General features: G+C 42.1%; 3 protein-coding genes across 4 annotated transcripts; 1 reads left to right on the top strand and 2 right to left on the bottom strand.

Annotated features, from left to right (window-relative positions):
* Positions 1 to 19,799: 19,799 nt before the first annotated feature.
* On the bottom strand, positions 19,800 to 26,956 carry KLHL38 (kelch like family member 38). Its single transcript, XM_048940227.1, has 4 exons — positions 26,753 to 26,956; positions 24,733 to 26,204; positions 23,204 to 23,309; positions 19,800 to 21,587 (listed from the first exon to the last, which is right to left on the bottom strand). Exons 2-4 carry the CDS (start codon positions 26,080 to 26,082, stop codon positions 21,301 to 21,303), a joined length of 1,743 nt encoding a protein of 580 aa, XP_048796184.1. The 5' UTR covers positions 26,083 to 26,204; positions 26,753 to 26,956; the 3' UTR covers positions 19,800 to 21,300.
* Positions 26,957 to 34,559: 7,603 nt separating this feature from the next.
* ANXA13 (annexin A13) lies at positions 34,560 to 56,693 on the bottom strand. Of its 2 annotated transcripts, XM_048939328.1 has the most exons (12): positions 56,629 to 56,667; positions 55,531 to 55,605; positions 45,528 to 45,606; positions 43,267 to 43,361; positions 41,531 to 41,701; positions 41,387 to 41,420; positions 41,221 to 41,300; positions 39,508 to 39,576; positions 39,281 to 39,382; positions 37,456 to 37,531; positions 35,993 to 36,105; positions 34,560 to 34,835 (listed from the first exon to the last, which is right to left on the bottom strand). In XM_048939328.1, exons 1-12 carry the CDS (start codon positions 56,641 to 56,643, stop codon positions 34,716 to 34,718), a joined length of 1,029 nt encoding a protein of 342 aa, XP_048795285.1. In that variant the 5' UTR covers positions 56,644 to 56,667; the 3' UTR covers positions 34,560 to 34,715. The 2 variants fall into 2 exon arrangements, with proteins under 2 accessions (XP_048795285.1, XP_048795286.1); XM_048939329.1 differs by lacking the exon at positions 55,531 to 55,605 and having other exon boundaries at positions 56,629 to 56,693.
* A 3,606-nt stretch (positions 56,694 to 60,299) lies between these two features.
* FAM91A1 (family with sequence similarity 91 member A1) lies at positions 60,300 to 87,045 on the top strand. Its single transcript, XM_048939523.1, has 24 exons — positions 60,300 to 60,519; positions 62,682 to 62,766; positions 63,282 to 63,433; positions 64,621 to 64,678; positions 65,854 to 65,921; positions 66,756 to 66,869; positions 68,603 to 68,693; positions 69,944 to 70,006; positions 70,992 to 71,098; positions 71,884 to 71,922; positions 72,039 to 72,151; positions 73,088 to 73,206; positions 73,625 to 73,737; positions 73,908 to 73,994; positions 74,761 to 74,893; positions 75,583 to 75,731; positions 76,275 to 76,409; positions 78,224 to 78,337; positions 78,913 to 78,985; positions 79,670 to 79,819; positions 81,281 to 81,388; positions 81,591 to 81,714; positions 82,788 to 82,857; positions 83,930 to 87,045. The coding sequence occupies exons 1-24, from the start codon at positions 60,448 to 60,450 to the stop codon at positions 84,122 to 84,124; spliced, it is 2,532 nt and encodes an 843-aa protein (XP_048795480.1). The 5' UTR covers positions 60,300 to 60,447; the 3' UTR covers positions 84,125 to 87,045.
* The last annotated feature ends 33,754 nt before the right edge of the window (positions 87,046 to 120,799 follow it).

Below are 120,799 nucleotides of genomic sequence, written 5' to 3'. Positions count from 1 at the left end.
TTCCAGGCAGTGGGAGCCCAGCCCTTGGAAGATTCTGTACAAAATGAAGAAGCCCAGAAGCAGCCCAAGAGCGATACTCTCTAAGGTGTTTTCTGTCAGTCCACAGGTGGTGGCTACATGGACAGGGGATAATGCTGGAACCTGCAACAGGATGAATGAAGTCAGAGGGAGTATAAGTACATTTTCATTTGATTGTAGTTTCCTCTTTTTTTCAACCTTAGTTGGCAAAGAGGCAATCTTCTTGTAAAGCGGAAGGAGGATCTCAGCAATACAAGACCTACCTTTAAAAACGTATACCAAGTGTCTTGATGCTTGTTTTAAAGTATATTTAAACTTTGCAAGAAAAAACCCCCAAGTTTCTGCTTTGAGGGTCTTCCCATTCAAAAGACATGCCATCTATGAAGTCCTAACTGAAGCTAATACTGTAATTGCACAACCACAGCTTTGTGCTGAGCTCATCTTAAATCTTGGCTAATGGGCAGAAGTATTTCTTGGACACTATCACTTTCCCAGAGGTGTACAAGCCATTCCTCAAAGTCACAGAATCATAGAATCATAAAATTGTTTGAGTTGGGAAAGACAGTTAAAGACCATCTAGTCCAGCTCCCCAGCAATGAACAGGGACACCTACAGCTAGATCAGCTGCTCAGAGTCCTGTCCAGCTTGACCTTGAATGTCTCCAGGGATGAAGCATCCACCACATGTCAGCAACCTGTGCCAGTGCTTCACTACCCTGATCATTAATTTTTTTTTCCTTTTATCCAATCTAAATCTCCCTTCTTTTAGTATGAAACCATTTCTCCTTGTCCTGTCACAACAGACACTGCTATGGATTCTGTTCCCTTCTTTCTTAAACCAGACCTTTAGATATTGAAAGGCCGCTATCAGGTCTCCCTGGAGCTTTCTCCAGGCTGAACAGCCACAGCTCTCTCAGCCTGTCATCATAAAAGAAGGCTTCCATTCCTTGGATCATTTTTGTGGCCCTCCTCTGGGCATGCTCCAACAGGTCTCTTCTGTACCGAGGACTCCAATCTGGACACTGTACTCCAGGTGAGGTCACTGGCACTACTCATCACTGATCTCCATCCAGACACTGGGTAACTGAGTCACAAAAAGGCCCCTTCATACTTTGGAAGGGATTCAGATGTTCAGAGTTGATGGAGAAATAATTTGTCCCTGCCATAGTATGATCAAGATATGGAGCTGCAGGACTCCACAACTCAGCAAACTCAGTGGGATCATAATTCAGAAAGAGCTCAGGCAGGCCACCTGAGTGGTTGGAACATGTTTTGGGTTTTTATTTTTTGGCAAGGGCTTGCAAGATTAGTCTCTGAGCTCTGTAGAAGCAGTTAGGTGCTCTACTCAGCCACTGCAAATCAATCCTACAGGGGAAAAAAATGTATCTGTCATCCCACCTTGGCGCACAGTAAGATATGCGAGCTGCTGCACTAGGAGTACAGGCCTTCCAGGAGACAGTTCTGTCCCCTGATCCAAAACGGTTCAGCTGGCCCAAGACAGACTCATTCTTTGTTTTTGTTTTTCTGCCAGCTGATCTGAGTTTAACCAGTCTTTGTGCACAAGAAGAGCTGCAGTAATGCAGCTCTGCTCTTCATGCACACCAGCTGTGCAGTGATGCAATCTGCCTTCCTGCTCCTTAAACTAGGTCGGATTACCTTGCCTCTTGCTGGAGTCAGAAGCGTGCTCAGGGAGGGTTACCCTGGATCAGCTTGCAGGCAGGCAGGAAATTGTTAAACTTCAGCCATTAACTGCAGGGAGTCTGTCAGTGAGTTGTCCCAGCCTGGTCTTTAGATTGCAAATCCTCAGTAGCAGAAGTTGTCTTTCTTTTCAGAGCTAAATTCTCCACTGTGGTTTCCTACTCATAACACACCAAGAAAGTGAGTTCTCCGAAGTCTACATTTAATTTTAAGGTTCTTCTATTCTAACTCATGGAGGTTTTCCCAGCCTAAGTGGGACACAGTAGCTGCATCCATCTGAATGAGCAAAATAGACTCCTCTGCTGCTGCAAAAACAGCTAATTTGGCCTCTGCAGCTGCTGTTGGCAACTTTCCCACTGATATAGTAGAGCGGGTTTTGCTTTTAAATTTGCGTTCTGTGTCTCTAGGTAATACTCTACCTTGAAACACTGTGGTGCTTTGAAATAGACTTCTTGTGCAACACTCCCATTCCTGCAACCCTCTTGTTAAAGAGGCAGATCTGGTGGCCAAGCAAAAAGCGCTTCCAGTAGATAGCAGGCTATTTGTTGGAGGGTGTTAAGCATTGCAGAACATGCTGTCTTTTGAAGTGTGGCCACTGTCAGTGCACTAGCTGGAGCACCAGGGAGGAAAATGCTTCAAGATCCAAGCTGAGCCATCAGCTATTCCATTGAGCATGAAACTGGTATTCATAGCATTCATATTTCTGTTGAATGTCCAGCAAATACTGCAGCAAAATTAGTTCCAGATAACACAATTGATGTTAGCTTAATGGAGAAAATCTTTTTTTGGAAGGAGATGTGTGTGTATGCCCATGTAGCTGTACCCATTGTGGGAAGGATGTTGGCTGTGGTGGGGGAGGATAATGACACATGGAGCCTAAGTGAGGTCTCATGGTGTCCATGGAAAATAATTATTGTCTAAGGCAGTGTGCAGAGCAAAGGAAAATGAGGAAACCTTGAACAGGTGACAGCTGACTGAACAGATGAATTTTTAGATCTCTAAGCTGTTAGAAATGCAAAGATACACAATAAGACAAGTACCTAGCTTAAACTACCTGAGCCTAGCCTTTTCCTCCTGATTCCAGTGCTGCAGCTTACCTTGTACAAAGCTGCTATTGCTCAGCCTCTTCAGATACTTTGTCATCATGCCTGAGTCTAACTTCTTCTGGCAAATTGGGTCATTGTAATAGTGTACATGATATACAACCCTGGAAACCAGAAAGTAAATGCATTACTTTTTCCATAAAACTAATTTCACAATATTTTTGGAATAAGTTTTCCGATTGTCTTTTGAAGAAAGCACTTAAATTGGAGGGAGGGAGAAAGAGGAAAAAACATAAAATCATCAGCTCCAAAGCCTTTCTATCACTGAAGTTGGAAGCCTCCTTATCTCCTGGTGTGGTTTCACTGTAGCTGTGAGCTTGTGGGAGTGGATGATGCCACAAGAACAGTTGATCCCATTTATCCAATTTCCACCCTTCCTGACACTGGAGTTTGTGTGGGATTACATTCAAACGCGTTTCTCAAGAAAAGTCAACTAGGGATACCGCTCAATTCCCTTATCTCTACTGATCTTCAAAGCCATCCCCATCCCTTATCTAGATATGGACAGAGATGCTCAGTGCATGTCAGGGCCATCTTTCCTGTTTGATCAGGCTAAATGATGATCAGCTGTTCCAGCAGCAGAAGTTGGTGTAAAAATGGAATTGCTGAAAGATTTGTAGGCTGTGTGGAGGAGACAAAATGGAAAGCACAGATGGAAGTGATTCCCAGAGAGGAGGGGTGGGGTGGGGGCTCAGCAGTGCTTCCTATCAATCTTCCTTTACTGGGGTGCATGGGGTCTGCGAGGGTGTGCTTTTTCTTAGGGACATTGGGTAGAGGCTTCAGGCTTTAGGTGATGCCAGTTATAGCATGAATTCATGGACAATTGCATGCTGTCAGAAAGTCCACAGTTCTGTATAGATAGGGGAACCCATTTTCTCTCCCTCAGAGGCTGAAGTACTGAGAACAAAGCATTACTGATCTGATCTGACTAAGCTGACATAATAGGTTTCAAGTAAATAAGTCACAGCCAGGCAGTAATTGCAGTAACATGGGCTTAATGGTGAAGACAGGGATTGCTGCAGGTATGTTGCAGGTGCAGAGGGTGTTGTCCCTTCGTTTGCTCCTTACCATGTAGAAGTCCATTTCATAGTTGACAGTTACAGCTTGACTGGCATTGCAGACCTGAACCAACAGATGAAATGAAACCTGATAGCTCCTCCCTGCTATTTAAAATAATATTCCAAAAATATTCCCCTGTTCCCCAGGCATGGATAGCACAAAGGGCAGAGGAGGACATGATCTCCCAAATGCAGTCACTTCATCCCTTTTTCCCCCAGCTGTAGCCTGGTCATCCTCTGACTGTCCATACAATGTAGAAATGTTTCTATCTTTAACTGAGGAAAGGAAAAAGGGACATTCTCTCATGGCTTGCAAAAGGGCTGGCTGCAATGTTTCCGGCAGGAAAAAGTTAAAATTAGCTTTATGGTGCATTTTATGGAGTGTCTGCTTTCTAGTGAAATTCTGGGGTTAGAATTGTTAGTTTGCTGCTATGTTGATACCACCTCGGGGTGCCCAAAAAAGCAGTGTTTTTGTTGCTCTGCTTTTCTGGTGGGTCCTTTTTGGTGGGTTTTCTGAGGTGCATCAGCATTAGCTGCTCTTGTAGCACAAAGTTCTCCTTTGTCAGGGAGGTTTAGTCTTTATCAGTGAAATGGCTCAACCAGTTGGCAACAAAATGGATTAACTACAGGTTCTATAAAGCTTAACGCATGCAAAAGTCAGCTTCTCCACATGTAAACCTAATTTTCTAACTAACTGTATGCATGGTTTAATTTACTTTATCCTCTACAGTCTAGCAGCAGTAAGTCTGGTAGCAAGCTGGTTTCTTAACCCTGAGAAAATGTGACACAGAGCTGATGCACAAGGTCACAGCTGAGAGAAACTAACCTGATGTAAAGGACGTTCAGAACAGCACAAAAATGAGCCCTCACATAAAAGCTTTAAGTGGTGCAGTGTTATTCCTGCAGTCAAACTGACGCAGTGTAATTCAGACCATTCATCTCGTTTGTAGACTGACAGAGAAGGATGAAAATGAAAACTGGCAGATACCAGAGTTTCAGCCCAAAATTTAGTTCTTGGAATAAATTCCAAAACGAAAGCCTGATTCTGAATGTAGGAGCCCATCCAGTAAGTGGTTTATTCCCTCTGCTGGGAAATCATAAAAGAATCATTTTTACCAGCGATAAAAGCTGATATCTCTTCTCAGAAAAGTTTATTGTGAACTTCAGAGGCATCATGTTATGTACAGTGTTCATCTCCCTGGCATGTTGGACCAAAAAAGCCTCAATCCATAATATTCTGGTAATTCGCTGTAATTTGTGTTTTAAGCCATCTGGCCCCAAAAGTTGCTATACAATGCACAGGAGGACTTATTCCCTAGCATATGTAGTCACAGCATGTGTTAGTGCTGCATGTGGGACCAGAACTGCTCCCAGCTCGAGCAAACTACAGTGTTATCCCCAGCACACAAGTGTGTATCCACAGGGACAGCATTTGGAGCACAGAGGAATCCTGCTGTCTCCCATTAAATGCTTCAGTCAGCTTTCTTTTTCCCCCATCTGAAATGCCCTGCAGATCTAAGGGTAGAATTTGGATCTCAAAGCTAGAAAGCTTCCACTGTAGCACAAGCAATATCCTAAAATAGAAAAATGAAAAACCAGAAATGTTGTTTTCCTCTTGCAGAAGTTTTGCAGTGAGAGACCGCTGAAATGGCTCACTCCCAATTGCCTCTTGATCTCCATCGCGCAAAAGAGCTCTCGTCCTAAGGTCCAGAGGGACCTTGATATTGTGCCTATGGCTCTGGTATTACCAGAAACCACCTTAAGGTAATTGAGCTCAGGGTTTGGTCTTTGTGAATCAGTTTTAGGGAAGCTGACAGCTACAAATCCCCATGTTTTTGTTCTGCTGAAAACAGCCGAAGGTCTAAATTTAACAGTTGATTTCACAATACTCATTTTTCACTCTAAATAAAATCACTCTTGAAAAATAGCACATAAGAGGAATATATTCTCCGGATGCCCAAAAAGCAAACCAAAAAAAGCAAACAGGACAAATGTATCCTCTTTCACAGTTTAGGTTGCTTCTGATGGAATAGATTTCTACTTGAGATCCTGGGGTGAATTCTGTGAATGAAGATGTCAGTTACAGAGCGCAATTCCTGACCCCATTTAGGAGGGAGATACAGCACGTATCTCCAGTGTTCTGGTCAAGGAAAACAATGCCTGCAGATCAAATCTGAGACGTGAATGTTTTCTTCGCATTAGTGAGACAGAAGATTTCTCCAGTATAAGAGAGACTTCTTCATGCACGCAGTTATTCTGATAAATTTCCCCATGTAGACAAGTTATCACTATCACTTACCCCACGCTCACATAACCACAGTGTAATGAGGCCATAAAGTGAATGTAAATATAATTTGTACTTCAGGAATGGCATAAATCACCCTCACATTATGAGGCAATTTACTGCAAATGAGAGTGAGGCCTCCCCAGGGAAAATCTGTTCCAAAGAGTGACAAATGGCATCTTCTACACATTGCTTCCAGATATTTGAAACAAGGTCTGCTTTCACACAAATCAGTGTGGATACAGAGGATGCCTCTTGCTCCTCCTCATGCCTTCTCAGCAGCCCACCAGGCACCACAGACACAGCCAAGCAAATTTATTGGAGAGCATAAGATGTGCATGTGTCCTTGGAAGCACAATTTTTATTTGGGAACATCTAGGGAAGCACTGGAATTTAGCCTGGCCCTTGAATGCCAGCGGATTTTGTCAGTCTGGTATTTAGGAAAAAAGTCATTGCACTTAGAAACTGAACATAGCAGAGAAGAGACACCAAGAGGAATTGCACAGAGGCTTCAATAATACAGCGTGCCGTGTCACAGCCTCCTACAACAGGAGATGTGCACCCATTGTGGCTTAGGACTTGCCTTTTGCCATGTCCTGACGGTCCAGGGGATGACAGAGATGTCCCCTCTCTCTGTGCAGATGTATGACTCCATGGACACCTCTGAGGAGCAGGTTCAAAAATGGCTATTGGGGGCATAGGCATGTCCCAGATCACCCTCCTGGGTCTGGTCTCAATCTCCCCCACCTGAGTCCTCCGGGTGCCATCCAGGCTGTAAAAGACCTTTCCCAAAATGGTAGGATGCTTGAACCTGCAGGGCACATCCATGGAGGTGACACCTGTGGCCCACCACCTCTCTTGAGTATTCTCTCCTAGGGAAGCTTCTCATGTATTCACCAGAAGAGCTGCTGGCAGGAGGGCTGGCTCTGCAGTGGGCAGTGTGGATGTGGCAAGCAGCTGGGTGCGGCTGAACGAGCTGCAGTAATAGCAGAAGAATGCAACATGCCTCCTGGGCTGCAAGGCAGCCTGTGAGCAGGCTTGCCCTTGCATGGCTCCCCTGTCACGTGATGGATGAGCAGGTGGTGTGGCATGTTGCTGCTTTTCACTCATTGCCAGGGCTTGTTTGAGAAGTAGTGTGCTGCTGTTCAGCATGGTATGTTTTCAGGTGTCCAGCTGGAAAATCAGTAGATCTCTGCCTGGGCTGTCAGCTCTTGTTCCCTGATCATAGCCATCTCCTTGGGAGAGGCAGGGATTGATAAACTTCACTGGGAAGAGCTGAAGCAGGGCTGAGCATTTGCTCTGTGGTCAGGTTTGTGCAACAGTCCCACCAGCAGTCCCACCCCATGTAGTTTTGCTCCATCTCATTTCCTCTCCTGCCTCAGGTAGGAGCCTTGTCTTCAGGATGTAAATAGTAATAAAAGCAACTCTTCATTTCAGTCCTGAGCCTCAGACTCACCAATCACCTGGACCTTTGGTTCAGAGCAGACTTCAGCTTCTCTAGTCTGCCTCGTGTCTGCCTTGATTCATGCCAACCTCCTAGTCCTTCCTAGGACTAGGACTTCCCACTCCTGGGAAATGTTGGGCTTGACTCTGCCTTGCCATATTCACATTTACTTAACATGGGAAGACCTTTCTGCCTTGGGTCGCAGCACTTTCCGGGTGACAAATATTCCCCATTACAACAGACTTTATGTCTGCCCTGGAAAACCTGTGGGCTCAGAGCTAAGCTCCAGCCACTTAGAGCCACAAGCTGTTTGTGTAGGACCTGTGAGTCTGGAGAAATGTGACGGTGAAGCTGTTATTTTGAGTGTTCTTCAGCCGGTGTTGCCTACTTGTTGCGCCCAAACTAGAGTTTAATTCATCTGTATGGTTTGAGGTGAGGCTGTTGATGAAAATTAAGAAAACACAGCATCTTGTGAGAGACCGTCATGGTACTGAAAGTGGTTTTGTTTACAAAGGCCTACTTGTCGGATGGAATTTGTTAGTTTAACATCAGTGAGGCTTTGTTGGCTTGCACACTCAGAGGATTTGGTTCCAGCCCCCAGTCTGTATGGTTTCATAGCAGATAATGAATGCAACATGTTGTGCTTGCTTTTCCTCCCCTTCTCTGAATCTGCAATGCTACTGACCTGAAAATGTTTTCCCACTATGAAACTTTCAATTAGGACACAAATCCTTTTTAAGATGCTGAATGCCACACACTGCCTTCTCTCTGTGTGGGAACAGCTCCACTGTACCAAGAGGAGGTGTCATCTTGACAGGATAGTGATTCCTTGTGGCACTGACTCATACATGGTACATATGCGCTCATTTTCACATCTTCCTCCTGATCCTGTTTTAGGCTGCATCCTCCACGCTGGGGGAGGTATCCTCAGCCAGCACAGATCTAACCCGGAAACCACAAAGACCGAAAGGCTCTTTCATAGCAGTAATGATACCGTGTTCCTCTCCTCTGCAGCTGCATTTTGAAAACAAAAGACCAAGAGGCAAAGTTGCCACCCACAAGCAGAACTTGCAGCTCTGCAGTCATCAGGGACTCGTGCAAATAGACTTAGCGCAGATGCCAGGGAATATGCTTCCTACTGACACCAGGGAACAACAACAAACAAAGCTATAACCTAATCTAGGGTGAGAACAATGTCTATTTTTGCATATTTAGCAAGGATAGACTTAGACATGAGCTGAGAATTTAGCTTTGACCAAATTTTATTTGCAGTATTTGTAATACTCAGATTGGGTCAATCTATTAATAACTATATATATAGATATATAGTGTAGTAGACTATATATAGTATATGTCGTACTAATAGATAGTAATCTATCTATCAGTTCTCTGAAAGAGTGGTCAGGCACTGGAATGGACTGCCCAGGGAGGTGGTGGAGTCACCAACCCTGAGGTGCTCAAGGAATGTTTGGACGTTGTGTTGAGGTTTAGTGAGAGCTATTGGTGATCGGTGGATGGTTGGACTGGGTGATTCTGTGGGTTTTTTCCAACCTTGGTGATTCTATGATTCTATGATTCTATTGTAGAAAAAAAAAACAGCAACAGGAAATATCTGCAAAATAAGGTGGCTCTTGCATTTCCACTTGGTTGCAACTCTGTAGATACTCACATCTGTGCACATATTCCAGCTGCATGAAAGATTTCTTATCAAAAAGATCAGAAGACATGTTGAAGCACAACCATTAGTTAGATGAGTCCATTATTTCAAATGAAATGTAGATGAGTTGAAGTCTATGCACGGATGAATTCTTTTTACTACAATGTTTTGCTAGGCCAGGTTTATTTGTGTACTTCTGGGCTAAGTGCTAGTACAGATAGTACTTCTGAACTGGCAAACAGTAGGTGAGTGACATAAGACAGAAGGCCTGATTTCATCAAGGCTTTGGTATGCCACTTGCTGGAAAATCTATTCTGATAAGTGCCATCCAGTGTTATTAAATGTGGCACTGGAAGATAAACTAAGTCCCTGCCAAGGAACTGCCATTGTGAACTTGTTTGCTCTCGTTCATACAGACAGGCCTGATGTTAGTCGTTAATGGGAAAAGGTCAGTGGGACTAGGAAGGGCTTGGCTACATCTGGCTTTAGCTTCTGAAATCCCCAGCCACATAGCAGCAGTGTAATTCTGTAAGCTTAGTATGTAGAAGTTCAGCTCTTCCTTCTCTTGGACAAATTCAAGAGCATGAACTGCAAGTAAAAAACTGGACCTAAAACTGTGTGGTATTTCATGTGCACTTGATGTCTCAGTACCCCATGTGAGAAGAGGACGGTAGAGAATCAAGTTGATGAAGCATGATCTGCTTCTGAGCACCTGATACCCTTCCCCTCTACCCAAGGCTGCCTGAAATGCCTATGGAAAGCTCTCCCAAGAATTCCTCAATACTGTATTTCAGATGTCGTGCTATTTGTTTTCTTCTTCACCTGCCAGGAGTTCACCGCCTTAGCTGCCCAGGGCTTGATAATCTTCTCTGGATCAGTATGCACTGCTTGGATTTCTGACGCCGCCTCTGTGTGACCTGTCCTCTGCTTGCCAGATACTTGCAGGCTCACATGGGGCACCCACGCTCAGATGGAGATACTGGAATGGCTTATTTCTTCTGAGTTGGTCAGGATCACACCTGCACCACCCTAAAATAAGAGCATCATATCAAATAGCACTTGGTGCTCCTGAATGCATTTGTCTTCTCCAACCTATGAGGCAGGGAAGAACTATTTTCTCTCTGCTGTGGAAAGGAAACAGAAGAACTGAGACGCCAGTGCCCACATCTACAAAGGTATTTAAGCTCTCTCTGGGATCTGAGCATCGTGGCCAAGTGATCTGTTGATAGTCACACACAGTCTGGGACAGCAGGTGCCTAAAGCCATGCTTCCAAAGTCCTAAGCTACAGCCCTTATTGCAAGGATTGGATTTCTCCAAAACTCCTTTCAGGATCAATTCTAAGAAAGGGCTGACACGCTGGTGCCAGTTCCTCTGGTTACTTTCCATGGTGCCCCATGTCCCCAGACGTGCTGTGCAGGGTCCTTTACAGGGGTTGCTCTCAGCACCTCGTGGCAACCAGCTCTGCTTGTTCCTGGTGGGTGCTGTGGAGGAAACCACCTGTTGCTGTAAATCTGTTGGCGTTTCCTCATCTCTTCTGCATCCCCTTTCAATTGCTGTAACTACATCTGTGTGACCTGTTCTCTCCTGCTATGTAGAAACTTGGGCAGTCACACGGGGACATGTAGGGTAACTTGTACTCCCCTGACCCTGTAATTATAGAAGGGTCAGTTTATTTCCAGAAAGTATAGCTTACATATGGTTTTCCTTTCATTATTTTGGATGGAGTGACTTGTCAGCTAGAAGGGCTCTGCTTGTTCCCTGCAGCAACAGCAAGTAAATACCTGACCTATTTAGAAAAACATAAAGGAAACAATAGAGACCTGGAGAAGTCTTTGGATGCAAGATGCTTGCTGAACTGTGTGTGACCCTCTGAAGAGCAACATTAGCTTAAAATATTAGTGCATGTTATTTAGTGAAGATAAAAGAATATTAGAGAAAATATACAAGCCTTGAGGTCAAAGGTTCCTGTGCAGTCCATTTCCCATTGAAATCAAATGACCAAAATGAGGAGGTCAGCAGAAGTTTGCTTGAATTTGGATTGAGAGAAAACAAGGAAAGCTTCTTGCTCGCTCCGGGGAGTGCTGTTATCAAGATCTCATCATAACAGAACAATGTCAGGATTTTCAAAATTAATTGGTTTGCTTGCCTCCCTTGAAATGGGCAGAGCAGAGCAACTTTTGGGAAGGTGTGAGAAGCCACTGAGCACCATGGAGACCCATGCTTATCCTAGAAGTGTTAGCCAATACCTTGAGTGTGCTTTGAAGTATTTGACCCATCTAATGTCAGATCAGACTCCAGGGGATAAATTAGGGAATTTAGACATGGTTGAAGTCTTTCCTTCTGCCATCTTGGACATCTGTGCTCTGCATCCCTTTTTGTGCTGAGGCAAGCACATAATGTCCAAAGAATGGAGATGCCTGATGGAAGTTTTAAGATTTCAGGATACACTGAACTCACCAATGCAGGTGGTGAATGCAGAGTCCTCAGGAGTGGTGTTTGGAAGACAAGGTTGAAGAACTCCTGTGGTTCACAAATTCTACTTTGGAACTGGATAGTTGAGTACTGCCAGTTCCTAGAATCAGCTTAAAGTTAACTGAGTGATGGCAGATGCCCAAACATCCTCACAATCCTCTATTTGCAGGCAGTTTTCATCACAGTACAGACAAAATATAATGTTTTTTAAAAGCAACACACCCTGCAGGTCTCTGTCCTCACCACCAACTCTATGAAATTTAAGCTACCAAAAAAGAAAGAGGGAGAGAGTGAATTCTTACAAATAATGGAACTGGATAACCTTGAAAGTGTCAAAAAAATGTGTGAGACTTTGATACATTTTTATCCTCTTAAAATAAAACAGATGCTGAGGGAAGGCTATCGTAAGGCATCTCAGGAAGGCTGGTGCAAAATACTGAAATAGCTAAAATATTTGTTTTTTTTCCAAGAGAAAAGCTAAGAATGGGCTCCCCAGGGCAGTGGGCATGGCCGTGAACTGCTGGAGTTCATGGAGTGTCTGGACAGTGCTCAGACAGTGGTTTGAATTTTGGGTGGTGCTAGGGTGAAGGCAGGTGTTGGACTCGATGATCCTTGTGAGCCCATTCCAATTCATGGTATTTTATGATTTTCAATTAATCTGAATTTTGAAATAAGGTTTCATGAATGCTTTTCACATCCAGGAACATGACGAGAGACTTCTAGCTTATGTGAGAGACTGCCTCCAGGCAGAAGAGCCATTGCTTAAGCAACGGCATTTCTGCTCCCCAGGTGTGACACTGCTTGTATTCGGGTTCTTTTAATAAGGCCATTCTTCTCCTGAAGGGTCTGTAACTCCATATTTAATCCATTCTTGATTTCAATGGAAGGCAGCATACAGAAACAAATTGTAACGACAGAAGGTGGGGGCTAACTTCAGCTCTATTATTTAGAAAAGGCTTTCCTAGCATCGCTAGTCTTTAAAAGAGTATTTATTATTTTTTGGCAGCCTCGCTCAGAATCAGACCTCCATTCATTTTATGCCTCTCAGTATTTATCCAGCACATCATCTGTTCATGTAAGTTCATCGTTATGTTCGTTTAAGAGCGCAGTGTTCTGTTACTGTAGGTGTGGTTGCTTTGTAAATAGCAGATAGCTGCAGTGGGACTGTACAGAAGCTGCCTTTGGCAGTTCATGAGAGACAGCATTTTTTCAGGCTTTAGAGGATTTGTTTGCAATACCTCTGTGGGGTGGGTAGCATCCTTATTGTAATGGTGTGGCAATGGAGACACAAAAGGAATGACATATTTTGCTTGCGATCACTCAGGAGCTCCCTTCTCATTTGACTGCCACCTAACTGCTGCTGGTGTACACTGAGAAACCAACTCTCACGTCCACTAGTAGTGATAATAGGAGTAAAGTATGAAATGTGGGAAGAAATGGCTGTCAGGAGAGTCCCATCTGTTCAGCAGGCACTGGGATCACAGTCCGTCTCCCTAGGGATGCTTTGCACTCTCCTGAAAACATAACCTAATCCCATGAGCGGATAAAAGGTCAGACAGAGAGGATAATGTGCTCCTGAGCTTCTGGCTCCTTTGACATTTTCCCTGTCTTGGACAAACCTCCACTCTTTCTCAGCAGTTAACTGAGTACAAATCTCAGTATTCTCCTCCTTATGGTTTATAATGAATTTATTAGGAAAAAAACCCAATCCCTTCAGCTATGAAAATCACCCTCTTATGTCTATAAATAGGTTTAACCTCTTAAACTGTGTCAGATGCTGCTGATTCACCAATCTGATCCAGATCTTCAGATATTCTCTGCTCCTGCAGCTCCAGGGCAAGTGACTCATGCTGTCTACAAGTGCAGCATCCCGCTGAGCCTGGCAGAACCACGATTCTGCTGACAGTGCCTGCAGATTTCTACTGAAAGCTGGGCAAGGGATTTTCTCCAGATCAAGGTGAGCTCACCAACATCCTGCAGCCCTGCAAGCTGTATTGTATTTACGTGAAAATCCATGCACTAGTCCACCCACAGATCAGCAGAGGAAAAATGTCTTATAGAATCAAAGAAATATGATAAAGGCAAAACCCAACTGATACATGTAATCACCTCCCCAGCTGCATTTCCCTAGCAAGCCTAGCAAGGTTTGTCTGTCCTGCCTATCGCCTTATTTTTGAAATTGCCTTGGAAATCTGAAAGAGAAATGCTGAAGTATTTTCAGTCAATCTAAGTGGTTTTTATAGTTTGTATCTGATAATCAGAGAGCCTTATCTGGCTGTGTGTTCCTTCCTTGCTCTGTAAAGCAGGAAAAAATCACATTCTCAGGTATTTTGTTTTGTTTTGTTTTTGCCAGTTACCTTTACTGTGGAAGGGGAATATCTGGATGTTGAAAAGCAGCAGATAAAGCTCTTTTCCTATATATGTTTCAGGGCGATAGTGTCCTTCCAGCTGTGGGGCACCTGGAGACAGAAGAGGATGGCATTAGCTGATGCCTTGCCACCACTTATTCCATGCTTCCTTGGGCCTTAGTACTTGTCTGGTCTAATTTGTGTGCTGATCAGTGTGATTGTGTGCTGGTCAGTGTGCCAGGAAGCCACTAGGAAGAGCTAAATTTTATCTCAGGTGTACTTCATTTATCCAGGTTAAGGTGTAAGGTGTTGCTCTTGCTTAATGAATGAGCTGAATGCTCTGAAACTCTGCTGATAACACTTTGAGGATCATCTGCATCCCTCATAAAATCTTTAGGGTAAAGACTACTGTGTTTTACATTGCAATCACAAGTAATGGACTCTTGGTTTGAAAGCTATGATTAATTGTGCATGTCATTTTTAAAAACAGAAGATTAAGCTTGGAAGGGCAAACACAGTTTTAACTTCTCTGTCATTTACATTTCAGTCTGCAGACCACTCTTCTTTCACTGGGTGTTATTCCGGTGAGGGTCCAGAACCTTCTCTGACTGGAGAAGAAACTGACTGCTTGTAGTGAGATTTGTTTGAAGTTATCATGAGCAAAAAGACAACTCTAACAGAATTAGACAGGCTCTATTTAGAGCCTAAATCTCTTATCCTGAAGACTTTGGAACTTCAGTCAGCACCTCTCAAGCCCAAGTACTGCTTTCATATAAAAAGGACTGAATTTTTCCTTTAATACCACAGTTTCTTGAAAGACATCCATAGGACTTCTCAGTTTTCACAGAATCATAGAATCATTTAGGCTGGAAAAGACCTTTAAGATCATCAGCTCCAACCATCAGCCTGAACTACTGAGTCCCACCACTAAACCATGTCCTTGTTCAAGGCTTGAGCTGGTGCCTGGTTAAGCTGCTGGGAGCCTTCTCCTTCGGATGCCCTGTCTATCTATGTCTGTACTGCTTGCATGAGCATGAGTTTGTTCATGCTGTAGTTGGGGAAATTTGGGATCCTATTAATAGTTAATCCATGTGCAAACTCTCTTGAAAGGGGATCCAGGGCAGAAGCGTGGCCTAAAGCTCACAGCTGTGGGCAACATAGACACAACCTGGGTGACAAGACGTCCTTCCAGACCTTTGCACAGGACAAACCCTGGGAAAACACCTGGCAGTGGCAGCAGGAAGATTTGTGCTCTGCCACTGGCGGCCTATCTGTGAACCGCAGTGCAGAGCAGTAGAGTCTCCTCCAGGACTCGGCCCTTTGCTTGCCCCCAAGGGATGCCACCCTGCCAGGTGGCAGCAGGCTATAGCCACTCATGCCCTGATGCCCTGCACTGGTTTCCTGTGTCACACTTGATAATGCTGTTTATGCCAAAGGCAGAATTTTCCTGACAGGGGCCATGCTTTGTAGTGCTCAGGCTGTCTGTAAGAGTAAGAGCCCTGCCCAGGGAACAGATAAACAGAACAATGTTTGAGCCTCTGGTACTCTTTAAAGTCATTTTCTGGGAAACGTATGTGTCATAACAACATAAAGCAGGCATATTTCCCTTGCTTTCGATCTGCCTGGTGCCAGGGTCTACGTCATTTCAGCACTGAAGCAGATCCAGCAAGTTCATGGTAACTTTGCTCTCCCCAGAGCTGCCTCTTTTGCCCCCTTGGTTTGTACTTGCCTCTTGCCTTGCAGCAGCTTCCCTCACCCTTGTCAGGGTGAACATCACATCTGTTATGGTTAATATCTCATTTTCATGGGAAGCCCTTGGGAACTGGGCCCTTATCTCCACATACCATACACATCAAAACTGTTTAATCAACACTATTAATTCCAGGACTGGCTGCTGATCTGGATAAAACACTGTGCTTTCCCAGCACCGAAGGTTCATAGCCAAGCTGCACATTTCAGCAGCTCTCATACAGATTTCTCTCTGCTCCTCAGGGCTGGACACATTCACCCACTGTCCCCCTGCTCTTGTAGAAAGGTGTCTGGAATCTGCACTAAGGGTCTGGTCGATTTTGGTTGTTTTGCCAGACCAGGAGCATCCCACTACCTTAAAAACTGGGGTTTTAAAAGGAGTTAAGAGTCCCTGGTGTCATTTTCTACAGTCTTGGGGTGTCACTGCCACTTCAGGGCACCCACAGAGCACATCTGCTCAGAATTTTGGCCTAAAAATGTGCAAGAGGAAAGAGAAACTTCAACAAGGAGCCAAGTCCAGGGGAAATTTGTTCTTAAGGCCGTGGCATCAGTGTACCTGAGGATGGGGATGTGCCTCTGCTCTGATCCAATGAGCCTGTCTTGTTTAGGGAGGTGTAATGGAACATGGCTCCTTCAACAAGACCCAGAAACAATTTTTGGGAAGACTGCATATGGGAGGACTGGATAAAAGAGGATGGGTTATAAATAGATATCTCCTGACCAGATGAAGAGGTGGACCGTTTTCTGCCACATTTCCCCACCTCCGGCAGTATTTCACCCTGAACCTAAAGCATCTCCAACGGTGGTGGGGATGGTTTGTGATTACAACACTTCAAGGTATGCAGCTAAAGGCTCGGGACTTCTCGAGACACGCTGCTCCTTGCTTTTCTCGGAAAGAGTTCTCACAGCAAGAAAGCAACGCAGGCAAACAAAGCCACACAGCAAAATGACAAGCAGCAGCTGGAACACGTGGGCAGCCCACAGAGTGACAGGGCAGTTGGGCTCCTTGCTTCTCTGCTGCTGTTTTGGAAACCTCAGTAAACAGAAGAGCCCAGATCAATCTCAGTGCTCCGGCACAAACTCTGTACAGCCCCATTGACTTTAGTGGCAAAACCTGAGATACATGTTCCTTCCTATGCATCATGCACAAGCTAGTCTAAAAAAGCTGCTGAAAACACCATTAGCTGCCCACTAGTTAGCAGGTCTCAGCTTGTTGCAGGGAGGAATTTGTGCTCATTTGTGTCATGAAGAATATGAGCGTTTAATGTCTGTGGGGGAGCTTTAGCAGCTGGAAAAAAGAAAGTATGTATGTTTATATTTTGAAAAAAGGGATTGTTTTTGCCGCTCTCAATTATTAATGTCTCTCAGGTCAGGCTAAGGAACAACGCCAGGGATAAGTTACCCCGTGTACTATTCAGATATGCTCTCCCCAACTGTTTTCTTCTCAGCTAGAGGATTCACCTCGCAATGAACTCCTTAACGGTTGGAAAAAAGACCGACGGAGGCTGAACTCGCTGTGCCCGTTTATTTATGCAGAAACAGCTTTTCAACTTCGTCAGGTGTGTTTAATCAAAAAGAAGCAGGAAATGCGTTATGATTATAAACACATATTAGTGCACAAGCAAAAGGCCGCCCTTGGAAAGGATCGCACTGTTTGAGAAATGGTTACAGTGAAAAAGCACAGGCTTAACCTATGGAGCTCTTTGCTAAGATCAAAGCGGTGCTGCCTACTGCCATGAGCTGTCTGGGTGGTGGGGTTCAGCTGTGGGCTTCCAGTGAGGGAAATGGAAGAAGGTTAAAAAGAAAGTGTTATCATCTTTCTTTTTTCTTTTGCCTAAAACATTTTCCCTAGTCTAAAAAAATGACTCAAACGTTAAATATTTGCTGTTAAAATTAATAGAATTAGTGAAGATTCCAGCTGAGAACACAGTAATTAGGGCCTGGTCCAAAGCCCATGGAGAAACTCATTGTTTTCCACAGGGTCTGGCTCAGGGCCCTGGTGAGACAAAGCGAAGATGGAGTTAAGGCACAGCCCTGGGACAGCTTGGATTCCCCACAGACTTTCCATGTGACTGTGCCCAAACTTGCACACGTTCCTTAGTCCTGAGCACAACCAACCTCAAGCTGCTGCAAAAAGCAAATATCCTGCTGGGCTGCGTGGCTGGGTGTACTGTGGGTAAGATGCAGGAGGGATTCAATGCACTTCTTTGGCACCATAATGCTGTGCTTAAAATAAAAAATAAAAAAAATAATACAGACAAATTGGAAATTGCCCAAGGGAGAGGAACAGAAATGATAGGAGGTCCAGAAACATTACTTATGAGGCAAGATTGAAGGGGCTGGGTTTGTTTAGTCTACAGAATTCAAAGTGCTAAAAAACTTTAAAAATGTAAAGAATGATGTGACACCACAAAGGGTAATCAATTGCCCCTTAACTATGTGGGGATAGCTGAATGTACAGCAAAAAAGTTTTAGGTTGTTGAACGCTGAGAGGTTACTAAAGCACTCTAGTGTGTACGCTGGGGAGGGAGCAAAGTGTCTCTCATGGGAGATTTTCAATGTGCTGGACATGTACGTGTGATGAGGGATTGGGTAACTTGCGAGCAGCCTGCTTTCAGACTCAGTCCTACAGTTTCCGTGATTTAGTGACTGTTATGGGACACTCAGATATGAGACTTTGGAAGTGATGAGTCTTCACAGCCCTCCTTGATTCGGGAAAATCCAGCAGCTGCTCTGCCCTCAAAATCAAGTATCCTTTCTGCAAACCCTCATTTCTTTGGTCTCCACAGTTATTAAATAAAGAGCAATGCCCACATCTGCATGGAGCCACAAACATATTCGTGAAGTATCTTGCTTCCCTCCAATAAGGGATTCCCATTGAATCGAACACTTGAATGCTCACATATCAGGATGATGAGGCCTCTGGAAAAGCACATGATGATTCAGAAAGTGTAGGGGGTAGTGGTGGCCCTGCAGACCAGGTTCAGAGAAGTCTCCTCCTGACATTGGAGGAGGGGTTGCCTTGCTGACTCCTGCTAGAAGAGCTTTCACACGTATCACCACTAAGCACAGCTGCAAAGCACTTGGGAGGGTAAATAGATATTGCTCTGAGTGGATCAGGTGGTGGCCAGAGTCTGAGCAGACAAGCAGCGTCCCTTCTCCTTTTAGCTCCGGCCCTGAGGCAATAGAGCCCTGCCCTGAAAGAACGGAGGGTGATGTGAGCCTCCTTAAAGGCCAGGGGAAGAATGCTGTGCTCAGCACTGCTGTGACTGTTCCTTTTCTTTGCACTCCGTTTCCTGCCCAGTGTCAGTTATGAGAGGTACTATTTGGTCCTTGTGTGAATACTGAGAAAATTGTTAGTTATATGATATGGGAATTAAGAAAATCTGTCTGCTTCCAAGCATAAACCAATGACTGTGACAACGATTTGCAAACACAGGGTTATGACCCCAAGTTGGCTTTTTTTTTCCCCTCAGTTCTGGGTACAGTCACGAGCCTGGCAGGAATCCGTGTAAGCTACAATGTGTGGCAATGACTGGCGTCTCCCAGAGTCTTTGAGCTGAGTGGGATCACAACAGGAAAAAGTTTGGGAAAGTGCCACTGAGAGTTTAGGAATAAACAACTCCCATGGGCAGGCTGTCCATAATTGGCCATGACAAGGCTTCTTTCTCCAGAGAGCCAGAGCTGGCCTGTGAGGAAACAGAATGAATCACTGCTCTGGTCCAATTTGGCAAGTGCTGTGATTTAGCCCTGCTTTGCACGGGAGGAGATGATGATATAGACTGAAAGGCAGGAGAACTGTAGCCAGCGGCTTCCGAGCGGGGGAATGAGTTTGGGTTCCCACTTATTTCTTGTTGGTTTACTCAGCTCCTTAGAAGGAAACCCAGGCAAAAAACCACTGATACAAAAACAGTTCCCTTTATCAACAATGTAGAGGAGACAATGGGGACTCCTCAACACAAAGCTCATACAAACAAAAATAAACATTTTATTTTGCATTGGTAAAATAGCATTCAATATGCAAGTCCTCCTTCCAGCCTCCAGCTTTGTTAACTATTTCTGTTGACTTTCTGCTTCTGGTTACAGATTTACAAGAGGATATCATAGAGGTTGGAACTAGTGTCCTGCAACATGGTGATGACCACGTGGCTGTGCAGCCTTCTGTGAAGAGGATGGTTGAGTGTGGTTTCCTCAAGCCACCCTGTGCCCTTGGAAAAGTTCCACTTTCTTCTGAATATGAGGAAAATGGTGTGTACTTTATGCTATTCTTTTTCTAGATGGTGGTCACCAGAGCAATCTTAAAAGCTCCTTGTTATCTCAACAATCTTACCAAGCCTAATAATCAGTTCACAGCCTGTTCAGTATCTGATGATTAATCCCCTCCCATAAAAATACTGGCAGAACCCCATAAAAATATTGGTGGAGCCAGAGCTGCTCTGCCAAGTGGCAGACTTAGATTTGCTCTTCTTGGAAAGCTGGTTTCCTGTCACTGGCATTGTCTCATCACTGCTTTCCAGTGGTTTGGAAAGAGGAGAAAGGGAAAAAAATGTTCCACCCAAATACATCATCTCTTTTACATCTCCTTTCCTCCATCTGCTCTTTTGTTATTTCTAATTTCAGGAATACCATCAGCTGAAGATCTTCCTAACCAACCCTACTTCTATCCTCAGCGCAAAGGAAAAAGGAAGCTTCCTTCAAAGCAAAATCCTTCCAAAAAGAAGCCACAGATAATCTTTATTTCCATTACCCTTCTGCTCCTTCGAAGAGCAGGCAATTGAAACAAAAATCTTCACTGCAACATGAAAGAGAGGTAGCTCAAGAAAATCAAATCTGCATCTTGTAATGTAAGCGTTTAGATCAAAGCATCAGCCTTTTAATATTTTTTATATCAGTTTTCTATTGATATTAGAAACATTAAAAGTGTCAGTCTCATAAGATGTTTACTGCTAATGCAGACAGATGCTTCCAGGCTGGCTACACATTCAGAGCTTGGGGCTTCCTATTCCAAATGTTGCTGCCACTGGAAATAGAAAACTTGGTCGACTTGAAGCAGTATGGGCCATGACATGCAGCTGAATAGTTCTGCTTCTTTGCACGCTAACATAAATGCAGGTTACCCAGATTTTACTTCCTCTGGAAGTACCAGCACTCCTATCTGCCTTTCATTTCAAAGTCTTCACAAGGCTAAATCCTGCACCAGGTTCCTACCCAGTAATTTTTCCTGCTTTCTCTTGAGATTCTGGATAATGCCTGAAGGCAGGACTTCAGCAGTGCCACATGCAGTATTGGTCAGATGAATATGGCATGAGCATGAAGATCATGATCTTTCTGGCAGAGTAATTGGGGAATGACCAACCCCACTAGGACCTTCAAGAACAAGAGTTGTTGGGACTACAGGACGATTCTCTGTGCTCTATGCAGAGCAAGGAGGAGGAAAACAACAAACACCTGGGAAGTACCAAATGTAATTCAGAGAAGGTTAGAACAGGGTACACACTGGAGTGTAAGGCATCCATGGTCAAAGAGTTTGTGTGGCAGTTTTCCCTTTGGTGTCCATGTGTCAGCCTCTGGGTCATAGCAGTCCAAAGAATCTGAATCTTCAATGACATTGTCCACAGTGAGACATCGTCCTCCTGTAACATACAGCTTGTTCTTGATGACAGTGGCCCCATGATGCATTCGCCTGTCCCTCATGTCTGCACATTTGACAAACTTGTTGCCTTTTGTATCATAAGCAATTATTCTCCGAGTGTACCCTAAATGCAAAGATGGAGATAGAAGAGACAGATGCGAATTAGGGTTAGTGGCTTAGTTCATACTGGTACATAATTTGGAAGAACTAAGATATCTAAGATGGGAAATAATGATCTGTCACAGAACTGCTTGCCTGTATACCTTCCTGTTTGTCTTCATCCTGTCTCCTATCACCTTGACAGCTAAGGCTCAATGAGCACTGGTGGCAGTCAACCTATTGAACACACTTGGGGCTTGCAGTTTTCCATATGCACTTTCAGACGTCCTTAAGTATTTCCCTTTACCCAAAAGGCTTCTAGAGCTTCACTCAGAAATATGGAAACCAATGGTATGTAGGAAGCCAGAAGGGACAGGAGGAGCAACAATGCCTTTCTGGGTTGGAGTTGCAGCTGTAAACCAAATGGTGCTGTGTACATGATAGTGTGCTCCCTCTGCTGCTTATTACATTCCTATACCCTCCGTGTCACTTCTGTGTTGTCCACCGTGCTGGCAGCCCAGCGGTTGGCTCTACCACCGAGGGGTAGTTCAACCTCACAGCACTGAGAGGCAGGGACTGGTATGGGTCATGAGCAATGGAGGTAAGAAGTTTGTTCCCCAGCAGTAGCTTGTCTGTGTATCTCTTGTCTATGTAGATAATCAAGAAAGCTCATGGCAAGCAAACTGCTTTGGGCCTTGTGCAGGCCTTGAATCCACTTTCCCTAACCTGATACCATCAGCATCTGGGGTCAACACAGGCTCTTCAGATAAAAGGTGCATTGCAAAAGGTAGCAGTGGCCTCTTGTAGGGAAACACAGTGCTTTTGAGTCCTATGTTATACAGGTTCACTCCTCTGTTAATGCTTCTCTATGTCTCATTCTTTCTTAAATAATCTAACGTGCTTTCTCTTGCCAGATTCTAGTCAGGGAAGCTGCATTAAGGACTGTGGAGTGCTGAGCTTGGTCACTACCAAGTAAAGTGCCATGGACAGAGACGGATTCTTGTGTTGAATAAGGTGGAGAAGTTTCTCCTCTCCACATGGCTCATGCCCCTCTCAGAGCATTTCTCCATTGCCTCCAGGAGGCAGCTGCAGGAACAGTGGACCTCTCAACTCCAGCAATGAGCCCCTTAACCCACCCATCCCAACAAACTGCCCATGGCCATGTGGAAACCGTGCTCTTTACCTTTCCAAGAAAAGCCTTCAGAGAGGAACAAGCTATGAGTAAGAGGAGGGACAGAGCCCCATGCCATTTTTCTTCCTTGCTTCCTCTACAGAGAAGTAACTCACAGGCTTTACCCCATTTTCCCCCACTTAAGTCCTGTTAACAGAGTGAGAAGGTGCCTGTAAATAATTTGTCCCCACCACCTTCATGGCCCTGAAACCCCATGGGAGATGTGTATGGAGACTGGGCATAATCCACTTCTCCCTCACAAGTGCCACATGCTGTTGCAGCTCGTACGTGACTTTTGCTCCTGCAGCATGATAGCCATGCTCAGCATCAATGATTCTCATTGCTGACATAGCTGGCTGCCACTCTGATGATCCCTGGCCAGAGCAGTGTCATCCTGAGCAGGAAGCATGCAAAATCTTGCAGGATCTGTACATGTGCAGGCAGGAGGGTGGGTGAAAAAGAGCCCTTACCTCCCACGATAATAATCTGGTCTCCAATCACAACAGCTGGAGCACAGACGTTCTTCACCACTCTAGTCTCCATCCGAAACCACATATTCCTGGAGACATGGTAAACCTGACAAATAAATAAAGATGCACACACAGCTGTTTATGTTGCTTTTTGACTGGCAGTTGTAATTACAGAGAAATTTAAGGTTTTTATTTTGTCTTAATGAATACAATCCACGGGCTTGAACTGCTGGGAATTTTTTACCCACTCCTTTTTTCCTAGTAAGTCCCCTTGGAAAGCATTTGTGTTCCCCTGGATGGGCTGCTCAGCACGTACAATAAGGCAGAGAGTTTCTGTCCTGTGCAAGCTTCTTCACTGTAAGTTATCCTATGGCCACTAAGTTGCTGTAACTCCTGGCTAACATTCTCCCAAAACCCAGGTCACATTCCTCCATTTTCCAATTTTCTGTGTAGTTCTGCCTTCCTTCCCCATTTCCTGGGCAAGCCAACTGCAATTTCACCTAGCTCTGCTGGCAGCCTGTGTTTGCCCTGCTGCTATATTTGTGCTGGTGGCTGGTATGCACTCAGGTTGGCAAAGAGACTTGTTGATGGGACCTAGAGTGATATCTAAGTCATCAATTTATGTGAGAAAAAGAACTGCTGCCAGATGACGATCACTCAGTCATCTGTGTGTGGGTGACATAAACTTTTATGTCACGTCATCCACTTCTCAGTACAGCAAATATCTTCAGGACATCTCCCCACGTTGATAATCATGTTTCCTTTGCCTTGATAATTAAGTAACATTATCATTGTAAGTAAGTATTGCTCAAGTGCTGGCTGCTGTTTTGGCTTTTAGTGGTGCTTCTTAATTAAACTACCTAAACCAGTGAAAAACACTCAAGTGGAAAGTAACATTGCATCACTAAAGCATCAAATCAGATAAGGAAGGATTTAATGTCTTTCACCTTCCTAATATAGCTTAACTACCAAAAGCAGGCAGAGAGCCAGCAACATGTGGCAGACTTTTAACACAACTGTTTATGTGAAATAACTGTCAGTTTAAGCTCTGGTCTTTTGATGAGTGTGAGTCTAATTGCTCTAATGATCTCAAACTGGCATCTTTGCTGTCACTGCAAAGGAGCAGATGTGCAGCTGAGGCTCCAGCTTAGCTGCAGGCTGGCCAAGCAACAAGCACTGATTTGGGTGAATGGTTACAAACGTGGAGATGGCCATGGGGTCAGTTATTGCCTGCCATAGCAGCATCCACAGGAGCTCCCAAGACTTCTGTAGGAAATTCTCCTGTGACAGAGTCAGAACCAGAGGAAGGGCCTCAGGCCTTACGTCTGAAAAATATTCCATGGGGAAAATGAAAGAACAACAATGCTCCTTAGACTCAAGACTTCCTTGAAGCAATGGTCAACTCGTCCTGCCTGCTGTTGCAACTCACAAGAAAGTTTTGTTTTGGAATTGACTTCTTCGTCAATGTGATGATGAACCACAGACAAATTGAGGCAAAACTGCCTATGTCAAGGAGGACTGACTGTTACCTGGATAAGCCGGACAGGGTTTTGCATAATGTCTTCTCCCCCAAAAAGGTACACCCTCTGGTCTTTGGCAGCAACAGCAGGATGAAGGACAGCAACAGGCATGTTTGCCATGCTCTCACAGGTGTTGTAGATGCTGTCATATCTTTCCACAGAATTCAGGATTTCTTGGTTTTCACCAATTCCACCGAATGATAAAATATAATTTTTATATGCCAAGCTTCTGTGGGAATAACGTGGAACTAGCATAGGCTCAACCAACCTCCACTGATTGAGTTTGAGGGAGTAAATGTAAATATTATCGCTGACTGGACTTTTCTTGTTGCTAACAGGCATCCCTCCAAGCACATAAATATTACTGTGTAAGCTCACTGCAGATGCTTTGTACAGGCGCACAGGAAGTTTGGCCAGGCTTAGCCATTGATTAGTCTTGTCATCATAGAGCAGGACATCCCTTGTGGTCTGCTGGTTGTCCTTCCTGCCACCGATGATGATGAGGAACTCTTGGTTGGAGTATCTGCGAGGAACGTGTACCATTGGCTTGATGTCAGGTGCGTTGGTGCTGTACAAGGAGAACATCTGTCTCCGAGCTGACTCGAGAATGCTCCTGCAGGTGGGTGAAGACTGAACAAGGGAGTCATTGGCAATGAAATGGAAGAGGAAAGTTGGATGGACGTACTGAAGCCGGACCTTCTTGAACAAGTCTTGGATGTAGCGCTGTCTTGCCTGCAGGTCATGCCGGATCCAGACCATGAGTGTCTCGAAGACCTGCTCCTCCTCCCCACAGAGCTCATCATCCCCAAGGTAATCGAGGAGCTCCAAAGGACAGAGATCCTTGAGGTCCTCAGAAGAGGCCACTTCAGGAAAACATTTCAAAGCCATAGTCTTGGCCTTCTTATTCAGGCTTTGGCAGTTCAAGATTTTTGCCAGTCTGATCATGCTTAGACAGTTGTCAGGAGTCAGCTTATCTTGGAGGTAGGCAGAGCAGGCCTCAAACAGCTTAGCGTACTGCAGCATGGATGCTGTCTCCAAGAGGTACAAGACATTCTCAGCAGATATGAGAATCTCCCCTGTGTAAATGTAAAGGATAATCTGGTCCAAAATTTCAGCATCAATACCCTTCAGGGTGACTTTAGCTTGGTGACTCTCTTTGAAGTTGTTACAGAACATCGCCTTGAAGTATGGGCTGCTGGCAGCCAGAACGTTTCTGTGGCAGGGGACTTCAAAGCCCCCAGAGCAGAGGGTAACATCAGTCAGCATCCTGCTCTGCCGCAGCGCATTCAGCTGCCTCAGCAGTTCAGAGGAGAAGTCCTGGTCTTTGAAGAGAAACTCCTCAGCAGATCTCTCCTCCATAGCAAAGAGAGAGATGAAGTCTGGACTTGGCAGAAAAAAACAAATTCTTAGCAGCTTTTATAGAAATATCCAGCTCCAAGGGAACAAATCAGGACTTTGATGTTGCTCTAAATATTCATTCGCTGTTAAGCATAAAAATGGAACATGGGTTAAGCACAGTGGGAAAGTAATAAAGAAGCTAAAAGGTCACAAAAACCCTTTAAAATTTTTATAAATTTATCAGATAGATTGCAGCTCCGGGGTCAGCATTGCCTGTGTCTCTGGCAAGAAGCAAAAGCACTGAAGTTATCTCACTGATTTGGGATGAAAGCTGAACAGCCGAAGCAGTGGGGAGGTTCGTTTTAATCATGTCGAATAAATGCGCTTGGACATTTATTCACTATTTTAAAGTATTAGCAGTTTAGTAACTTGCGTCTCTTTCCCCTAGAGTTAGTCATTCCCAAAGAATGTAAATCTGGCAGAGCTGAACTCTGCAGCAGGGCTAACTAAACCCTAGAGACTGGGAATCTGCATTAAAACAGTTATTTATTCACTCTGCTTAGCTGTGGTTTTTTTATGTTAATCAGACACACAATGACTAAATTAAGTGCCAGGCAGAACAATCTGATGAGTATTTATTTCATGCCTAACCGCTTAATCTGCAGTGAAATCGTACGGTAGAAATGTTTACCTTCTGATGTCCTTCCCTGCATGCACTTACTCTCTGTCGCTTATTCTCTGCTGAGATTTTCCATAGCTAGAGCCTGGATAAAAACTATAAACCCACAGGACGTTTCTTTCAGTAGGTAAGTGATTCATAGAAGGTGATTTCTGGACGTGTTTATTCTGAAGTCACTTTTGCCGCTTTCAGGAGCTTTGTGCAGGAGCGCGAGGCGGTGGGGCATTGTATACATTCCAGCACTAAGAATAGGCACATATGGACTTCTCACAGTTATCACATGTGATACCGCCGTTGCCTTTTGCAATGACCTGGCTGGTACTGAGCATGCCCAAGTGGTGTTTTTCTGGCAAATGTTTACATATAATAAATAGACACAGAGAGGAAAGTTCACTTATAAAAGTCCTGGCTGTCCGTTTGGAAACAGCAACAGGACCCTGTCCTAAATTGCCTGGGAACTTGAGAAGCCTGTAAACAGTCTGCAGCCCCTTGCGCTAGGCGATGCACTGTCACGTATTTTTGTGGAGCAAGGAAAAAGCAGAGCCTGCAGGGAGCCCAGAGGGATGGACCATGTCTCCACCTGATGGAGAGGTTTTGGGAGCACCTGCTGTTGTGGTCTGCAGTGGTGGGTAGGAGATCCTGATGTGCTGGGACTCCCATGACCATGGCACCTAGAGTGGATAAGGAGAAATACAGGAATGTATTTTAGAATCTTAGAATCACCAAAGTTGGAAAAGACCTCAAGATCATCCAGTCCAACCGTGCACCTACCACCAATATTTCCCCACTAAACCAGGTCCCTCGGTACAATATCTAAATGTTTCTTGAACACCTCCAGGGATGGAGACTCCACCACCTCCGTTGGCAGCCTGTTCCAGCACCTGACCACTCTTTTGGAGAAATTTCTTTTAATATCCAATCTGAACTTTGCCTGCTGTAACTTGAGGCCATTCTCTCTAGTCCTATCACTATTACCTGTGAGAAGAGTCTGACTCCCACTACAACATCCTTTCAGGGAGTTACAACTCCTCCAGACTGAACAATCCCAGTTATCTCAGCCACTCCTCATATGACTTGCGCTTCAGACTCTTCACCCCTTGATGTATCAAGGGGCATCATAAGGATTAAGTTCAACAAGACCAAGTGCCAAGTCCTGCATTTTGGTCACAACAAGCCAGTCAAAAATACCGGCTTGGGGCAGAGTGGCTGGAAGACTGTGTGGAGGAAATGGACCTGGTGCTGTTGATCAAAGTTCAGCTTAACATGAGCCAGCAATGTGCCCAGGGGGTCAAGAAGGCCAGTGGCATCCTGGCTTGTAGCAGAAATAAGTGCAGCCAGCAGGAGTAGGAAGGTGATCATCCCCCTGAACTCAGATCTGGCAAGGCCACATCTTGAGTACTGTGTTCAGTTTTGGGCCCCTCACTATAAGAAAAACACTGAGACATCATCTCAGCCAGCGGTGAGGTACTGACTGGAACAGTCTGCCCAGGGAGGTGGTGGAGTCTCAGTGCCTAGAGGTTTTCAATAAATGTGTAAATGTGGCACTGAGGGAGATGGTTCAGTGGGCATGGTAGTGATATGAGGTGATGGTTGGACCAGATGATCTTAGTTGTCTTTCCAGCCTTAATGATTCTATGATTCATACAAGTAAATGCAGGTTATGGCTTTTTCTGCAAGAATTCAATTTCTCTGAAATCCCTAACAAAGAAACACAACAAGTGCTTTGAGTAAGGTGAGTGGAAACTGGAACAGCTTGCTGAAGTGAGGGTGGCAGGCTGGAAAAATCACTGAGGTGGTCAGCCGTAGGCTCCTCATTGCAGACCCTCTAACTGCAGATGTCTGCAGGTGAACAGGGTGTCCGAGGTCCCCTAGCAGCTGGTGAACTCTGGTCAGTACAACCATAGAGTTATCCTGGTCACCAGGATATCTGTTTTGGGGTAGGTGAATGGTCCTCCAGGCACATCTGACTCAATCTTCATGGGCTGTGGTTGTTCACGTGTCCTGGTGATGTGTAGGTGTCTCGTTGTACACTCTTCTGTACTCACTGTATCACTACCAGATATTTGAGATGCTCATCCTAAATTCATCCCCTGGGCTTGGATTAGTTGAGCACCACGTGCCCCAGAGGATCCTCTACAACCCCAGATGCCTACACAGAAGGGCTGGGACTCCAGCAGGTGTGATGTGTCCCAGACCTGTGCCAATATCATGGACATTTCAGGAAATACAGCTCCGGCTGCCCCAGGGTGATTGACCTGGGGTCCCTGGTCTGTGCTGAAGTTCTTGCCTTTGTTCTGATATGGGACTAAATCCAAAATGTTATTTCTAAGTGCTGCTACTACAGGGAATAACAAGGTTAAAGCAGAACTCCTTCTTCATGTTCTCGAAGTCAAGGCTTGCTAGTGGGTCATGGCTGTGTCTGAACACAGTGGATCAGATAGGTGAAAATGCTGGGAGCTGCAGTGCCCTTGTATCAACCACCATGCACAGTTTGCCTCCTCAGACCTCCATGCACTGCTGTCCCAGCAAGCTGCAGGGACAGAGGGGCTGGTCCTCTAAAAACAGCGGCTTTCATCTCAGGCTGTGCTATACAAATCCTTTCCCAGAGGGTTCATCAAGGAGCCTACTGATGACCCAGTGAGGCCAAAGGCTTGTTGAGCCCCAAAGGCTGTTGAGCCCAGAAGACTCTGTGCCCGCATCAGGTTGGAGTAGAGGCTGCGGCATCTCTCTCAGTGTGATCCATCTGGTGAGGTGAGGGAGGAGAAGAGAAGGAGCATGGGGTTGCCTTGATGGGTCACTGTCAGGCACTGTGCATCCTCTTCCTTCTCCTTGAGCAGAGGCTGAGCTGAAGACAGTGCTGGGCAGAACACGCCCTCCCATCCTTGCTTGCTGTCATTGCTGCCTCCCCAGCTGGCCAGGATCACGATGTAAATATTTAGAGTGGCATTAAGAAAGAAAAAGGAGAATTTCTCCTTCCTCATCCAGAGAACATTAGCTGCCCAAACAAAACACCCTCTCTCTTTCTTTCTCTCTCTGCATGCATACGCTCTCATTGCAGCCCGTTTCAACGATGGATGCAGCTTTTGCTTCTGGCTCAGGCTCTTTGCTGCCTATTCAGTTCTGCCTTTTCTTGGCAGAGACTGTGGATTATTTTTTTAACTCTTAAAGAAACAAACAATGCTCTCTGACTTCACTGCTGACACTGCTTTATGGGGTCGAGGAAGGGTAGGTGGCATGTTCATGTATTTTAGACACAGATAAATGTGGCATTTATTTAGAAGATCCCAGGCTTGAGAGTTTTGCTGGGTTATGCAAACTCCTGCTAGCGTGAAGTACATCATGTGCTGTTTAACAAGCTTACTGCTCTCGGGGGGGTGCTGCTCCCTGCTCAGTCCCCATGCAGGTCCCTGCCAACTTGGGGCCGAGGCTCCCCAGCTGCCTGCTGCACAGCTCTCCTCTTTCCTTCCCAGAACTTATGGTTTCCTTCAATCAAATGGAGATACTTAGCTAAGATTTCCTTTATAAATAAACTAAATGTTATTTTTCATGGCATATCCTATAATGGCTGGCCCTGTATGGATCCTGCTGCTGCAGCATACCTCAGAATTTAGTGTATTTTTCCTCATTACCTCTGGCAAGAGAGAGAAGAGCCTTTTCTTCTGTGAGTCTGTGTAACTTGTCTAAGAACGCCTGCTTCTGAGTGAATCTTTGAGGCGGGTTCCTTGAGTGAGCGTGCCGGTCACTGAGCCAGGTCCACAAAGCTTCAGTGGTCCTTGTTTTGGGTGATGGGATATTGCGTTAACCACAGAGCAAGATACTGCATGGATAATGGAGAGCAGTCTGAACACTGTGTGCAGATGGAGAAGTGGGCTTGTTTGCAGGTTGTTTCACTTATTGGCATTGTGAAACGCAGTGCTGCATGTCCCCCATGCCCCTGATGGAGGTTGGAGCCACTGGGAGATGATAAAAACACGAAACCTCTGCAGCCTCTGGCTTATGAGTGGGCAATTTCCAGAGCATGGAAATGTCTAGCAAGGAATGAGCACTCTACTGCTTTTGAGCATTCACCCTGTTTCTTCTGCTCTCTCTCAAGTGTTTAGAATTGCTCTATTTTGGGATTAGGACGGCTGAATCTTTGATCTGACCCAGAGCACATCTTCTTATGCTTTAGTGTAATGGGATGATGAAATGCCTATTATCATGCACTAAGCAGCAGAGTGGAAAAAAGCTGTAATCTAATCAGCCAGCAGGCAGGTGCACAGAGAGGACTGGTGATGTCAGACAACTTCTAAAACCCATATGCTGATCCTATTACCATTCAGGTGAAAATGAACAAATCTGGATACAGAGAAAGGACAGCTCAAAACAGAGAGTCCACTGAGCTTATACAGCACTACATGCTGCCCTGATGACTACCAGCCCCAGGTACCACTCCTCGCCCAAAATTTATAGTTTTAATAGGCAGAAGGACAAGAAAAATAATATTTCTTATTATGGTCTTATTAAAACCGGGAGACATAACTAAACCAATGCTTATCATTTCTCATTATAAAAAGAGATAATAAGAGGGATCACAATTAATCAGATGCTGTAGTTGGAGAGCACAAGGAGATGCCCCAGGCAGCAATGCCAGCCAGCTGTATTTTCAGCATCCAGCCCCGTTTGGGAAAGCAGCTGGCACTGCCCAGATACTGCCTGCACTGGCAGTGTGGAGTTTGGTTGGTGGGCACCTGACGTCATTTTGCTTCTTACAAGCTGGAGGGGAGAAAAATATGTGAACAGAAAGGAAGATTAGTTATATGGGGAATTATTATATTTATGTGTTGCATGGAAATAAATATAATTTATATGCATAGTGAAATAAAGAACAAAGACGTATCTACAGAAGCAAATTAGAATCAAGAGGTAGCAAGGACCCTTCTGCTCAACACGTATGTCTGAAACTAATCAGCTGATAGCACAAGGATACCTAACTCCACGTGTGATGTCTGGGCCAGACCCGTCAAGGAAAAGTTTCCTTATATCCAAAGCATCCTCCCCATGTCTTGTCCATGTTCAGCCTGAGCCGAGTATAGATTCACTATTTGGCGTGCTAAATCGAGAAAATAGGCCTTTGATCCTGTTCTCCTCTAGCTTGCTGGTTAACGGCTTAGGTTCACTGAAAGCAGCAAAACACACCAAGCCAGCAAATAGCAGAGAAGATATTGAAAAGAAAACAGAATCCAGTGTGAATATAGGGAATTTGTGGACAATTGCCTGTGACAATAAGATGTGTTACTTCAGGCAAGAGAAATACAACAGCTATTTCACATGGTACTGCCAGGTGTGGTCTCTGGCTCACAAAATACTGAATTCTCCTGGAGTCATTGGAAAATCTAGGTTGGAGGGACCCTGGGAGACCAGCTAGCAGGTCTACCCTCTATATTAGATCAAGTTGCTCAGAGAATCTTGTTGGATTTCGGAGATCTTGAAAGATAGGCACACAACGTCTCTGAGAAATCTGTTCCAATGCTGAACCACTCTCCTGGAGAAGTTCTATTTAATGTCCTTCAGACAAGAAATTATTTTGTTGTGATTTGTGACAGCTGCCTCTTTGTCGCAGAGAAATCTGCTAACTTTCTTTTGCCAGCACTAGCTTTCAACTATCTGGTCTTTTTCCACCTTTGTGACTCTTCTCTCATTTCTCTATTAACTATTGCATTACTCATTTTCTGTTTATCTTTTCAGTAAGCGTGGTTCCACCAAGTGCCCAACCACCTCTGCTGTCATTCCCATTGGTGTGATACTTAGTCCTGAACTAGGGCTTAGTTTAAGACTTGATGGGGTCTGAATTTAGTTCTGATTTAGAGGCTGAGTAATGGACGCATCTGTAGATACTGGTCTTGGAATCTGAACTCATATTTTGAACCTGTGACCTGAACTTCTGGTAGAGAGGCATGGGAACAAGTTTTGCAGCTTTGAAGACACAGAGCAACTTCACAAATGTCACTGCCATCACTGTATGCATTGTGTACAGACAGATAGATAAATATAGCATATAATTCAGTAATGACTTTGCCCCAGTATGTGTGGGTGTGAAGATGTGTGGGCTTCTGGCTTGGTTTCAGGCCAATCTCTAATTAAAGAGAGAAAGATTAAGATGAAAGTGATTGTACTCTTCCTTCTGTAGTTAGAATGACTTGTTAGCATTAATTAAAACAGTCTTCAGGCAAAAATAAATTTGGCTGCCAAAGTTATGCGCTTCACATTAAATAAGTACATAGCTGGGTTTAAAGGATGCTGAAGGGTGCTAGAGGTTTCACAGAAATCAATCCTATGGCTTCGGGCACTCCTCCTTGAACATTTTAAAACAAATCCTTTGCCTAAACCAGCTCCTTCATGCACATTTCAGACAACTGCTGGCTTTTTCTTCCAAGTACATCATTTGAGAACTGGTACCTGCCAGCTTATCTTGGACAGAACATACAGTGTGACCTCTGAGGTATAAAATATCACCAGGAACATTGGACACCTAAGTAGATTATTCATGTATCCTATCTATGGTTTCTGGTTACAAGAGACTCGTGGCAACAATATCAAGGAGGTACCCACATCCTGCACTGCCCCACTTTCTGGGTCTGAAAATTAAAGACATAAAGTCAAATCCAGAATCATATGGCTCATTTCAGATTCAGTATCTTCCTCTGATATTTTTACGTTGCTAGAAATGTAGTCAAAAGTGGATCAGACCTCTAAAATGCCGGGATATCCTGTTACACCTGTGAGGTACACAGATCCTAAAGCCTCCTGTCTTTCTCACTGTCCATTTATTTTGCCCACCACCTTTACAGACTGTAACTGGATGTCTGAATACTACCATTGTGACATACAGAGAGAAACAAATCCAAGTCTTCAGAAATACTATTTTCAATGGGAAATAGTTGACAAAATTCCTCAGAAGAAGTGAGTCTGAAAGATCCTTTCATAGTGTGCTGCACTCAGAAGCGGGAAGTTACCAAATGCAGAGAAAAGCTCATAAGCCCATCTTCTTGACCCAGACTATTTCTTCTTGTTTGTCAGACTCTCTCATGTTATTTTATATCTCTATCTTCTGTCCCAATTATAGAATTTCAGGATAATTCAGGATGGAAGGGACCTCAGGTGGTTTCTTGTCCAACCAAAAGCAAGGTTAGCCATGAGATCAAACCACATTGCTCAAGGGTTTTATCCAGGTGGGTCTCTGAAACCTCCAAGGATGGAGACTGTGAACTGCCCTGAGATCCATGTCTACCGCTGTAGGACAAGTATGTCCATGATGGATAGATCCACCTTATGAAATCTCATCTCTTCCACGGACGTTTTTCTGTGCCGTATCTCAGGTGATAGTGCTAATGTAGGCTGCAATTTCTTATCTCCCTTATGGGATAACTTAGGAGATGAATAGACTTGAGAGGGAAACTTACAGACAGGGAAATCATTCCAACCTCCCCTGCTGACAGGAGGACTTTACTCAGGGCCTCACTTAAATCATTAATTCACAGCCTATGTGTTGTTTAAAGTGCTGTAATAATGGGCTGAGAAGCAATTACCACCTATTTTCTCTGGGCAGGACTGCATGGCATGACATTGCACCCCTCACACTGGCGAAAAACACAGGGAAAGAACAAGGAAAATCTTAAGAACAGCAGTAAGTCTTAAGAAAGGCAGGAAGTCTACACAGAAGAAATGACAGAAAATAAAAATTCTTCCACATACGCAGACATAAAGAGGACAATTTAGACTTAGTTTTTTAACATGTCTTTATTGCTTAAGGACATTTGATGAGATAGCCATAACATAAACCTCACGTCCAGCTTTACTTGGCAGCATCTTTCCCAGCTGGAAAGAAAATAAATTGGATTTTTTTCTTTGTGCAAATGCCACATTTTTTGGATGCTGTTTTGGAAGCTGATCAAGAGGTGGCTGCTCAGCATGCCTCTTCATTCTTGATGGCCTTTTAGTGCAAAATAGCCAGAAGCAACTTTCTGAAGTCCCCAGAGGTATCGGATCGGACAGCTTCAGTTAATGACTTCTTGTACATTTCCTGGAACTTCCCCTTTATTGCTGGAAGGTCACTCTGAGAAGACACCAAGAGCCTCTTTAGAAGAGTGGGTCATGCTTTGTACCATGCGTCCTGCTCCTACCAGGACCCCTGAGGTCTGATTCAAGGTCCACTGCAGCCAGTGGAAGAAGAGGAGAAAGCAGGAGGCTCAAACATCTTGGAGGACCTTGGAGTTCTTATTAGGACTTGAGGTAAGCCCATGTGAGATGGTGTGGTGAGGGGACACTAGCTGTGAAAAGGGGAATGGGCATGCTGGGGTGGCAAGGGGCATCTCTACCTGGTGTTCAGTGGTGTGCTGTGTGGACACACTATGTGGTGGCAAGAAGGAAAAGGAGCATTTCTAGGGGTATGTATAAAAGATGGAGTATAACAGACAGTTTGGTTTTGTTCCACTCACAGAGACAATTTTCTGATTACTATAAGGGGGAGAATGAAATGCCTTGTCTCAAGCTTTCTGGTGAAAAGGAACCCACTGCACAGTTCTGATCTTTACTGGGGTCTTTAAGTGTTTTCTTGGTTGAACTGTATCTCAATGAAGAGACTACATTGGAGACTGATTTCTCACAGTTGATTATTGAGAAATATGCTCTCCATGCCCATGTGAACAATTCCTCTTCTGCATCAAGACTGAAACAGCCCCGAGGTTATAATCTCAACAGTTTATAAAGTAGGAAGAATTAAATACTATGTTCAGAATCTCAAATGTCTTTTTCAATTTTGTTCTTTTTAAAATTACAGTTATCTCCTTTGGCTCTTTATTTTTCTTTCCTCCTTCCCATCTGCTTTTCCTAGCTGGAATCAGAAAGAATTGGCAACATATATTTATAAGCAATTATTAATGTGAGAACTGCTGCTTTATAATTACTTAACTAGGAATTTACTTTTACACATCTTATTGGGCCAGGAACTCCCCACAGGCCTTTTTTATCCAGGTACAATTGACTCTACTATAGGCTTTCTGTATGCTTGCTTGTCCTTTCAAAACCAGAAATAGATGCCATACCAAAATTAGCATTGCCTCGGTACAAAAGCAGAGTGTGACCACTGATGTCATTGGGCTGTATGGGGTTGGCTCAGCACACGATCCACCAGATCTCACTCTGAACTCTCTAAATTTGTATTTCTCGCAGAACTGGTGGTACTACAGTATTGCAGATTGCAGGATAACCTACCTCAGCCCTGGTCACAAGGATGCGAATCAAGGTATCTTCATCAGTCCCAGCTCCTTTCATTGACTTGTGCAGAAGTGTTGCAAAGTAACCCGGACAGTCTTTGGCACAGCTGACTGAAGAACAGTAAGAGACTTCATTACACTTGCATATTTACACTTTGTATTACATCTTCAATCAGAAGGAAATAAGTAAGGAAGAAATACAGAAAACTCTCTAGAGTTATGATCATGTAGACATATGAGCTGGGAGAATTTTTATTTTATAACTAGTTCCCTATCCACATACAAGGAGCAAGTTTGGAATCTGAATGGAGTCATACATTTCTCCAGAGGAAAAGTTTATTACACAGTGAAATGGTAAACATTGACTCCACAGCTATTCCACAGTGAAAGTGAAATGAATGCGGATGAGCATTTGCCCATCTGGAGGTCTCCTTGATGATACATTTAGTATGTCCAGGCCTGGGACACCCAACTCAAGAAAAATATGGAGCTATTGGTGTGGGTCCAGAGGAGGCTATGAAGAAGATGAAAGAGCTGGAGCACCTTTCTTATGAAGAATGGTAGAGAGAGATGGACTTGTTTAGCTTGGAGAAGAGAAGGCTCTTGGGAGACCTCACCGCAGACTTCTAGTATGGAGGGAGCTCATGAACAGGAGGCAGACCAACATTTACACGGTCTGATAGAGACAGGCCAACAGGAGATGGCTTTAAACTAAAAGAGTTGAGATTTAAGTTAGATCTTAGTAAGAAATTTTGTACTCAGAGGGTGGTGATGGCCTGGCACAGGCTGCCCACAGAAGCTATGGGTACCTGGAGGTGTTCAAGGCCAGGTTGGATGGGGCCCTGGGCAGCCTGAGCTGGTGGGGGAAGCCCTTCCCACCACAGGGAGTTGGGAGGGGATGTTCTTTAAAATCCTTTAAAACACAAGCCATTCTTTGATTTTATGACTCTATGACATATTCTTACAGTACTTGCTCACCTGCAGCTTAGAGGGGCAAGGTTTGGGAGCACCAAGATCCACACAGATAAAATCAATACCAGTAAGCTAACTAGATCCAGGGTACAGGTGTAAATACTGGTCACAGTCATCCCCAGTGCTAAATGGCCAATATGGACCCTGTACGTTTTTGCAGTAGTGTTGTAGCACACTGCTGATGATGTCCAGGCTGGAAGTTATTCACAACCATGGCCTCAGGGGCAGTTTAGAGAGGAAATAACCCAGCCTTGAGGAGGAGCTGTATCTGGAAAAATTTATTTTTAGTATCAGGGGCTCCACATCACTACTGAAACCTGTTTCTCCTTTTCCTAGCAGATATGTCAGTTTCAGTTTAGGGTTACCTCAATAACTGTCACCAAACTGTACAAAGAACCCCCAAGAACCAGTGTCAGAGGGCAAGAACTAGAAAAGAAAGGTCTCCATGCTTTTTTTTTTTGTTGTTGTTGTTTTGTTTTGTTTTGTTACCGAGAGTAAGATAAGCTTTCTCCAGATCTCCTGATGTTTCACTTTTAATGGATTCTTCTATGTCTTTTCCATACACCTATAAGGACAACAAATGTAGCTGTAACAGTTGCTCTTTGCACACATCATCGCACTGCCACAAAACCTGCCTTATGTTTAGGATCCAATGGCAAAAGACCAATTCAGATTCTTTTAGCTCTTTACAAGGGAGTAAATCAAGGACAAGTGAAGTCTTTCTCTGGTTTAAGTGCTCACAGATCCACTGGCACCAAGAAAACAAGGCGTACAAGGCCTGTTAGGACACAGCAGCTAGGAGATGGATAACATCAATCAAGCAGTTGTACTCATATCAGAAGGCTTCTAGAACAAAGAAGCTTCAGCTTCTTCTTGAGTGACCTCGAGTCTAGGAAAAAGTCTCTGAGTTCCCTCTAATGCTTTTATCAAGGCTCTGGACAGTTTCCACACAAAGAAGATAAATTTTGGAGCTCTACCAGCTCTATGAAGTTTTGTTACTTATTGTCTTTGGCTTCCCAGGGAAAGTTTACAAGCACTTCAGTTGTTCCCAAGTTTTTGTATTATTCTGTAGAAAAAGGGAAAAAGAGACTGCCACTTCAAAACATTGTTCATTTTGATCTTTGTAAATGTTGTGAACCTCAAAGCCTTTTACTTTGCTGTTTTACTATCTGGCTGGCTCTGTGTATCTCCAATGGACTTTAGTGCCGTTCCAGCAGAACACAGATACAAGGCAGCAGTGGGTACCTTGTGAGGTTCTACAAATCCAATTTCATATTGATCTGTCTCTAGTTATCTTTCCAAAAGTGAAGAAGGACTTATGTTTGCACGGCTCTAATCTGGGCCCCCTTTCTCAAATACAGCCAGACAGGATGCGGTAGATTCGTTTGGGCAACCTTCTTGGTTTTTGGAATCAAAAAGTGAAGGTAGCTTGGAACCCCCAGGGTATGGGCAACTCCAAGGGAGTATCAATTAGTGACTGTTCTTGTCCTCCTGCCAGCACCAAACCAAAAGCTGGATTAAGCTTCAAACATTTTTCCAACTAAGGGCTCCTTATTATGCTGACATTGAAAGAAGACTGTGACTGAAGGTTTTCCATCTTCAATGCTTAGGGTCACAGTTTTCTGATGAACTCAGAGTCATCTTAGGGAAGTTCAGATTTCTGAGCCAGAGGCTGGAGAGGAGCCTTCTCCAAAGAAAAAATATCACTGCTGAGCTTCCACTCAGCTGCTGGGAGAAGAACTTTGCATCTTCCATTGCTTGAACTTTCACAAGTCAAATAAACAGCCAAGATTTTGCTGCTTACTTTGTCTTTTGCTTGGGGGTAGAGGAGAGCACAGCAGTCCCTGCACCTGCTGTCTGCTCAGAAGAGGAGATGTGCTTCTGCCTTAACAGAAGAGCTATGGATGAGTGCTTGGAGAGGATGGGAATAGGCACCCCCAGACACTCCAAGGTCTCATGAGTAAGCCAGGGACAGGCCCAGCATGCATTCACCCAGCTGTGTGCCACCTCACTACCCCAGAACAGTCAGCCCTCCTTCTGCAGGAAGGGCACACACATCATCATGCAGTTGTGGGACATCACAACTTTTGTTTGGTGGGATGCTGGTGGGTTATGAAAGGGAACATGCTTTGCTTAACTGGCAGACGGTACAGCTTTTTCCCTCCGTAAGATCAGCATCTGGTCATACAGAAATAATTTCCAAATTCCTTTTAAAATGGCAAATAAAGGACCACCTTCTCTACATTTTGCTGCAGGGTCTGCAAGCTACACATTACATTCTGCACAACTCACATCACAGAAGGGAATAACTCACCTTTTCGTAGGCCTGAAAAGTTGCTCTCAGCTGACTGTAGCTTCTCTTTGCTAAGACAACATTGAAAGCCAGCTCCTCTGTTCCCCAGCGGCCTTCTCCTGCCTTAGATATTGCATGTTAATTTTTGATGCATTTATTTACTGCCACATGCTCAGTGAACTTTGTCATCATCTCACTGCTGAGCAGCACAACATAATTGTTTTTTTTCTTTCTGTAGTTTCACTTACTTTATATAGATCTGAGGCATCCTGCTCAGCAAGCTCTATGTTGACCTGTTGGTTCTCATCTCGGGTTGCCTATGGAAAAGGACATTACAGTGGAAAAAGAGACTCAAGTGCTGGTTAGTTTGTAGTGAAGGGAAAAGTGGTCATTTAGTGGCCTCCGCAAACATTTTGGTTTAGTTTTGCTGCCACCTGCTGACATCTGCTTAGTAATGGGCCACCGTGCAGCACCGGATAGAACTGTCCAAGTTCAGCACAGACTTGAGGTGAAGCTTGCACATCAATCTGCTGTGTACTCCCTGAGAGCTGTGAAATGTTCCTCAGTAAATGGATATAATGCATGCTCTGAGCATTCGCTAGCACTGTTTTTTTTTCCTGATTGAAATTACAAACAAATTATCTATTAAAAAATATATGGATAATACACATTTGCATCTCCTGAAAATACAGACCAAGAGGTTGAAGCAGTGCTTTCCAGACTGGTGTACTTAGCAGTGGGACTGTTAGGGCTTTGAAATGTGTCAAATCATTTTCATGGGCTGTCTGGTCAGACTGTTGCATTCCTACTTGTGATCCTACTCTATTTAGCTATACTATGCCCTTACAGAAATGTTATTCATTTTTTATTTCACGTAGCTGGTTTAAAATAAAGCATGTTGTAATGCAAAATACACTTTCTTTTTGTGAAGCTAACGTAACAGCAATCTCTTTCTTACTTCTTCTGTATCTACATGTATTGTAAATTCTTCAGTTGAGATTGAAATCAGATGCCACAGGTTTTAGAATTTAGTGTAATGTAGTCATAATCTTTCATAGGTACCATTCTATCCTGGGGGTTTTCAAAAAATGTTTAGATATGTCATTGAGGGGGCATGGTTTAGTGCATCAGGAACGGTGTTGCCAGCAGGAACAGGCAGTGATTGTCCCCTGTCCTCAGCTCTGGTGAGGCCGCACCTCAAGTTCTGTATCCAGTTTTGGGCCCCTCACTGCAAGAAAGACATTGAGGCCCTGGAGCTGGTTCAGAGAAGGGCACAAAGCTGGTGAGAGGTCTGGAGCACAGGGCTTGTGAGGAGTAGCTGAAGGAACTGGGAATGTTCAGCCTGGAGAAGAGGAGGCTCAGGGCAGACCTTATTGCTCTCTGTAACTACCTGAAGGGAGGTTGTAGTGAGCTGGGGGTCAGCCTCTTCTGTTGTGTAACTGGTGATAGGACTAGAGGGAATGGCTTCAAGCTGCACCAGGGGAGATTTAGGCTGGACGTTGGGAAATAGTACTTCTCTGAAAGAGTGGTTGGGCACTGCAATGGGCTGCCCAGGGAGGTGGTGGAGTCACCAACCCTGGAGGTGTTCAAGGAACATTTGGATGTTGTGTTGAGGGACGTGGTTTAGTGAGAGCTATTGGTGATAGGTGGATGGTTGGACTGGGTGATCCTGTGGGTTTTTTCTAACCTTGGTGATTCTGTGATTCTGTGAAATTATCAGAATTTTTAAAATTGCTTCTGAATTTGCATAATCCCTATTGTTACTTTAAAAAGCTAGAAACTTAGAAAGTTCTTGTCCTGAAGAATGCCTTTAAGAATGTCTTTTACTTGTGATAATTACTTTGTTATTAAATTACTTATTACAGTAATCTTATTCTAAATAGCAGCTAATACTTATTACGATAAAGAAAAGAAAATCTCTCTTCCAGGTCGGTGCATAGTAGCAAAGTTCACAGCCTCACCTCCAACACAGTGACCAATATCTTCCTCAGAGAACCACTTGTGTCACCTTTCACATCAGACTCCAGATCTTTATCAAAGACTGTGCAGGAAAAAAAGCAAATCTGTCAGGGTTCACTCAGTGATGAAGGCCTCAAATGAAGGTATATGAAATGCAACACTACTTACGTCGCTTGTATGCCTCCTTTATGTCTGTGATTTCCTAGGGAAATAAGAACATAAATCAACCAGCAAACAAGCAGACAAAGCAAGTCAGCTGCTGCACTGCTACCTAAGATACATCACATGCAAAATCTACCAGAATGTCCCAACCTTATTGTTTTGTGTGCAGAGGATCTCAATCAGCAGCGACTCATCAGTCCCGGCGCCCTTCATGGCCTTATGAAGCTCCCGGGCGTTATACTCGCAGGGAAGGTCCAGCAGAGCCAGCACAGCCTTTTCAAAATTGCCACTCAGGTCTCCCTTCAGGACCTTTTCCAAATCCTGCGAAGGCAGTTGGAAGGGTTAGTGCAAAAGTCCAAGTGGAATTAAAGAATTTTGTGATTTCAAAGCTTTTTCTGTACCAAAAAGGGACAAAAATATGAAGAAAAAAAAAAAAAAAAAGGGATGCGGGGATCTTTTTGCATATTAAATTCTCCCCAAAATACTGAATGATCTTTTTCTCCTGTCTTCAACAATCAGCTGCTCACAGTCCAGTTTGGACTCTTCCTTGTTTAAATACATGTACACTACCATTTAAAAAACCTTACCAGAAGAATTTGCTCCAAAACACAGTGCAGAAACCTGCTTTGAAAGAGGTGCAACAGAACGGATCAAACTTCTCCCAGATTCTCTTCCACTTCTGGTTATAACTGACTTACTAGAAAAAGCAACGTGTTTCTATAAAGTGCTTTTCCACCAAAGGAAAAAAAAAAAAAAAAAGAAAAAAGAAAGAAAAAGAAAAAAAAACCATAAAGATCCTTTCTGATTTTTTTAATTCAAAAATTAATAAGACCCTGGAGAAGAGCTGCTTAGTGTTTATGTGTCAGCTGAGCACTCATGTTGAGAATAACATCTACCAATGATTTATTTCAAGCTCTTTCTTCATCTAACATTTCCTGAAGTCCAGGAAGTATTTGACAGCTTCAGAACAACAGTGAAGAAGGCCAGTTCTACATCTACTGTTCTGAACTGTACTCTTGCCCAACCACAGATGAGCTCCATCCCTTGAGCAAACAGCTGCCACCAGTCCCAGGGCGCTGGCATATCGCACTTCCTCTAGCAGTGTGCAGCTCTGCTCTTCCAAAGATCCAGGGTAGGAAGGGTTATGATGTGCCCACGTCACCAGGATGACCCCTGGACTTTGCCCATTTCCAATATCTGCTTTTATTAATCCTCATTAAAGAATGAACTCAGTGGTGTGTATGCACTCAAAGTCATGCTTGCTGTCTGGTCTCCAAGGGCTGCTTCGAGCACCTTTGGAGATTTCTCATTTTTTCAATGTGTGGTCTGACTCATCATGAGCATAAATCAATATTAAATCTATTTGACTCACAAAAATATAATGATGTAAGACCAAAAAGTTCCTCTGATTTTGTACCTGGTCTGAGAGGGATTTAAATCTGAAGTTTCCCTTTTACTTTAATTGCATTTGTCTTGCAACTAATTGCAATTGCCTTGGTTTCAGGTTTCTTTTTTCTTTTCTAAATGCTCTGAACATGAGCACAAGCTGAGATACAGAGTCATTGAATTATCAAGGTTGGAAAGACCACTGAAAGATCACAGAATTATACAATTGGGTTGGAATGGACCTTGAGGATCATGAAGCTCCAACCCCATTGCAGCAGGCGGGGCCGCCAACGTCCACATTACATATACTACACATACTAGACCAGGCTGCCCCAGGCCCCATCCAACCTGGCTTGGAACACCTCCAGGGACAGGGGCATCCATAACCTCTCTGGGAAGCCTGTTCCAGCAGGCTTTAGTATTTCAGAAGCAGAGGTATATGAACTCCTTTATCAGCATGCATACTGTTCAAAAGAGAGAGGCCATTTATTCTGAAATACCTTGCCATAGAGAGCTTTGTACTTCTGTTTAATTTGTTGTCTCTCCTCTGATGTTCGACTTGACAAGACTTCAATAATTTTTTTTTCATCAGTTCCTGAAAAAGAAGGTTGAACATAGACAGGTTTTAATCAAGAATCCAATGCAGAGGAAAGAAAAGAGTACTGAGTGCTTTCCTCTCTAAAGAGAAACAAATCAATATACATACATCTACTCGGGCACACTTTGGGATTTGTAGCATCTGAGATTCTTCTGAGAATATATCAGTAGTCAGCTACAATGTTCAGGACATAAAAGATCACCTTCTTATGCTGCTTATATATTATCAGAGGACCTGAATCTTCTGTTTCTGATCAAGGTTCTGACACGCCAATGCCGATGGACTGATGTCCATGTTTAGAGTGGCACTTGCTGTTGGAGCAGTCCCTGCCCCTATTTTCCACCCCTGCAATGCTTTTCAGCTGTGGCAACAGCATGGGGCAAGTGGCTGGGGAGGTGAGGATGTGTTCAAATCAGTCTTGTTTACTCACTGCCTTAATGGTGGTCAGTGCAAAACAGGTTGTCGTCTGTGCTAGATGATGGAGTCAGAAAGAGGAGAGGGAATTAGTCTTCATGGTCTGAATTTCTCTGCTGATGCTGTTTTGTTTGGCAAAAATAAGTGGGAGAATGCAGCCGCTGGGAAGTCCCAATGATGGGCACTGCAGGGGCTGTTTCTCTGGAAAGCCCACAGGGGAACTGACCACACAACGTCCTGCCATGGGAAAGTCCTGAGGAAGATTTGACCTGTAACTTATGCAACAGATAGATGCTTACTGAAGGCAATGACCTTGTTCTTGCACTTTTTTTTCCCTAAGCCAATATAAACAGATGTTTGCTCTAAACAAGGCAGCTGGAAGGCATCAGTCGATGTTTGTTGCTAATGGGACAGGACTACAGCAGTGCTATTTGGGTGCCTGAGTGACACAACAGAGCAGCTACTGCATTAGCTTGTGTTCTGGTGCACTTCCATCTGTGGGGCCAATGACTTGCCTCAGGCATTTACTCAAGACAGGTATTGAATGTCTGGCTGGAGACGTCTCTGGCCCTGACTGAGATGGGCATTGCCACAATGTCCATAGCATATAAAGGGTTTAAATGGCAGATGATATGCATCAAGCCTCAGGCCAGTGCTGCTGATGCAAGTGTGTCATGCTGCTGGATGCTTTCTCATGGTCTTCTTTTCTATTTGTTGCTTTCATCTACTGGGCTTTGTTTTGTGCCTCATTGCAGGCTCTCAGGAGCAGAGACCAGCAAGTGTTTCAGAGAAACTACCAGTATGGATGATAAAACTAAAAATGTTATTGGCATTCAGCAGGAGCTGATGTATTTTCATCCTTGAAGATCACCAGTGGGTACATCCAGGCCAAGTTCAGGGCATCTTGTCCAGCTCTTCATGCTTGGAACCAAGATGATAGTCAAGGTCCAATTTTGGAGGAACAGCATCTCTATTTGACAATGTGGAGTTAAACACTTAGTGGAGAGTCCTCTGGGACTGTCTTGACAGGGGTAACTTGACAGGACAAGAAGATTTCCTAAAATTCAAGTACTTTACTATTCAATCCTGAGTGTCAGTGCTATACCAGGAAGAAAGGTTTAAATGTTTACTGGGCAAAAGCCTGGTGTGTAGAATAACTTAACATCTTCATCTGCTGCTCAGCTGTCCTTCCTCTGCTGGACATTGGCACCTCCATGGTTCTGAGGATCCCATGGACACAGTGCATTCCTCATTCACACTGGTGCACAGTCAACCATCTTAAAACTGCCAGAGGAGATGGTGGGAGCCAATACATTTGGTTAAAAATCACTGAAGCAGGCTGACTGCTGACCATATTCCTTTCAGCTGGAGTAGGCTCTACTATATGGAGGTGGCCATGTTTTTGGCTGGTCCCTGGGAAAGGATATACTGCCATGCCCTTAGCCTGGCCTTACTGGCTGGACTCCATGAATTCATATCAGCACGACAGCTTTGTGGTCCTGTCACATCAGCAAATAGCAAGTTTAGCCTGATCCTCTGGAGTCAAGCAGTTAACAAAACCAGTCTTTGAGGAACAAACTGGCTGCCTTTCCCAATTAACTTAACTCCATGTGTGTGCATGCTCTTTGAGTCAGTGACAGAAAGCATAAAGATTAACTGAAAATGGCTTAAACATTGTTCTTGAATATGGATATGCTCTTTATAATCTTGCAAATTGCCCTTTGCACAAAAAACAAAGAGCTTTCTTACCTGCTCCTTTGCAGGCACTGTGTAATTTCTTGGCATCTCGGTCTGCATCAAACCCATGATGACGGCGTTTGTCTGTTGACTGAGAAAACAGAGACACAATGGACACAAGGGAAATGACTTTGCATTATTCCTTTTGAATCACAGAAGTCTGGGCCGGGTTCTTGCCTGATCTTTAGTCTTCTAAACTGTGAAGTTCAGATTGGGCTTTGCTGAAACACTGTCTATCACAAGGTCTCCTGGAATTGGAGCAAAAATAGCTGTTTCCACGTGGCATGTGATGCTGATGCTACGTAACTTTGCTCTGACAGTTCAGGCTTGTTCAAATAATCTGAATGTAATAACTTTATATTGGACAACTTCATGTCAGATCAAACACTGTTTGTTTGTACCACATTAAGAACAGGCCAATATAAATGACTTACCAGATGCGTGCAGAACCCTGTGTGTATTTAACTGCTAGAAGCTGACAGTCTCTATAGATTGAATAAAAATGGGTCCTGCATGTCTTTCTTGAATGGATGTCCTTACACAAAGTAAATAAAGATATATAATGTCATAAAGATGGTGGTTGTATGTGTATGTGTTTGTGTGTGTGTACTGAACATATGGTTACTTTGAGCCAGATCTATCAGGATCAAAGTCCACTACTACAGCAGCGGTTTAAAGCCTGACACATAAATGTAAACAGAAAATCACTAATTTGTACTAATTTGACAGGGTATGAACCAAAGGGGCTGCAGTTCTGGTAGTCCCCTGTTCTGCTATTTCTCAGACAAGGGCAGAAGTATCTGGGAGCAGGCCAGCAACATATTCAGCCCCTGTAGCATCATGAATCAGATAATTTAAATGCCTAAGAGCTTAAATAATACTGGAAAATAGCTCCTAGGCTCCTAAATCAATTTGAACTATATGCACACCATCTGCTCTGAAGGTCTAAGTGTGCACTATAAGTGCTTTGGTATTTCCATTCAAATAGCAGCAGGTTGATTTGGCCATTTGTTTTGCAGGGCTGCCAGGCACTGCTGTTACTGAAGAGTGATGGCACCCAAAGGCAAAGCACTCTGCTCTCCATTAGGGACAGTTAAGGGTGAGGACATCCCAGGACATGGCATTCTGCTCCTAAGCCCTTCCAAAAATGCCACTCAGCAGAAAAGCTACATGGCTATGTTGTCTCCTTGCCCTAGAGGAGAGCACAGGGCACAGATTACACCTGAAAAATGTCACAGACAAGGTCACTCTGTTGGGGTGAGGACAATTTACTATATGGACTTTGAACACGCTCTGCATTACCAGTTCTGATGAAAGAGATACATCTCTGCATTAAGTCACCCTCTATCAAGAGACAAAGGGCCTTATCTCAAGGATAACCTCTAAATACAGTCCCTGTGTTACTTTCCCTTTGTAATAGACTAAACACCATTTAAGCACCTTGGCTTTTCTAATGCAGTCAATGGGTAGGATTTCTCACTCAAATTATCTTAACTGAAAGTTATTATTTCAACAGCAATTATTAAGGTACAGGATCAACACAAAAGGTTCTCAGACTTATGGCACTGCAGTCTCACAAGGTAACACCTTCACCAGCCTGTTGTTGTCGCTTGTGAATGTGCACCCTGCACTGTGCTCTCAGTGGTTGCCAAAGCACATACACATTTTCCCAAACCTTTCCAGTGAGGAGCAGAATAAAGATATCCCACAAAAAACAGAAATCCATTCTGGACATACAGTCCATCAGTTGAGTGTGCCTTGCAGAGAGGTGTCCTCCCTCCCTAACACCAAGCTGATAACGCAAAGCATTTCAGCACTTCAGTCCATACTTTGACATAGGCTTGTTAGAGTTGTCAGAGTTCCTCCTATGCTTGGTAATGCACTGATAATTTCTTCCATTCATATCATGCACTTTGGAGCAATCCCAATGGGCACTGCAAGCTGGTTTGTTACTGTATGCCTCGATGGCTTTTCTGCTGTAGTGAGACTATAGCTAGTCCCTAGCCCCTGTATGTCACTTGTTGATGTAGCTGTTGGGTGTGTATAGCACAGACAGTAGGAGAACGGTAGCACCATCAACTGAAATAACATTGTGGGTTTATGAGAATTCATAAAGGCATAAAGTATTTATTTGCAAGAGTGAAGTATGGTGATGAGAAGGAAGGCCAGTTTCTCAACTACGTTCAGGATATGTTTGTTTTAAGGCACTACAAGAATGAGCTTGTTGTTGAAGCCACGTCTTCAAATAAACCACTGTCAAATGTTAACTGATGACTCTGATGATATCACCTGTGTAGTACTGTGAGTAACACTAGCATTAAGGCTTTGTAGATTGGAAAGCTGATACTTTGGGTAGGAAACTGTCAAGGGCAATTCCTGAGTAACTCAGAACACCTTGGATAAATCTTGCTGTCTGCTGGGTCTCACCCAGTGGCATGGCCCACCCAGGCAGAGTGAGAGTAGCTCCAGACCTGGGCTTCCTCCTGCCCTGCAGAACTATGGGTGCATTCTCCTGAAGAGTTAAATGGCAAAATAAACTGATGCTTCATGCAATTTGTGACACTGTATGCATTTTTCTTTGAAAAATACATGCACAGTCACTTTAATATATGTCTTGTTTTAGAATTTAAGCTCTCAGATTAGATTTGATTGGCAATGTCTTGCAAGTGTTGGTGCTGCAACTATTCTAAAACAACTAATTCTAACAAGTAAAGCATACCAAGTTGTTTTTCCTGCTGTAAATAACATTTTACTTCAAGGAGATCATAGAAATACAGAATGGCCAGGGTTGAAAAGGACCACAATGGCCATCTAGTTTCAACCCCCCTGCTGTGTGCAGGGTCACCAACCATCAGACCAGGTTGCCCAGAGGCACATCCAGCCTGGCCTTGAATGCCTCCAGGGATGGGGCATCCACAGCCTCCTTGGGCAACCTGTTCCAGTGCATCACCACCCTGTGTGTGAAGAACTTCCTCCTAATATCTAACCTAAACCTCCCCTGTCTCAGTTTAAAACCATTCCCCCTTGTCCTATCACTATTCACCCTCGTAAACAGCCGTTCCCCCTCCTGTTTATACGCTCCCTTCAAGTACTGGAAGGCCACAATGAGGTCTCCCTGCAGCCTTCTCTTCCCTAAGCTAAACAAGCCCAGTTCCCTCAACCTTTCCTCATAGGAGAGGTGCTCCAGCCCTCTGATCATCTTAGTGGCCCACCTCCAGTCTCGCTCTAAGAACTCCACGTCCTTCCTGCACTGGGGGCCCCAGGCCTGGTTGCAGTACTGCAGATGGTGCCTCACAAGAGCTGAGTAGAGGGGACAAGTTTATAGCTGAAGATGGTCCACAATGCTTAGAGAAGCATATGGAGACTTTTTTTGATGTCAGCATGTGGAGGAATCCTTATGGTACACATAAATAGTACAATTGGAGAGATGTTGTAGTATACTGTGTAGATTTCTGAAGACAACAGCTAATAGCTTTCTAGAGGTAAAGACAATACATATATATAAACTGCTAAGTTGTCAGAAGACAAGAACAGAAGGAATGCTGTCATGAGCATGCACACAGGTAGCTTCCTGTAGTGCAAAAGAGAGACAAAGTACTCTAACTGAAAACAGCTGATAATATATCTGAGCAACCACCCCCAACCACTTAAGCAGATGCACAACCATGCTTGGGAGCAGAGGTTTATGGAAGAGTAATGTCAAAACAATACAAAGGGTGGCTGCAAGGGATGCTGCTGACCACGCTCTTCTCCCGCAGCTCCAACATTGATCAATGCAAAGTTGGGTACGGATAAATGCAGACACAGACCCCAAAGGCAAATCACTAGGAAGAGCCAGCAGGAATGCAGCTGCTGCTCAGTGTAATTGAGATACAGATGGAATTGCTGCGGGTAGAGCTCTAACATGGGCTGGATCAACTCAGAGATGTCGAGATATTTTCCAGCTCCATTGAAGTGAATTATTCAGCAGATGTCTTATTTCAAGATTGTCTTTGGTTGCTGTACTCCATTGCTCTTTGGCTTAACAAAAATAAAAATTAAAACTAAAATGAGAGGCTGCAAAAAGGTCAGACTGACCTAGCCAGGATCTTTGCAGCATTGACTACTGCACATGAACGTGGTCTGGAATAAAATCTAGGGCAGTATTCAGTTGTTGGTGTCTGGTGCCATTAGAGATACCTCGGGGTAAGCTCAATGCCAGCTGGAAATGCGCAGGCTGCTGTGTGACCTGCACCTGCAACTTGTTACAGATGGGTCTGAGGGCATCTGCAGTAGTTACTGGAAATTGGTACAGAATCAAGCCCCAGTTAATTTACTGGCTTTGTTATTCTTCCCATGTATTTAATTACAATTATAAAAATGCATTGGAAAGAACCAAGATTTAAACAAGAATTACACAAACCAGTTCCACATGGAACTATACAAGCTTCCCTTGCCATCCAAGTCTTGCTTCCCACAAATTACCATCTGGTTTCAGACTGGTTTGAAAACTGGTGCTTGCAATTTCTGGATCAGCACAGGAACATCATGAGGATTCTCTGATGTCTGCCACGGGTTGAGGTCACACATCAGTCTTTTACTAAAGGAATTTCTAATACAGTTTCTCTCCTCTTTTAATTTTCATGAAACAAAACAGGCACGAAATAGCTTTGAGATTAAAACCTTGCTGGTAAATTTAGCTAAAAAAATTCCAATAGGTACAAATGTTTTTAGCTAGGTGTCCTGGTTCTGGCTGGAATAGAGTTGATTTTATTCCCAGCAGTCTGGATAGAGCCATGGTATGAATTTGCAACCAGCATAGTGCTGGTAACACTGATACATTAGCTGAGCAGTACTAGCATACACTCAAGGACTCTTCTGCTTCTCATGCAGCCCTCCCGGTGAGGAGGCTGGGATGGAACACAGCCAGCACAGCTGACTCCAACCATATTTCACACCATCTGACATGACCAGCAATAAATGTGGGGAGAATCTGTCAGGGGTTGCCTTCTGAGGAGTGGCTGTGCACAGGTCAGCTGGTGGTGAATTGCCTTTTGTATCACTTGTTTCTTGTTCTGTTTGTTCCCAACCCCCTCTTTTTATTTTTAAACCTAAACCCATGAAAATTCTAACTTTTGTCTTTCTCATTCTCTCCTCCCTTCTTGTGGAGGGTGAGCAGGTGGGGCTGAGCCAGGGCCAATCCCAGCACTGAGGAATGCACACAGATTCAGAAACTGCAGTATCCTGCACCCCTGCTCCTTTAGGAAGCCAGGCCCCTAATGGGAATTACAGGATTAATTAATTACAAACAGCTAAGCCCTAACAATGCTAAACCCAACACAAATTGGAAACTGTGGTACTTGTTGATTTCTCAGTTCTCACAACACACAATCCCTGATCTACCAGCTCCACTGGCTTTGCAGACTCCCATCTCCAATCAAATAGCAGCTCTCCTCCAGCTCTGCACTGTGAGATATCTCAGAGAGGAATAGCTTGATGCACTAGGTAAGTTAGCTGGCACCTCAAGGTCTCTTCCAATCTCATGCTCCGTTAATTTGTTTTCATCTTTTCTGTGTCTACCAAGATGCGTCCCAAACCATTTAGTCACCTTGTTAGCATGGTGAGCAACAGGGCTGGGGTGTTTATTAGTTAAATTATATCTAATATCTTATGACCATGGATGTCGCTTTTAGCAAATCACCACTTACGTGATAAATGTTTTATCAGCACACATATACTTAAGATGAATTATTCATCTTGACACAAGCTTTTAATAAGCTGTAACGCAATTGGAATCTGAGATTAACTAGATTAACACACTGAGGGAAAAAATGATGTTTTGTCTTAGATCTTATGGTTGTGGTCCTCCACTATACCCCCATTACCAGCAACGCCTCCTGTGAATCTGAAAGGGCAGTTTTAGAGACAAATGGCCCAATTCTCATCATTCATTTCCAACCCTTTCCTTGTGTTATGAGTAAAACACAAGAATAAATATGGGAGTAGGCTGTGGTGCTTGGTTCTGATCTACTTAAAAAGAGAGACTGAAAACATGGTGCCATGTTTCTGATCAGAAATATTTTTTCAACATAGCATAGTGCTACCTCATGCTGCATGGAACTGGATGAATTTCTGAATCACAGCAGAAGCAACGAGTGTAATAGGAATGGTCACAGCTTCTGCTCAGAAAGCTCCAGACTGTTGTTCAGAAAGGGCAGAAATCCCATGTCACCTCAGTGCATAGGTACTTCTGTTAGAAAAACCTGCAAATACTAGGACCACTCAATATGGTGGGGAAAAAAAAAAACAACCACAAACAAACAAAGATGAGTTAATAGGAGTCAAGATTGTGCCTTATCTAACTGGGAAACGCTGTTCATGGGTGAAGATATTTAGTCATTACTGCATGGTTGTTTCCCCATCTCTTACTATCCTATCAGTGTAAGATGGTCTTCTGCAAGGTCTTCAGTAAAATTCAAATAATTGGGCTCCATTACTCAGGTAGGAACCCATGCAAACAGCAACAGTTTTAACACGAAAGTCAGATTGGATGGGAGCTAGTATTTAAAAACAAATACAAGTCAACAGCTGTGGCATGCTGGCAACAGGGCAGTATCAACAAGCACTGGGGTTTGTGCTGTGGTAATAAATAGGTAGGGCTGATAACATCTGTAATAATAGGAAAGGCTCCTGCTGGCACAGGACTGCTGCTCTGGGACCCCATTTTGGCTATTTCTGTGTGGCAGTATTGGCCAGAGGGATCTATCTGCTTTTAGAGAATGTAAAGAGATCAAGCACAGGGAAGGACAGGCTTAGACAAACTGGATACATGGCAACTTCAGAACTATGTGTGTCCTTCTGCCCACCACCTTTCTTCCTGTGCTGTTCCACAGTGCACACCTGTCATTTTTGTTTATTTGAGCAGTTTTCTCTGCCAACCACAATATATAACTGGAAAATTGCCATCTGCCTTCCTTACTGCTTAGAGAAAAACACCTTTGCCATTTGCCACCTGCCAGGCAGGCTGTCCCTCTCCAAAATCTTTATGACTGTTTTAGGTTTAACAGCTATATGACAGTGACATGCACCCAACCTAACTTTCTGCTGAAGTTTGCTGCTATCAGCAACCAAACAGTTCCAATATGAAGTGTAAGCTGGACAACATAATACATGTAAATCATGTAGACAGGGCTTCCTTACTCAACAGCCTTTGTAATGATTCAGTTACTCCCTTTCAAATCAACTTTATTTTCTACATCTGAGACTAGAGATGCAGTGATAACCAGATCATAATAGAATTAGTTGCATCTGCTTTTTCCTGCTATAAACAATTGGCAATGGGGATGCTAACTGGACAGCTAATTAAATGGCAAAGTAAAACTATTCCCCTCCAACAATGTTTCTCCTGTTTCTAAGTAATTTTTAATGCATCACCTCAAAAATGCTTATGGCTATTTTTTTAATCAACTTAATATAATCATCCTCATGACCATGACAAATGAATCCATAATTAAAAGAAAACTGTTTTGGTGAGTTTCTCTTATAGCTAAATTTTGCACCTCTGGTTTTAATGTGCCCAAACCCACTTGGGTCTATCTGGTGGAACTCCTTAAAGCAGATTACTTTTAATATCAGGGATATTAAAATAGAGAGAATGTGAAAGTCACAAAACTGCAGCTTTTCTTCTTAGAGACTTCAATTTATCTGCTTCAGTGCATAAATTTGTATGTAAGATGTGTCAGAGCGTGAATTGGTCTCCACATTACTTTCTTTGAAGACTTACCTTCAAAACAGAAACCACAAAAGTGGCTAACAAATGGCTTTAATTGCCTAGAGGAAATCTGGTATTCCAAGTGTAGGATAATTTTCCAGTGTGCTAAGGATAGAGTTGTCTGCTTTTATATCACTGACCATAATGCCTCGCTGGAAAACACTTTGTATGCTGGGCCATTATACAGCTAATGATAACTAAAATGACTGGAACTGCCAAATTCTGCCTGTTTTTCAGCTGAGATCCCAAACCTCTGACTTGCATACTCCTAGATATAGCTGAAGTGTTCTTATGTCTCATGTAAAATTTTTCACTCTTCTCATTACCTCAGTTGAAACTTGTGATGAGTTCTCATCATTGAGAGACCTGAAGTTAACTATTTGGCATGACTGCTGCATCACTTAAGTGCATATTTAAGTACTGGTATACTTAAGCATACCAACACAGGGCTGCAATACATGGATGTAATATTTGGGAATGTCACACTGACCCATATGCACAGTCAAAATCTGAAATTTTTGAAGAAAAGAACTGGAGGGAGGTAGCATCCCAAAAGGGAAACCCCAGGACTGCATGCATCTGGCTTTGGCCCTCTGCAAGATGCATTATCTGAACACAATCTACATATTCATAGATACATACAAAGAAAATTAATATGCAGACATTGCACGTTGAGTGTCTGACAAACCAACTGCATCTACCAGACTTGGAGGCTTGTCTATCTGCCTTCCACTTCGCAGGGTGGAAGAAGTCTCAGGGTGCTCTCCAGTTGGCCATGGTTCTCCAACACTGTTGTACGAAGGTATTTCTGTCTTCTGCTGACTGTGGGCTTATAGCCAGAGAATGAACAAGACTCTACTGACATTGAATGCCAGTCTGCCAGGGGAAGCAACAAATAGCTTTTGTTGAGCTTTGCAATGAGATGATAAAACTACACTGCAGTTAGTAATGCTTGTACTAATGAGGTACTTCCATCCTTATAAGTGACACAAAGGCCCTTGTGATGTTTGTGAGCTTGTTCCCAAAGGATCCATCAGGTGGAGGTGCTCTCAAGGTTATACTTACATTTTTACCTTCAAGTTCTCAAACCATCTGGCCCACCTCCTTATGTTAATAGTGTCCTGCCTGGCAGGAGGTTTGGGCTGCTTTACAATGGGAAGATGAAACTCAAGGGACTTTCAGAGAATTGCAAAAAATGGCTTAAATTAGTAACAAAGCATTAGTCCATCCCCCAGATTAGTTTGAGAACAACAGAATAATGCATACAGGGCCTTGGATTATTTAGTGAGAGAAATATAAAAAAACAGTTAAACAATTAACAAATGTTGAAATCGATCAAAGTTTTCAAGCCATCATAACATGAAAACAATTGCTGCTATTCCCCAAATGCTCCCCAAAGCACTTTGCTTACAGCAGAACAGCCACTCAAATTTTCACATGGATTGATTCCCCTTGCAGTGATCTTGAAGAAGAGCAGAAGTACAGATAAGCTCAAAGATTCAAGAATGCAAATGGAGAAAATAAAAGTAAATGACTTTGAATCTCTGGGATGAGCAGTCAAGAACTTTGGTTGATTGTAGGAAGAGTCTGGATGGAGCTTAGTGAAAAGCATGTGGAAGCGTGCAGATTTGGAGCTCTAACGTTGCGTCAGGTGCAGCTCAATCAGAAGCTCATATTCTAAAAGAAAGCTACTTCTTAGAACTGGTTGGATTTTTTTGATTGAAAGTATATTTTCCAGTAATGTGTGTTACTTTTGTTCAAATTAGCATGCTTAGGAAGATACTAATTTTGATGAAAGCTTCATTTTAAATATCATACATTCTGATATAGCTGAAAAGTCCAATTTTAACTTCCAAGCAATGACATCTTTGCTTTCCTACAGATGTTGCTCCGTTGAACAATGCTTAGTTTTCAGTAAAAATTTCATTTGACAGTAATATTTTCCTTTTTTTAAGTTCTAAGCTATAAATCCATCCCATTGGTACAAAATACCTCAGCTGACAGCGATGATTCAATTACTACTTCTCCTTCCAAAATTTGGGTTAGCCAAAGAAATTTCACTTTTTGAATTTCAAGGGGACAAAATTTTGGAATGATGCAGTATTCAACAGAATGAAACAATCCAGCTTTACTAGTGCTGATCTTGATCACAGAAGAGGAGCTGCCTTTGTGCACTGCAGTACCTCCCAAAGCCACCATAAACCCCTGCAATGTGTGCTGTAACACCACAGTGCCCCTTTCATCCTTCGTGAAAAGAGTGCTTACTGGCTCATCTGTTGACAAACTTGTTGTCCCTATGGTTGGTTCCCGTTTATCCTCTGGGATGTTGTAAGACTTGCTCTGGAGGTTTAAAAAACACAATATATAAGACACTCATGAACCTATGATTGCAAAATATGAGCTGAAAACCTCTATTAAGAACTGAATGTTTTCAGGCTGTGCCAGAAGTGGTTCTTTGATATAGCTGCAGGTACTTCTCCAAGACAACCTGAAATTTCATGGGGACAAATGATGAGGAGGGAAGAAACAGAATGTCTTCTATTGATACATACTGTTAAATTGCAGATTTAGGGCAATCAAAGAGATTGACACACAGCTGAATGAATTGTAGTTCATCCATGAGATTTTAAGTGAAGCTGAAACCCCCCCAATTTCATCAGTACAAGCTACTTCATTTTCAAAAGGTCTCATCATTCACTGCTTGTCCCCAAACACACAGCTATCACTCAGGCTATTTTGAGGTTAAATGTCATTATTAGATATTTACTATTAAGCACCAAAACATTGGCCAAAATTGTCTCAGCCTCATATGATATGATTCAGTGTAGTAACCTGGATTTTCATCAGACCTGTCTGCAAGCATCATGCTTTGAGATTACTCCTGTCTCTACTGTTCAGTGATAAAACTGGCTGAATTTGGCCTCTGGAATGGAAAGCTTTTCACAGACCTTTAGGGAATTGTTTAGTGTTTAGAAGGTTCCAACACAAATTTGTTAATCTAACTCAATTTAGATGTCTCATGACATTCAATGCATCGCTTCTTTTTCTCAGGGTGCTTGCTTCCCTTTTTAACTATGCCATTAACAGTGCTAAAGCAAGCAGAAGCTGTGTGTTACTGCAAACATTTTATAATTCACATATTGCGAAGAAGTGGATGCTACCAGCTACATACATACAATTTTTCTGCCCACACTTTAAATAAACTTTGAATTTAAATCTTCATTTGCAGCTGTATTAATGCAATTTAAAGTGAAAGGGGACAAAAAAACAAAAACAAAAAACAACTAAACAAACAAACAAACAAACAAAAAACACAGGAAATTCTTGTCCAAATTAAACTGTCCAAATTAAAAAAGTACTTACATGTGAACTACCCATTTTTGCTTAGCCTGAGTGTGGAAGACACAATTCTTCTTCTCTTCAATAACACAAGCATTGAAATGAAATAGCCAACTCTTCATAGAGCTGCTATGTTCTACCCAGCCCTGGGTTAATCAATAACTTTGGACTTATTTAAATTCTAGTCATTTCAAGGTGGGGTGTATTCATCATTACACGGTAGCTTTATTATCCCTACAATCTAATAGCACATCCTGTTAGATCATGGAGTTGGCTGGTTTTGCCAGAGAAAATAAGGATTTCATAATATGAACCCTAAGGTTATACATACAACCTTTTATCTAATTGTTATTACAGTAATTTAAAACACTTAACTACAGTAATGCCTAACATAAAGTTTCCAATCATCTTAGAAGGAAGGATGCTGTTTCAGAAAGTTAATATTTGATTGTATGGGACTGTGTTGTATTTATTACGTCACTGAAGATTCACAGCTCCCACAGAATACATCAAACAGAATCTCACAGCACTAGGTTTATGTAGCAAGGTTTTGGCAGTGGGGAGAAGGGGCTGTGGGGATGGCCTCCGGAGAAGAGACTAAGGATTGTCCTTGTAGGCAGTGCCAGTTCCAATTTGCCCTGGCCAAAGCTGAGCCAGTCCATGAAGCTGACGGCATCTGTGTGGCATGTATTTAAGGAAGTATAAAAAAACACAGCAGCAGCTGTGTGAGAGAAAACTGTGAGAGAAACAGCCCTGCAGCCAAAAGGTCAGTGCAGACAGAGGGCAGGAGGTGTTCCGGGTTTGGAGAAGTCCCCTGGTGCCCAGAAGAGCCCCATGATGGGGCAGGCTGTCCCCCTGCAGCCCATGGGCACATCTCCACATGCAGCCATGGAGGAGCCCGCAGTGAGGCAGTGGATGTGACCGGAAGGAGGCTGCCTGTGGGGCCTGTGCTGGAGCAGTGCAGTCCTGAGGGACAGACCTGTGGTATGGACCCACGCTGCAGCAGAGCATGAGGAGCTGCAGCCCATGGGAAAGTTCACTCATCACACTGCCTTAGAGACCAGGAAGGACAGCCAGAGAGAAAACTAAGAGAAGAAAACAAGCACACGTGAATTTGGGAAAAGAGTCTGATTGATTAGCTAGACAGCAAGCAGAAGGAAATCACTGGGTTACAAAAATGCAGTAATAATTCTAGCTTTGAGAATATTCAACATCTATTTAACATGTCTATTTATTCTGAAGACACCAGTGTGTGTTTGGCAGGCAGTTCCTGCAGAGACCTTGGTAAGTTTCAAACACTTAAAAATGAATGATCAGGTTTGATTGTGGTGTTCTAACACAAGATGTAAAAATCAAATGTGAGAATGAGTTTTCTCCAGAATTCAGTGCCTTGTGGTGGTCATCCTGTCTTAGACATCTTTAATACTATTATTGAACTAGGAACCATCCACTTCTTCCATGATTATTTAGGGAATAAAGATGATCCAACAGACATTAAAGGAAATTGAAGTTGGAGAAAAAACAACCGTAGGGTTTCTCTGGAATCTGCTAGGTTGGTGGGCACCCATAGATTCCAATACAAGCTGATAATCCTAATGCTCTTATTGACTGTGAGAGAAATATAGCATCCCAGCAGGTAAAATAGAGGGCAGCTCATTAAGGATTTAAACCTAACAGTAGATTGAGTAATACATACTATGCCATGCTGTGCATGCGCATGGTCTATCTGAATACATAAATCAGGGCATCAGTAATGAAATGTGGAACTAACTTACTGCAAGGAATCACAGAATTCACAAGGGTTGGAAGGGACTTCAAGAGATCACTGAGTCCAACCCCCCTGCTAAAGCAGGTTGCTAAAGCAACCTACAATAGGTTGCACAGGTAGGCACCCAGACAAGAAAAAGCATAGACAGAAAAAGCAAAAAAGATCTGTAATAAGGAAAATAAGCAGATAACATTTGAAAAAACAGTGAACTGAGAAGGTAAATCTCAAGATTTACTGTGTATGACTACTGTGTAAAACTAAAAGAGACTAAATTAAAAGAAGTATAGTAGGAAAACATATGTGTACCAGTAATGCTGTGACAGGTACTTTTAACCAAATTAAACTTCAAAAAACACTAAGCCATAACTGAGGCTTCATGCAGATGCAGAGAACAAGAAGACAGGAATCAATTTAGAAAGCAAACTGATAGAATGAATTATGAACAGTTAGATACATCAAAGGCAAAAAGATGGTCTAAACAAACCTAAGAAATAGGAGTCAAATAAAGGTAAGTGTAGATTACACAACATGGAAGAAGAAACAAAAGGATGATGCACTCCAGGCTTAAGTGTTAGATTTCTGCTTGTTCTCACAAAGGAAGACTGTACCTACCAAATGTTTCTTCCTAATTTTCTTGGTTTTGCTTCCCTTTTGCCAGTGCTATCATTGAAAAGTCTGAGTTAGCTGATAGGAATATAATGGAAACTACCACACTATCAAATATGTTCTTTTTTATTTTTTTATTGCATACATTAATGTTATACTGACTACCAGAAGTTTTAGCTTGTGAATTTTTGTACCTGATTTAATAAAATAGTTACTATGTCCTGGTGCCACTAACAAGAGAATTCACTTCAGAACCATCCATGAAAAAATCATCCTGCCCTTTTGTGGGGTGCGTCCAATTACCGATATCAAAAACAAACAGACAGTACCAGCCAAAGTCCTGCACCACCTGGTTTATGTAGCAGTGAGCAAGAAAAAGTGGCTTTGTGTTAGTATCTCTTCATAGTTCATTTATAAACCAGCGTTGGGTGTGACAGAGAGTGAAACCTGAGAACCGTGATTTGAAGGATGAGGTCAGTTCCACAGGCTATGACTGCTCTCCTGGACTGAATTACTGAAGAGCTCATCTCACCACCTCCCCAGCTGCTGAGATCTCTGTGGGCAGCACACAGCACATGTGTTGCCTGCGGCAATGTGTCTCTGCACTCACACACAAGTCAGATCCCCGAGACACTAGTGACATCAAAGATGCAGAAATGGGTCTGTAGTTCATTGACACTGACTCAAAGGTAACAAAGCACTGAGTTGCTCTCCGTTTTGGTCCCCTTTCACCTGTCACCATGGCCTGAAGGTTCCTACCAAGCTTTCCATTGTTTTTACTTATTTATCAAATAATCTACTAAAACATTGCATAGCGTTAGAAACAGTTCTTCCCCATTTGTAATTTGCTGACAGTAAGAAAATGCTTTTGCACAGGAAGTTGCCACAGATTTTGACTGATAACATTCAGCATGACTGATAAAAACTTAACTGCTAAGAGAAGGCACTCCCTGACCACACCAACCCACTGGCTCAATGCCCAGCAGGATGTTGCAGCAGGCACTCAGGTCCGGAGGTTTTCATGCCCAGGCTTTGCAGACCCTACAAAATCAGCTGAAATAACCCAGGGCAAAAAGAAGCATTCCTGCTTGTCCCACGTCATGAAACGCTTCTTTCTGCACCAGATTCTGCCCTGACGTTAAGCAGTCACCAGCATTGGCGCAGAGGGACGGCAGGCGGTTGCCAGGGGAAGGAGGGAGGGAGGGAAGGAAGGACGGAAGGAAGAAAAGAAAGGAACCCGTGCAGGAGCCCGCACAACTCCGCACCTCTTCTCAAACACCGCACATGCGCAGCTCCTTCGTGCCCACCGGAAGTGACGCGTGATCACTTCCGGGGCCGTGACGCGGAAGCGGCAGCGGGCGAGCAAGAAGAGGCAGTGGCGGTGGCGGCGAGGGTTAAGAGCAGAGGGGCCCCGGGGCTGGAGCGCCCCCCGGTGGTGGGGCTGTGCGGTGCGCTCGGCTCCCCTCGCCATGAACATCGACGTGGAATTCCACATCCGCCACAACTACCTCTGGGCCCGGCTGCCGGCCAGCGTGAAGCAGGTAGCGCCGGGCGGGCAGCCTCGGCTCCTGGGCGTGGGCAGCAGTGCGCGGGGAGAGGTGGCGGCTCGGCACTGCCCTGCTCTGCCAACCGCGGGTGGGCGGGCGACCTGGGCTCTCCTGTGGAGAAGGGGATGTGGGGCTCTGCTGGAGGGTTGGGGTGTTTATGTGGGGAGAACAGCGTGCAGGGGTTGTTTGGGGGTGTATGTGTGGAGGGGGGCACATAGGAGTGGTGTGGTGCCTATCGGGTGGGGCGGCTGTTGGGCAGATTGGGATCTCTGTGTGGAGACAGAAAGATGTGAGCATCTGTATATCCTTTCTTGGGGGCAAGCTGATCCAGCCCGGTGCCATCAGAGAGCGGTGCTGCTCTGTGCTCAGAGAGCTGTGCACTGTGTGGCCCGGGGGAAAAAAACAGCTCATGAAAGTTTGATGTGCTGGGTTTCGCAGGTCCCTCACAGCAGCGCGCAGGTAGTGTGTCAGGCCAAGAGGAAGGCGTCCATCTCTGCTCCAAAGCCAAGTTCTGTTTGAAGTGGGTGGGATGGAAAGCAACTCCTGCTCTTGCACAAAGGATGGAGAGGAAGAGTAGTGACTGCAGGCCCTGAATAGTTAACTCCATTGAGTGTCAGGTAGTTCCTCTTACAGAGGAATGTGAATGTTGCATTACATTTACTTGCCCAGCAAAGTGCCATGCTATGTGATTAAGGTGGAAAATACATCATTGTATAATGTGTTATTTTATTTAAAGTAGCTTCTGGGATTCTGTTGTATTTAGTTTTAGAGTAGCCCTTAATATTTTTGTACCAGGAGAAAATACTTCAAAGTTAAGTCAGTTATGGATCCTGTGTGTGAGTGTATTTCTCTTCTCTGATGCTTAGTTCTGCAGTGCATGGGTACTGTGCTTGTTTGTCATGTATATTCACAGAATTGCAGAGTTTGGAAGGTAGCTCTGGAGGTCTTCTTGTCCAACCCCCCTGCTACAGCACGTTCTGTACAGTAGGTTACACAGGAAAGCATCCAGATGGGTCTTGAATTTCTCCAAAGAAGGAGACTCCACAGCCTCTCTCAGCAGCTTGTTCCAGTGCTCTGTACCCTTACAATAAAGAAGTTCTTCCTCATATTTATATGGAACTTCCTGTGTTGCAGTTTTTGACTGTTGCCCTTTATTCTGTCACTGCGCACCGCTGAAAAGAGCCTGGTTCCATCTACTTGATTCCCACACTTGAGATATTTATTAGCAGTGATAGGATTCCTTCTCAGTCTTCTCTTCTTTGAGCTGAACAGATTCAGGTCTCAGCCTCTCTTTAAATGGGAGATGCTCCCAGCCTCTAATAATCTTTGTGGCCCTTCGCTGGACTCTCTTCAGCAGTTCCCTATCTTGAACAGGGGAGCACAGAACTGGACACAGTATTCCAGATGTAGCCTCATCAGGGCAGAGTAGAAGGGATCCCCTATATTCAGTAAAGTACTTTTCAATCTAAGTGTATTTTGTAACATGGGCATCAAGTGAGGGAACCAGGCGAAGAAAACCTGCTCACTTTCTAGTTGAGCAGAAGAATAAAGTGAAGGATTTTGCAGGACTGGTTTTGAAATAAGGCATTTAAAACATTAACTGAAAGTTCTCTTTTCATCTTGTTTTGGGATAGTGAAGCACTGTATGCCTTAATCTTGTGACCAAAGATCACTTGATTGCCTGCTTGTGGGAAATTACAGCTGAACTTTTTCATTTTATTATAAGCTTCTCAGGTGCCATAGGTGAAACTTTGTGTCATTCACAGTTACTGATTCATGCTGCACTAATTTTGGGTGCTTTTTCAAGGCTGCAAGATGCTGAATGCTTGGTGTAATGCTCAGTGCTTCATGTAACCTAAAAGAATGTTTATAACCTTTGATTTGAAGATGACAGGCTCCCTTTTTGGTCACAATGGCTCTAGAAAAAGAAGTAATATCTAGAAATCACTATTTAATTTGCCATCTTCTGTGGAGGGATCCATTTAACTCAAGATACTTTTGACCTCATAGAGGAACTGAAGATACTATCACTATAATGATGTGAGGGACTCATTAAATAACATATGCCTGCATGTGCTTCCTTATGAGACACCTTGTGCTGGTTTAACTAAAACAGGTTTTGTGCACGTCAGCTAAAAGGCTTTTCTATTTTTAAGGCTCTTGGAAACTCTCAGAGGGAATATGAAAGGCAGGTTGTACTCTACAGCATCCGCAATCAGTTACGGTACCGGAATAACTTAGGTGAGTAAAGCATCTAACTTTTAATTGCTGCCCGAATCTTCTCTGTGGAAGATTGTTTTTACTCTAAAACTGTAAGAATTAGTCCTGTTTAAAGGTCCTTCTGTCCCTGAAATACTTCTGAATGATAAAACATCATGAGAAGTCTTCACATCTGAGTCCAGGCTTGTTTGCAGGCTCCCATTTTATTTTGCGCTAACTGCATTCAGTCCTCTTTTACAGTAGATAATAATTTGACTAATTAACAGATCATTTTCCAGAGAGCCTGCATGAGTTGTCTCAGTGGGCCACTTCCTGGTAACCTGCAAAGTAAATCTGCTCTGTTCTGATGTGTAATGGCTCTGAAAGTAATTATATTGTATATAGAAATCTCTGGATGCTACATGCCACATAGCCTTCCTTTATCTTGTTTTTAGCTTTCTGCCAATCTCTGTTATAGTCTTTCTCAGTCTTCTGTTGAGACATTTTTTGACTGAACTTGATCTAACAATGCAACTTTTTCTCTTCTTTTCTTGTAGTTAAGCATGTCAAGAAAGATGAACGTAAATATTACGAGGATCTGTTAAAATACAGCCGTGACCACCTGATGTTGTACCCCTACCATTTGTCTGACATAATGGTGAAAGGGCTGAGGGTAACACCGTTTTCGTATTACACGGGCATAATGGAGGTGAGTGCAGAACTATGCTGAGAAATGGTGTATTATGACCTAGAGATGTCAGTGTATGCAAGACAATGTCAGGTGCTTTGTTTGTTTTTGGGTAGGAACTGCTAACAAATTGCAGCTTTTAGATAACTACTTGTATCTGCTGTTTTTTCACCCTTGTACCCCCATAAACCTTTCAAGAACTGGACTTTGTCATGTGGAGTTGGGTGGGACTTGTTTTTAAGCCCATCTTTCTTTTGATCCTTGAGATTTGTGATTCTTCATTTCAAACTGCTTGTGAAAGATATACCCCATTCTGTTTGGTAAATAAAAATTTTGATTGAATACAAAGGGAATTTTGCTTAAAAAAGCAAAAACAAAAAAACAACACACCCAACTAAACAAGAAAAGAGCAACACGTTTGTATGGTTGTTTTCTTCTTCAGAAATAGCATTTGACCATATCAAAAGCTATTTCTGTGAGTACTAAAATGGTTCTGTTTTTTGTCAGCTCTCTGGCAACCTTTTTGTTTTCTTTGGATGTCAGAGAGATGAGGGAGAGAAATGTCAAGGGTAAAGGTGAGAAAACTTGTGGGTTGGGATGAAGACAGTTCAGTAGGTTAAGCAGAAGCTGCACACGCAAGCAAAGCTAAACAAGGAACTCATTGGCAGCTTCCCATCAGCAGGCAGATGTTCAGCCATTTCCTGGGGCTCATCACGTGTAATGGTTACTTGGGAAGGCAAATGCTGTAGCTTGGTGCATTCTCTCTCCTCTCTTCCTCCTTTCCTGCAGCTTGTGTTGTTGAATACCATGTATGATGTCTTCATATGATATCGTCATACAATATGGAACATCTCTTTGGACAGTTTGGGTCAGCTGTCCTGATTCTGTTCCCTCTCAGCCTCTTGTGCACCCCTGCCCCTTCTCTGGGGCAGGCTAAGAAGCTGAGATGTCCTTGAGTCTGTGTAAGCACAGTATTCTACGGTAGCTAAGACACTCATGTATTATCAACATTGTTTTGATCACAAATCCAAAACATCTTCTACCATGAATAAAATTAACGTTATCCTAGCCAGAATTACTGTACTGACTTTAATAGATTTCTGATTTAATTTCATGTTTGTTTGTTTTTTTTTAAAGGATGAATTTTACATTTGCTTCTCTGAAGCAATGACATTCTTATTGCAATTGAATTTTCTTGTCTTTTTCAGGATATAATGAACAGTGAAAAAAGCTATGATTCATTACCCAACTTTACTGCTGCTGACTGTAAGTATTATCTATCTGCAGTACTGCTTTCAGTGAGTTGGAGTTAAGGACCTTCTGAAAATGAATTAATGGGGCATCTATTTGCTTGAGCACAAATGTGTTAATGAAGGTATAGAAGCATTTATATAGTGGTATTCAAGGTGTGCTCTCCATGCAATGTGCTGTCTGTATGATAAGCACAGGAATTGGGCCGATTTAAGTAGTACTAGGCATGGTAAAAAACAGCTTCTGTCCTTGCATGTAGTGCCTTCCTGTTTGTTTGAGCTTCTGGGTGGAAAGTCTTACTGGCTGTTGTGTCATCCAGCTGAGCAGCTGATACTTTCCCACTGTGTGTTTTGGTGTGTGTTGGGCAGAAAGCTTTGGAAAAACTCTGAAAGGCTGTTGGCTCTGCTATGAATTAGCACCAGTGGACAAAGATTTACAAGAAAAGAGATTGTCACTTTGTGATACCCCTAAATGTGCCAGATAGACTGTCTTGCTTTCTGTTAGACTGTTGTGGGCACAAGAAGGGCAGGTTATGCATAAGCTCATATTAAACTTGGAGGAGGGCAGAATGATCACCCCTTGACAACTGAGACAGGATGTGGGTTAAGGCTCCTGGGTAGTTTTCCAGTACCTTTTCATAATTTGTTAATGGTTGAAGGCTGGCAGTTATAGAATTAAATTCTGATTTACTTGAGCAGAGCTAGATCTTAGTCATCTTCCTTAAAGGCTTACATGGTCTTTTGTGCTCTAATTCTTAGTTTACAGAGTTCTAATCAAGTGCATGGTGTGGCAGTAGGGTAGAAAAACACCCTGTTGATCGAAACAGGTACAACTTTAGTTCTCTTGTTTTGAAGCATTGTAATTACCTGTTGGAGTGAAGGCAGAAGAGAAAAAAATTGGATTATTCCCTGCTACTCTTTGACTTGAGAGAAACTGGATACTTAAAAATATACATATAGAATGTAAAGTAAATGAATAGAAATAGATTGTGCTTTTTAGATGGACACGGTTTTAGCCAAATTCATAAATTCATTTGGGACTGAGTTTAGATCCTCCAGGTATCCTTTTATTTTGGGAAGAAGGAGTAAATAAAAGTATTAGTTACAAGTAGGTTTGATTCTTTCAAGAAGATTTTATGTATCTTCAGCTTAAACCCTTCCAAGAGAAATAAAACTTTGATTATTTTCCAGGTCTAAGACTTCTTGGTATAGGAAGAAACCAATATATAGATCTAATGAACCAATGTAGATCTTCTAAGGTAAGTTTGTCTTCCGTTTCTTCTTTCTTGCCTCACCTATAGAGCATGATTTGAAAGGAAGGAGTGGAAAAAATCTGTGGGCCTTGTTAGTTTGCTATTATGTGCACTTGATTGAGCACTGCGTAACATACTGCTAATTATTTTCTGTTTCTTAACAACAAAAAAAAGCACTGAAACCAAAATAGACTAAAGAACGGATATTCAGTGTTACTTTAAAAAAAGCCAAAACATAATAACAATCAACAAATACAAGGGTGTCCACCAAAATATGAAGTAGATAGAGTGGATCTAAAAGTAACAACTATACAGTGGAAGAGAATGGAGAATGAGCTATTTAACTGGTAAATGAACAGTGCATTTTAGTTTCTCTTTCTTGTATCGAAATTCACTGTGCTTTCATAGCATCTTTCTTACTGAGAATATGGAATCTTGCTCTTTTAAAGTAAATGAACTGTGTTATTAAAACGGATTTTAAGTCTGCTGCATTTATTTAAAGTAGACCAATTGTATACTTGTTTGCTGTTCTTGGACTTGATCTTAATATCTTTAGATAAACTTAGTGACATACAGAATATGGATGTATGTGGAGATTACATCTGACAGTATTAGGTGTAAATAATTTTTTTACAACCCGATCTCATAGAATGTGCTTCCTCCTCTCTCAAATTATGTTTCTGATGAAGTGTGGGCCTTTACTAAAAGGCAAGGTTAATAGTATTTATGTGCCCAGTCTAAATATGATGTACTTAAAAATCAGATTATATAAAGGTAGATGGTTGCCTGCATGTGTGAAGTGCTATTTATTTCTATCTCAAATGGACTGTACCACTGCAGAAATTTTTCAGAAGGAAAACTGCGCGTGATCTGTTACCTGTGAAACCTGTGGAAATTACCATAGAAGCTTGGTGGGTTGTGCAGTCTGGCTACATCACTGAGGATGACATCAAGGTACTTCAGTGCAGCTGGCAGCTCTAATTTTGGTTGAATACACTCATGGTTCCTGAAAACAGACTTCCCTTTGTGTATTCTACACAAAGACTGACTGAAGATTGGAGCTTTTATAACAACTGACATGGAAATAGAGATTGGAACTGGTAGAAGTGGTATCATTCTTTGTTGGTATATTCTGCCCTCTTCCTCCTTTGTGCTTTGTGTCACATTCAGTGCTGAGGTTGCTTTGTGTCAGCAGAACTGGGAACTGAAGCGTGTGCTGCTGTGCTTTATAGGGAACAGGCAGCAAAATGTGCCTTCTCAAATTTCATGTTTTAGCTCACATATTGGTTTTGACTAAATCTTCACCTTCAGTGCTAGTGGACCTTATTTGTTACTTCATTTCTGCTCCTTGTATCCCTATTTGTTTCATTTGAAACTTGAAAAACTTGTGAGCTGGCTTAATGTTTTGTCATCATTCTGTTTTCATTTTCACAGTATCCTATTTCATTCTCACAGTTTTTCTACAGTCAGCTATAGTCTCCTGATCTTACAGAATCATAGAATCACTCAGATTGGAAAAGACCTTAAAGATCATTGAGTCCAACCACAACCTAATCAAACTACCCTAACTAACAACCCTCCACTAAATCATGTCCATGAGCACCACATCCAAATGGTTTTCAAACACATCCAGGGATGGTGACTCAACCACCTCCCTGGGGAATCTATTCCAGTGCTTAACAACCCTTTATGTAAAGCAGTTTTTCCTGATATCCAACCTAAACTTACCCTGGCACAACTTGAGGCCGTTTCCCCTTATCCTGTCACCAGTGAGAAGAGACCAACCCTGCTCTTGCTGTAAGCACCTTTCAGATATTGGAAGAGAGCAATAAGGTCTGTCCTCAGCCTTCTTTTCCCCAGACTGAACAGCCCCAGTTCCTTCAGTCTCTCCTTGCAGGCCATATTCTCCAAGCCCTTCACAAGCCTTGTTGCCCTTCTTTGGACCTGCTCCAGCACCTCAATGTCCTTTCTGTACTGAGGTGCCCAAAGCTGAACACAGTACTCAAGGTGAGGCCTCACCAGTGCCGAGTACAGGGGCAGGATGACTTCCCTAGTCCTGCTCACCACACCATTCCTGCTACAAGCCAGGATGCCATTGGCCTTCTTGGCCACCTGGGCACACTGCTGGCTCATATTCAGCCAACTGCCCATCAGTACACCAAATCTGTATTTAATTCCTTCTCTGTTGGTTAACCTTTTACCTTTGATTGGAGCATAGTCAATGCAGTGATGGAAACTTCCTTTGACTGTTATTGGGAGTATCTTGGACAGTGGTTGTGTACATTCTGACATTCCAAAGTAGTTAACCTGAAGGAAATTGCTTGATACTGAAATTGCCCTCTTTCTAGAATGGTTCTAGTTGCGTGTTTGAACACTTAATTTAGAAGTTTTAAAAAGCAAAGCTAATATACACTACTGTAAAATACCTATGCAATTAAATACTGTTCCTAGAGCACATGTAACTTTATTTAGGGTCAAGAGTAAAAACTTCAGTAAGAAGCGCGGTGAATTCTTCAGTGCAAGCATTTTAATGAAGAACATGGTTACTTTCTGTGTGTTTGTATTACCTGTGACTTATCTGAATGTGAAATGTTCATGGTTCTTTTTTTTATTATTATTTTTAGCAGTATTATTCAAGTTGCATAGATTCATTTCTGCAACAGACTAATGCAGATTTATTTACTTAGATTTGTACTACATCGGAAAAGTCTGCTATTGATAAGATAATTGATTCAGGTCCTCAGCTTGCTGGTTCACTGGACTTCAATGTAGTTCACAGTAAGTGTTTAATTGGCATTCCTTTTCTGCGTGTAGATATTGCTCAGTAAATTCAGAGAGCATTGTCTGAAAACTTAGGTATAAAAGAATTGAGGATAGCTAAAGTTTGGGAGGATGTGGAGGGAAATACTCAAGAGCTTGTACAGGCTGCAGTCTTAAGTTTTGTGAATAATTTAACAGTGAGATGTTAGGAGGTGTTGCTCTGATATTATTTCATGTAATTTAACACATTCCTTTTTTAGAAACTGATAGTAGGAGCTCAAGAGGGAACAGAGGGTATATGAGAATGAGAGAAACTAAAAATAAAAATGACAATAAATAAAAATTGCTGGGAGCTAGAACTTAACTATTTGTTTTTCAAAGAAAAGGTTTTGAAATTTCCTACTGAACACTATCAAAAAATTAAACTTGAGTCTAAGAGGTTGTCTACCTCAAATGTCTGCAAATGTTAATGAAAACTGTGTGCTTCTCCCTATTCCAGTGTTACAGACAAATTGTATTAATCAAGGGAGCAAGAATTCATTGACAAATCATCTTTGAGAACTCTGTAAATCATAGCATTGAAGAATGATTTGGTTTGAAAGGGACTTTTAAGATCATCTAGTTCCAACCCCCTTCTTTAGACAGGGACATCTACCTCTAGACCAAGTTGCTCACAGCCCCATCCAGCCTGGCCTTGGATGCTTCCAGGGAGGGGGCATCCACAGCCTTGCTGTGAACACAACCTGTTCCAGTGTCTCACCACCCTCAGTAGAGACTTTCTTCCTGATATCTAGTCTAAATCTACCTGCTTCCAGTTTAAAACCATTTCTCCTCATCCTGTTGTTCTCTGCCCTTATAAAAAGTCCCTCTCCAGCTTTCCTGTAGGTCCCTTTCCAGGTAGTGGAAGGCTGCCATCAGGTCTCCTCTGAGCTTTCTCTTCTCCAGGCTGAAGAGCCACAGCTCTTTCTACTGAAAGCAATTGGTAGGGTGATGAGACCTCTGGAAAAGCGCATGATGACTCAGAAAGTGTTGAGGGAAGTAGTTGTAAAGCTCCAGGTATATTGCATCAAACCTCAAGAGCTCTGTTATAGGATAACACCTGCTGAATGTTGGATGTGGTTTATTGATTGTGTACTGCAAAGTAATGTTGTATAAGCTAATAGGAAATACTGCTTTACATTCTGAACTGAACTGATGGGAAAGTCTACTTGTATCATTAGGACTCTGCAAAATGCTTTTTCTCCAATGATTTGCTTTAATTTATACAGGCTTGTATAACAAGGGATTTATTTACCTCGATGTACCAATATCTGATGACAGCTGTATAGCAGGCAAGTAAATATTTTTGTAGTATAAACCTGCATTTTCTTGGATTTATTTCAGTTGTTATAAAGACTTTGGTTTTAAATTGTACGTAGGACTTTCTTCAATTTGAATTCATATCTTTTGATATAAATATCTAGGTAAGTTGATGGTTTTAAAGATCCACAGTACGACATAGGTACCTTCCTGTACATCTGTAATGGAAAGGAATCACAATGTAAAGAAATGTAGCTGCTGTGCTAAAAAGGCTTGAGTTTTTCATTCCTATACAGCTTTTTCTCTTTATTTGACTCAGCTTTTAAAAAATTGTATTTAATAGATATCAGTTCCATCATCCTTTGTTTTGTCACCTCAATTATAGCAGCGCACTGTGTCTGGGCACTAGGTAGGAGCTTATACTAGTGCAGCACATGGCTGCCTTTGAACAGCTCGTGCTGTGCTAAGGCTCAAGGAGTTGTGTAAAGACACACACTGTTGAAACCTGCCCATGCAGAACTCCATGTTGTTACTGTAGTAGAGATCAATTAAGCAAATGCCCTCTAAATTCAAGAAATTCTAGCTTTGGCTGCTCCCAAAGGGTGGAGAGGTGGAAGAAGGGTGACTTTTGTTGTTGTTGTTGTCATGCCTCAACCCCCACTCGCTTTTTTCTTTCACAATTTACTCTCTGTTGGCGTTAGAAAACCGTTTTATGGGCTGAGTGGCTAGAAATTATCTGTAGTGGATGAGCAGGAGTCTGAAAGACAGTGATGCAAAGCAGAGTGGGTTTTTTTAATACTAAAAAAAATTTGGCAACCGTTATTTTCTTAAGGGCTAGGAGAAATTTTAGTACCATATAAACTCTTTAGGTTTTTATTCTTTGAAACTTGAGTAATACAGATACCATTGTAAAATGGTAATACAGGCACCACTGTGTTACTTTAGTTTCTGTTTTATGCAGTTTCAGTTTAAAAAAGAAAATTACCAAGTTGTAATCATGCAAGTAATTCTTTTCAGTGCCACCACTTGAAGGTTTTGTGATGAACAGAGTGCAAGGTGATTATTTTGAAACACTCCTGTACAAGATTTTTGTTTCAATAGATGAACACACTAATGTGGCAGAGGTAAGTAAAACTCACCTTGTGTCTTGGTGATGGGAAAACCATGAAAGGGCCCAAAGCACACAGGTGAAATACTTAAGGCAGAAGTATGGATAGGTATCAGGGAGTTTTATAAGTATTGTCTGACTTGCAGAGTTTGAGATAAATAGGTTTCCCTAGTATTGAATACAACTTCATTAGTTCTGCAGTAAGATGCACATTCAGTGAAGCAACTCCATCAGCTGGAGTGAATTACATGGGAATAATTTATGCAGTTTATTCTGTACTGGTTAGAATGGGAGTCTGTTTTCCTTCTGTCCCAACTATATTGGTTCTGTTTTGCTAGTGTGAATTAAGAAAAAACAAAAATAAAAATTTCTGATTGTGAAAACATGCAGGGTGTTGGATTAAAGTAGGAACCTAACTTTTGCATAAATATTTATGGTTCTAATTCTTTTTTCATAAGGTCTCATTCTCAAACGTGTGGGGAAAAAGTACCTGAAAAAATACCTTATGAACACACATAGATTTTATTTTCTTCTGTCTTACAATATACATGATTAACCTAAAAATTATACAGTAGAAGATAACCTCATATTTCTTTTGCATGCGTTAAAGTGGAACGATCATGAGACTTCATCCCATTTTTTTCCCTGTTGCTTTTGATCAAGACAAAATTGCTTCTACCATTACAGTCTGTATTAAGAAATAAAGAGACAAAACCAGCAAAAAATGACAAAGCCCAAAAATTGTGGATTACTCTGCATTATTAATTTTGCATTGTTGACTTTTCTTTTTTTTCTTTTTAGCTTGCAAATGTCCTGGAGATTGACTTATCTTTAGTAAAGGTATGTGAGTTGCACTTATTTGATGTGAAAATCTCAGTCTTGCAGGTTGGCTTGGTGGAGGGGTTTCATGTTGCAGTTCCTTATTATGTTTGTGTAATTTTTGTGTGTTTCTTCAGAATGCTGTGTCCATGTATTGTCGATTAGGCTTTGCTCATAAAAAAGGCCAAGTCATAAACTTGGATAACCTTCATCCATCGTGGAAGAATGTTCCTTCAGTGAACAGACTGAAGTAAGTGTTCTTTTACAAAGTGTATTTCTCTTTGAAGAGAAAGCTAGATTTGATTCCTTTCTTATTTTGATTCCTTTTTAGATTTGGTTCCTTTTTTTGACTTCTAATTTCAGTTGGCTTTCTAATGTGTGTGTGTGTGTGTGTGTGTGTGTATGTAGTGACATGAATACTTGATTATCTCTCTAATCTGAGGATTAGGGGTGGTAATGTGCCCTTTAAATACTACTTCTGTTGCCATTACTCAGTGGTGGCTTTTTGACTTTTAAGTGCTTCATTACTTACTTTTGAAGCAGACAAGTGTGAGTTTGTTCTGAAGCACTGGGGAGGAAACAACAGCTCTTACTGTGCTGGTACAGTGATGATGCCTGTTGGTACTGCTTCATGTGATTATGTAGTAAAGCTTGCTTACTTGCTGTGAGGTTGTCTAGTAGTACAATCGTAGACACTCTTAATCTACATTTATCCGTATAAAATCCTGATAATAGAAAGCAAAGGGTTCTCCAAGTTGGAGTGCCAGTTTACATGATCTAAGCATTGTCAGGTACTTCATTGAATTCAGTTTCTCTTAAGCCACTTAAAGGAGAAGAAAAAAAAAAAAAAAACCTAAAAAACCAGTTATCATTAATGCTAATTCAGAATGTGAGAACAAAATGAAGAAGACTCTTCATTGGATTTTTCTTGAACAATGGTGATTTGATCACTTTTTTTTCAGTTCTGTTATTCAAAACCTGGTATTTTTCAACCCACCGAGTAAACTTTTCTGCTGAAGCAAAAGCAGGACTCTGAGAGCCATCAAGCTGGACTGATTTAGGGCTCAGAAACATTGAAAAGAATGTGTTGGACATGCCTGTGCATGGAATACTAGCACTGGAAGGCAAAAATAGTTCTCTGGTGCTGCAGTGACTGATAGTTGTGGATTTTAATTCACGTTAATAGGAGTACTTTGGATCCTCAGAAGATGCTGCTTTCGTGGGACAGTGGGGAAAACAGAAGTCCTGTACAGGAAGCTGGGTCTTCAGCCACAGATACAGACACCAACAGTCAAGATGATCCAGGTTAGCACGACCAATGAATCTAATACATAGGAACAATTATTTTATAACACTGTAGGCTGTAAAGGGGTTTATAAACAAATGAAATGTAAAATCTGTGAGGATTTTTTTTTTTTTTTTTTTTTGATATAAATTATACTGGGGGGAAGGTGATGTCTAAGTCTTGGTTTATTCAGCCTCATTGTTAGAAAGTAAGGTATTTTGCTCATCTATGTTATCAATATTAGCTGATGCCAAGATACCAATACATGAATGATCAACATTGATTATTCAGCACTGATCAGGGAATTCTGTAGCACTCAGTGTGACATTAACTAAGGCTTTTTGATTATTTTAAATACTTGTATGACTTGATGTTTTCGTTTTTAAATTAAATGTAATCATGTTTGTTTGTTTTTTTTTTTTCCTTGTTCTTTATTAGCTGAAACAGCCAGTGTGAGCAGCCTGAATCTGTCCAGCGGGCACACAAAGCGTATTGCCTTCCTGTTTGATTCTACCCTCACTGCCTTTCTAATGATGGGAAATCTTTCACCAGTATGTCCAAATTGTTCAGTGTCTTACACTAAGACTCAACATGTAGAGTTTGAAGATGTTTTACTTCCATATAACACAGCTATAATTATTTTTAAAACTTACATTGTTGTGGCTAAGAAACGCCTGTTCTCTTTTCAAAGAACTAAAACAGTTTTGTTTTATTATTCCAGAACTTGAAAAGTCATGCGGTCACTATGTTTGAAGTAGGGAAACTGTCAGATGAGTCCCTTGACAGTTTCTTGGTGGAGCTGGAGAAGGTAATCTATTGCATGCGTGGCCGAATGTTTTCTCAGCACTAGTGTAAAGGGACAAAAAGCCTTCAGTATTTTCATTTTGTAAGTCTGCTCTAAGAGCCTTGTTTAACAATAGAGTGATATGAATGCTCCTCATCATACCAAACCTAAGTGCTTCGGTTAATTGTTGATTATTAACAGTATCCATGCTGCAAGGGACTTTGTGGAACATACTATGCATGTATGTGAATGTGTAGAATGTCTGGTAAGCAGGTTGAATGAAAGAACTACGTTTACCCAGGTCTGTGTGTACATGCATCTGTGTTATGGCTTGTTTGTTAAATGCAAATCACTTTTTAGTAAGATGTTAATATTTTTGAAAATCTGCATATCGTTTTTTTAGAAAAACTTGGCTGTTATATTCTAGTATGTTTAACTAATCCACCTTTAAAGATAATTCTAGAAGGACAACTTCAGAATTACATCAGAGGGCTGTGCTGTTAATTGCAGTATTCTTTTACACCAGTCAGGAGTACTGGAAATTTAAATCTTTTTGCTTGAAAACTGAGGCATGATTCAGATTTATAGATGTCCTTATGTATTTTTTGACAATTTGACTAACGTGACAAAGGCTCACTTTTCATTTAACAGCTGCTGTGTATAGCCTTTGGGGTTGTTATGCCATAAAAACCTTTCAAATGATAACTTGTTGATTTTTTTTCCTATTGCATTATTAATGCTTGTGCAAACAATATGTCATCTATGTGCCTTTATTTTGCTTCTTGTTTAGGTTCAAAGCACAGGTGAAGGGGAGGCACAGCGATACTTTGATCATGCACTTACACTGAGAAACACAATACTGTTTTTACGGCATAATAAAGACTTAGGGGCACAAGCTGTACAGCCTGACCAACCAACTAACGGTACTGTGAACTCTTCTGAGGAAATATTTTGTGTGTTTTTACTTATCTGCCATGTACTCAGCTGTATCAGAAGGCAATCAGTGCCTTGTTTGATTGAAAGTATTCTGGACCCAAAAAACATTGCTTCATCCTTTGAGTTTGTGGTACTGAGTTTTGTTGTATGACAGATTTGGTGCACAGGCTTGGGCTTAATGTCCAAAGATTATGCTTAATGGTAATGGTGGCAAGACGAGCTGAAATTGAGGAAGGGTTTGGTTTTATATTGTGTGCTTCTGAAGGCTGTAATAAAGGAAGTAATCCTTTTATTCAAGTGGAATTTTCTATTTAAAAACAAAACAAAACATTTTCTGTACTAGGAAAATGAGTGTATTGTTTCTAATGAAGATAAATATTTGTAAAATCTTGCTTAACTTTTCTTTTAGTAATTGTGTGTAATAGTAATAATGTGCTTTGCTTTTCTGGGATCGGTTAGTCAGTGAGGACAAAGTTGTAACTCTGCCAGGGAATCCTGTATTACTTGAACTGCTGAAATTACTGGGATTAACTTGAATAAGTCTGTACGTAACTTAAAACTTTGTTTTGGAAAATACTGTATTAATGGCTTAGAGGGTGGAATGGAAAATCTGAAATCATGCTTTAGGTTTTATGTTCCATTCCAAATAATCAAGAATCTTACATTCTCATCACAGGATTTCCCTTGGATCTCTTACGATGTGAGAGTTTGCTTGGCTTGGATCCAGCTACCTGCAGTAGAGTTCTCAACAAAAATTATACCCTACTGGTTTCCATGGCACCACTCACCAATGAAATTCGACCTATTAGTAGCTGTACACCCCAGGTGAAAAAATACTAGGGGAAAAAACAGTATGTAGTAATAGAAATAGTTTTGTAGCTTTGTTTTTGTGCATGTCTGCTATGTGTCTCTTCTGAAGAGTTGTAGTTATTACATTCTAATATAAATACATAAATACTATAAATACATTCTATAGTGTTACAATTACTCTTAAAAATATTTATTGAGTAAGATGTGAATACTTACTACACTTTAATTTATGAGCAATGTACCTTTCAAGTAGGGTTAACCACAGATTTTTTTCTTCTTGAACTTGTGCTGATATAAATTACTATCAAGAAAGAAAGTACCTAGAATATCATGTGATAATAAAATAGTTGGGGTTAGAAGGTACCTTTAAGATCATGTAGTTCCAGCCCCACTACAAATATCATCTCTCCTTAGTAAATTAACATATTTTTCTACTCCTTCCTATGCTGCAGAACTAGCTTTATGTTTCTTTAAAACTATCAATTATTAAATTATATCCGTACATGTAAGAATTGCAATAATAGGCTCTATTTTTTTTTTCCTGAATAATCTCTTCAGCATATTGGACCTGCAATACCAGAAGTCAGTTCAGTTTGGTTCAAACTGTATATTTACCACATAACTGGACAAGGACCACCCTCTCTATTGCTCTCTAAAGGAACACGTCTTCGAAAACTTCCAGATATTTTTCAGGTAGTATAAGTACAGATTGATTTTTCTCTCCCTTCTCTTAATGTTTCAAAGATGTGCTGTATACTAAAGAATTCACGCACAGTTGTAATCTGAGGTATAGTCAAGTAGCTATTGTAGCTTTCTTAGGAGCAAGTTTTATGTAGTATAAAATCATAGTCGTTTGAGTTGGAAGGAACTCTTGGAGGTCATCTAATCCAACTCCCCTGCTATGAACAGGGACACCTACAGCTAGAGCAGGTTGCTCAAAGCCCTGTCCTGCCTGACCTTGAATGTTTCCAGGAGCGTCCACCACTTCTCTGAACAGCCTATTCCTATACTCTTAATGTAAAAAAAAAACACTTCTTCCTTATATTCAGTCTTTATCTCCACTCTTTTAGTTTGAAATCACTTCCCATTATCCTAGCACAACAGGCCCTGCTAAAGAGTCTGTGTCCTTTCTTATAAACTTCCCTTTAGATATTGAAAGCCTGCTATCAGGTCTCCTTGGAGCCTTCTTTGCTCCAAGTTGAACATTCTCAGCTCTTAGTATGTCCAATTCAAGCTTGAAAGACTTCAGATGCTGCTTTTTCCCATTCTGGCCCTCAGAGGGACTTGTGTCCCATGAAGGAGTATTGTTAGGTATTTGGTAGCCTTGGCAAACCTAGCTGGGAGTGACATGGCAACTTTTAAACTTGGCAGAACCAAAAAATTGTGGTTTCTATTAACTTTAATTGACACACAGCAGACACGTGGTAGTGTCTGTGTCTCACTGATTACAGCAAGGTTCACAAAGTAGTCTTGTTCATATTTATAATTGGAGGGTGATCTCTACAATTTGCACCTCTTAATTCAGATAGACACTTGAGCTGAGCGTACTGCAGTAGTATGGAGGTGTTCAGAGAGCAATGCGTATTCTTAGTACCCACATAAACAGTTATCTCTGGCTCTTGGATTTGTAGATGTAGATTCTGTTCCTCCAGCCTCTTTCATGTATCTTCTCTTCCTCTTCATGTCCTTTCCAATTTGAAAAATGTTGTACTTCTATTTCTAAGACTTGTTTTAAAATAATGGGATTGAATGAACCAAGACATACACAGCAGAAAGCATTCCATAAGGCTTCTAAGAGCTTGACTGAAACTTTGTCAGTAACTTAAACTAATGGTAAATAGATGATGTATTTTCATTAATAAAAAACATTCAGTGTAGTTGCCTTGGAACATTTCCAAAGTGACCTGTGTTTTCAGAGAGCTGATGGGTCTGTTTTTCCTCTACTATTTGATTTCATGTCCTACATTATCACAAACTTGTTGGAGCCCTTCTCTGTACTGATGCAAATGCTTCTCTCCTGCTTTTATTTTGCCATGTCATCTTGAGAAACTGTTGAGACATTTCTGAAACTCCTACAGACATTTTCGGTCTTGAAATCTGGGAAGTTTGTCAGTGTTTTTACCTTCCTGTCCCTTCCCTTTGGATGGCTACTCTGGGATTGATATATATCGTTGCTTTCTTTTGACAGTGTTAGCTTAGCATTTAGATTTATTTGGAATTATTTTCATCTCATATTTGTTAGGAGACTGCTGCGAGGCCCACCTAGTCCTGTAGGGACGGTTGACAGATACATTCTACTCAAACTACCATCTTAACTTTGAGATTGGCAAACTTCTGTCCTTACCAGAAATGTGAGCATGAGTGATCCTTGGTAGAAAGTATAATGCTATAGAGTTGTAATCTGCAGTAACTTCAGAATTGTAGCAGCATGCTATTAGCCTAACTGCAGCATTTCACTTTGTGCTTGGATAGTCCATTACTGCTGTACATAACCTTCTGTCTTCTAGGGTTATGATCGCTTACTTATAACGTCTTGGGGTCACGACCCAGGAGTAGTTCCTACTTCAAATGTGCTCACAATGTTGAATGATGCTTTAACGCATTCAGCTGTTCTAATTCAGGTATGGAATACCTTCTGTAAGTGATGAAAACATATAATTTTGGGTAAAACTGTTGCATCAAAGAGTAGATTAAAAATGTAGGAGACCTATGCTTTTGTTGGGAGCTGAAAAATGTTTAACTTTAGCCATTGCTGGTGTGGTTTAGAGGGGATAAAGACTGTCGATGCATATGTAATATGCATTATTGCATTATGAGCAAATATTAAGAATTTTGCTCAATGAAAATGAGATGAGGGTTTATAGAAGCTTTGAGGATATAGTAAACTGAAATGAAAATGAATAATCCACAAGTCTGGATGGTAGTGATGTATAAGGTAACTGACAGTATGAATTATTCAAGAAACTGCGCCTCTTCAATGAAGCTTAACTAATTATCTTCATTCACGTGCATTTTAGGGGGAAGAGGATGGGTATCTTATTCAATCTATTTATTTTGAGAGTGTTAATACAGAAATATTTCTATGTTTGTTTCACCAATGTGACTGGTGGCCTTTAACAGAGAGCATGATTAGGACTAAGCTAAGCTGATGAGTACATTTTTTTTTGGTGCCTAATGTGATTTTCTTGATGTTCAGGGGCACGGTATGCATGGAATGGGAGAAACTGTGCATATACCTTTTCCATTTGATGAAGCTGAGCAGCAGGGAGGTAACTTTATTTAATGTAATCTTTGTGCCACCATATTGAATGCTACCTCGTGCAGCAAGGTTGCAATAATACTTCTTCCTAGTACAACAGAGTTTAAAAAGCAGAAATTAACTTTCTGATGTACTCCTTGGTGATAGGAGGCTTTGGATTGGCCATAAGCTTTCTAGCTTAGAATTTGAGGCAAACTGCAGATTTGCAGATATGAAATCTAATGTTATTTAGGCTACTAGAAATAAAGCTAATTTCATAGTCTAAATTTTATTATGCTCAAAATAGATTGCCTTTATGTATGTCCCCTCTGGTATGTCTGCTTGTAAACTTAAAAAATTCTAGGATTAAGAAGTCAGTGTTGAAACTCCTTGTTGCCCTCTAGTACTGTACTATAATTCTTCAGAATATCAGATCTGTGGAAGTTCTTGTATTGGATTTTTCTTACAAGACTGTGACACTGAGAGAGTTGGATGTTGTTTTTTCTTAGCTGAACCTAGCCATCTGCGCTGTCTGTGCGCACAACAGCTGTCTTCTTCAGTGTTACCCCACGTCCACCCGTATTATCACTAATCTGTAGCATTAAAGGAGACAAAAAAAATCTAGATAAAAGCCAGTTTGACTAGACATGAGCTATATGGCTTTGGAGGAGGTTTTCGCTAAAGTAAACTGGGATGTGTGTTTCCTGTCTTCTAGACTTCTCTCGTGTGAACATGGGCATTCATTCAGCTTTAAAGATATTGAGAAACAAGGTAGACTTGCAGCATTTTTGTGGCTATGTCACTATGCTGAATCCTACAAGTCGACAAGCTAACAGGAAGCTGAGTGATGCTTCTGATGGAAGAGGTTAGTTATCAGTATTTGTGTGTGTGTGTGTGTTCTGTTAATTTACAGTTACTTCAGCAAAGTTGAGCAAAGGATTAAACTCAAAGGATTTGGATTTCTGCATGATATGGAATCACAGAATGGTTTGGGTTGAAAGGGACCATTATGATCACCTAGTTCCAATACCCTGCTATAGGCAGGGACACCTCCCTCTAGACCAGGTTGTTCACAGCCCCATCCAGCCTGGCCTTGGATGCTTCCAGGGAGGGGGCATCCACAGCCTCACTGGGCAACCTGTTCCAGTGTCTCATCATCCCCACACTGAAGACTTTCTTCCTGATATCTAGTCTAAATCTATCCTCTGCCAGCTTAAAAACATTTCCCCTTGTTTTGTTGCTACCTGCCCTTCTGAAAAGTTCCTCCTCAGCTTGTAAGATCCCTTCCAGGTAGTGGAAGGCTGCTACAGGGTCCCCTTGGAGCCTTCTCTTCTCCAGGCTGAAGAGCCCCAGCTCTCCCAGTCTGTGTTGGATATCATCCAACATAGAGAGAAACCCCATTTAAATCTGCTGTCAGTAGGCTTACTTCCTAATTGCCAGTTGAACCTAAATTAGCAAATACAAACTGAAAATCATTGGACTAAAATAACTGGCAGGAGGGGGAAGAAATCATTTCAAAACATTAAAATGTAAGTTGTGTTGTTTTCGTATGCCAGAACTTATTTGTAAGTGTGCTGAAGATCCCTAAGTAGCTCTAAAGTCCTAAGATTAGTAAGACTTTATATTTCTCTGTAATATTTCTTCCAGTTTAGTAGTTATGTAGGTTGCTCCAAAAGTAGTACCTCCTATTTATTTCCATGGAAACAAAGACCACTATAGCACTATGTGATAGAGAACATTTTCAGCTATAAAACACTGGTGGTTTTTTGTTTTGTTTTTTGTTTTTTCAACATAGTCACCACCATTAGCTATGTATTTTTGCCAGTGATGAGCAAGAGCCTGCATGCTGCCCTTGTAAAAATCTGCAGCAGAGGATGTAATGCATTGTTGTCACTGCTGTAATGCACCACTCACCACCTCACTGTGCTCACATCCACTGTTTGGCCTCCTTAAACATTCAGAAGGAATCTATAAACATCAATGGGTGTCATTATATGACCACTCACCACTCATATAGTGGTTCAATCCCACACCATTGCTTCACATGTACTTTCTTGTCAGACGTTGCTTTGTCAGACTGTTTCTCTGCTGCCATCTGCTGTAATGCTACAAAATTAACAGAATGTGGGCGTGAAGAGTCAACTCTGCTGTATCACCAACATCTGCCTCTGATGATGTGGGCCAACATAATAAAATAGGAGGCATTATTTTCAGAGCAGCTTTCCTGTATAGCTTTTGGGCAAAACTTGCGTAAAGTTCCTTACATCAGTTGGTAATTAAACATATACTCATCTAAATGTTTATGTAAGGATTATTTTACCTCCAGGGGATGCTGATCTAGCATCAGGATCTGATGTAAACGGGAGTACAGAGTCATTTGAGATGGTAATAGAAGAAACATCAATGGATTCTGCAATCAAGCAAAGCCTTGAAGGTAAAACTATGACAAATGTTTTGTACTAAACATTCCCTATCTAATAAGAATTCAGATTCTCTTAGGTCTTTGAGCAGTTGAGTAAATGAGCTGCTTCAAAAAAGCATGAATTGTCCTTTAGATCTGAGAGAATGGATTTGACCTGACAGAATTGGGTCTGGGATCAATATTTGCTGTCTCTTTCTTTTTTTTTTGTCTTTAGTACCCACATCAGAACAGGATTGGGTTCCTCTGGAATTATGCTTTGGCATTCCTCTCTTCAGCTCTGAGTTGAATCAGAAAGTCTGCAGAAAAATTGCCACTCATGGATTATGTAGAAAAGAAAGGTGAGCTTTATTTTACCAGCTGCAGGTTTAATATAGTTATGTCCAGAGTTCCTGCAAAACGATTTGGGTATCTACAGCTTGATGACAAATGGACCAGAACCAGTTTTAAGTTTCATAGCGATTCTAATTGAAGTGTGTAAGGTGATGGTGTCAAGCTTTTTTGACTCAAGGATAACAACTGTGATGTTAATGCCTAGTGAACCTTAGGCCACTGGAAAAAAAAAGTAGGCTTGCTTTTCTGTTTCTTTTTGCAAGGTAGAAAATAAATTCTTTTTGGAAGCTATGTGAACATCAGGAAAGTTCAGAATGCCTTCCTGGCCTACCACAGACTTCTTTTCTTCACCACCTGACCTCCCCCCCCCCAAAAAAAAAAAAAACAACCCAAAAACCTCTCTTAATAGTGATTGGATGTAAAATGCATTTGGTTTTGGTAGAAATTTTCTTTGATTTTGGCATTTTATTTCCTAAGCTTAGTGCTGCCTTATGATCAAGATAACTTCTGCTTTTGACAGTAGCTTTTCTTTATGAAAGATTATTCACCCAGCAATGTATTTTGGTTTTCTTTGTTTGTTTGTTTGTTTTTCTCTAGGATGTGGTTCTGGAAGCTAAATAAAAGGCTGCTTGAAAACATAGCTTACGGATTTTATTGTAGCAGCTTTTAACAGTGTATCACTTACCTGCTTCTGAAATCCACAATAATGTTCTTTATAAGAAGAAAACATGTTACAGTCTAATTTATTAATGTATTTTATGTGAAATAATATTTTTTTTCAACTGTAGTATCCCCATTTTAACACAATAAATCAGGAAAACAGCATTTAGATGGTTGGGACTCACAAGCACATGAGATGATTTGAGTACCTCATCGGTGCTAATGTTATTGTCAGGCTTCCTGTCTGAAAGCTTTTTATTTTGTCATGTAATGCCTGGTACTACAAAAGAAATTTTTGAGCAGTTTACCATGATAATTCTTTACTAGATTAAATTGGGGCACCTTGGAAGGTTGGGAATTTCTGGCATGTATTTTGATTTTCTGTATTTGTACATAAATTCTTCTCTTTCACTTTTTACAGCCTTCAAAAACTGTTACATTCCAGTAGAAAGCTGTCCTTGCAGGTCCTTAATTTTGTTCATTCATTCCAGGTAAGGAGGAATAATCAACAAGTAAATAATTCTGCTATGTGATGTTCTTTACTCTCCTTTGTTATTCCTTGCTGAATAGGAACGTGTGTGTGGTGTTTGTTTTTTGTTTGTTTGGGGTTTTTTTGTTCTTTTCTTGCCCTCCTGTAAGTGGCCACTGTATTAAGTGCTGTAAAATTCAAATTCTTCCCTTCCCTGATGATGAATGAGTATAAATATGTAAAAGTACAGATGCTGGGGGAAGGGCAAGGGCAGAAAGGGGGACCTTGCATAGCAAGAGAGGGGAAATGCTCTTCAGCCTCCTATGGTTCTGCATGGAAATACATGCTAGCAAGATGTGTCCACATATGACATGGAATCTACTTAGTTGCTTATGCTTTGATACATTTGTCTAAAATTCTATCCTTTCAGTACAGCAAGAAACTTGCAGGTTACTTTCCCTAGGTAGTGTTGCAGATGGTGTGATCCTGAAACCATTTCTTCTTGAGAATGTTGGAGGTTTCCAGAAGTTTGAAGCCATTGGAACCATCCAAGTCTCAAATGCCTTCTTCCTAACCTTTTAGATTCTGTCTCTGGGGTGCACTTTTTATACCAATGATTATCTGTACAGGGAGGGGAAAAATACTGAAGTTACTTTTTTAAGCTGAGAAACCAAACTTATGGGAAATATGTCTACTCATACTATGATCAAGTCAGTGCTTCTGAATATATCTATATACACCTCCTAGCACCATATGAGATTGTGGCAGTGCTTAACACACTCAGACTGATGTGAGAGCTGTCCTGAAGATTTCACAGCTGCATATTCACTTCACTAGATCTTCCCTTAATTTTTAAGTCTCAGCCCTCCATGAAGGCTTCTTGGAACATAAATATGTGCACACAGATGTAACCGAGGCAACTGTGTGCCTATTTCAAGCCTTCCTTTGTTCTACTTTTACTTTCATAGTGATTTGGATTAAGCACACTTCAGGAATACTAAATTTGCTGATTGGAATAGCTTGTTATATTCTACCTATTAAATCCTTCATTATTTCTCTTGCTTTTAAGACAGTTTTCTAATTTTTGTTTTTAGGAAAGTACTTCAACGCTGGATCAGCTCCATGATGCTGGTTGTTCAAGTTCAATTTTGCAGCCAACTTCTGCAGATATGGGTGTTCCACTTCCTGCCAAGAATCTCATGTTCAAAGAAGGTGTATTATCTGAATGGAATGGACGGTCCCCTTCCTCGGTTTTTATTTCAACCACTCCTAAGGAACAGGTCAAATAGAGATTCTCACACATTGATCACTCTATGCCTTTCTTCTATTATGGTTATTTTATAGTGCCAACCACTAAGAAGTGTACTGTTGCTGCAGCATAACCCATGTAAAAGTAGTGTTACAAAAACGTGCTGTGTTGCAGTATTGGGGAATTGCTTAAACTGTCCAGAACTTGTTACTCATTACTGCGTGTCTTGCTGCAACAGAGAGCTTTTTAGCTGTCAGCACTATTTTTATCTTGAGACAATCTTTCTTTTATAACTAACCATGCTGTTTGTAGGCTTTCTGATGATTGTTAAATTTCTATGCCGTCACCACAGAATTGCAATAGTAGTTTTCTATGTTCGTTACTCAGACATAAATTCTGTTTAGTTTTGTACTGTAATACTGAAAGCCTTTCTGTATAAAGGTAGGAGATTTGGCTCTTCCTCTAAAAGCTCAGTGATACCAACTGTTTAAAAAATGTATCATGGTGATACGGAGCATTAAGAATTGTTGAATTATGAAGTTCACCCTAATACTGTGGCCTTGACAAATCAGCACAGTAGGAAATTTGATGCTTTCAGGGTCTATGTTAGAGCCGGCTTTAAGCCCTATTGATGACTAAGGCCATTTTGAAGATGGATGGTGTGCTTTCATCTCTGCTAAAATTCAGTGAAGATGTGGAAAAGTGGGAAGGCTGAAGTGGTTGGCCCTCTCTGTAGAGTTCTTTATAATAATGGATTTACTCTGTGTGAAAAGGGGAGATGGAGATTTGGGACACGCTGTGAGTTGGTTCCACCTTGTTATTTGACATTGCTGATGATTGCTGTGAGAAATCTCTTGATGTTGTAAGTTGACTTCAAGGTAGATAACTAGATATGTTCTGTTGGTTAATGTTTGAAAGAGAAGATCTCTTAATTTTTTTCATGACTGTCCTTAGCAAAGGAAGATAGCAGCAGAAGTTGTGTAGGCAGAGACTTCTCTGAATCTGTTTTCTTTTCAACCATTAGCTGTTCGTTCTGACAAACGTTAACAGCGCACTGTTTCATCTAAAATAATGTTCTGGCTCTATTTGTAGGGGATGATATTGATTTCATTGTGTTTATATGGGGCATTAACAACTTCTTTCCAGCTTAAATAAAAGTCTGTTCCTTTTAGCACACAAGGAAATGAGATGTGGAATACTAAAGAATCCAGGTGACTAAGAACTCTGCCAGCTCTCTTCTTTGCTGGAACTGCCTTGATATAAATAATGTCAAAATAGGACAACCATCCTTGTCTTTACTAGCCTGCGTTACGTAACGGACCAAGAATCTGCGGTGTTGATGATGCTGGAAAATAACAAGGAGAAAAATGACAACGTTTGGGCTTGTATCCTGTTCTTTGTAGCTGTAAGAAAACATATAACAAGTTTGAAAAGGGAAAATGTACCACAATAGAATAATGCAGCGACTGCAGCTGACACTGTGAAAGTCCCTTTATTTTCTCCTTGGCATTATATACATTCCTGATGTGTAAGTGTGGGACGTGTGCTTTAAGAACTGGAAGTCTGTAGTACTACAGTTTGCTCATTGCTGCTCTTTTCTTTTTATGTGTATTTTTACATCTGTTGTGTTATGTATTTTACCAACATCAACTGAATTTAGTATTCTGCGTGAATTACAGAGCTAGATTACAGAAAATTATTTACACTACAGTTACTTTCGTACTGGAAGTGCTTATTTTTTCATAGTCTTTTTTTAAGTTGTTGTATTTCCCTCAAAGGAATTGAAGAGGAACTGAATGTCAGTCTGCTAGAAATTGCAGGGAATATAGGTTTACTGTGAGTTGTTATGTGAAGATTAATTCAAAATCGAGCTGTAGGGGAACTAAGCAGTAGATGATGATTTACACTTTCAGTACCATAGACAATACTTTCAGTGCTACAGTGAACTGTAATAGATGAGCTAGTTTGGCATACTGTATTAAATTTTGCCATGCACAATGTCTATACAAGCACAGAATTGATGACAGTACAAGTTAACCTGCTGTGTGAAAGTCTAAGAATGGATTAAATTTTCTGTTCTCCTCACTGCCTGCTCTTCAGTGTTACTGAGTGAAGGATGTTACTAGGTTCTAAATAAAAATAGTCTGCTCTTCAGAGTTGTTTAATACCCACAAATCTTGCTGTTAATGGTGAAAATTCCAGATATGTTGGCAATTCTTAGAAATCAAACTACTATAATTTAGGAGCTTCAACACTAGTTTAGAGCTTGAATGTTCAAGTCTTCATATTTGAAGTTTACTGAATAGATTGCAACCAAAGAAGTCCACAAAATACCTGAAACTCTACTACGGCTCCAGTGCTTGGGATGGTCCAGAGACCCAAAGTATGTGATTTTCGTTTTAAATGTGGTGTAAAAAATAAGATCTCCAAGATCTTCATACCAAAAGAATCTATTTTATATTGTATCGCAAATAAAGTCTAATGAAATCAGTTTCTTTTCTTCAGGCAGTTTTATTGAAAGTCGGTGAAAAATCTCACGCATTATAACATTGCAAGTTGTTTGAAGTTTGTCTTCACAACATCTATTTTTAACTTGAGAAGTTGGCTTTGTGCTCTGGCACAACCCAAGTAGTGGTTATTCCAGATGAGTGTACTTGGAGGGCTTCGAGAGCCAACTAGAAAGTGTGTGTTATTTGTTCTCAGATTTCTGATCATGATATATTATTTCTTGTTTTTCTTTTTTTCTTTTCCACCATTGTTCTCAGATCTTCCTTTTGCTTGTACAGTATTCTTGATGGTTTGTATTTCGAAGGTTTTTAAAGTATGGCTGTAACTGAATACAGTTGAATTCTTCTGGTGTGACATTCTTAACATTATGCATTGAAATGTACAGTCTGTGTTCAATTAAATTATTGGCACATGTAACAATTGTTTACAAATAAACTGCCGTAGGTAAAACCATGTGCAGAATCCTTCATGTGCAGTAGTTTGTGCACAGCAGTAAAATGTCACTCTGTCATTGTAGTGCTCAAGACCACCCGATGTTATTAAAATATCTTTCTCATATACATGCATTCTTGCAGAAATGCAGTTTTATCAAGGGAAAACCATTTTTTGTGTAGTCTCTCCTGTACCCTGTACTTAGCCTCAAGAAGGGAAAGCATAACTCTTTATGTGGGTAGATAATGGCAGGACAAGAGAAAAATGTTTTAAGTTGAGGGAGGGGAGATTTAGGTTGGATGTCAGGGGGAAGTTCTTTACTATGAGAGTGGTGAGGTGCTGGAACAGGCTGCCCAGAGAGGTTGTGGATGCCCCATCCCTGGAGGTGTTCAAGGCCAGGTTGGATGGGGCCCTGGGCAGCCTGGTCTAGTATTAGAGATGAGGGTTGGAGCTTGATGATCCTTGAGGTCCCTTCCAACTCAAGCCGTTCTATGATAAGAAGTTATGTATGCTGGCTCCACCTTCAGCCATAGCCTGCAGTGTTTAGATATTTTGAAACACAGTCATAAGTATTGTCTTACCCATTTTCCTTGACTGAAGACAGTTTTCAGCTTAAAGCAATTTCCTTTACTGTGCAACCTGACTTACACCCAGGTGATATCAGAGGCAAGCGATGTTGCACTGGAAGCTCTTTTTGATTTGTGTATATCTCTTGGGAGATATATGTAACAAGTATCCCAGAGGTGTTATGCAGCTTCCACTTGTGGAGGTTTCCAAGAACAGGCAGGTTGAAGCCCTGACATACTTTACCTGAGCTCGTGGCTGACCCTGTTCTGAGCAGGAGGGTGGACTGCAGCCCTCCTGAGGCCTTTTTCAATCTCCTTTATTCTGTGTTCTCAATTACAAAACACAGGAAGCCATCTCATACACTGGCTTTTAAGTAGGGCCGAGTTGAGTACCTGAAAAAATTTGAGAGAATTCAAGAGAGAGCTGACATAGCAGAACGTGCAGCCAGTTTTGCAGCAGGTAAACAATATAGCAGAACAATTTGTTTGTTTTTTAAACTGCACAGGATCATTGGAGTTGGAGAGGACCTTTAAAGGTCATCAAGTCCAACTCTTCTGCAATGAACAGGGACACCTACAGCTAGAGCAGATTGTCCTGATGACAACAGGAGAAATGAGAGGTGCTGAGGGTGCAACCCCACTGGGGAATAGGCAAGAGCAGAACTGTGACAGTACCCTGTGGCTTATCTTCCAGCTCATTGAACTCATCTAAGCCAGTGGCTGTATTGCTTTTATAACCAATGTATAAAAATGTAGAAAAAATGAATGATGGAGTTTCACTCCAGTAATTTTTAAAGTTAGATCAAGTAGCTGTAAATACTCTGAAACGCACATGCACATTTACCTTTATATTCTAGTGTGAGTGATCATAGAATCACAGGACAGCCCGAGTTGGAAGGGACCCCCAAGGATCACTGTGTCCAACTCCCAGCTCTACGCAGCACCGCTCAAAGTTCAAACCAATATCTGAGAGCATTGTCCAAATCTCCTTGAACTCAGCCATGCCCACCGCCCCCTGGTGCAGACCCTGTCCCTGACCCCCACCCACCCCTTGGGCCCTGTTGCTGTCACACAGAGCAGAGCTCAGCGCTGCCCTCTGCTCCCTGTGAGGAGCTGCAGCCACCATCAGGCCTCCCCTCAGCTCCTCTGCTCTGGGCTGAGCAACCCATGGACTTCAGCTGCTCCTCACTCACCTTGCCCTCCATCTTCATACCCTTATGGCAATGATAGAACAGGACTCAGCTAGTTGAGGTTTACACACCCCATGTAGGTGCCGCTATTTCTGCTATTGTCCTGACTTCAAGGACAGGCAGAGCCAGTCAAAAACAATGGATTTATTTTTCTTTCTTTCTTTTTTTTAGAACATTTCTAAGCTAAGGCAATTTTACGTAATTGTCAGAGCTCTTCTTACCAGATTAAGAGATTCAAGAAAACAGACTTGGTTAAAATGTTACTTGCGGAATATCGTCTCACTGCTTATAAAACCAGCTGAATAATAGAACCAAGCCTTTGTCAAATATTGATTTGATGAGTGACACTCGTCAGTTGTCATGCAGCTTGTTGGTACACAAAGTATCTCCACAAGCGTTGTCACATATGAGAGTGTGTCTTAGTTTAAGCATTAGCTCGAGGTTGACTGAGACAAAAATGAGGTTGATTAATTATTTTGACTTATTTTGTCACTTCTGCGTCTACTGCTAGAAAATACTATAAGCACGATCAGACTTCTCTGGGTCTGCCAGCTCATGTAAGATGGATACAACCACAGCAGTGCTGGTTGCCAGTGTGCTAGAGCTTGTGCTCTGGTGAGGCTGAACTACCCTGTGAGTGTCTGAACTTTGCTCAGCTTCATGCCACTACCTGCCAGCTCAGCTCAGATCTTGGGGAATTGCAACTCCCAAACCACCACTAACTGCAGTTTGCTTTCCTTTCCTTTTTTTTTTTTAGAGTTTATAAGTTTGCCTTATCAGTTAGTGGGCAGTATTAACAGTATTAATTTCCATATGAAAGTTCTTAAAACATCATTTTCTCTGGCTAACAATCTGGTAATGTGGGCAAATGTTCTTTGTTTGTCCAATACTTCTCACTTTCTTCCTTGAGAGCTGATTTTACAGCTGTGCAGAATATGGCCTGAGGAGACTGAATAGATGTAGGTGATGAGCATGAAGGTTTATCCACAGTGACACACACATGGTAATGTTTCAGAAGAGGGGAGGAAACGCAGTGTTTTCATGGCTATTCTTCAGAGTGGATACATATCAAATCCATTATCAAGCAGATGGCGTCATCTAAAATTGGAGTGCTCTGTATATTCATCTTCAGGCTGGCTGTATGGGGGTGAGGATGCTGTGTGGTATGAGTGAAGCAAGATGAAATGAAATGGAGCTACTTCTTCTGGACAGGATGATTTGGACACTCTCTTCTGACTCAGCTTACGAGTCACAGATTGAGAGGGAATGGCCTCAGGTTGTGGCCATAGGTTGGATATTAGGAAAAATTTCTCCGAAAGAGTGATTGAGCACTGGAATGGGCTGCCTGGGGAGGTGGTGGAGTCACTGCCCCTGGAAGTGTACAAGAAACATGGTGATGTGGTACTGAGGAATGGGGTTTAGTGGGCCATATTGTTGACCAGGTGGATAGTTGGGCTAAATGGTCTTAGAAGTCTTTTCCAACCTTAATGATAATACGATTTTATAATTCTATGATGAAAGCACTGTGTCAAAGCCTCTGGAATCAGCTGATGGAGCCTGCTGCTCCTGGGGCAGTTTGTTTTAAGCAAGGTGTTGTAAATCCCTGTACAAAGCCAGCAGCCTCAAAGAGCTTGGCTTTGGCTACAAAGCCACTCCTGAGGGTGCATGAGTCAGCTTCTGGTTATGGAAAACAGTGGATCTGGATACCAGTGATCTTGAATAGAAAGTGCTGTTTTACTGCACTGGGAATTTCATGGCCCCTGTGTATATGTGTAATGGACCACGTTTTTTTCCTGGAGCATAGAGATGTGTCTGCAGGACATGCACTCATCTGAACTATTACTTTGTAAATGTGTGCTCCTCTTTGCTGGAACTAATATAGTTTATGTAAATTGATGTGTGCTAAAGAAAGCAGCTCCGTGAGAATGGAAGCCTTGCAACTGGAGAATAAAAATTAGCATCACATGTAGAAAGTTATTTCTAGTCCTTGCTTGAGCTGGGCAGAACAGCTGCTTTGCTTATCAGGATACTGCCCTTCTCATGGTGCAAAACAAACTATTATTTTTATCATAAACCAATTTTTAACTCCTTGCCAGTGGCACCACTCTCTTGTTGCTACTGGAAAAGTACTGAGTGCTGCCTGGCAAGGTTTTAATAGGATGCAAACAGCAGGCAAGGCATATCCAAACCAACAGAGTGCACTCTTACATCAAAAAATGAAATGCTAATCTATTGTAGAGAAGCTCTTTCTGTCTGTGCTTCCCTGGCTAAGAGTGAGAGCAGCAAAGCAGAAACTCTTGTTTCTAGAAAAAAAAAACCATACTCTTGTTTTTTAAATTCATCCCTCTCCTCTCCTTCTCCTGGCAGAATCACCTGATGCAGGGGATGAAGGAGCTTGTTGGGAAGTTGTTCAGTTCCTGGTCTGCCTTGTTGCTTGGTCTTTGCAAGGACTACAGAGTAGAAGTGACTTCTCCTTTTGCTTGGCATGGTGCCTGGTCCCTTTGCATTGAAAGTTCTCCAAAAGTGGAGTCTCATCCCATGTCCAACCCCTTTGGACCATCCCAGGTGAGCAAAATGAGGCAGGACTTCCTGCTGCTCTCCTTGTGGTATTGGTCACACCACACAGCTGGCGGCACGGCGTGATGAGTTATCCCATGTCATTTGTGGACTGGTATCCCTCTGGGCTATGGGTTATACTTTGGCCTTTTTGTTTCTATTTTTCTGGGCTATTTCATTGGTGAGATGTAGGTAATATTTTGTGGGAGGGGGAGAGGGGAGAGATGGGGAAATGATTCGTGCTGTGTAGGTATTACTAGACCCAAAGAAAAAGAAGTTGGGAGTAAATGCTCTCAGTAGATTTCCATTTGCTTGAGAAGAGCTCAGACAGATAGATTTCTTAAAATACATGAAGGATCACTTGGTTTGGTTAAACACTACATACTCTGCTGCTGAAGAAAGTTACCATGATGAAGAAACTCGGCCTTTTGAAGACAGGTTATTCTGTACTGACTTCTGTGCAGGAGAGGTGAGTTTTGAGGGAAGAAGTCTGGCTGAAGTAGAATGGAAAGAATAGGTGGGACTGTGCAGCTATTTTTCTATCCAGGAGTTGAATGGCATCTCTGAAAGAGGATAATTCCTTCTCAAAGCTGAGTCATGTTTCTGGAACAGGGTTGCTTTCCATTTGGGATTAGGTGCCCACTTGGGGTCCTATACTGGTATATCAGAGCTGCCTGTCCCTCTGTCCTCATGTGGTCTCAGCTTTCATCTGCCTGAAGTGGGCTCTGTACTCAGTTATGGCTCCCAAGGTCTAAAAATAGCAGCTAATTTAATAGAACGCTTCAAACTGCCTGTCAAGTCTTACACTGGAATCTAAAATGGCAAAAAATCTTCAAATGCTTCAACAAAGTTGTCAGTTGTGATCAAGTGTTTGGTTTATTTTATTTTGTGTGTGTTTAAATGTGCTTATATCACCATGTGTATATAGTAAAGACTGCAGCCATCCTCTAGGGTCAGGATTAATTTGGAAAAAAAAAAAATATATATATATATATAATATATATAATATATATATATATATATATATTGTAGAACTAGGTTCTTATCTACAAACAAATTCCAATTTTGGGGATGAATGCATTGACAGGTTGGCTGCCGTTGTCCATCCCTGCCTCCCACCCCTGCTCCACAGCAGACTTCTCTCCTGGGAAGCTTTGCAGAAATTTCATACTGCATAGACCTGCTCTGTGCAGACCCATTTCTATGCAGGGGCTGATAGAGCTGATTTCAAACCAATTTAATGGACTATTAAGAAAATGGCTCCTGATCTTATATTTGCCAAATACATCTCCATGGTTCAGTCACATCTGTGCTTGAAGCAGAGGCCATCGGAGGCTTACTGGTGGTACCTTTGGGGATGATGAAACTGTGGGTACTGATCCTGTAGTCAGGCCCCTGCTCATCTCCGGCCTCAGTGGCTGGTGCTTTCTTGACTTACTGGGCCCTCTGGAGCAGTTACAGCCTCAGTTCATTTTATACCAGGGCAGATATAGAATCATAGATCATCTCAAGTTGGAAGGGATCCATATAGTCATTGAGTTCTGCTCCTGGCTCTAGCTGCAGGCGGAAGACAGGCTTTGCCCCATGCCTCTGAAAATGTCCTACCTTGCAATGTCCTACCTCATGCCAGATTGGTTTAAAAATGCCAGCACCAAAAAGTGGAGTGAATTTGTTTATCTTGACCTTTCTGATGAAAATCTGATGAGGTGGGATGAGCTGTAAGCAGCCTGGGACAGTTCATCCTGGTGTGGAGATGTTCCCTGGTTGCCAGATTCCCTGGTTGAGCTTCATCTCGGTGGGCTGAGAACAAGCCATAATGCCCACATAATTCCCATATAATGCCATAATTTCCACATAATGACGAAACTCTCATGCTAATTGCAGCTGTGTAGAAAGATTTGCCTTGTCTGACAGGAACTCATCCAAATTGCTGAGGCACAGGTCAGAATTTACATCTGCTGTAGATCTGTATTTAATCACAGCAGCAGTTCTAGAGTTCGTCATTATAACATAATGAGCATTCTCAGTTAATTCATATTTTGTTACTGTGTGTGTCCCTTATAGACTTGAGATTTCAGTGCTCAGCTTCTCCTTGTGCTGCATGAGACAGTTTATGGATAGGTGATGGGGGAAGGAGATCACTTTTTTGAGGAGGAAAGAATGCCTGAACTGAATAAAGATGAAAGTGAACAAAGTTCTTCTGAGTTTTGGCACATCCTATTAATACTTAAAAATAAAGTCCCTATCTCTGAAAATTACTTAATCGTGCTGTATGCTAAGTTATTTTGCTGCAGGCTTATCTTTGCTCTAACTGGGATGGAAGAAAACAACTGACTGCTTTGTGCATTTTATTTGTTGAAGTGAAAACAGAAACCTTACTTCTGGTCTATCTATAAGAAGCACAAGTACCCTCTTTAAAAACAAGATTTTTCGCCCCTGAAGAATCACCGAATCACAGAATCACAAGGTTGGAAACGACCTGCAAGATCATCTAGTCCAACCACCCTCCCATTCCTATCAGTACCACAAGCACTAAACCATCTCTCGTAGCTCCTCATCCAGGTGCCTCTTGAACACTGCCAGGGACGGCGACTCCACCACCTCCCTGGGCAGCCATTCCAGTGCCTGACCACCCTCTGAGAGAAAAAGTTTCTCCTAATATCCAAACTAAACCTCCTCTGGTATAACTTCTTGCCATTTCCTCGGGTCCTATTTGCCTGGGAGAAGAGGCCAGACCCTTTTGCACCACAACCTCCCTTCAGGAAGCTGTACAGTGCAATGAGGTCTCCCCTGAGCCTCCTCTTGAGGCATTCATTTGAGCCTCCAAATGAATGCATTACAACAGCCCTGGCAGCAGTCCAGGGAAGGGGGAAGCAGTGGGTGAGAGGTCTCTTGTAGAGCATCAACATTGTATTCTGTAGGCTCATATGTTGAAACTCCTGTTAGGGCTCAAGACAGCAGAAGGTCAAATGTGGGTGAACAAAAGCGAAATGTCTCAGGAGATGCTCCAGCTCTGTGCTGCCTCTACTGTGCTCTGTTGGGAAAGCATAGAGCCCTGAAGGGATGAAATTGTCACGGTATTTGCAAGCTTGACTGGACTTAGAATTTTAATTGCCGAGACAGTTACTGAAAAGTCATTTTATATCCTTGTTGTGGAGAGTGCTGCACAGGATTGCTAATGAAACCCAGGGGTCTAACAGCTTTTTTTGAACGAAGCTGGTAGGAAATATCTATATTGGTCTACATACATTCATATTTAATGTTGTCTATGTGTTCCTTTCTTCCATGCCTTCTTTTCCTGCTCTGCAATAGGTGTCCCTGGAAGAGATGCTCTCAGACTGTTGAGTTCTGTACATGTGAAATGTAAGAAAGCCTCCAACCCTCTAACCCTGCTAGCCTGGAACTGTCAGAGATCCTCCATGAGGATTCTTTTAGGAGCTTTTAAGAGACAAATCTTACATATATTAATTCATAGAAACATAACCAATACAATTGTCAACAAATTCTCATTAAGTGACGAAAATTGGCCAAAGTGATGGTTGTTCCATGTGCAGTACATGCAATATTTGAGTGTTCAGCCAGCATGAGTCTTCTCAACCTAAAAGAAGACTTATAAAATATAACAATACTTTGAGGGATTTTTGCCTTTGATTGTAGAAGCAGCAGTTTATGCTCAGATTATAGGCCAAAGTAGTTTTTAACAAAAGGAATGTGATAAACAAATGCAGTCACACAGCTCCAGGAAGAAACCCAAAGCTGTTGTTATATGTGGCACCAGATATGCAGTAAGAAAACTATACAAATGTGTGCTCCCTTCAGCAATAAAAAATTGGTATTTGTATCACAAATACAAACACCTCCAGGGATGGTAACTCCAACACCTCCCTGAGCAGCCTGTTTCAATGCCTCACCACTACTTTCTGGGAAGAAATTTTTTCTAATATCCAACTGTCTGCCTACAGACTGTTTACTGTGTAAACCTTGTGAGGAGAATGCTGCTTCTCTGATTTATGCTTTATTTGGCATCTTTCTCTTTTACCAAAAGGCAAAGAGCTCAAGGCTGATGGAGAGGAAGAGTGCTACTGGGCTTGGAAATGTGGATGCCTGTGCCCTGGAATGTGTGCTTTGATGTTGTCTCTGGAACAGTTTGCAAATTTTATCCTCATCTGTGGTAAAGAAAGGATGACAAGTAATATTTATTATAGACAGAGATAAGGTGGCTGAATTTCAAGAGCAGAGAGGAGGAAATGAGTGAAAAGGTGCAGAGAAGACTGGGTTACATTCTTAAACTGTGAGGGAGACAAAGTTAAAGCTTTTAAATAGATTTGCCTTGAAAGTTCTCAAGAAGGCAGGCTGGAGGTTGTCAAAATGGAGCTGATGTTCTCCAGGCTGAGCAGCAGCTGGGGATGCCCAAACCATAGAATCATAGAATCATTAAGGTTGGAAAAGACCACTCACTAAGATCATCTAATCCAACCATCAACCCATCAGCACCATGCAACTCTGTGGGTCTGAAACATTCATTAGAACATGGGATTAAGGATGCCAGAAAGATTTGTGAATGATATTTTGCCACAGTGATTTCACATTTTATCACAGCCTCCACAGACTTTGCTTGAAGACTATGGCATTTTGATGTGTCTTTTAATATTTACTTTTTTACTGTCAATATTTAACTTCCCAGTGCAATTTTGCATACCAGCCACCATAGACTCAAGTTGACATTTTCATCAGACCATTCTGACGGCAAAATAAGGGGCACAAAATCTCCAAACAAATACATGATGTATAGTCATACTGTAACAATTTATAGCTTCAAAACCTATTAAAATGTTGTAAGTAGAGAGATTTAGCATGGTTTGAATGTTGATTTTATAAGACTGATAATATCTGTGTTAGTAGCTTCTAGATGGTGTTGTGCTTTCAAAGTTGGAAGAGTAATGCAGAAATGGTTGGAGGGTTTAGCATATGCCTGCAAAACTAGTGATATTTAGGTGACTGTCTTCCCTGTGGTTTTTAATCCCTGTCTTACACCTGCTGCTACAAAGCTTTTGCTTTGGCACTGTAGCTGTTCACTGCAAACTATTCTGAAGCTTTATAGGGTGCTGACATTTCTGTAAATGGATTTTAGTTATCTGCTTTAAAGAGGTTGAAAAGTCACCAAATTAGACTCCGGAGAGATTGTTGCTAGCGTTGCAGATCACTTGAGCATGACATTAACTTCTTCTGAAGAGAGAACTACATCAGATGAAAATTTTAAGAGAAAACATTTTAAGAATAATACATGAAAACAAAACAAAACAAGAATACAAATGATATTTCTGATATTTCTGATATAGGCCAACTATATCCCTAGCCAACAGGGATCGTCCCCCTCTGCTCGGCTCTTGTGAGGCCCCATCTGCAGTACTGCGTCCAGGCCTGGGGCCCCCAGTGCAGGAAGGATCTGGTGCTCTTGGAGCGGGTCCAGAGGAGGGCACTGAGATGATCTGAGGGCTGGAGCACCTCTCCTATGAGGAAAGGTTGAGGGAGCTGTATAGTAACATACCTGAAGTCACATCTTGAAAAATGGCATGGGTAGGAAGAGCTAGGAATAAAAGCTCTGTCACACCCCATTGAGAGCTTGAGCTGAGCTACAGCAACAGCAAGCATCCGTGCCTGGGACATCAGCTTTGGGAAGTGGTAACTGAAATATCCCCATGCAGGGCCACCTACCTGACATCACAAATCTCACTCCTACTGCTGTCACAGCCAAGAGGAAAGTCCTCAGCTTTGTTTGTTTTCAGAACTCCAGATCTAACATGGCTAAAGCGGATCATCAATCAATATGATTTTGGTGTGCAGGACCACGTCAAAGAGAAAGTAGAGACACAGTGATCTTCAGCATGGGCTCCTGAGGTCACTGATTCATCACAGCCAGGAGAGCAAGAGCATAAAAAAGATCTAAATATCATGGTGCCAGCAACAGGGGCAGTCTTTTTTGAATGTAATGGCTGCATTGTGGGTGCAAGTACTGAGAGATTATTGTCCCCTCTGTCTTCATCAGTACACAGTGGATGTGGAGTGAGATGTGTGATGTTGCGTTTCCTTTTTCCTATAATGTCAGAAGGTGAGGAGCTTCAAAAACCTGGCTTTAAGCCTCAGTTCTTGCAGATGAGTGAAGGTAGCCGGTGGGAAGGCAGGCCGGGGCTGAGGCTGCACTGCTGTTGGTGTACTCTCTATTCTTGCTGTTCCTCCCAAAGGAATGCCACACAGTGATTCTTGACTTTTGCTTTGGACTTGATTCCAGCCTGCATTTAGCAAAAAAACATGAACTTGGGCTACTCTCTTTGCTGGGGTAAAGCCAGGGAGAAACTATGTTCTCTAGTGGGTTTTTTTTGGGTGGTTTTAGGTTTTTCTGGTAGCTTATTGACCAAGACATGCATGTGGCCTTTTCCAAGTGTTATGTTAAATGCCCTTTGGAGGTTCTTGTGTCCTTATGTAGGAAACAAGCTGTGGGTGATGGGGCACTGAATGTGTTCTGTAGTCTGTGTTTTGTTTCCTTCCTCCATGTTGTTTTGCTCTGGGAATTATGGATGAAAAGGTTGTGTAAGAGAAATATAGTCTGGACAATTTGTGACACCAGATGTTTCAGGATATCAGCAGCCTTTCTTATATTGGAAATGTGTATGCCTGTGCCCCCGGAACGTGTGCTTTGATGTTGTATAAAAATAACTTGAAGGACTTCTGATCTTTTGTTTATTCCAGAAGTGGTTGAATTTCACATCCATCATTCCAAATTCTGAAAACTGAAATGTTTTATGTATCCAGAATGCCAGTCAGAAAGGAAAACATTCAGCTCCTTTCTGTGCTCCTCTTGCTGTGTGTGTAATCTGTGTTCTGCTGCTTGAATGTATCCAAAGATTTCACTCTTGCATGTTTAAGTTTGCAAACCAACCAGCAGTCCTGTGCAGTGAGCGCCATGGCATTAAGATTCATGCCTGCATCAAGTTCCTCTTTGCTCTTTCCCACTCACTTTGAAGAGCACAGTACTCACATTTCTGGAGAAAAGGTGTTAATCTGTTTCACATCTAATAAAATGAAACAGCGAATCGTTTAGGCAATTTCATCTGCAGAAGAGGATAAGATGTTCACACTAATAGCAAAATGCTTATGTATGAGGTTATGTTGTTGTCTCTGATCATCCCTGAAAGAATCATCATCATATTTTTAAAAAATTCAGTCTGAAGTGCCATTCCATTTCCTTCCCAATGCAAACGAGCCATTTACATCTGAAGGCTGGAGCTGTGGCACTCCATTTGAATGACATTTTTTAGACAAATAGTTTGTATGTCGAAAAAACGTAAATAAAATAGCTCTTTTTATTTATTTTTCTTCCTGAACTATTTGTTCATTTTATCTAAGTGTATTCTGTTATCAAGCGTTTTGCTTACACTCTTTAGAGCAACCCAAATAATGTGACATGTAACAATAGGATGAAGGTATTGTCTTCCAATGCACCAGACCAATTCCTAACATAACCTGCAAACTCATTGGTTAGTGCTTTCAAAGTACTGGGTTTACTGCTAACAGTTACAGCTGTGTTTGCATTGTAGAATTGAAAATGGCTCTATTTCTAAGCACACACACTTTCTGGCAGACCTTTGGTTAAATAGCTGCTGTGAATGTGCCCTGATGGTGCTGACACTAAAGATCTGGCATAGCAAGTAAATGGTCAAAACAGACAGATGTTTCCAAAGACTGGGGAAAAACATGTACCTGTCCCTGAATGCTGGCTGTGGGAGGGTTTTATATCCCACAGCTGAACTGGGAATTTTACTTACCCATGCAGTTATTGGTTCATGGGAAAACGTGGGAAAACAACAGGACTGTTGTTAACCTTGATGCTGCAGTCATTGCAGTGTGGTGGGACAGATGCATAAATACAAAGGCAGTTCCAGGTGTGCTAACCTGGACCAACAGTGACCTTGGTAGGCCTGAGTTATTCAGACAACTGCTGGCAAGATTCAACAATGCAACATCCACTGGAGCTTTTAACAGCATGGGAGTGTGGGTAACACTGGTCTCCATCCTGACATCTCAGCTCTGCCAAGGAGATCACCATAGGTTTTTCTGTTTCCGAGGTAGAGAGACTGCAGTCGCTCTGGGCAGGCACTGGTTCAAGTTTTCCCAAGCCATAGATTTGCTTCATACTCTGCATCTAAATCAACCTGTGTTAACCGGAGCTCTTGAACACTCTTACAGTTAGGTCAGATGTCTTCAAGAACCAGACAGAGAGGGAATAAAAGTCAATGTTTTGATATTCTGGAAATTACCATGAGAAAAAATTAAGTATAGCAGAGTCTTTCCTGCAGAACAATTGGTTTTGGAGGTAGCTGACCAAGAAATGAAATAGAAAACATTAACATCATTCTTCAAAGTCACCCAAGGTTCATTTACAGAGAGTAGAGACCTTCTTATTTTGTGTTATATTCTATTTGGACAATGTTTGATATGTTTGCCTCCCAGCTCTAGGACTCAACCCAGGTTCATGTGGCTGTGGCAGTAGTGAGTGGGGGCTGTGGGCTGCCAGGTGTGTGCACAGGGCCAGGGTGCTTCTGATGCACAGAGATTTGGCTCCTGAGGATGTACATCTTAAATCTCTCATCAAACACTCCAGCTGTGAGGAAGGCCAGGAGGTAAAAGAGAGTCTAATGCTTTCCCTACAGACTTTCTTGCAGAGGCCGCTACTGGTACTGAGGTATTCAAATCTGTGGTTTCTGCATGCAGTTGTTCATTTTTGCACACAGTTTCCTGTAAGTGGCTGTTTTGACAGTAATCACTAATCCTGAATTTTCTTTTATTCCATTTAGTTTCATTTTTTCTCTCATTCTCAAGTGGGAGAAAAAAATGGAGTAAATGGGACAGTTTGCAAATCAATTATTTTTTCCATGGAAGACCAGCTTATTATTTTAGAAGGGGAGGGGAGGGGAGGTGGTTTTGAGGGGACAGTAGACCATCCCAGTTCCTTGATATCAGATGTCTGATAAGCTGTCCCTGGACATGAAAACCCACTCTGAGAACAATGAAGGTCTGCATTTGACAGAGATTTTGGAAAATGTAAAAGCTGTAAGTACTAAGATAGTGAGGTGATGTGAGTTATATCACAGCTGACTAACAGCTGCATTTCCAACATCAGTGATTTTTGCAGTACTACTTGGGATTCAATCTCTTATTCTTTAAGTTCAGAGTAGCAAATATTATTGTTAACTTCATTTTGCCGTAGGTCACATACTGAAATGTACCCTAACTTTGCTCAGGTTTTTAAGCTTTCTGAGGTAGGAATTCTCTCCTCTGCACAGGGCTGAGATTGTGGGACCCAAATTTTGGGTGATGTCCCTAAGGACAGGTCATTCTTGGTTAAAACAGATACTCACAAGCACTCAGCAGTTGATGAGGCCATTCAGAGAGATATAAAACGTTAATCTTTGGGCAACAGCACCATCACCTTTCTTAGGACGTCTGGAGTGACCAGAGAAAGATGCAAAGTGCAGACATGATTCCAAGAGGCCAGGTCTAATGGCACTCACAAGAAGCATCATAGAATGGCCTGGGTTGAAAAGGACCACAATGATCATCTAGTTTCAACCCCCTGCTGTGTGCAGGGTCGCCAACCAGCAGACCAGGCTGCCCAGAGCCACATCCAGCCTGGCCTTGGATGCCTCCAGGGACGGGGCATCCACAGCCTCCTTGGGCAACCTGTTCCAGTGCCTCACCACCCTCTGCGTGAAAAACTTCCTCCTAATATCTAACCTAAACCTCCCCTGTCTTAGTTTAAAAGCATTCTCCATTGTCCTATCACTATCCACCTTGTAAACAGCTGTTCCCCTTCCTGTTTATATGCTCCCTTCAATTACTGGAAGTCCACAATGAGGTCTCCCTGGAACCTTCTTTTCCCTAAACTAAACAAGCCCAGTTCCCTCAACCTTTCTTCATAGGAGAGGTGCTCCAGCTTTCTGACCATCGTAGTGGAACAACCCATCCAGGCGTGTGCACCAGCTTTGCCCTCTCCTCCGTGCCCTGATGTGGGAAGCAAGGAACCACAGCCCTGGCCTTGCATGTTCTGGAGCTACACATGAAAATACAACCATGCAAACAAACCTTTGTCAAAGGCATGTTGAGCATTCTCATCCTGTGGCATTGAAATAATGAGAGGATTCTTCAAATTTAGCTGCATGTTTGTTAAGCTGGTCTGAATGCATGATGATCAGGGCTATTTACACAGCAGCCTGTGTCAACAGAAACTTCATATCATAGTCTAGTTCCATATTTGTACCCTGCCTGCCATGTGATACTTGCTGTTAAGAGCTACATCACTTATAGAGCTTTGTGGGCTGCCAATAAGAAGAAAGCTAAGAACTGGAAAATAGCCATAAAAAGATGAAAATCTGTGTCCTACTGGCAGAACAAGGGTGGGAGCTTGCATTATGTACTATGCTTGAATTATTTGCAATAATTGCACCAAATTTTCTGATCTCTTAGGAAAAATTTGCACAGTTGTGGCAACATTAACATCTGCAAACCACTCAAGAGTAGAGGGCTTTAGCTTATAAGACCCTGGAGTTGTTCCCTGACTTCTAAGCCTGTAGGTGCTTTTGTTACAGATGTAGATGAGCTTCTCTGCAACCAAAGTGTGCTGGAGATGGAGAGGGGTACTTAAAGAACAGCTGAGGTTCTCAAGTACTGGTGTTCCTATAGGCCAGGTTATTAAAAAATAAAATAAAATGGTGAAAATGTTATCTTGCAAAAATTCTAATGGTAAAATCAAGATGAACCTGGTCACGGGAATCCTTGTGAAAAAACTCAAGCATCAGTCCCATCAGAGTACTGGCCTTGTGCTTTATCTCTTCTATGACAAGTCCCTTCCAATTTGCTGCTGCTATGTGACAATTCACCTGTCATTCTCTTTAAGTGATTTGAACTTCTGCTCGTGGAGAACTGATGAGAGCTGAGCAGTGTCTGGGATGCTGAGATGGAGGCCACATTATCACAAGTTTCTAAGTGCTGTAGTGTCAACTTGTGAAGATTCCTCCATGCCCGAGTTGGAACACATTACTTTGGAAGACCTGTTTGTTTAAAAACGCAATCCTGTGTCAGCTGAATCAAAAGATGCCAGTTCTGAGGCAGTGCTGGTGTTTTCTGGCCCTGGTCAGCAGCACATGGAACAGAGACCTGACTTGGCTTGAGAAAGCCAAGGAAGGGGCAGGGTGACATCTCCTGCTGTGAAGTGGGACCTGGGAAGGCTTTATCACATTTATGGAATTATCTTAGTGGCTCTTATTTACAGTGTTTGTGGGACTGCACATTTTAGGGACTGTAATACCTATACTAGAAGCTGAAGACAGAATGTCTGGTTCTGGCTGTCTACTGATATTTCAGTTTCTGGAGCTGGTCTGTAGTGATTTAGGGCAGCAGGAAGAGAGACTGTGACCCACTACTCCTGCAACCCCTTGTTTAAGACCTACATGCAGCTTTGAAGCACAGCCGTATGAAGACATCATCATTCTGGTCTCATTCTGGTTTGAGACATCATGAAAGAAAATTAAATAAAGAGATGATACAAAAACTGCCTTACAAATTATCCCACAGGAGAAGTGCTGCAAATAAAATACATGGAGCAATTTCAAATCCATTAGCGCTGGATGTGCTTTGAAGCCCCGTGTCTGTTACAGAAATTCATGGGCAGCTGTCCACAAATTGATAAAGCACTCCGAGCAGTGCTAGTGAAGCTGAGACTGGAACAGCAACAGGGGAGCTGTGTGAGGCTCTGATGCTAAGTATTCTCCATAATGACACAGAAACAAAGATGAGGCTGGGAAATTAATGGCAATCCAAGATAACAAGTAGCAGTTGTTTCATGTGTGCTTATAGAAGGAATTAATCTGTGAAATGCAGAATTTAGGAGAAAGAATTAAAAACATTATGTTTTGCCAAGGGCTCCATCTGATTCATCCCAAAAGTATAATTGTCTTTCCTTTATAAAGCATGTGCTGTGGGACAGAGACCAAACATGAGAAGTATGTGATATTATAGATGCAATTACCACCCAGTTCTATGGGCAATGTTAAATTTAATATAACCTGTTTGTAAGAAAGGGGGGTTTGAGAGCATCAGAGGAGGGTGATAAGATGAATTTCAGAAAGGAGAACGAAGGATTAGTGCGAGCAATGCTGAGTGAGGTTTTAAAGCTCCAAACATTCCCTCATTCATATGACCAGGCGGCCTGAGGCTTGGAAGCTTGCCTGGAGGTGGGATGCTATTATGGACACTGCTGAGAAAATTCTGTACAAATTCGTCTCAGCTGTAGCTGAAAAAAAGCAAAATAGCCATCTGCTGACATACGAGCATAAAAACATCACCCACAGGATTTTAGATTCAATTTAAATGAATAAACTTGTCGTGGATTAAATAAACCAACAGAGCATATCTATACAGAATACTAAGATGTGCAGTTGCCAGATATTTTCTTTCTAACGCAACACAGCTGAGGAAGAAGCATACCGGCTTTGTCATGCTTCTATCTGCAATTGTGTAGACAGGAGTGCTTAACTTACACAGAATTTATCACAGAAAGGAAACAAAGCATTTATGCCAGAGCTGCATAGAAAGTTGTAAGGATGCAAATGAGTTGAAGAAATTTATTTGATTTAACAGAAGAATATGGCCATGAAAAATTCAGTTTCACCAAACTGTAAGTGAAAAAAGGATGCGTGTGAAGCAGGCACATCTGTTGGTATGATACCTTCAAACCACTGATAAAATCCTTTATAAGCTATCACTGATTTTGTTAAGTAAAAGCAGATTAAAGATATGGTTGAAACCTGTGGATAAGATTGTCACATGGAAGGGCAGATCAGCATGACATATGCTTACATGATGTCTTTTCCACTTGCCACATCAAACACTGTAGAGCTCTTGGTAGTATCAGATGGTTGTTATGGGGACCTTGCACTTTTAGCAGAAATACCATGTTCTAAGATTTGAAGCTTGAGAGGAGAGCAAACAGATGCCTTTCATGGTGTTAGCTATTAGATACATCTTCTTTCTATGCCAGCCAGTGTAGTATGGAATCACGTTTATTCCACTCTCTCTTCTGGGCCATGGCACTAATGCTAACTTGACCCTGCCCAGGTTGCTCAGGATGTTCCTCCGTGTTCACCCCCACACCAGCTCTCTACAAGTGTATTGGGCCAGCCAAGTTCTCAAAATGTTTCAATCTCCATTGACCAAGAGGCTCCAAGTAACTGATTCACACGTGGACATCTGGTCTGCAGACATCTGGAGTTAGAAGAGATGAAAGCCGTCACTCTCAGCCACACTGGATGGATGATGACCTAGCACCTTGTGTGAGTTACAAAGCAGCTGCCCTCTCAGCAGAAAGAGGAGAGAAAAGAGCAGAAGAAGGGGAATCTGACTGCAAGTTCAAGTCCTTCCTCTTATTTGAGCACTGGGTGTCATGCAGCTGTCTTCATTTTGCACTTTTTTTTTAAATGTTAGATTTGTGGGTTTAGCAGGGAAATGGATTTTGTTAATGTGGAAGTAATCTGATGAAATATGTGAGGGAAAAGGAAAGAGTGCCTTTGTTTCAACATAAATTGCATTATTTTGGAAACCAGTACTGTGTATGCTTTCAGCAGAATTGCTAACGTTCCTGTTGTAAAGACAATCATGGAATGGGTGGGTCTGTATGAGAGAAAATGCCAGCATTGTAGGAGTTACTGTAGGGGTTACAGAGATAATAGATCTTTGGTTAATTAGTTTCATGGTGCTTAATCACAGCAAGTGAGGGGGGAGAAACAAAACAGAGTACTTCAGGCAGTCATGTCAGGAAGTTCAAAATTGGCTAGAGAAACAGCAGCACGACTGCTGCTCTCTCTGCTTCTTCCTTCAGGGACCAGGTAGCTTTCTCCAGAAGGCTTGGATCTCTGGGAGACCTTGTGTCTGAATGACATCTGGCACAGACATTTCCTGGAGTGGGTGGCCCAGAATGTGGCAAGGCAAAGACAAAGGCTGCAGCCTCTCTGTGGTTCTCCAGACTCAATACCAGCTTCAGTTAGGCAGTGCAAGATGGTACCTGTCTGCCTCAGGGCCCTTGGTTTAGAAAGCAGAGGGAAAAGAGCCATCAATATTTATGGCAGATTGTAGTTCTGAGATCTCTTCTTCCATGTCAGTGCATGGAAAAAGTTTATACAGTAGTTGTGTACGCAGTGTTTTCCAATCCTTTTATATCAACAACTCCCTTTTCAGGACTGAATTTATGCATTGGAAATGTGGTGACCTTGCTCTGAGAAGCCTGAATTGCTGGAGAAAACTGATCAGCCATAAATTAAAAAGTCTTGCTTTAGAAAACTTCTCATTTAAGAATCTTGTCCTCCGTGCTCTGAATGGAGTAGTTTTAGCCTGAGTGTGTTCTGGTGTATCAAGATTATACAGTCCTGTGCTAGCACTGACAGCTGAAGCAGTTCATCTGCTCAACATGGTAATTATGAATTTTTTGCAAAATACTTCTAAAGAGAGAAAAGGTGAACAGGTGTTTCTTTTTCATCCTTGCTGCCCCACTAATAATTTTACAAGCTCATAATGTGTCCCAGTCATTTGTCTTTTCCAAGCATCACTGTCCTAACTTTTGTAGGTATCACTTGTCTGGAAACTTGGTCACCTTGGTCACCCTCGTCTGCACTCTGGCTGTTTCTGCCATTCTCTTTTGGGAGGACTGTACAGAAAATGAAACCACACAGAATACTAAAAATGTGCCTTTAGAAAGGCACATTACTTCCTTCTTGTCACAGAACAAACACATGATGGATGCTTGGTCCGCAAAAGGGACTCTCAGGCATTACTGCAGCATGAATAAAATATCCACATGATAAAATCCCCACATGAATTTTTCAATAAGCCACTCCTTTTGTTGCACTTCATCCTTCCTTTCTGGAGGTATGACAACCTCTGCCAACTTTACATTTGAGCAGATCCCTCGCTATCTGTTTTCTCATTTCTGTCCACCAACAGGCTTTACCCAAACTGTGCTTCTCATCGTTTCAACAAATGACACATTACCCAAGCTCTCCCTTGCGGGATGATGACACTGTTCAAACTAATTCTGATACCAATATAATGAAAACTAACCGCACCTTTTGGCTACTCTCAACTACACTCTTCCAATGGCTCACCTTGCAGTCAGGGGATGAGCAAACAGATGTGTGTAAACATGGGTGAGTCACAGCTGCTTCTATAAGTCACCTGTCCAGGAACCAGGAAAGTGCTCAGCTTATGTAACCCTCAGCTAGGAGCTCTCCCAGATCTGCATCTTATCATTTTCATTTATTTCACTTCCAAACATAAGCAAGCCAAACCAAATTGCTGTCACACAGCACATGTCTCTTCACTGAGATTAATACAGCTGAAATTGCCCACAGTCAAAATTAATTCACATCAGCTCCTCTGGGCCCCCCTTACAGTAAGACCTTCAGTAGCCTCCCGCAGAGCCAGGAGACTTGCTTTCAGAGAATTAGGGAAATAAAAATACCTAAAGCAAGATCTCTTGCTTTAGGTGGCTTAATCTCATAAATTTTTGTCCACAGGGAGCAGAAGGCACTGCTCTGCTGGCCTTCTCTGGATGGGTACATCGAGTACCCCGCAGAAGTGAACTAAGGGCAGCTGGACCCAGTGGATGTCAGGCACCATGTGGGGTGATTCTTCCTCCTTAAGCTGGATCAATGAACTAAATGTGAAACAAACTGCACCAGTGGTGGTTAAAATATCAGAGTTTTCAGAACCCATCACTGAAGCTCTGCCTACTGAAAATTAGTGGTCACATTCAAGTCCCGTACTCTTGTAAGCAATGTGCAAGTTGGGTTGCATGAACACTGGCACCCAGTGCCATCACAGCTGCCATGATGTAAGCCACACACAAGGGCTGGCAGGTAGAGCACAGGATCCATAGGAAATGCACATGTCTCTGGAGAAGAGAAGGGAGACCAAGTTGGATGTCCTGAAGAATCACAGATGGCACTGGCTGCCCCTGTTGAGGCAGTTTCCAGTCAAGGGAAGGGACTGTCCTATTCTGCTCTGCTATAGCCTCAATGGAGCACTGGGCACAGGTTTTGGAGCCACAATATAAGAAGGATATAAAACAAGTAGAGTCCAAAGAACAGACTATTCTATAGTTCTGTGATTGTAGTTGAATTGCTCTGTTTGAATTCTTATTTCTGAATCTGGATCCTCTCCTATCACCAGTTGTTTAATTGGAGAGCACCTACTTGGACATACCTAGAACCTTCTTCATCTACCAAAACTACTATGTCAGGATCTTGTCTTGGCCCAACCTTATGTTTGGACTGAGGAAGGAGGAAGCAGTTCTCCACAGTGGCTTCATAGGCAGTAGTGGGAGCAAGTGGAGCTAAAACATGTTTTTGACTGAGTTTCCATAAGCATCTGAGCCCACTCTGTCTTCCCTCTCATGCTCCCTCCTGCTCTTGACTGGGTAATGGCTCTTCCTCCTTTCCTCCTGCTCCAGTTCCAGACTCGCTTGTTACTCCAGCAAACCAGTTCCAAATTGTCCATTTTTTTTTCCTGATGGTTTGGTGAGGTGAGGTAGCTCAGAGAGTATTGCTATAGTTGCCATAACATAAGCAGCAGAGACATGTCTGATAGCAGAAAAGGGGGCTGGCAAATGGTAATGATGCCTCCACTCAGTCAGTGGGCTGTTGATGGCTGTGTGAAACCTCATGAATGAAAAATATCTGAACAAGATATTATGAACATGTCCTTCTATGTTTTCTTAAGCACACAGAATGTCAGTGCTGGCAGGCCACGTGCTATAAGAGCCACACAGCTTAAAAAGTCCCAAAACATTAAAAATGAATGTTGATATTCTTCACTGTGTCTTTCTGATAAACTTTTTAGCCAGTGTAGGGAGCACTTTCTGTTTGGAAAGACCCAAAAAAACAGGTGATCAGGCTTTTCTTCTCTTCCCCATGTGCTCCTCAACAGGACTCTTTGGCAACACTTGAATATAAGTTGCAAAGTTACTGAACTGAGCAATAAAATGACTTCACAGGCAACATATTCTTTTTCGTGCTAATTATATTAACTGTTCTCATTTGTTTATACTGTTGTATGAATGGCATTTTTTGATATGTGAAATAGGTTTACTTTCACAGAGCTTTGCAGTGTAGTGAAGCATGTGTGTATTTCTGATATGAGAGATAAAAAGATCAGCTAGTCACCCCCTCTGTATTTGCTCAGCAGGTTGATGTTCAGTTGGCTTAATTAGACTGACCAAGGCATTGCCTAAAACATGACTGTGCTTTTTTCCAAAGTTTACATTCAGATTTCTCCAAGGGCTAATGGAAATGCTGTATTTGTTGCATTTCTGTGACATTATTCAGCATCATTTTCTGTATGAATCATCTGAAAATTTCATATTATGCTTGCAAATGCCCTGGGGAAATAAGGAACTGGGTACATCTCCACATTGCAGATGAATAACTTGTAGTTCAGAGAGAATATATGACTGGTATATTCACAATAACATCAACATCACTACAGGGAGCAGATTTCATTCTGAACCCAAGCTATGAATCTACACCTGCATACACCATTACCAGTATCAGAATATAGGATAGGATCCTAGTATAGGATCACAGGAGAACTGAGTTAGGAAGGGACCTCAGGTGATCTCAAGTGCAACCCCCCTGCTTTGAGTAGCGGTGGCCATGAGCTCAGACCAGGCTGCCCAGGACTTTGACTAGGCTTTGAAAACCTGCAAGGACAGAGACTGTGCAATCTCACTGAGCAGCCTGTGCTAACACTTGTCTTCAACTGTCTTCATCATGGAAATTATTTTTAATGCACTCAGGACTTATAGGGAGTGATGCCTCTGAACCCCTAGGGAACTGACCTCTGAGCTTTCTCTTGTGCCTACCCAGTTCACCAGTCTCTAACAGCCTAGCCAAACTTCCATTGCTTTCACTGAGGTATAGATACACTGTCTGTACCGGCAAGGATGGAGACAATATATGCTTGTGGAGGAGCAGAAACTTTATCAGTTCAGCAAACGCTTGAACTACCTAAAAATCTGCAAATGGAAATGTATACTCTATTTTGGCATGGTAACCCTCCAGAACATCAGACTGTTGTATTTCTGGAGTTGTTTTATGAGCCAAAATGTCATCCGTAATGTGATCTGGTCCTGCCTGGCCCAGGGTAGCAGGGAGAACCTTCTCATGGCAGGAGAAGGAAAAATGTCCCTGTAAAGAAGCTCCATGAAACAAAACCACCAAGTTTTGAAATGATCCACTGAGCAGTTAACTATACGTGCACATTCCAGTGCTTTGGAAAACCTTATCTAGAATAAGAAGAGAGTCGCACATATAATTGTTTAAACAGCCTCACCCTCGTATTGCAGATATCTGGGTGAGTTAATCATAAACACAGGCAGAATCCCTATGGCAGCCAAGAGAAGACTGTTGTCTTGCATACACTGGATGAGCTGCTGAAGACCAACTTGACACTGGACTGAAGAAAAGCAAAGGAGATGGAGGGAAAAAAGCCAAGGTGATGTCTCTTCTATTTTTTCTTTATCTTTGATAGTGAAAATGCAAGACATCCTACAGGGAGACAAAATGATACTCAGAAATACTTAAATACTCGTAATTCTAATGTTGGCAGCTTGTGTGAGTGCTTCATTTATGCCAACAAGTCTTGAACTCTTACAGGCTTATCCTTTAAAAGTCTATAAAGAAAGAACATTAATTCCACTGAGCTGAAAGAGCATTATTTCCACTGAGCTGAAAGAGGGAGGAGATAAATTCCTCTTGTAAGCCTATTTTGCTGTGTCTTTAGTTTTCTGTTTTATTTTCTTTTTCCTGTTCACTGTGTTTTGGAAGTGTGGCATCTTTGGGATCACCCTGGCTCACAGTTGGTGTGCATCAGCCCTACAATACCAGTTAGAGAACACAAATTATTTGTACTGCTCTGGTTTGGGGCTTTGGGGCTTGAATGAGAGCTCTCTATAGCCACATCAATAGGTCTGATACTAATATCTCTCCCTGCAGTTTTGTAATTCTGCCTTGAACAAGTTAATTGTATGTAAAAGCAGTGTGCCATGTTCCCTAGGTGTGTGCATACTTGATTTTACCCACTGAAAACTTTTTTGTTTTCGATAGGATGCATCTCACTGCAAAATTTGTCACCTAAATCTTTCAGTACTTAGGTCAGCTTTTGGAAATAACCTTGGCTTCCTGAATTCAATCAAATTCCCTAAGCTGTGAAGTGCTTATTTGTCCCAAGGAAAGAATACTGGCTTTTTTTCTGAAAGAGAAGAGGGAAATACATGGGTGCTTGCACCTCTGAGTGTCTATTTTCTTGTTTCTACATTCTTTTGCAGTAGAGCTGAATGTAACACTAGCAAACAAGTTTGTGCCCTTGCTGTAGCAGACTGAATGGAGAACACTTCTACGGATTTTGTGGTCACAGTGAACTCAGAGATGTGGAACTGAGATCAAAGATTGGCCAAAGTGCTTAGAGATGTTGCCCAAGAACTTAATATAAATTAAATTGTAAATGAATGATTAATGTTAAATAAATTTTGCTTATTGACAGATTTGAATTTGTGCTTACCATAAGCTTTAGGACAACCACGCAAGATTGTGAGTTTGAAGAGAAAAACATGTTTATTTCACTTGCTGGCTTCCTTCATTGAAACAGACCAAGAAAACATACATAAAACAATTCTAGCATTAGCTCTGATAACATTTGTATCAACTTTTTTATTCCTTCTGCTGAAACACATTTGTTCTTCACCGGGTGCCTGGGGTGTTGCATTAGGCTGTGTACCAGAAAATTTCCAGGATCAGATTTTTTCAAGCTGGCTGTAAACAATTTATAATGGATAATGCATTGTTTTTCAAGGATTCAATATATTTCATTGCTGTGGATGTGGTTGTATTTATTTATTTATTTTTTTTAAATTCACTGTTGCAACAATGATAAGGGCTGTAAACAAGCAGTACTAACACCCTTGGGAATTTGAACAGTCCACAGGAAAATGTGAAACAGCACAATGAAGTGAATACAATAAAAAAAATTAATATCAATTTCTTATTTGCTGCAAGACAAGATGTTCATTTCTTAAATTGCTCTATCTGACATCACAAGATTTTTAGTTTGAGGATACCGATGTATTTGCCATTTCATTCAGTTCATGCACTGTTATTATAACTATGGAAGTGATCCCAGTTTTGATGGATGATAGGAAAATGTGGGTAATATTAGAGCTGGCATTCTATGTATTGATCCTGATTTTATCTCAAATGCAGTTCTGGGACAGCTCTAGAGAAATAAGTAATTGGTTCAGAGATTACACCACATACTGCACGGCAGAAATTGGCCCACTGAGAATAAACATTGCAAATTATGAAGGTGCAAATGACCACTTTTTTTTTCTTTTTAATGCACAACTGTTATTAATGGGACCCCGAATCCTTTGACAGTGGAAAGAAAAGCACATTAATTTAAACTTGAATTTATCTCTTTGCCACCCTATGGTCTATACACTATGGATTATCAGCTGCACAGATGCTAAGGATGAGGAACGAGAGAATACCCGGGGAAGATTTTGTTCTTGTCAACCCATACATCAACAGCACAATCTAATCCTTGTGTGTGGCATGAAATAAAAACCTGTTGGGGCTGAGAAGCGCTATTTATTTACCAGGATTGTGACGATGTTTTTAGCACTCAGGGCTCTGATTCTCAGTGTTGCAGGTTGACCTCTCCTGACTTGGTGAGTTGTGTCCAACTATGGGCTCTGGATAGTCTCAGTGCTTGCAGGTAGGCTCAGGTCAGCATGATCTCAGCCCCTATGTGTAAAAGTCTGTGACATATGAAAACCCTGAGGATTCAGATACAGAGCTCTGAGCGTCAGGCTGTTGCTCAAAATACTCTTAATTCAGGGTGAGCCATAAGATATGGACAAAAGTTTTGCTTGCTGGGAAGGGTGAAGCCAGCTTGAGAGTTGTATGACACATCTCTGGTGTTAAGCCTACAAAAAGAGCAGAAAACCACTTGCTAGGTTTTTTTTTACCTACCTAAAGCGTGGTGGCTTATGAGGTCCAGAGAATGTTTTCTGCCAAGAAACATAAAATTAAATCAAATTTCTATAGAACATTCTTTTTGCTTAAAGTATGCAAAAAATATAGCCTTCCTTCTCTTCCTTCCACGTGCTTTGCATCATTTTTCCTGAAATCTTCATGGATCAGGGTGCTGTGCAGCCACTGAAGCTGGCACCTCCAACCAGTGCCCTGTTAAGGCTGGGGCAGTAAGAACTAGGTTTCAGCCTCTTTTCATATGAAAGTCACCCTGGAAGTCTTGTTTCCTGGGGCCTGAGGTGTTGTTCATCTTTTTTTTTAAGCTTCACTTTTACAAACGTCAGGCTCTTGCTGCTTTCAGAGGAGATGAGGTGGATTTTTTGGGCATTTTACTACAGTTTCTAAACTACACAATCTCTCTGGTTACAGTGGATATCTTAAAAACTGATGTTTCCGGTCGTGCAGATGGGAGCCATGAAAAAGCTTGAAAAAAGCAATCAAAATAGCCTTTTATCCAGTCATCAGGCTGCACATGTAGCCTGAGGCTGAATACACACACTGTGCCTCTGGCTGTACTTGTATACTCTTAGAAAATAGGAGGTAAATTGATTTAATTTAGCCTGCAATGGCAGACATTTAGGTTAAGTTAAATTACTTGGTTTTTCTTGCAGTTAATGGTCTGTTCTCACACAGATTCATTTGCATTTGAAACCTGTCCTCATCAACTGTGTCTCTTGCACTGTAACTCAAGGCTTTTCCAAGAACTTATATAATACCACTGGCTTGCAGGTGAACTATTTCAGCCAGCACCATCAGAAATGTTGTTCTTCTATAAATGGGTGGAAAAAGGTGCATCTTTCTGAAAAAGATCCTTCTCTACATTCTTCTCTACAACTCCCTGAAAGGAGGTTGTAGCAAGGTGGGGATCTGTCTTTTCTCCTACGAAACAGTGGGTGAATGAGAGGTAATGGTTTCAAATCGCCCCAGGGGAGGTTCAGGCTGGATATTTGGAAAAATTTATTCTCAGAAAGAGTAGTGAGGCATTGGAACAGGGTGCCCAGGGGGGTGGTAGTCACCATCTCTGGAAGTGTTGAAGAAAAGGGTGGATAGACATAGTCTAGACTTGTCACAGGCATGGGTTGATGGTTGAACTAGATGTTGTCAGTGTTGTTCCAGCCTTGATGATTCTGTGATTTTGTGAGAAGCCACAGAACTCTGGTCTGTCCCTGCTGAAGGCAAAGGGGTCAAAAATTCTCTGTGCCTAGCAGCTTGCTGCAGGTCAGAGATGTTGGAGGATGGCCTCAGCACCAAAAGCAGATTATTGTGTTTTCTCTTTGCCTCTTCCATCACACCAGCTGATGGTTGTTTGCACTGGGGATTTGTCAGTGGCAGAATATTAAAGGAGATAAAAAAGAGACTTGCTATAATGCATTGATTGTGACAAAAAGCAGTAATCCTTTCTAAAGACATAATTAGCTTTCACATCTCACTGGTTTTTTTTTAACATGCTTTAACTATGCCCCAGATAAGCCCGCCTTCTGGGCCAGCAGATAGGAACTATAGCTATAACTTACAGTGTGGCCTGTGTAGGAGCATTAATTTTTCAGTTCCATAATCTTGCTGTCTTTATAAAGGAATTCATGCTTGCCCTTGCAAAGCCCTCTGAAATCCTTAGAAGAACATACTGCTAGTTATTATCAGATAGATATTTCTGCCCTATTACAGTGGAGTACATTTTGAACAAACAAGAGGAAATGTATCCTGAAAATAGCTTATCACAGCAGAAAGGCACTAGGAAGCTGAGTGAGACTACTCACCCTGTTTAATTTCAGGTATTACATAGGATCCAAGCTTCTTGCATTGTTACTGCTGGGGGGGATTCCTCCTGAGAGCAGTTCTCATCATGCTGTGTAGTGGCCCAATCCAGCAAGCAGTTCAGCACCACGTGGGCATTCGCTCACTCTTTCCAGGTGGGACTGGGGAGATAATTGGAAAAGATGGATGTCATGTGTGCAAGCAGAGCAAAACAAGGAATTCATTCACTGTTTCCCACTGGCAGGCAGATTTTAAGCCCCTTCCAGGAGTGCAGGCCTAATGATGTGTAGCAGTTTATTGGGAAGACAAACACCCTTGCTATGAACATCTCCCCTTCCTCCTTCTTTACCCCGGCATTCATTGCTGAGCACGATGCCATGCGGCGAAAGATATCCCTCTGGTCAGCTGCCCTGGTTCTGTCCCCTTCCACCTTCTCATCTCCTCACTGGCAGAGCAGCACAAGGGAAGTTCTGCCTGCTGGTGGGCAGTGGGACATTCCTGTCCCAGCAATTATGAACCTCGTGAGTGACTTGGTTCAAGTCTGGGGCCACAGATCTATTTGTTACAGCTCAGAGTCTCTATCCCTTGCACTGTAAGAAACAATGAATTTGGGTCTTGTGAAAGCGAATATGAAAAAAAGATTTCAGTGATGTTTGCTTATGTTTGCTTTCCTCCTTCAGTAATGTGAATAGGAGATTTAATTATTAATTATGCTTATGAAGAAGAGGGCATTTAGTCATTTCTCCAACAAACTTTCTTCATGTAATAATATATATTTTATTCCATGTTTGTTTGCTTTTCTTCTTTATTAAATAATCTCTAGAATGAATGGATTTTGAAGCATAAGAGCTGCACACCTGATCCTTTTCAAAGAGCTTAATTCCAGGGTTGTTGGTTTTTTTTGTTTGTTTTGTTGTTGTTTTTTTTTTGAAACAGGCATGTCACCAGACTATGTAGGTAGCTATTTTTGAGCAGCCATTTCCACCTTTGATATAAACAATGCTAGTGGCAACTGCTGGAGTTTGATTGCTTTACACACCTAGAGAAATGCCAAAGGAACCAAACGTACTTGATTCAAACAAATGTGCTCATTGATGAGGGTGACTCATAGCCCAGAAGTGCAATCTCCTTTGAGTTGCACCTTGTGAAGGCAGGGTGCCTTCAGGGATGGTGATGGGAAAAAAGTACTGAGACATAAAGATGTTTATTTGAGGCACTGGTACTTTAGTCATCTTATATAGCCTTTGTTTGAACAGTTTTTCTCAAACTCCAGTGAAATAAAGGAGAGATATTGATGAATCATAATAGAATCATTAAAGTTGGAAAAAAACACTAAGATCGTCTAGTCCAGCCATGAATGATGTTATGTTGCTGGCTGTAGTAGATGTAAAGAGAGGAGATGTTTGCCTGGAAGACCTTCAAGCCCTCTTTTCTGCAAGATACAGGAGATGGACAGGCAGTTTTTTGGAAGGCGGACTGGCTGCATACTTTCTATTTACAAGCAAATAGAAGCTAAGTTGCTGCAATACCAATGGAAACTGACTTTCATTCTGGTTTAAAAAGGCTTGGTATCATTATCATGAAGCACAACTACATGGGCTGATCATCACTACCGCCTTCGGTAGCACCTTCAGTGGGTTCCTGCAACTGACCAAGGAGCCCCATGGCCTACAGGGAGCCTTTGGAAGATCCCGGGGCTTTGGCTTTTACAGTGCTTTAAAAATAACTGCTCAGGATGATATCAGATTTTTCTCTCTTCTGATTAGTTCCGAATCAGAAGAGGAAGGAGTTTTTTTTCAGACTAGCAGAGCACAAACTATCCAGGGTGGATCTCACCTCACCCATAGTTACTGCTGTCTGAACCTGGACAGAATTACTGTATGGTCATTTCTTAAAATGCCCCATTTAAACTTGGTATCTCTAGCATGGCTGAAGGCAGCAGCTACTCTCTGACCTTCAATAAATGTAAATCTGTTGTAAGGATAACCCCCTAAACTCATACTGAAGATTAATCTAAAGTAGTGCAGAACTAGAGATTATTCTGGAATACCTGGATCTAGCACTGTACAGTTCCACCAAGCCAGAAAGAAATGAATTTTTAGCACTTTAAGAGATATGGCATATTTATCCTGCTTCAAAAAATGCAAGCAATACCATCTACTAACATCTGTATCTGGGAGTGGATTTTCCTCTGTTTTGTTACTTATTCATTCTAGGGCTAAAGTAGGCACCACAAGACAAATGAAAAGACAGAATTAAAAAAATCCTCCACATCTGCTCATGAGCGTCCTTGGGTGTGCATGACAGCTCTCTTTGTGCTGAACCTCAGTACTGGAGATTGGACTGGATGAGGTGGACAACTTTTCTGCAACCTTTTAAGTGGCTTATGAGCTGCTTGTGCTCAAGGACTTTTTTTTTTTTGTTTTGTAAACTCGCCTACTCCACCTTGTGTTTAAACTTCATGGTTACTTGGTAGAGAATCTCTCCATCTATGTAATCAGTTAAGTGCTAAGCACTTCCTGCAGCAAATATTCTCATTTTGTCTCTGTGCCAAAAAGAATACATTTCTGACTGATGCTTCCTTGTTAGAAAGCTAATGGTTATGTTCCAGTACTACAACATGCCCATAAAATCATAGAATCATAGAATCATTTGAGTTGGAAGGAACCATCAAAGGCCATCTGGTCCAACCCTCCTGCACTGAACAGGGACACGTACAGCTCAGACAGGGGCTCAGATCCCCGTCTAGCCTGACCTTGAATGCCTCTAAGGACTTGGCATCCACCACTTCTCTGGGCAACCTGTGCCAGTGCTTCAAAATAGAAGCATCTTTGCAAATGTCACTGCTTAACTGGCACTCCCAGAATATTTTGCATCTTCACAGAAGAGTGATAAAGCAACCAGCAGTTTGTGGGTTGCAGTTCTGGGCAATGTGTCCTAACAGCTGTGTGCATGGTGCTGTACTGAGCAGACAGCAGAGCAACAGTTCCCCATTATGGAAGAGATTACAGCTCTACCTTTGAGACCAGAAGGGTTTGGTGCAAAAACAGAGCAGCCCTACAGATGTTTTGTGTCCATGTTCCAGGAAGCCTTCAACAACCCAGAATGTCTGTATGGGTAAGGGAGGGAGAGGAGTTAAATCACTTGTGGTTTAGTCCCCACTTGTCAAGAAACTGCTTTCTAATGTGATCCTACAGCCACATTCAAACCTTACATCTTACTGTGTGCTAAAACCACCCAGATGGGACTTATTATTCCTCTTTCTTCCAGCTCCACAGTAATTTGCTGACAAATCTTGCTAATAGCCTTTGGAAAGTTGAAGATTAAATGTGTTTGGAGTATGGTAAAATAACAAATCCCTAGGGGAGGAGTAGGATGTGCAGCTGAGCTGCAAAACACAGGCCTGAATGCTGAGAGCAGGGCTCTGAGCTGCGTTGTGCAATTTGACCAGTGCTGCAAATGGGTAGGTGGGAGGGAAAGCAGGGGACAGGAATATAGAATTGCGTGCTGGCAACTGCTGCCCACTGTGTGGTATGGCTGAGATCACAGCTCAGGTCTCCTGAGCACCCCTGTGCACTTCACTATGTTCTACCTAAAACTAAAATTGCTAAGAAAGTAAGTGCAAGAAGATTGCACTACATCCTCCAAACCTGCGTAAGCATGGGGTCAGTGCTCCTGCTCTGGTCCTGCATGGATGCTTCCATATCCACACTTATCTCCACCAGTGATCAACTCTGAAGACCCACTTTAAAGCCAAATGCTGCTTTTCTTACTAGGCTCCATCAAACTTCTTTACCTGCTATCAAGTGTATCGTTAGCTGGATGTCTGTCTAGAGTTCCTTCCTCAAAAATTACAACAATCTCATTTTTGAGGCCTCTCAGTAGCTCAGATAACTGTCCCAATTCGTATCTGCTGAGCAAGTATCTTATTTGAACTTCTTGATTTTTCTAACAAAGTATTGCTTTCTTCCAAATAACATTTTTTTTCCCAGCACATTGGGGACTCCCTAGCATCAGATGATTTATGATTCAGGCTGTCTGCCATGCCACAAAAGGAGTCAACTCCTCTTGATAGCTGCCTGCATTTGGCATCTTTGTACAAATTTAGGACCTCTTGGCTCCGTCCAGGTCAGACAGAGCAAAAGGCGCTGGGTCCCTCTGAGATTCAAAGACAACTGAGGGCAATGTTCTGTACTCATTAGAGAAACCCAGAATAAAACTTTCTGATTGCTGAGCGCCTCCAGTAGTTCAAGGAGTCTTTCTTTTGATGCACCAACCCGTTGCTATAAATACTGCAGTTCAGATCTCAACACTACTCAAAGATTGCTGTAGACTCGTGATGCTCTTTCCATGTGACAAATTATTTACATCCATTGATTGAACAGACTACCCAATGCTACATAACTTTATGGATGTGGCAGGAGTAAGGCTGGGAGCAGACTGCACATCCATCTTGACTTTCTTCTTACTCTTTTCCTTTATCTGGAAGCCTGACTTAGCTCAAGACTGTGCTGCTTATTTATGAGAAGAGGGGCTGAGTCACTCGTTTTAATATATTGACTATTACAAAGCTGCCCTTATGTAAGCTTTTTGTTCCTTTACAATCCAAGCCCCCACCTTGGTTTATCAAGCAGCTCAGAGTAACACCTCCTTTGTAAATAAAAGGGAGTTTTTTGTTCAGTCTCACATTCAGTAAATAACAAAAAAAAAAAAAAAAGACTCAAACTCACAGCACTTTCTGTAGCTCACTGTAGTGGTGATCAGCTCTTCCCATGACACAGAGCAGATCAGGGCTTGGTAGTACAAGTGTTTTGTGATCAGTGATGAAGGCAGGGTGCCCTTGGGCCTGTTTGCTACACTTCCTGCACTAACATCATGTCCAAGACCAACCTTCTTTGTTTAGCACCAATTTCAATATGATGATGTCAACCACCTCCTGAAGAAAACTTCATTTCTGGCTATCATCTCTCTGAAGACTGTTATCCCATCACTTTCCACAAAACAGATGTGGGGCTGTTGGATTAGGTCCAGATGAGACCATGAAGATGGACCACTTCTGCTATGAAGAAAGTTTGAGGAAGATAGGCTTCTTTAGTCTGGAGAAGAGAAGGCTCCAGAAAAAAACTGTTAGTGGCCTCCCAGTACTTAAAGGGAAATTATAAACAAGAGGGAAAAGAACTTTTCATAGAATCATATAATAGTTTGAATTAGAAGGGACCACGAAGATCATCTAGCTCCAACTCCCTGCTATAGGCAGGGACACCTCCCTCTAGACCAGGTTGCTCAAAGCCCCATCCAGCCTGCCCTTGAATGCTTCCAGGGAGGAGGCATCCACAGCCTCACTGGGCAAACTGTTCCAGTATTTCAGCACTATCACAGTAAAGAATTTCTTCCTGATATCTAGTTCTAAATCTACCTTCTTCCAGTTTGAAACCACTTCCCCTTGTTCTTTTTCTACATGCCCATATAAAAAGTCCCTTCCCAGCTTTCCAGTAGGCCCCCTTCAGGTACTGGAAGGCTGCTTGGAGCCTTCTTTTATCCAGGCTGAAGAGTGCCAGCTCATTTTTCACATGGGTAGACACTGATAGGACAAGGGGGAATGGTCTTAAACTAAAAGAAGGAAGATTAAAATTAGATGTCGGATAAATTTTTCATTGAGAGAGAGGTGAGGCACTGGCATAGGCTGCCCAGAAAAGCTGTGGTTGCCCCATTCATGGAGGCACTCAAGGCCAGTTGGATGGGGTCTTGGGCACCTGGGCAGCCTGAGTAGATGGCAGGGGGTTGGAACTAGATTATCTTTAAGGTCCCTTCCAACCCAAATCATTCTATGATTCTATGACACAGTGCTTCTCAGGGAACATTTACTCTGTTCTACAGCAACAGCTGAAGTATTTCATGACATTTGTCACTGCTCTTAATATGACACCGGGTAGGGCTAGGACCTTACTGTGTCTGGAATGGGACATCTGCACAGACACAGCTCTGAAGATGCTGTAGTTTTACTAGTGAAGGCAGACGAAGTGTGAGGAGTGAAGAATTATCAGCACAGCAGTCATGCAGGAAGGAAACATCACAGAGTGATTCCAATAATTCAACATTTACCTTCTGGATAGCAGCTGTCATTTTTTAGTAATCAGTAATAAAAATATAGTTCCTAGGAGAGAACTTACTGTTGTACCATGTGCACTGCAAACATAGATTTATTTCACTGCATGTCTAGACATATGTATGGAGTCTGCTTCTGCCCTGTGTGTTGCACAATAGCCTCAAAATGTAAACTTTGGGAAATATGAACAGGAGATGCAACTGGAAGAATAGCAATGGGAGACTTTTTCAGGGAGTGTTGTGATAGGACAAGGGGTAACAGTTTTAAAATAAAAGAAGGGAGATTTAGAAGAGGCATTAGGAAGTTGGAATAAAAACTTGAAGCTAAATGCAAACTTCAGAAGGGAGAATAAAAAAAATAACTAAAAAAATAATTTTCTGCTCCACTGGAGAAAAAAGAGATTTTGCATGT

Source organism: Lagopus muta, chromosome 3, assembly GCF_023343835.1.
Source record: "Lagopus muta isolate bLagMut1 chromosome 3, bLagMut1 primary, whole genome shotgun sequence".
In the NCBI taxonomy this organism is placed as follows: Eukaryota; Metazoa; Chordata; class Aves; order Galliformes; family Phasianidae; genus Lagopus; species Lagopus muta.
This window is presented reverse-complemented; position numbering and strand designations above follow the sequence as displayed.

What these genes read in the sequence shown, in the direction of transcription:
- FAM91A1 (XM_048939523.1), top strand. Translation starts at nt 60,448, where the DNA reads ATGAACATCGACGTGGAATTCCACATCCGCCACAACTACCTCTGGGCC. An exon ending in ATTACACGGGCATAATGGAG is followed by an intron (nt 63,434 to 64,620) that starts GTGAGTGCAGAA and finishes TGTCTTTTTCAG; the next exon opens with GATATAATGAACAGTGAAAA. An exon ending in TGATGGGAAATCTTTCACCA is followed by an intron (nt 73,738 to 73,907) that starts GTATGTCCAAAT and finishes TTATTATTCCAG; the next exon opens with AACTTGAAAAGTCATGCGGT.
- KLHL38 (XM_048940227.1), bottom strand. Translation starts at nt 26,082, where the DNA reads ATGGAGGAGAGATCTGCTGAGGAGTTTCTCTTCAAAGACCAGGACTTC. An exon ending in ACCCTGTCCGGCTTATCCAG is followed by an intron (nt 23,310 to 24,732) that starts GTAACAGTCAGT and finishes TTTATTTGTCAG; the next exon opens with GTTTACCATGTCTCCAGGAA. An exon ending in CCAGATTATTATCGTGGGAG is followed by an intron (nt 21,588 to 23,203) that starts GTAAGGGCTCTT and finishes CTTTGCATTTAG; the next exon opens with GGTACACTCGGAGAATAATT.
- ANXA13 (XM_048939328.1), bottom strand. An exon ending in CAGTGCCTGCAAAGGAGCAG is followed by an intron (nt 43,362 to 45,527) that starts GTAAGAAAGCTC and finishes CTTCTTTTTCAG; the next exon opens with GAACTGATGAAAAAAAAATT. An exon ending in TCTGCACACAAAACAATAAG is followed by an intron (nt 41,421 to 41,530) that starts GTTGGGACATTC and finishes TTATTTCCCTAG; the next exon opens with GAAATCACAGACATAAAGGA.